At 51.2% G+C, this 140,344-nt stretch overlaps 17 protein-coding genes and 1 pseudogene across 17 annotated transcripts; 8 read left to right on the top strand and 10 right to left on the bottom strand.

Annotated features, from left to right (window-relative positions):
- The first annotated feature begins 25,831 nt into the window (after nucleotides 1-25,831).
- On the top strand, nucleotides 25,832-26,584 carry LOC145737988 (uncharacterized). The gene has a single exon (XM_081992841.1). The coding sequence runs from the start codon at nucleotides 25,832-25,834 to the stop codon at nucleotides 26,582-26,584; it is 753 nt and encodes a 250-aa protein (XP_081848967.1).
- Nucleotides 26,585-27,721: 1,137 nt separating this feature from the next.
- LOC145737986 (uncharacterized) lies at nucleotides 27,722-30,094 on the top strand. The gene is made up of 3 exons (XM_081992840.1): nucleotides 27,722-28,717; nucleotides 28,750-28,974; nucleotides 29,027-30,094. Exons 1-3 carry the CDS (start codon nucleotides 27,722-27,724, stop codon nucleotides 30,092-30,094), a joined length of 2,289 nt encoding a protein of 762 aa, XP_081848966.1.
- A 6,160-nt stretch (nucleotides 30,095-36,254) lies between these two features.
- Nucleotides 36,255-38,978, top strand: LOC145737985 (structural maintenance of chromosomes protein 5-like). Its single transcript, XM_081992839.1, has one exon. It carries the CDS (start codon nucleotides 36,255-36,257, stop codon nucleotides 38,976-38,978), a length of 2,724 nt encoding a protein of 907 aa, XP_081848965.1.
- Nucleotides 38,979-57,838: 18,860 nt separating this feature from the next.
- Nucleotides 57,839-58,750, bottom strand: LOC145737984 (aurora kinase C-like). The gene has a single exon (XM_081992838.1). The coding sequence runs from the start codon at nucleotides 58,748-58,750 to the stop codon at nucleotides 57,839-57,841; it is 912 nt and encodes a 303-aa protein (XP_081848964.1).
- A 174-nt stretch (nucleotides 58,751-58,924) lies between these two features.
- On the bottom strand, nucleotides 58,925-61,032 carry LOC145737983 (uncharacterized). The gene is given in 3 exon segments (XM_081992837.1): nucleotides 58,925-59,280; nucleotides 59,507-60,371; nucleotides 60,373-61,032. Coding segments are annotated over 3 exon segments (1,881 nt in total).
- Nucleotides 61,033-66,231: 5,199 nt separating this feature from the next.
- LOC145737982 (DNA helicase MCM8-like) lies at nucleotides 66,232-67,590 on the top strand. Its single transcript, XM_081992836.1, has one exon. It carries the CDS (start codon nucleotides 66,232-66,234, stop codon nucleotides 67,588-67,590), a length of 1,359 nt encoding a protein of 452 aa, XP_081848962.1.
- Nucleotides 67,591-67,824: 234 nt separating this feature from the next.
- Nucleotides 67,825-68,991, bottom strand: LOC145737981 (uncharacterized). The gene has a single exon (XM_081992835.1). It carries the CDS (start codon nucleotides 68,989-68,991, stop codon nucleotides 67,825-67,827), a length of 1,167 nt encoding a protein of 388 aa, XP_081848961.1.
- A 210-nt stretch (nucleotides 68,992-69,201) lies between these two features.
- LOC145737980 (transcription initiation factor TFIID subunit 11-like) lies at nucleotides 69,202-69,735 on the top strand. The gene has a single exon (XM_081992834.1). The coding sequence runs from the start codon at nucleotides 69,202-69,204 to the stop codon at nucleotides 69,733-69,735; it is 534 nt and encodes a 177-aa protein (XP_081848960.1).
- A 1,237-nt stretch (nucleotides 69,736-70,972) lies between these two features.
- Nucleotides 70,973-71,623, top strand: LOC145737978 (uncharacterized). The gene has a single exon (XM_081992833.1). The coding sequence runs from the start codon at nucleotides 70,973-70,975 to the stop codon at nucleotides 71,621-71,623; it is 651 nt and encodes a 216-aa protein (XP_081848959.1).
- Nucleotides 71,624-78,505: 6,882 nt separating this feature from the next.
- LOC145737977 (uncharacterized) lies at nucleotides 78,506-80,269 on the bottom strand. The gene has a single exon (XM_081992832.1). It carries the CDS (start codon nucleotides 80,267-80,269, stop codon nucleotides 78,506-78,508), a length of 1,764 nt encoding a protein of 587 aa, XP_081848958.1.
- Nucleotides 80,270-84,195: 3,926 nt separating this feature from the next.
- On the bottom strand, nucleotides 84,196-84,666 carry LOC145737976 (uncharacterized). Its single transcript, XM_081992831.1, has one exon. It carries the CDS (start codon nucleotides 84,664-84,666, stop codon nucleotides 84,196-84,198), a length of 471 nt encoding a protein of 156 aa, XP_081848957.1.
- A 1,066-nt stretch (nucleotides 84,667-85,732) lies between these two features.
- On the top strand, nucleotides 85,733-86,896 carry LOC145737975 (signal recognition particle receptor subunit alpha-like). Its single transcript, XM_081992830.1, has one exon. The coding sequence runs from the start codon at nucleotides 85,733-85,735 to the stop codon at nucleotides 86,894-86,896; it is 1,164 nt and encodes a 387-aa protein (XP_081848956.1).
- A 710-nt stretch (nucleotides 86,897-87,606) lies between these two features.
- On the bottom strand, nucleotides 87,607-89,028 carry LOC145737974 (V-type proton ATPase subunit D pseudogene; annotated as a pseudogene).
- Nucleotides 89,029-89,623: 595 nt separating this feature from the next.
- LOC145737973 (uncharacterized) lies at nucleotides 89,624-90,514 on the top strand. Its single transcript, XM_081992829.1, has one exon. The coding sequence runs from the start codon at nucleotides 89,624-89,626 to the stop codon at nucleotides 90,512-90,514; it is 891 nt and encodes a 296-aa protein (XP_081848955.1).
- A 598-nt stretch (nucleotides 90,515-91,112) lies between these two features.
- LOC145737971 (uncharacterized) lies at nucleotides 91,113-92,482 on the bottom strand. The gene is made up of 2 exons (XM_081992828.1): nucleotides 92,319-92,482; nucleotides 91,113-92,241 (listed from the first exon to the last, which is right to left on the bottom strand). The coding sequence occupies exons 1-2, from the start codon at nucleotides 92,480-92,482 to the stop codon at nucleotides 91,113-91,115; spliced, it is 1,293 nt and encodes a 430-aa protein (XP_081848954.1).
- A 14,249-nt stretch (nucleotides 92,483-106,731) lies between these two features.
- LOC145737970 (uncharacterized) lies at nucleotides 106,732-107,271 on the bottom strand. The gene has a single exon (XM_081992827.1). The coding sequence runs from the start codon at nucleotides 107,269-107,271 to the stop codon at nucleotides 106,732-106,734; it is 540 nt and encodes a 179-aa protein (XP_081848953.1).
- A 565-nt stretch (nucleotides 107,272-107,836) lies between these two features.
- On the bottom strand, nucleotides 107,837-108,784 carry LOC145737969 (uncharacterized). Its single transcript, XM_081992826.1, has one exon. The coding sequence runs from the start codon at nucleotides 108,782-108,784 to the stop codon at nucleotides 107,837-107,839; it is 948 nt and encodes a 315-aa protein (XP_081848952.1).
- A 20,266-nt stretch (nucleotides 108,785-129,050) lies between these two features.
- Nucleotides 129,051-130,729, bottom strand: LOC145737932 (uncharacterized). The gene is made up of 2 exons (XM_081992765.1): nucleotides 129,408-130,729; nucleotides 129,051-129,219 (listed from the first exon to the last, which is right to left on the bottom strand). Exons 1-2 carry the CDS (start codon nucleotides 130,727-130,729, stop codon nucleotides 129,051-129,053), a joined length of 1,491 nt encoding a protein of 496 aa, XP_081848891.1.
- Between the last annotated feature and the right edge of the window lie 9,615 nt (nucleotides 130,730-140,344).

Below are 140,344 nucleotides of genomic sequence, written 5' to 3'. Positions count from 1 at the left end.
CGGCGGGCGGTGAGTGAACGGTCGGCGGTAGGGTAAACGTGACGGCTGGCAAGCCTGTCATAGTGACAGGAGGCGTTGTCACCACAGAAGTACCTGTAACAGTCCTAAAATACCTCGTGGTCGTGGACGTTACGGCGGTAGTGGTTGTAGGTGACAGTGGGTGGTTTGGAAACCCTACAACCGGTACTGCAGGAAACGCAAACTGTTGCAAGTGTGGGGACGGTGTTGCCACACCCTCACGCATGTAACGCACCAGTCGTCTACACAACATATCCACGGTCCCAGTCACATCCAGGCAAAACTTACTGAGTTGACCCTGCAACTCTTCCTTTTTCAACCCGTAAATCCAACTCACCCTCACGTCAGTCGGTCCCGGTACTCCCGACAACTCCATGTTGTCGCTGTCTCGACATTCGGTCACTCCACCAGCGGCCCTGTCTCCGCTGTAGCCTTCCTCGTCCATTTCTCTTCAGCTAAAGAAAACCGGCAAAAGAAAACAGACTATAATAAAGGGGAAAAAAAAAAAAAAAACTGTCCCTGCTCGGGCGCCAAATTTGTAGCGCTTTTCTTGCGGATTTCTTCGGTTACGTTGCCTCGGGCGCCACCTTCGTTATTTATAGTGGCTGAAGGTCCACTTTGCGGTACCTGGGTAGCCTTTAGACAGCTGGAGAAAAGTTCCAAAGGGTTCGGGAAGAAAACAAAATTAAAACAACTGTTTCCTCTAAATGCACTGTATTGCGGCTCTCGGTACTTACAGTAAATACTTACGGTAACGAATACCCAATGAAACGGAAGTTACCTTATTCGGTGTGTACTGTAGATTAAGACTGACTGTGACACGGTGAAAGTACGGCGGTACGGTACGGTTAAGTAAAACTGACTACTCGGCGCCGGAATTTGATCCAAAAACCCAATGAGGCCCAATTACGTGACCAGCGGTGTTCCCGTCACTCGACCTAACCTCTAGGTGCCGCCCCGATTCCCCGGGGTTCGACAAATAGAGCCTCCGTTGCACGCTGTTTCCCCAAGCATGCAACAGAGGTTTCAAGTCTCGTGACGTTGCCAGTCACACAGCCGCTAATCCCTCCAGTATCTCCAAACCCGCTTACTAATCCGTTTCCCCGGAGCTAAGCAAACGAGTCACAGGATTCACCGTTCCCTCTTGCTACACCGCTTCCCCGGTGTCCAACAAACAGGAACAGGACCAGAAGGATTACCTAACTGTTTTCACAAAAAAAAGTAACTGAAGCCGGCGCCGTCTTACCAGAAATACCCTCAAACAGAAAACCCCGGAAAGATATAGCAAATGCCCCAAACGAAAATCCCCGGTAAAATATAGTAAATGCCCCAAACGGAAATCCCCGGAAAAATACTGAAAATGCCCCAATTTACAGTCTGTTAAAATAGCTACAGTTAACGGTACGGGTTTAAACAGCAAACAGAACAAATACCGGACGGTCGGCCTATTTTTTACTTACAGATTCGCGGAGATAAGAGATATCGGTCGGCACGAATCGGCTTAGCTGGCTGGTTTCGATCTTTTGATGATCGAAGAATCCCCATTTTCCGGTGCGGGGCCTTCTTTTATACACAAAACCCACGGTGGGGGCTGTTAGTGGCGGTACCCACTCTCAGCGCCCACCGAACCATTTCGAACGGCCCCGATAGAATCGACGCCACGACGGCCGCGGTCTAGCACCCAGCAGTGAAGGTCACGCGTATTTAAATCAAATCATTAGAGACAGCGAAAAATTAGTAACTTCGTTACAATAGCTGGACCGATAAGACCAAGAGGGTCGTATATTTGCGAAATTGCAGATAAAACGGTTCGTTTTGTAACCTTGTTTCGGTTAAATGACACATTTATTTTATACTTAATAGTATCGTAATTAGGATCCCAAATCAGTCCTAAAGGCTTCAATTCCTTTTTATCATCTATAACGAGTTTATCAACATTTTGAAAATTATTTTTTCGAATAATGTTTTGCAAAATTATTTTATTATTTGACGACCATTTCCTAAGGTAAAAATTTGCTTCAGAAAGAACACTTGCAAGTTCGTCATAAACTTGCAAGGCTTCACTTTCCGAATCTACGCTAATCAACAAATCATCCAAATAAAATGAATTTTTAATAATGCTTGAAGCCAAAGAAAATTTTTGTTGATTTAGATTAGAAAGTTCATACAAACACCTAGTCGCTTGATATGGCGCACTGGAAGTGCCGTAAGTGACCGTATTTAAATAGTAAACCTTGATTGGTTCATCTGTATTTTTTCTCCACAATATTTGCTGATAAGGTCTTTCACTCTCATCAATCAATCAATCAAAACCCAACGAAACATCATTTTTATATCTGCGCATAAAACGTATCGTTTGAGCCTCATTCTGAGAAGAATTGAATGCAATTGATCTTGCATTTGAGGTCCTACTAGAATGAGATCATTTAGTGATATACCCGAAGACGATTTGGCGTTCGCGTCAAATTCCACTCGACACTTTGTGGTCTCAGAATCGCGCAAAACAGCGCTATGTGGGAGAAAAAATGATGTTTCTTGAATTGACGTGTCTTCGTCCAAAAGGCATTTAAATCTCATGTGTTCTAATGGTATTCATTCATAAAATCTAAATATTGTTGTTTTAAGTCCGCGTTTTTCACAAAACGACGCTCAAGATGATTCAATCGAATCAATGCATTCTTCTTTGAATCACCTAATTTGAACTTGCAATCTTGTTTAAAAGGATATTTAACAATAAAAGTTAGGTCGCTCGCTTGGTCGCGTTTCGTGGTATTTTTGAAGTAATTTTTACAATATTCCTCTATTTTCGTAAAATATCTTTTATTTTCAAGATCTTCTAATTGCCAAAACTTGTTTAACGAATCGTGTAAGTCTCTGTTTGAAATTTTTGTAAGATAGTTGCATGAAAATCTGTTTAACCCGTAATTTTCTAAATTAAAATTTCCTGCCACTATCCAACCGAAAACTGTCTCAAATAAAATTGGTTTGTTTATCCCTAAAGATATTTTATTTGTGCCTAAAAGATAAGACATAAAATATGCCAGAACCCAAAAGCATATCAATTTCTTTGGGAATATTAAACCTTTCGTCAGTCATGTTTAAATCTGTTGGTATATTTAGTTGTGCAGTATCGAACTCTGATAATGGTAATTTTTCTGTAAGTACTGGTAGCACAAGAAATGTCAACTCCAAAGTAAAATCGTTAAATCGAGATTTTATTCGTGCCTTTGCGAGGTTAGAAATGTTTGTAGCAACTTTGTTTACACCAGTAACCGTATTATTAATTTTTTCTAACTTTAATTTTAATTTATTACATAACGATTGACTTATCAAATTGGAATTACTACCAGAGTCGAGCAAAACACTACATTTACTCCAATTTCCTCCACTGCAACCTTGTTGGCCTTCGAACCTACTCGTGAGGGAAAATACTGCTGCCCCTTAAGCAAAGGTTTAAAACCCTGCGTACACAAGTGAGGAGCCCACGTGGACCCGCCTAACACAATTGACGCCCACTCGGACTCTCCCTGACAAATTGGCGCCGAACTTTGGAGCCATCAAGAAGAGTTTTGCGAAGAAAGAAGAAAGTTTGCCGTTTCAAGTTCTACCTGTGATGTGACGTCCATTTTGTCTCCCGAAGACGCCAGTGCTCGACCACGTGTTACTCAAGTGAGTTGTTCCGGTTCCACCTGCTTCCTACTTTACCGATCAAGCCAGCCGACAACGCCACCTCTCGCCAGTGATAAGTATCACAAAATTGGTCGGTTAAGACACCGAAATTGACTTTTGAGCTTATTTTTGACTTTTGACACACGACGCTCCAAATTGACAAGTTGAATTGTCCAACGTCTTTCATCTGTCATCTGTCATTAATCAATTTGATTTGTTTTTGTTGACATTTGTTTTCTATTAAGGAAAAATTCTCAAAATGAGTGAGAACGGAGAAGAATCTACCCCATTTGTCCAACAAATCGTTATGACACCGGAAATGCTCCAAAACCTACTAGCTGGTATCCGTATGTCTCCGAATGTTGCACCCACTGTAACATCGATACCTCAAGGTAACTTTTCAGCCTGTAAAAGCCGATTCAATGGAAAACCCGATAGTGATGTGAATGTCTTTTTGACGCCATTTGCGTATACAAAGAGTGTCTGAATATTCCTGAAGAACATGCCCTAAAAGGATTATCCATGTTGTTGACGGAAGATGCTGCTACATGGTGGCAAGGTATTAAAGCCTCCACCCTCACATTCAACGATGCCATTTCCTCATTGCGCCATGCTTATGGACAAGCTAAGCCACCATATCAGATTTACTTAGACCTATTTAGCTGCGCTCAAAAAGAAGAAAAGACTGACAGCTTCATTAGTAAGGTTCGTGCCCTTCTATCACAACTCAAAGGTGAGTCAGCCCTTACTGAACATGTTCAGCTTGATATGATTTATGGATTGTTAAATGTCCGAATCCGTGAAAGAGTTCTACGAGACCATATAACCTCTTTTAAAGACCTGATTGAAGCTGCGCGTGTTGCCGAACAATCCTTCAACTCTAGATCTCCTGTTGCCTTTTCTAAAGTGCATGCAGAAAATAAATCACAACTAAAATGTGTTTATTGCAGAAATTTCGGTCACATTAAAGACAACTGTCACAAATTAGCCAGGATGAATGCACATTTAAAACCTAAACCTGAAAACGGAGAAGCTCGACGAAGCCTAAACCCAAGTATTGACCAGCCTGCTCCACAACACAACTCCAAACCTATCAATAATGGACAATTGTCTAGTTCCAACTTGCTGTGCTACGGATGTGGTTTACCCGGGTATGTAAGGAGTAACTGCCCGAAATGCACTTATAAAGCTAGCTCCCATAATACAAACAGTATGTTTGCCTAGGAGACTACCAATAGCCAAACAACAGGAAGTGCAGGAATTAGTGGACAGGATGCTTGACGACGGGGTTATAGAAGAATCCTGCAGCCCTTGGTCATCACCTGTTGTTCTGGTCACTAAGAAAGATGGATCAAGCAGATTTTGTGTAGATTACCGAAAACTGAATGACGTGACCAAAAAGGACAGCTATCCACTTATCGACGACACACTGACGACTTTGGCAGGATCCTGTTGGTTTTCTACTTTAGATTTGAAGAGTGGGTACTGGCAAGTTGGCATTGAGGAGCAAGATAAGGAGAAGACTGCTTTTTCTGCTGGAATGGCAGAATGGCAGAATGGGCTGTACCAATTCAATGTGATGCCCTTCGGACTTTGTAATGCTCCTGCTACGTTTGAAAGACTAATGGAAATTGTGCTTCGTGGCTTTAACTGGAAGACTTGCTTGGTTTATCTGGACTATATCATGGTGATGGGAAAAACTTTTGAAGAACATCTGAACAACTCGCAAGAAGTATTTGCTAGAATAGGTGGTGCCCATCTTCGATTGAACGCCAAAAATTTGTTGGTTCTTCCAAAAGCAAGTCGAATTTCTAGGGCATGTGGTGTCGGTCGACGGAATTCAGACGGACGACAAGAAGATCCAAGCAATCAGAGAATGGCCAGTACCGAAGGATAAACACGAACTGAGAAGCTTTCTAGGACTTGCCACCTACTACAGACGGTTTGTGGAAGGATTTGCCAACATCGCAGCCCCGCTACATCAACTTACTGAGGACAAAACACCCTACTGTTGGAATACCCAATGTGATCAGGCGTTCAGAAGGTTAAAAGCATCACTTTGCTCCAGTCTCATTCTCAGTTATCCACAACCAAAAGGAAAGTTCATTTTAGACACAGATGCCAGTAATTCTGGTATTGGAGCTGTATTGTCTCAAATCCAAAACGGAGAAGAACATGTCATAGAATACTTCAGTAGGAAACTTACCAAAGCAGAATGGAACTACTGTGTAACGAGAAAAGAGCTACTGGCAATAGTAAAATCAGTCGATCACTTTCACAAGTACTTGTACGGACAGGAATTTTTGATAAGGACTGACCCTGCGGCACTCAAGTGGCTCCTCGGAATGAAACAACCGGAAGCGCAAGTAGCAAGATGGCTTGAAAAACTCCAGCAGTATAATTTCAACATCAAGCATCGACCCGGAAAGCTGCATAATAACGCAGATGCTCTATGAAGACATTGCGCCGAAGAATGCAAACATTGCCAGAAAGCGGAACAACGTGAAGGAGTTGTGTCCATCAGAATGGTTCAGCTGAAGACCGATGATAAATGGAGTCCCGATGAGATTAGGAAGAATCAACTAGAAGACAGCGACATAGGCCCATTGTTGTTGAGAAAGGAACAAAGCGAGCTAAGACCAACATGGCAAGAAATCTCTAGCAAAGGCCTGACGTTCAAAGCACTTTGGGCCCAGTGGGACTCGCTTGTGGTTGAAGGCGGCTTGCTAAAAAGAGCTTGGGAGAGTGCTGATGGAAAAGAGCTAAGGAAGCAGCTGGTAGTTCCCAGAGGAAGGGTCGACAACGTACTGGAGGAAATGCACAATGGAAAGACTGGTGCTCATTTGGGAGTAAATAAGACTTTGGACAAAATGCGGCAACGCTTTTACTGGGTGAACTACTGCCAAGATGTAAAATCATGGTGTCGACAATGTTCCATTTGTGCAGCTAGCCACGGACCACAGACAAGATCCCGGGGACCTATGAAGCAGTACAACGAAGAATTGCCGTTCGAACGTTTAGCCATACCCGTTGCTGGGCCTTTTCCTGAGACCAACAGAGGCAACAAGTACATTCTTGTTTCCATGGATTACTTTAGCAAATGGCCTGAGGTGTTTGCGATTCCAAATCAAGAAGCCAGGACAGTCGCTGATATTCTCGTCGAAAATGTCTTCAGTAGATTTGGTGTGCCGTTGGAGTTACACTCTGATCAGGGACGAAACTTTGAGTCAAAGCTCTTTCAGAGGCTCTGTGACCTGCTAGGCATTAGGGAGACCCGAACAACGCCGCTTCATCCTCAGTCGGATGGAATGGTCGAGAGATTTAACAAGACCATAGAGCAACATCTCTCAAAGGTTGTTGATCAGCATCAGAAAGATTGGGACCAGCATATTCCGCTCTTCTTGATGGCTTATAGAGCAGCAGTCCACAACTCAACGGGACAGTCACCATCTAAAGTTCTGTTTGGTCGAGAACTTCGACTTCCATGTGATGTGGTGTTCGGATCTCCAACAGGTCAAAGCACGAACATTGAGAACTACGTTGACGAGTTGCAAGACAGATTACTAAACATCCATGATCTGGTCAGGGAAAGTTTGAATCTAGCTAGCGACAAGATGAAAGCTCGTTATGATCTGAGGGCCAATTCGGGAGGGTTCCAGAAGGATGATAAAGTTTGGTTGTTTAACCCTCAGAGGAAGAAAGGCAAATCACCGAAATTAACACCTGTTTGGGAGGGACCTTACAATGTGGTAAAAAGGTTAAACGACGTCGTGTACAGAGTCCAACGCAGCCCCAAAGGCAAGATGAAAATTGTCCATCTGGACAGACTCAAGAAATACCAGGGATTAGATGAAGCGGATCGGGACGATCAGCTTTAAGAGGGAGGCAGTGTTACGGTTTGGGCCTACTATGCTCGATACTTCTGAACGAGCACTCGATTCGGGATGAAACCGATGCGCCGCAATATCTGGCCGGGCACGTGTTAAAGTAGGCCACAGTTAGGAAGCGCCACACCTGGAAGAATCTTTAATGTTCGACGCAAATCGCGAAGCGTTTTGCGGCCATTCTAGAACGTGGTTTGCGAATATAAAAGAAGCGTTGTCGACTTCGGGAGTAGTGAATTTGGGAACGCGGTAAAGTTTAAATAGTGGAATAATTGTGGAATTGTAGTAGTGTTTTTTAGTAGCTGAATTAGTTATTGTACGGAGTGTTTTGAAGTGTAAATAAATTCATTAATTGATGAGTTAAATTGACTTTGTGTAAACCCACGGGAAAATCGTAACAATATTATAGTTTCTCAAGTAAAAATTGCTATCTTTCTTCAGCCAAGTTTCATTTACTGAAATTATGTCCGGATTTAAATCTTTAACTATATTAATCAGGGTATCTCTATTAGTTATGATACTACGGATATTCCACTGAATGACTTGAATATTTTTATTCACCATAAAATATTATGATAATAAGTCAAAAAAAGAAAAAATCTAATATCTATCCAAAATCTTATGGATACCCAACAGTTACTGTAGATATTTTTTATATTTAAAAAAAAAGATCTAAGTGTAGAAAATATGTATTATTATTGTTTAATGTAATTAATGAGTTTATTTATTTTTAATTTATATAAGATGTAAAATTATTTAAAATATGTTTGATAATGTTGTAAAATTTCAATGTCAAACGATAATTAATTCTTTTATGAACATTTACTTTAGATCTCTACTTCCTGGAGACGATTTCCTGCATGAAATTAGCTATTTCTTTTTCATTTATAGGCCTCCTTGGAGCTTCTTTTTGTGAACCAATAATTTCTTCTACATATGATCTCTGCATATCTAGAGAACTTTGACTGGAATCGTTGGTAGTGTCCATGTTATCTATGTGTTCTTGGGTTAATTGAGTAAGAGGCAATGGTGAGGAAGATTGAGTAAGATTTAAAGGAGTAGTCTTAACTCTAGATGACGAGGGAAATGAAACTGCTTTAATTTTCTCCTGATCTACAACATTGGTTCGAGGACGTTTGGCTGTTTGTTCTGCATAAGAAAATTTCTGTTTTTTCTGATGCTCTCTATTAAAACTCTTTTGAAAGGGCGAGCACGAGTCTAAGGCGTCCGGGAAATCTTGAATGTCCACCTGCTTAGCCTGAGCACCTTCTGTATTTTTCGAAAATATCTTATTTGCTTCAAAAAAATTTATCCTTCTCTCTGCTACAATTTTATTAATTTTTCCTTGCCTTATATACTCCTTTCATTGCTTGCTTGTAGCCTCGTGATCTCCCTCACAATTTGGGCATTTTTTTAACAGCTGAAGCCTCATCACCATGCATACAATCCTCTTTTAAATGAGGACCACCACACATTAATACATTTTGGACTATTGCGACATTGCCCTTTATGATGTCCAAATTTACAGCAATTATGACATATAATAACAGGCCTTAAATATGGCTGTATAGTCCGTATTGAATGAAATATCTTGACTTCCTGAGGCAAAAGTGTGCCTTCAAAAAGAAGCAACATAGTAGATCCAGGGACAATTTCTCACAACCGTCCTCATTGATTTCAATATTAAACCGTGTGGCATCAATAATTCTAATTTTTTTAGCCCCTCGGGTGCCAAACCCATAATTAATAAAATCATCTTCTGTTATTTGGTTTCCCACATTCCTAATAACTCCTCGACAGTACAACATACTTTGTGGAATGAACTTGTTAAAATGTTGGTCCTTTAAGGCCTCTGGCTCAACAAAATTATTAGCGGCATTAGGGTTGTCAAAATTGATCCCTTTTTTATTTCTACCTTTTGACTAAACTTCTTTTATGCCTTCTATATTAGCTAAAAACAGAGTCTTAGCAACGTTCATAGGGTGCAGTGAAGTGTTTTTATATTCATGTTCAATAAGTGTTAAAAAGGGTGGAAACGCATCCATTAGATAACCAGAAATAGGGTTCAATTCCCTTCTGACTCTATGTATAAGTCGAATATTGTCCCTAAACAATGGGTATGTGGATCTTATTAAGTTTAATTCATTTAGCAGCTTAATCAAATCTTATTTTTAGAAACATTATTTTTGTTTAGATATCTTCAAATGCTTTACCAGTTTCTAAAAAATCTTTTTGAAATATCAAATTTAATTTATTCATTTCATACAATATGGGCTTTAAGAAGACCAAATATAGGTAATTTTGAGTATCCTGTAACATGCTATTTAAAGTCTTAGCCGTGTAAGATTTTTCTTTGTCTACAACTAATGCAAAGTAGGCTTTTAACTCTGTATACTGCTCTAAAATGATTCTAATGACATTATATCTGCACAGCCATCTAGTTCTACTTAATTTTAAAAATTTGTGATATACATATAGCTCAACCTTCAAAGTATTTTAACTGAAATTTCTTTGAAAGAAATCGAACAGTTTCTTTCAATTTGCCAGCAATTGTTACTTAACACCAGATGTCATTGATGCTAGTCGAGTATTTAATTACTTAAATGTTTTTATTTGAGAATATTCAAACTAAACTATAATTCCAATATATTAACATTCGCTGAAAAGTGAAAATCATTGCAGTTTACAGTTTTCTTTATGTTTAACACAATATCATCATTAGGTGCTTCAGTAAACTGCATTGCTGAACCTCAAACTAATATGTCATGAGTATCTATATAAAAGCATGTTAAGTAATAATAGGAATATTTTTGAATAAAGTGTAGTTTGTGGTGAGGTTAAATATTAGTTCTAGAAACCACTTATATGAGACATCTACCTATCAAGTACTATGACTGTAAAGAAAACATCTTTGTGCTGCTGCACAGTTTTTTTTTTTTTTTTTAAATAAATCCAATATTTAATGAATATAAATTTTTACATATTTTGTTCCTATAAATACCATCTCAGAAGAATGTAATGTCTCCATTCTGTGAAGATGGACTACTTTAATGAAGAGAGGGAATCAAATAGTAATACCAAACCACGGACAACGCCTATAACTCCTTGGGTATAAAGTGCATATTGTGCACCCGAGCATCCACTGTGACGTCACCCTGCGTATCGCTTTGCGAAAACAAGTTCCGCTGAAGGCCATCTTGGATCTGTTGTGATGTCAAATGCCAACTTGTCACTTTGCTGTTGTTTTGTTTTTGTTTTATTGTGTCAAAAAAATTAACATGCAGCTAAAATAATTGTATTTTTATTACATTATGTTACGATTACTTCTCCGCAGTCAACATTAAAACTCTGCTTTGCTTTTAATACATTTAATAAACATTAAAGGAAAAAATGAAAACTTAACAAAGTACTAAAAATATGGAGACGTTATTGTATTATTACAGTTATTCAATTATTTCTAACCTCACTCTTCTTTTTTACTTTAGTTAAGGAGTTAACCAAATAGGTATTGACCATTTCGAGGTGACGCCACAAACGTCAAACGTAAGTCGGCCATATTGCCGGGGGGGGCACACGAACCCACTAGATGATTTAAACAATAGAAATTTTCGATTGAGTTCAGAAGATTTTTAGAATAATGCCGTTGTTTTGTTCAGTTGTGCGTTGTGGAAATAGAGCAAAAAGAGATAAAGTTCGATTTTTCAAAATCCCGAAAGAGTTGAAGAACCGAGGAGAACGATTAGACGCCTTGTCAAAAGAACGTCGACTTAGATGGATTGCCGCTTTAAAACGTGGCGAGTTAAGTGAAACATTCCTTAATAATGCACGAATTTGTGCAAATCACTTTGTCTCAGGTATACCGGGTGTAACATTTAACTTGAGACATCTCAATATCTCGAAAAATAAGTACTTTTCGAAAAAATGTTTAGTTTCAAAGTTGTATTATTCCGCGGGGAGAATACATTGATGACAAAATTTATATTCCTCTGCCCCTCCATGTGGGGGGGAAGGGGGGTAACTTTGATTTTTTAAATGGCACTCCCAATTTTTTATTGCAGATTCAGATTCTGCGGCTAAAAACACGTGGAATTTGTTTAAAACATTTTTTTGTATTAACGATAGATGGCGCTATAAACGACAAAATTTAATTTAAAAAAAAAAATTAATTTTTTAAATGACAAAATTTAATTAAACTCTTTACAGCGAGTTTCTAAACTAAGTAAGTGCTCAAAATGATGGCCTTCAACCTCAATACACTTATCAATTCGTATTTGGAACGACCGAACACAACTGAGAAGTACGTCTGCTGGAATTTCGGCACAAGCATTTCTGATTCGCACAATCATATCTTCACCTGTCGTTGGTATTTGTTTATAAACTTTGTCTTTAAGATAGCCCCATAGAAAGAAATCTGGCGAAGTGAGATCTGGTGATCCAGCAGGCCAGTTCACTGGACCAGCTCTACCGATCCAACGATCACTAAATTTACGATCAAGCGTTTCTCGTGCTACCAACGAATAATGCATTATCAATACGCCTGCCAGCTTCTCCATAAACAAAAACCATTTCAATTTTCTCTTGTACCGTCATGTACTCCATGCTGATGAAGTATTAATACCAAAATAAAACTAACTGATTAACATTAAGGGTTTCTGCAAGTTATTTCTTTTTTTTAACGTTTGAACCAAAAAAACCCTTTTTTACCCTTTTTTTTTTTTTGTTATTTATTACACCTATGTATCCCTAGCAACGACGGTTTTTTAAGTAGATTTTACCAAACATTCCAGTAAGCCAAGAGCGAAAAAAAAACAAATTTAATTAAAAAATGTAAATTAAATTTTGTCGTTTATAGGGCCATCTATCGTTAATACAAAAAAATGTTTTAAACAAATTCCACGTGTTTTTAGCCGCAGAATCTGAATCTGCAAAAAAAAATTGGGGGTGCCATTTAAAAAATCAAAGTTGCCCCCCTTCCCCCCGACATGGAGGGGCAGAGGAACACAAATTTTGTCATCAATGTATTTCCCCCGCGGAATAATACAACTTTGATACTAAACATTTTTTCGAAAAGTGCTTATTTTTCGAGATATTGAGATGTCTCAAGTTAAATGTTACACCCGGTATATTATTATTATTTATGAGTAATACAGCATATAAGGAAGTTTGGTTAAATAAAATATTGTTTTGATATCGGTGTATGGTGTCAAAGTTTTGTTTTGTCTTTTAGGGGAACCAGCGAAATTGGAAGATAAGGACAATCCCGACTGGGTTCCTTATGTAAATATGGGATATATTACTACCAAAACACAAAATGTAAAGCGGCATGTTCGAGCAGTTAAGCGTCAAACAAAACGCCTCATAATAGTAAGTTTTTGTACAAAAGTTATAATTTATCTGTAAAAATATAGGAGGATGAGCATGAAGGTGAGAGCACATTAGCTGTGAACATGGACACAGAACCTACTGCAGGTCCATCTACAGAAGTATCGGTATCTTACTTGGAACCACTTCAACAAATTGATTGAACTTCACCGAAAAGTGAACAAGATGCTTCTGTTCAAACAGATTTAGATATGAACTGTGACGCTATTTATTCGGGAGTTCGAATTAAAGTGTGTTCTAGAACAAAAGTTAATGAGAATTGCCTCGGGCGCCACCTGGTTTTAAGAAAGTATTTAGAGTTTTCGAAATGTGAACCAGGAAACCCAACTCGTATGCCTTGGTAGCTTTTAAACAGCTGTAGACAAGGTTCCCGTCAATCTGTGGTAACAGTGGTCCAGTTGGTGACAACGCTAATAAAAGCCAAAAGTACCAATCAACTAACGTATATTCTCTTTGCTTAACTTAAAATGCCAGCAAACTTAACTAAACCAAATAATTATGCAAGTAAGCGTATCTTAAATTAGACAACTTAATTAGACAAGTACGAGAGTGGGAGTGTGCAACTTAGTTACGGTACGGGTCGGATGCGATGCAAGACAGGTCAACGGTATAATGCAGAAAGTTAAAAAAAAAGACACGCAATGCAATGAATGTTACAGGTACAAGATGAATTATTACGGGGTTAAGTTATTTAACGGGGACAATGGAGGTCTACGTTTACAACTAAGCAATTAACCGTCCTAGTGCAAATAAAGTTACGGTGTCACGGGTCGGTAAAAGAGTCGGAAGAGGGTATTACTGAACCACCCGGTCTATACGAGCCTTGTAGGTTGAGATGCTTGTTGGCAACAGGATATAGAAACTTGCCTCCTACGCCCGGTCTAGCGAACCATGTAGCGTAGTCAACAAAAGACAGGGCTAGGACGTGCGGCCGGACTACTAAATGACACAAACGCCCGGTCTAGCGAATCATGTAGCGTTTGTGTTGAATGCGGAACTATCGTGTACCGCCCGGTCTAGCGAACCTCGACGGTACAGATTGAACTAGGGCCGGAAATTGGCCTATCGGGGAAAGTATACAAACACCCGGTCTAGCGAACCATGTAGTGTTTGTATAGAAACCTACAATGCCGGATCTATGGCGTAGCACCCGGTCTAGCAAACCACGACGCTACAACAAACGGCGGTACAGGGTTGGAGTAAACAAGGAACGAACACCCGGTCTACCGAGCCTCGGTGTTCAAATAACAGGTACACAGTGCACTAGGAGGGCTAGCCACCAAACAGGTATACTTACTGTGATGCGGCGGTGCTGCTGGGAGGTTGAGATGTTGCTCGGGGAGAGCTAGTGATCTCAACAGACCACGAACTGGCGGCGCACGCCAGTTTTATAGACAGTCGGGGGGTTCCCCACTATCGGGTAGTGGGAAACACGGCCCTACTCGAGTGACGCGTACAGAACCGCAGTATTGCAGGAAAGCGGTACGCTTCGGCCAACCTAACCGGCTACGTCAACTGGTGAATTATAATTACAAGGAAAGCCGTAAACCATTAATTTCCTATTACGCGCTTACATACTGCAGCGTTGTTGTAAACCCTGTAATTCTACCCATGGTTTCCAACAAGAATGGTAAAAATCCGACCGGCCAATCCTGAGAAAATGTAATAACTTAAAAATACGGCTTATCGTATTCTGGCAATGTACTAGCACTGGTTACTTTACTAAACGGCTTCTATTAATAGATCATTTATCTGCAATTCGCCCCAGAACAAACGGCACTAATGGACGGCTTAGAAAACAAAGCAAAAAATATTCGTAACTTCGTTACACACCCCTCTCTCTTCGGTAAAAAAAGAAAACTAGTTTACTAAAGAACATTAGTTTACTTTTTTTCAAATAAATTAAACCCAATGCTCCCTCTCACTTCTCCTAGTCTTACTCAACTACTTAACTTAACAGTTATTAACATAATTTCAACCTAAACATAATTTCAGCCTAATACTACCCAACTAATTGCCACACACTATACGCGAGAAAAATAAACAAACGAAAACGGCATTAACGAAAGCCGCGACAAGACACTGCACGGCTCATTCTCCCACACCTGTCACAATGCCGACCCGACTTTCGCGGTCAGGGAAAGGTCGGGTCGGAGGGAATACTGCATCCCACGAGATACTTAACGCGCGAGCGGTCGCGTACCTCTCGGGGGCTGGTAGCACCTTCTTCCCTTCTTCTGGTAACCACGGCATGCAGGGGCAATTCTTAGTAAGGCGGTCCCGGTGCCCACACCTCGAACAGAAAAGAATCGGCGGACGCGTGCAGTTGTCCCGGTGATGCCCTTCGCTCCCGCACCTCCAACACAACCCCTTTTTAACAGGCAGGAATAGAGGTATCTCCGCCGGAGGTACGTACGGGGCGGAGTCGGACGCGGCGGGGGGATTCAGCTCCTCGATCCATACTGCTGGTACCAGCCGCGGCGCTCGGTCGGCAGAAGTTGACGGGGCGATCTTCCGCACCAGCTGCACTTTTAGTGTAACCGGAGAGGGCGGCGCCCTCACCTCATCGGTCACGTCTTCGTCCATTGCCAACATCAGCTCCAAACAATGATCCTCAGTGGACAATTCCAACACTGGCGAGAGAGACATCCCTAACGGACAAGATTTAAAAAAACTAGTAAATATTCCAAACTGTCTGAAAGGACAACAAAACGGACACAAAAAAAATTATTCCTGCACTAGACCTCAAAAGAAAACGCAAACGGCACGGAAACGTAAATTCTTTGCTTCACTAAGTTCGGACCCGGGGATGAGGGAAAAGAGAGGAACATAAAGCAGCCCAATCCCTGGCGGTAACACCTTTTCTTTCCCGAGCTACGGCACGTTGATGTGTAAGGCCGGTGCTGGTCCGCAGATGTCGCCGAAATCTGCGGGTCCCGGGAACATGTGGCGGGCGCAGCATCCGCAGCTGGGCTACCAACGCTGCCGTCCACATCTCTGGGTTGGGCGTGGCGGCGACTTCATCCGCCACCTTTGTCCAGTCCGCAACCTCCCCAAACTACCGACGGCTCGTCAGCGATTGGAATTACGGAACAAGCGCGTCCCGTGGATGGGACTGCTTTAACTGGGCGGGCCGGTTCGGGAAAGATCTCTTCCGCGTGTTCAACCGCCCACTGCAAACGCCGCAAATTATGTGTATGGAGGGCCGAGACGTTGCCAGAATGTGATCTGAGCTGGAGGGCAATACAGCTTTCCGTAACGGAGCCCGTAGGGCTTGTGTCTCCCGCTTGATTCGAGCCATTCGGGTTTTGGCAGCGGCGGCGGTTAGGAAACGGGTTTGCTTGACGGACGGTACCGCCTCAGGAGGCACACCATGGGGGGGTTCACCCGGCAATCTTTGGCGGGACTTGGGAATTCGGTTGGTTTCTCCGGTCATCTAAAGCAGACAGGGTTCTGTCGGTCAAGGTACCAAAAGCTACTATCATGGTTGAAGGTTTTCGCGGTTACAGTTGACCCGTCTTACTTACGATCGCCCAACCCCTAAATCAGAATCAAGAGAGGCGCCAACATGAGCTATCTTGAGGTCCTTGATGTGAAGCTTTCCCGCTCCCCGAAAGTCGCGAAGGAACTTTCACTACTCCCGTACACACACGATTTTCCGTTAATCCCAAATCAAAGTCCGTTCCAAAAGCCAAAAAGTCCGTTTTAAAAAATACCCAAATCACAATCCAAAAACACGTCCGTACAGTTCGAAAGCTGAAACCGAAGAGCTCCCGACATACCGCGAGGTGACGCCTCCTGACCCTTGTTAGGGCTTAAGCCTGATCCTTTACCCACCATCACACGAAACCACTCTCAAGCGAACCCACCATCCTCCACGTCTCCTAAAATTACCGGGGAAAGCCATGACCTGTGTTGTGTGCTGCCACTTCTGTTTTCTTATTATTTTTCCACTACATGTTTTTTTTTTTTTTTTTTTTGGCACTTCCGGATTTTTATTTTGGCCCTTTTTTTTTTTTTTTTTTTTTTTTTTTATAACAATTTAATTCTACGCACTAGCCTAACCTATGTACATGTCCGCCGGGAGCGACCCTTTTTTTTTTTTTTTTTTTTTTTTTTTTTTCACAATCGTAAGCCTAAAACTAAAATGTATCTAGCCTATATGTACATATTCAATGATCCGCCGTGCCACCTTCACCGGGTTCGTCTACTTCCTCCTCCTCCATTAGGGCCAACTCTCCCCACTCATTCACCCTATTTACATCCTCTCCGTTCGTTTTCCCATTCACTCTAAGTTTTAAATTACCCCAGATTATCCCTCTTTGCCCCATTTGCTCCCTTATTTCCCTTCTACCCCCTGCCTCACACTCCTCTCTTACATGCCGCGAGTCCTCCTCGCCCCTTCCACACTCACACATACCGTCCTGTTTCAAACCCATTCGCTTCAAGTAGGCGGCCAGGTCGCCGTGGCCAGTCAGTAGCTGGGTGCCCCTGAATGACAGCGGCAACCTGTCCAAACCCACTTCCTTACAGAGTTGGTACACCTCCCTCCCTTTGGTGGAGGTGTCCCAACTGCTCTGCCATTCACTCCTTATCCATTCACTCATTTCTCGTTTGATCCCCTTTCGCTCCCACAGCCTAATGCCGCCCCACCTTCTCTGCTCGCCATCCCATTTCGCCCTTCTTGCCAGTCTGTCGGCCTTGGCAATTCCCACATTTTCTCTCCCCTTCCACTCTATCGCCAATCTAAAACCCATACATGCCAGTCCTGCTACCCTGTTCCTAACTCTCTCCACCACCCTATGGAGGCTTGACTTGCCTAGCATTTCAACCGCCGCCAGACAATCCGTATGGATTACGTATTTCCCCCTGCCCATCCTCTCGATAACCCTCACCGCTTCCCCTATTCCCAGCAATTCCGCACTTAGGCTATCCCGGTCTCTATTCTCCCAGAAACTGTAGGCTATACCACACTCACTCCATACTCCCACTCCCGTCCATCCCTCATGCACTCCGGCGTCGACCCAGACGACCTTGACCCCTTCCTTGGCTATCTGCTCCATCCTCGTCCAGATCTCCCATCCAGGGTATGGCCTGTCCTCCTCCGTCGCCCTGTCTCTCACCCTTACTCTCACTGATTCATCCTTAAATTTGGCAGCGGCGGCGGCCGCCAAGTACCACGGTGGCGTGCCATTGACGACCCTGAGGGTTTCCGTAGCCACCGTCCTGTAACATCGGACGGAGGCCAGCAGAAACTTCCTCTCCGCCGCCCCCAAATGCCTCTTCACCCTACTATCATTCGCTCTAACCCCCCAGATCTGACTACCATAAAGCACCGCTGGTGCCGCCACTCGTTCCGCGATTGCCCTCACTTTCTCCTTGTCCATTCTACCCTTGTTTCTGCAGAGCCCCGTCAGCTTGCTGGCGACCTCTGCCATTCTCTCCCTTACATACTTGGCATGCTCAATGAACATGCCTTTCCTGTCAAACCTGATCCCTAGTAGATCAATCCATTCACTACACTCCACTCTCTCGTCTCCCAACCTAACTACCGGAGGTCTTATTCGGCCGTAGTTTTCGATAAACATCGCTCTCGTCTTGCACTCGTTGTATTTCATCCTTCCCTTATTCTCCCACCATCTACACCTCTCCCACACTCTCTCCCACCTCTTCTCTATCTCCTTGACAGACACCCCGGCAACCAGTACCACCTGGTCGTCCGCGAATGCCTGCCCATAGACCGCTCCGCGGTCGTCCTCCGAATCAAACATCTCCAGCCACTCATTCATACAAACCAGCCACAGGGACGGCCCCAGGCTGGATCCCTGCGGGCAGCCCCTGTTTACCCTTTCACTCACGTCCCCACTCTTAACTACCCTTCCATTCAAGAAATGCCAGGCTATCTCCCTAAGGAGCCCCGGCACTCCATCCTCTTTAATCCTCTGGTCGACGTACGGCGGCCACGCCATGTTGAAGGCGTTCTTCAGGTCCAGCGTGACCACCAGTACGTGCCAGTTTGCCTCCTTGTATTCCCTCAGTTTCTCTCTCATGTTCTCTATTGCCATTAAAGTGTCCCTAGACCTCCGGAAACCGAACTGCCTCTCATTGAGACAGCCCACCCTTTCATACCAATTGACTAGTCTGGCGTTGACCAGCCGGTCAAGCAGCTTGCCGAGCGTCGGTAGCAGGCTGATTGGCCTGTGCCCTCCGCTCTTTTTTGGCAGCCACCTGACCCTAGCCTCCTTCCACACCCGCGGAAAAACTCCCCTTGCTAAACACGCCCCATACACTCTCGTCATTCCCTCTCCCCAGACTTCCCAGACATGCTTCACACACTCATTGGGGATCCTGTCGTCCCCACACGCTTTTTTCTTTTTCAGACCGGCAATCACCCCTTCCAGTTCTTCCACCCTGAGGTCAACGTCGAAGTTGACGTTGGCCCTCCCCTTTCTTCTTGTACGTTGGTACATTTCCCATTCGTCCTTCTCATCCACGGTCAGATCCGGGTGGTATTTCTCTATCATCTCCCTATCCCACTCTTCACCTGTCCCTATCTCCCTACCGTCCCTAGTCCTAAGTGCGGATTCCCCCCTGCCTGCATTGGGGGTGATCTCGTCACCTTTGAACTTCTTGCGAAAACCGCTTGTCTGAAAGCGGTCTTCTGTCTCAGTTTTTCCTCCGTTAGTATTGTCTCGTTTGGATCTCTTTTTCTCTTCTCTCCTTCGCTGCTGTCTTCCATTTCTTCTCTTTTTTTTTTTTTTTTAAACTAGTTTAAGTGTATATTTATAAATAATATACTACCCTAACTATAGTCCTAATTCTACACAACTTTTACAACTCCAAAATTTATTTATTTTTTTTTTTTTTTTTTAAATTGTAGCTAAGACCCTAGGCAGTCTATTCACACTCACTGCGCATACGTAACGCCGCCGCGCACACGAGTTTTCACCAAAAAAACCCTTTTGTGCCAACAGGACCTAGTCCGTAGCCCGCTTACCCCAAAATACCGTTTTGCGCAGAAGCACGAACTACTGCGCATATAGAAAAACCCAAAAAACTACTTGAGCATTCAGGACACTAGCCCTGGCCCCCAAGAACGTAAATACACCTACTGCGCATACGTAGCGCCGCCGCGCACACGAGTTTTCACCAAAAAAACCCTTTTGTGCAAACAGGACCTAGTCCGCAGCCCGCTTACCCCAAAATACCGTTTTGCGCAGAAGCACGAACCACTGCGCATATAGAAAAACCCAAAAAACTACTTTAGCATTCAGGACACTAGCCCTGGCCCCCAAGAACGTAAATACACCTACTGCGCAGAGGCAAAACCTACTGCGCATGCAGAAAAAGCCCAAAAACTATCCGCCGTCGCCAATAGGCGCAACCAAACCCGTACAGTAAAATTACACCCACTGCGCAGAGGCGAAAACCACTGCGCATGCGAAAAAAGCCCAAAAACTATCCGCCGTCTCCAATAGGCGTAAAAGCCCCCCCCGAGAAAAAAATACACCCACTGCGCAGAGTCAAAACCTACTGCGCATGGGAAAAAACCACAAAAACTATTTACCCGTCGCAAACGCTGCTGCCCGCACCCCCAATCAAAGTTAACCTCACTGCGCAGAAGTCCAGCCCCCGCGCATGCGTGTTGTGCTCCCGACAGTAGCATGCCGCATTGAGCCCTGTAATTTCAACTATAGTCCTCAGAAAGTTGATCAATCCAGAGCAGAGCTCGCCTCTGTAGCCCGCCATCTTCTCACTTTCAGAACACACAATATCGGCGTTGTTGGGGTCCTCCACGACTCTCAACCATTCTTCGCGCATCTTTTCGCCAGCGTTGCCTGGATCTGGGTAGTCTTCGAGAAACCTGGCCAGCGCCGTCCCCTTCAATCCCTCGCAGCATCTGTCCACCCTGCATTTTCCGGAGGCAGGATCGTAGAATAGGCAGTACAAAGTCGACAGCAGTGTAGCCTCGATGCAGTCGCTGAACGTGTCGGGGGCAAACTTCCCAGTCTTGCGGTTGTAAAAATGCGCCCTGGTGAACGGAAGCGGCGGGCTCAGGGGCGTAAATGGAAGCGTTTTCTGGGGCTCCAGGGCATCCGAATTCATAATCAGCCCGTAAAGCGCCGCCTCTGCCTGCCCGTCTTCGCTCCCCGCCCCCATCTCTTTTGCAAAGCACTGGTTAAGCATTCTAGGGTTGTCCTTTGCAATGTCATAGAACGTCTCAATAAAATCTTCCACATCGCTGGTATTCTGTAAAAAATTGAGCATAAATGCATGCAGCAGTACCTCCTTTGAAAGAGGAAAGGCCTCCCCGGACGGATCGCTGCAGTCGTACTCGACCCCGTCCGCAAAGAACTTGATTATATTGCGCAGCCTGGGCATCCCCAGGGTATTGATTGATATGTTGAGCCTATCTCCGTGCTTTATAGTTAAGATATTGGTGCCCCACTTTTTTTTCCTAGGGCTTGGCACGCCGGCGGTGCTGCCCTCCAGCCTGGCACCCAGCGCCATAGCCAGGAGTGCAGCAAGGACCCGCGGCCCCTTGCCCTTCATCTCGGGATGCGACATCAGCCCCTTGTAGAGCGAATCTCCAACTTCCGTGCTTATGGTCAGCAGCCCGCCTGCAGACGGAAACATGTAGGCCAGCACCTTGTAGCATCGTTCTTTGTACCGCAGCGCATCTCCGGCTATCGCCGGCGGTAGGGCTTTATGTTGCGGATCCACAACCCAGTCCTCATTATAATACCGCTTCCATCTTCTTGGGCCATTAGTGCCTGCATGCATCCTGGACACGGTTTTGATCTCCGGGGCGTAGAACCTTGCTCCGCTTAGAAGCCCCGATGCCGCCGCCACAACTCCCAGCCTGGAATCCAAGGGCCCACTGCGACTAATGACAAGCCCATCCCTGCCCCATCCAAGCGCCTCAACGATCTTCTCCCTAGAAACGATTGCCACCAAGGTGCGAATATGTAATAATGCATAACCGCCGCACAGAATTTTCATGTGGTAAAAAAAAAATTAGTATTTATTAATTTAATATCCCCGCGGTCAACCATTTTATAGGAAGACGCCCTGGCGCAGAAATCGGCATATTGTTGGCCACCACCCCTCTTGGTCTGATGTTTGCCCGTAGGTCGCAAGGACCGGCACGGTGCTTCTGCAGGCACTACAGCTGCATGTTTCAATAATTCATACTACTCTATGGCGAATAGTCTGTCAGCATCTTCAGCACAACATAACTGTCGGCTATAGATAGCGAAATTTGTGTAATGCCTTTCGACAGTCCTGAGTTCCGCAGTAATAGTTGGACCGGGCTAGCCTGGCAGAAAACGCTCGATGCAGTGCCTACTTTATCCTCCTGCACAAAGTCCAGTTTACCACCATGCCGCTCGTTTTAAAATACTTCCAGCCCTCCATTCCTCGCCATCTCAGCATCCAATCAAATGGATCGCTGTTATAGATTCCAGGATCCGGTGGGGCGAGAATTCTCGGCCTTGCGCCGCGCCCCAAGGACGCATCCCGGCCTTGACTGCGACCCCGTAGTGGCGACCGCAGCAATATTGGTTCATACCCCAGCTTCTCATATAGTTTCTCAGCAAATTGGGCCCCTGCCGGCAGCGCGGGTGTACTTCGCTCACCAACCACCAATGTACATTTTTTCAGATCCACGTTCTGCAAGCACCCGGACACTGAAGGCAAGCCTTCGCCATTACCCGCCAAAGGGAAGACGGTGCAGATGAAGCCAAGCAAATGAATAAATTTATTACATCGGTGCGGCTCCTCAGCTCAGCTCAAACGACTGCGCCCTGTTGAAATACACGCGCCCCTCTTGCTCTATTTTTTCAATGAACCGGCAACAGTCCCCGGCACGTTGCCGTCCAGCCGCTGCCACTTCGCGACCCAGGACTTCCCAGGATCGATAAGACCAGATCCCTTGAACGAGGAGGAGGTGGCCAGAAACAAGTTCTTGCCCTTGTTTATTTGGAGGAACGGGCAGTTGGGGCAGCCGTACTGCTTAAAATAGGATCCGGGCTTTACGATAGCACAGTTCAGGCACGCCCGCAGCTTGTTTGCTGAGACTGCAGCCGGGGCTCTTTCTGTATCCATGGGCTGCCCATTCGTGTCAATTTTTGCACTTGGACGAGGAGCAGTTTCTAGGGCCGGAGTTCGTGCACCGCATGTTTGCCTAGTAGCGCGCGCCAGCCTGGACTATGCGCACTTATCGAAGCGGGCGTGGCTCTTCTGATCCCCGGGAAAATATGCACGTGCTATTGGCCAAAGCCCCGGCCGAGCACAAAGAATAGGAGGCCGCCGGCAGGCCTTGCCCCCAGAACGAGGGCTTGGGGCCTCCGCGCGGCTAGACCTGCACTGCACAGAATTAGCGGCTGGTAAGCACCCAATAATCGTGGGCCTGCGGCCAGCAAAATTAAGGCAATTTAATCGAAGATACTATCCGAGCTCCAGCACCACGAAGCTGAAAAGTGATATTATGAGCGCCTTGAGGAGCACTTCGAACTTGTGGCGGACGTACTTATGCATATATAGGGGCTCCGGCGGGAATACATAAATATCTGCCATAAAGGGGATAGGAGTGAAGCTCTGCACCCGCCACATTTACCGGGCAGGGCACCATGTGGGCGTCCTACGCGGGCAGCTTACAGTGCAGGCCTCGCTCTAAATGCCGCAAAATCTCGTGCCTGCCTACCGCCTCGCCGGCACCTAGGGGTCTATAGATTATGCTTGGCTAACGTCTGACCACTTAAAGACGGCGAGGCTGCCAGGGCCCGAGAGCCAAATCCAGCCCGTAGAAGGCGCCCTGCAGTTTACTCGGCCGCTCACGCTGCGGCAGCGAAGCAAGATACCGTCTATATAAACATAAAAGGCATGCCTGAGGCAGGCAGTTGGCTCGCAGCTAATTGGCACCACGGTGGGCAGCCTGAGCAATGCACGCCGCGACTATGAAAAGTGCCCGATGCCGTATCGAAAGCAGCAGCGCGAGCAAGCAACTGTCGCCAGCCAGCCGTGCATTGATCCCTGGGCTGGCTCTCTATCCTGTTGCCGTTTTTGCGCCAGCTGCTAAAATTTTTCTGGCGGGTTTTGTTCAGCAAATAGGCGCCTGCTCCGATGGCCCAGGCCAGCTTAATATAAACTGGCCCACCACGACTAGCAGAGTAGGAAAATATAGAATCCGCCCAATCGGATCGATTATTTATCAAACTCCAGAATTTTCTTTCGTCACTGATTTAATTTCTCAGGCTCTGGTGCTAATGGCAGATGACGCAAGGGCGGCGGATTAAAGACCGGTGGAACATTCTATATTTCCCGGAATGCACAGCTAGCAAAAAGAGTGTTGCTTCTGCCGCAGGGGTTCCCGGAAGCATCTAAAGCTCGCCACGAGGCCAATTTGCGCATTATTTTTTATGTTTCAGACTTCTTGCCTTGCACCGGCCAGGTGCAGTCTGCAAAGGGCCGTAGCCACGGCTGCCCGGTTCGGATCTGGCAGGCTATCCTTTCGGCACGCCGCATAATGCCAGCTCTACTTGTCTCATCCGAAGCGGAGCTGCGCGTCGAGCGCAGGCGGGCCGTGTGCACACCTCGCTCTAGTCCCACGCTGCGTCCCGTTTTATTAAATGAAAATATGCCTGCTGCCAAGGGCGGACGCAGCAGGAGGCCGCAGTCGCGGCCTGCAGCACTCAGGACAGGACACCGGCCAGCCACAAGAGCAGCTGCAAGACCTGCCGGCGCATCGGAGCAGAAATCGCCACGCCGAAAAATTTTGTCGGGCACCAAGAATTTTATCACGACTGGAATTAAATGCGTCTGCTTGCTAATTATTTATTTGTAGAAAATGTAAATGCTGCCCGGCTAGAAAGGGCGGCCCTGGCGGCAGGGCAGGCCTGCGCGCAGCATTGGCGCCGCGGCGCCGCAGTCCAGAAAACGCCACTTCCATTTAATTTAGCGACGCTCAGGCAATATTCCAGGCATATGTTGTTCTAATTTTTATTGCAGCGCAAATTTGGTAGTTGCTATAGTGCCTGTTAAAAACCGCTAAAATTTGCTCCCTATGTTGAGCAAAATTTTACAGCATGTGGCGGAACATGCGAAAAAGTTTAACTATGTGTTCTCCGAGAGCGAGAAGGACGAGCTTGCCACCCTCTACGAGATGAACCACGACACCTACGACGAGGGGTGTCTGTCAGGCCGTGTCCATTGCGCAGTCCCGCATATTTCTGGCCAAGTCTGCGGTGCAGCTGCAGCCCAGCGAGATCCTGATCGTGGTCAAGGATGCGCAGATCCAGCTGGAGGAGGTCGTGGAGGTGCATGTCAGGGACATCATCAGAGGGAGCTTTGTGGCCTGCACCGACCTCGAGTGCGCGGTCGTCAACATGAAAAATATCAAGAAATAACCAGAATATGGGCTGCTGGCCGCTGTTATGCCTTCCCCATGCACTGTTTACCCTCCGATTTGCAAGCCTACATCGATAAATTACTTCTTCTGTGCTCGGTATGTTGGCCGCCGTCTGCCAAATTTTGTTGTCTATTCCGAGCCGCCCCGCAACAGGCCGGTTGCCCAGGGGAGCCTAGAACCGGCCGGTGCTGGGCCACCGATACAGTGGATGCCGCCAGGCATCGGCACGCTGTTCCGGCCGGGTCCGGCCCCCGGGTCCGGCCGGGCATCCGATGGGTGCGAAATGTGTCGATGATGTAAAAATATAATATTAATATTTATCCTTATCTGCGATGACTGCCACGCCACAATTGATGTAATGGCCGGCTTTGAGCGGGCAATTGCAAGCACCAAGGCATACACGTGCCAATATCTGCAGCTGTGTCTGCTCGCTGCCTTCCTTGGGGAGAGAAGACTAAAAATGTACAAAATGGCAATGGACAAGGAGAGGGAGAACGGAAGGCACGCATATACCAATGGTATTGCCCGCGGGGACGAGGTTAGCCATGTGGCTGGATCTCGCGAGAACCCCGTTGCGCGTAATGGCAAGCCTCGCGTCAGGAAGGGCAGCCTGCCTTATCCGCTGTACAGCCTATCCGACGAGACGGTCAAACGGATGACTGAGGGCCTTGATTCTTTTACCACAGAGGTGAGAGCATTCGCTGGCAAGGTCAAGGAGGCACTCAACTGCGAGATTGATGAGCTGGTGAAGTACACAGCAAAGTCGGAGAATATGTGCCTGTTCCTGCTTTCACGCGGCGTAGAGTATGCCACGGCTGTTGAGGCTGGCCTGAAGGTCTCTGAGGTGACGCAGATCAACACGAGGGTGCTCTACAGCTCCGAGCTTATGCACGGCCCTCTCGCATCCATCTATGAGCATGCGCGGGTGATCATGATAGAGCCATCGGATCCGACCGTGCAGATGAAGCTGCGTGGGGCCGTCGACCAGGTATTAACCACCGGGGCAGCACCATTCATAATTTGCACCTCAACCACGAACATCGAGTACTATAAGCAGAAGAATGTATGCTGTGTGATGATGCTCCCCGAGACGCACTACCTGCTCCAGGGCATTATCACAGCTATTTCCTTCCAGCGGTCGTGCCATTTCACCTGTGGAGAAATCGGCAAGTCTTCTGATCTTTTGCCGAACCTGGCCAAAAGCATAACAGTTACTCATTAGTAAATAGCCTTCTTACCAAATATTTATTTGTCCATGGCGCTGGTCTCTTCGAGTGGCAGGGCTCCCAGCGGCACTGCCCCTGTTCATATTCTTACATGGCGCTCCATTTAGGCCGCCATCTGGCAAGCCTTTAGCGATACCCGTCTGCAGCCAGCTTTGCACGCCCTGGGAGTTGCAGTACTGTTCGATTAAAAGCCAGCATGTTTCCCATCCAAATTTGGCTGGGACTTGCATACTTCGGGCGGCAGCTCAATGTTGGTGGCGGCGGCTACGTCAGGGCGCTGGGTTGAGCCGTCGCACCCAAACAGCCAAGCGCCTTGATGCGAGGTGGCTTTTGGGCTCGGTCATGCAAAGCAAGGCTGCACGAGCCGGGAAACCAACTATATCCTGGCACAAAGCCACACAAATAGGCCCAGCTCACAATACCTCTTGCCCATTCATCCAGAGGGAATGCTGAATGCGAAATCCCAATAGCGGCATCTATGCCAAGGCCCAGAGCCATGTTGTACAAAGTGCAGTCTAAATATATCCGTCATAGACCATGGGAGTCCGCTACTGAGCCCCAGCACTGCCCAGGGACCGCCTTGAAGCGGCGCTCATGGCCCGGGCGACCCGGAATATCTTAATGTGGGTCATGCAAAGCAGGCGGTATTTGGAGGACGGGGCAGGCATGCATATTCTTGCCGTGAGATGCGCCTCCGCTAGCATCAGGATGCCTGAAACACAGATGAGCCTCCCAGGCTTCCGCCAGGGGCAAATAAGAGTTTGCCAATGAAAATCCTCAGTCATCCTAGCCGACCAAATACGGGCAAAATGGGCGCTAAAGAGTATCCCATGTCAAGGGTGTACAGCGCCATGCTGGAGAGGATTATACAGGAAACGAAGGGCCTCATAGGCAAGACGCAGACGTACCACGCGCACACCAGGAGGGGGGAGTTCCGCGAGATTAAGTTCACTGTGCAGCGCATCATCGGGCGCGGCTCGTCAAAGCTTCAGCTGCCGTGACAACAAATAGAGTCTGTAACGCCATCGGTAAACAAAGGACGATACTTAAGTCGCGTGCCTAAACATAGCACTGCGATGTGGCCGCCCCTGAAGCTTGCGCCACTCATTAAATTGGCAAAATTTTTAGCCCCCATGAGACAAAACCTGAGCCGTGTCGCACTGCCGAGACACTACGACCTGGAAATAGCTGTGCAGGAGGATGCCTTTACAGGGCACGTGCGGATAACGATACAGCCCACAGAGCCCATTACGAGCTTCAGAATTAACTCCAGGGGCCTGGAGCTGGGGAAGATGACCGTCGGCGGGCAGGAGGTGAAGTATACAGAGCGCACCGAAGACGAAACAGTAATGATTACGTTGCCCGAGAAGATGGACAAGGCCTTTGTTCTCGAGATCGACTACCGTGGCGAGTTCAAGGGCTCGTCGATGGAGGGCTTCTACAAGAGCAGCTACCGCGGAACACCGCTCTACTCTACGCATTTTGAGCCGACAGATGCAAGGCGCGCCTTCCCCTGCTTTGACCAGCCCGACATGAAGGCGACATTTTCGGTGACGCTCAAGGCGCCCGAGGGATTCGTAGCCCTGTCCAACAATGCGCTGGTGTCGGAGAAGAATGGGGTGTTTGTCTTCGAGAAGACGCCGCCTATGTCGACCTACATCGTTGCATTCGTGGTGGGCAAGCTGTCCTACATAGAGACCGTCATGGTTCGGCATCCGAGGAAGCCGAGCGCGGGCGAGCTGGCCGATAAGAAAACGAAGCTTGAGGAGGTGGGGATCCCCATTCGCGTGTATGCCCACGAGGAGGAAAAGGAGTGGGGCCGCTTCTCCCTGGAGGTTGCCACGCGCTGTCTCAAGTTCTTCGAGGAGTACTTCGAGATCGACTATCCTCTGGACAAGCTTGACATGGTTGCGGTGCCGTCCTTTGCGATGGGCGCCATGGAAAACTGGGGCCTTATAACCTACCGCTCGACCTCGCTGCTCTACGATGCCAGCACCACGTCGACGCGCTCGAAGAAGAACATCGCGATTACCGTGTGCCACGAGCTTGCGCACATGTGGTTTGGCAACCTGGTGACCATGGAGTGGTGGTCTGACCTGTGGCTGAATGAGGGCTTTGCCACCTGGGCGGCAAAGCCCTCATTCAGCCCTCATTATCGAAGGGGTCTTCGATAATCAAGATGCTCGAGAACTGGCTGGGGGCCGAGGAGTTCCGGAAGGGCCTTGTGCACTACCTGAATGAGAAGAAATACCAGAACGCGGTCACCGAGGACCTGTGGACCGCGCTTACCAATTCCTACAACAAGGGCAAGGCCAAGGCCAGCATGGTGAACGTCTCTGCGGTCATCGATCCGTGGATCAAGAGGAAAGGCTTCCCGATAATAGATGTGAAGGACGCTGCAGCTGACACAGCGCAGATTTACGGTCGGTTTCGAGGAGGATGCTGAGCCCTGGCCTGTCCCCATAAAAATTATGTGGGACGGCGGAAAGACTTCCGACTTTATCATGGAGGGCAGGAAGTTTACCGTGGAGAAGGCCTCCGACTACTACAAGCTCAACAACGAGGTATCGGGGTTCTACCGCGTCCAGTACGAGGATCTGGACGGGCTGCTGGGCCCGGGCGCACCAGCCCTGAGCACCGCCAACCGGATGAATGTCTACAGCGATGCCTTTGCTATTGCAATGGCCCTGAAGGGCCCTCTGCCGCTGGAATATCTGGGTGCTCTGAAGGATGAGGACAACTACGATATCCTCGGGTCCACCCTCGGCGGCCTGCAGTCTCTCGTGTCGATGTTCTACGATGTCGATGCGAAGCGCGACTTCTTCCGCGGTCTTATTCTCGACATCATTGGAGACAAGGCCGAGAAGATCGAGTTCAACAAGTCCAGCGCCGACATCAACGAGGTGTCGCGCAACACGCTTGTTATCTCCAAGGCGGTGTATAATGGCCACCAGCCCACCATAGACCGGTTCCGGAAGATGAAGCTCGGCGATGACATGATTTCTGAGTATATCCGCCCATTCTACAGCGCCATTGTCGATGAGCGGTTTAATGATATTTTCGAGACCTACAAGGGCACCGCCACCGTCGGGCTTCGGCAGCATGCCCTGATAGCCCTGGGCACCACCGCCGACAAGAAGAACCTCGAGACGCTTTTTAGCAACTTCAAGGACATTGAGCCGCACGACTCGGTGTATCTCTACGCCTCACTCGGCGCGAATCTCAAGTTCAGGAACGAGGTTGCCGACTTCTTCATCGCCAACTATGAGGGCATCAAGGCCCACATCAGCAACTCCGGCCTCCTCAGGCATGCGCTGGAGTTCACGCTCAAGAATGTAGTCGAGACAGGCCCCATGGAAAAGGTGCTCAAGTTTTTGGAGACCATTGACGGAGACAAGGCGATGCGCAGCGCCATCGATAAATGCAGGGACTCTCTCGCCTTGAAGACCAGGTTCAGGGAGCATTACAAGAACATAGTATTTTCCAGCGCCGCACCAGCCGCCTAACGCCGTGAAAGCGACGGCTGTAATGGGGCACAAGACTTAAGAAGGCTCAGAATGGGCACCAGGCCGAGAACGATAAAAGAGCCGGGGCAGTTTATCCTGATTCAAGCCCGGACAACAAGCATAATAAGTAAATCCCTCTTACACCAGCTGTTTGCAGCCGTCTGGATCTTGCGTCCACTGGAGTACGGCATCCTCGGGCTGGGATGCTCCTTTCACGCTATTGCCTCTTATTGTTCAGTGTGTCTGCAGGCTGCCCCACTGGGGCCGGTGGCTTTAACTTAGACCGCGTAGCCTACCACTGCTGCAGCTCTGCTATCGATTGTGGGCCCGCAGATCGGAGAAAGTACACAAAGCGCTGCCAAGTTAAAGTATACATGCCAACTCAGCCAGTTTATTTGTTTCTGTCCTGTATAATAAACGGATTCTCGTTCAACTTGGGAAACACGGCATCAATCTGCTTGGCCGGCGGCTCTTCTTCTCCTATCCCGTTGTCAAACATATTCTTTACCATGCTGAACTGGCTCATCCGTCTGGTCAGCGCATGCGCGCCGGCCCGCGCAGGGCACTCAATTACAATTTCAATGGGACATTGGGTGTCTTGGTGACGCGCCTCCTCCTGGCCAACCCATCCGGCAGTCTCCTCGTCAGAGGGGCACACAAGATCGTCGAAGATTATTTTGTCGCATTTCGGTATCTTGTGGGTTCTATTATTTAGGAGGTTAAACTTGACCTTTTTCACGCGCGGCTCAGCGCCAGTCCGGTCTGACGGGCGGGCCTGCCCACCGCTGTCGTCGTGGGGACCGCGCTCCAGTATATTTAAGCTACAGATACAGCCCACAGAGCCCATTACGAGCTTCAGAATTAGCTCCAGGGGCCTGGAGCTGGGGAAGATGACCGTCGGCGGGCAGGAGGTGAAGTATACAGAGCGCACCGAAGACGCTGTCGTCGTGGGGACCGCGCTCCAGTATATTTAAGCTATTGTAGGCGCCCATGCTGCAGGCGTCCTCCTCCATAGCCCGTCGCCGATTCTTTCTTTTCACTCCTAATGGTCCAATGAGCGGCAAGGCGCTGCCGGCGGAAGGAGAGGCCCAATGGAAAGCCAGGCCTTACAACAGCCCTTATTAAATGAATTTTGTCGCCCAGGCGGGAATGCGCGGCGCGATAGTATTTCATTTCAGGCCTGGCGCCCAATAGCCATCCCAAGCAGCATGCCAATAACCACACCTGCCATCCGTGCAACCCAGCTAGGGCCGACTGTCAAAAGGACTGGCAGCAACATTACATGGAGGGCGGCATGGCTCCCCTATCTAATATTGCCCGCACAATCCAGCCCACGGATGCTTATTTGACAAGGGTAGATGGCACTGTGCGGCGCCATAACACTACAAGGTGAAATTATGAATCATTTATTCAATCTTTATCAGTATCGCTGGACATACTGCTGCTATTGTCGATATTAAAGTCCGAGAGGCTGTCGTCGTAGTTAGCATGCGAGGACTGGTCTAGGTACGCGCCAGCATCGCGTACGAGGAACTGCCTGGTGCGTTTGCTGTTCGGGTCATTCAGTCCTGTTGTCGACATGTAAAGTAAATAACTTAAAAGTTTAATGGGTTTGATAATAACTTACCTGTGTCTGTGCGGCCATCTTATCTTGTCTATAAATAAACGTGCATATCCCTAGCCGAGCACTGAGTCTCTACCGGCGCTCCTTGCGACAGGAATGTGCCTATCGCCAAGCATTCCGCTATGAGGGACATCCGCGCTTTTGGCGGACGACGGCACAGGAAGAATGGTGTCCTGGTCCGCATGGGGGTCATGGTGCGACATGAGGAGAAACGAGCCATTGTGCGGGGACACAGGGATCTCATACAGGCCTTGGTTGGCACCCGGCACGTTGACAAGCAGATTCTTATACCGGGCAGGGTCGTCGGTGCCGGGGTTCCCTGCAGCAAGCTCCTCGGTGATGTCATCGAGACGCGCATGCTTCTGCTGCGCCTGGATCTGCCCGAGCTGGTGCCTCCTCAGGTCCTGTATGTTGGCGAGCAGTATCTTAATATGGTGTGAGAACGGGAAGCCGTCGCGCGGATAAACGACCACCGGCACAGTCTGCTTGGCCACTATGGTTGGCATCTCACTCTTCAGCTTCTCCTCCTGGCTCAGCTTCCGCCTCATAATCTCCTTCTGCATTTCGAGGTTGTGGGCCATCTGCCCGGCAATCTCCTTCTCAAGCCGCACCTCCTCCAGCTTCTTCTTGGCCTCGAGCAGCCATGTCTGCTCTGCCTCGTTCATCTTCTTGTCCAGCGCGGCCTGGAAATCCTCGTCCGAAACCCCGTCGTGCACTATGTCGGAGCTTCTGTCCACAGAGACCATAATCCCGCCAGGCCCGTGGTGGAACGCGTCCGCCGTAAAGACAACGCCGTGCGCCTTCTTATCCGCAGCCTTGGCATGGCTAATGTCGATGTTTGCCTGATCAATCATCCTCGCATCCTCCTCGCAGTCGGGGCACCCCTCGGCATACTCGCGGATGGTGGCTGGCGGTGGCGCAGGCGGCGCCCAGCAGCGCGAGAACGGGCATGCGCATCTGTTGTCGTTAGAAATTGTATTTTATTTTAAGCCCAGTTTCAGCTTAATCACGCAGCACGTCTTGCACACGGGTTACAGCTCCCGAAATCTAATGATTCTGTTTCCTTTGTAAACAAAGACAGCAAATATGGCAACAATTGACATTTATCCGTAACTAAAGATGCGCGGATGCGGAGAACAGCAGACGATTGGCCTCCACTATTCTAAAATCTCTATGGCTGTTTTTGTGGGAGAATAAAATGCATGTTTCATCAGTGCGTCGAATACCTAGGCCGGCCCGCGGCGCACATGCCCCTAACTGCTTTAAAAGGAAGATTTCGTTAATATTTGCCAAACACACGGCCGTCCTTGCACAATACGGCTACCTTCTCTCTTGCAGAGGGGCGCTGCCCTGGGGAGCAGTCTTTTATTAAATCTAATAGCTGGGCATAGTTTACTTGCGGTGGCACATAAGCGGATGGGCCTGAACGATACTGCCACGGATTCAGGGCCTGTAGGCAGTCAATTCGAGCGGCGGCTTCTTGCCCGCACGAGGGGCCTAGGTTTTAGTATTATTAATTATACTGGAAAGGCATCTGCTGCACACAGGCATCATCTTGCGTTTGTGACAGAATCCTCCCGACAATGCCATGCCAGGTAGAAAATGCGGTAGTCGCGCGACTATTTGGTAAATTACCCGTAGCCTAAACTGTAAATTTAATGGCGAAGAGCCGCAAGGTATATTTCCGGAGTGGCCGGAACCCTGATGACCAGCGGGGTGTTGACATTCGTGAGGGACTTGAGCGTATTCTCCTCGTTCTCCGGGTCAAAGCTGTGGCCCAGGATACTCTCCTCGTACTGGTCTATCATGGGATCCCAGTCCGGTCTAATTTGCCCTTTCATCATGCGCAGCTGGATCTCCTTTAGTTTGGAGTTGGACACAAGCATGTTCTTCAGGTGCCTCTCCTGCGCCGCGTCTGCCCCGCCGTCCAGGCACCATATCCCTACTACCAGCCCGAGTAGCCTCCACATTGCCGTCTGAGCTTCAATGCCTAACTAGGTTGTAAACTGAAACGCCTACCGCCCGCACTCCCCTGCTGCGTCTCAAGTGCTGATCGCGGGAGTTTGTTTTCCGTGGTAGCACTGGTGATGTGGATGACATCCGTTGTAGGCGATCATGGTGGGTGCTGGCAGCACGCATATTCGCCGAATAGACGTCCCGGGCTGCTTTTGAGAACGAGGAGATGTGCGGCGGGGCAGACGTGCCTGCAAATAAGCAGGCAGCGCTTTACGGCCGGAGGAGAGAGCAATACCATGTGCAATGACGCGGAACGGGCGGCGTCCACAGAAATTATGCCAAGGGACCATGGACTGGGCCAATATCTGGCATGCATCCGGACACAGGTGCAGAAGACAATGCCTGAAGGCGGCGAGGGGCTGTGAATGATGGAGAGAGCCAGACCTGCACCTCGCATGGAATGGAATGGGAAGAGCCACCAGCCCCTTGAATAAATTCCGCCGGCACATGCCAATAATACAGACAAATTAAAACTCAGCATTGTTTATTATTCATATTCTGCTGCCAAAGTAACCGCCATATCCACCGTACGGTACGCTCGGATATGATAGAGACGGTGCAACGGGGACAGCCGGCTCGGGCGCCACGCTTCTGGGAGCCTGCCCGCTTAGCCGCCCAAACGTATTGGCATAGAGGGACGTGTTGTAAATGTCGCCCGTCACCTTATTCCTTGCGGCCTCCATGTCGAAGTAGTCCTTGATGCCGCTCCCGGTGTTCTTGAGATATTCCCACGGGCGGGAGAAGATGGACCTTGCAAGAGGGAGCAGGAGGATCCTTGCGCAAACTCGAATGATGTACATGTATATTCGACAATCAGAGAATTATATATAAATTAACCTTTATAAAGAACCAATGATCTATCATACTGTGTCACACTTGCAGTGTTTCAGCGCGGCAGGCGAGGCTCCAATCAGATGGTGCCCGTGCGGCTCGGCATCCAGAGTTTTATGCCATGTGCTACAATGGTGCCCCGGCATTTACGAAATGAATGGTGCCCGCCGAAAGGCCACACACGGCGCCATTGAAACTTCCTGGCGGGATGAAACAGCATTATTGCAGCGCAGCCAGCAGCAAATACCATTTGCCTAATAGCGAGGGTAAATGAGTGTGTGGCTGTTAATGTTGCCATTGCTGCTAGTGGCCGCCACACCACAAAATGCTGCACGTGGTGACCCATCTACGGTTAATAAACGGCTGGACGTCCTCGCCTGCAGCAGCCAACATGCATGGCAGCACCCGCCAGCTCTTTAAGATTTCACAAGTTATATAATGGTGCCGCTGTGCGACTCGTAATGAAATTTAATGTCATCCTGCAACGGTATTGAGAGTGTTGGCAACCGGCGCGGCTGCTCCTGCCGCAGCGCCATTTACATACCCGGGATTGTAGTTTATAGCACCGGTGTTAATATAGCCCATGGCGGGGTTTGCCGCTACTGCTCCCACCACTTGGCCAAACTTGTTTGTAGCGGCCTGCCCAAGCTGGTTTGCCCGGGATTGCAGTTCCGTGATTCTGGTTCTTATGGTCTTATTTATTTCCCTGGCCAGCTTATTGAGGGCCATCTTTTCCTCAATCTTCGCAGCTGCGTCTTTTTTCATTTTGCGCGTATTAAACAGACTGCCCAGTCTAAACTTCTTCTTCTGCCCTGAATCGCCATCTACCGCCCAGACAAGGTGGGCCAGTATCGATATAGCAAGGAGCTTTTTGAAATCCATAAGCCCATTTGCCAGCGGTTTTATATAGCCCCGTCGGTTTCAGATCATCATAGCCGAGTAGAGAGTATCACTCTTGCCTCTGCTACAAAGGCGCGCGTGTAAGCCTGCGCCGCAGTCTATGATGCGGACGCACACCAGCTTGGAAGGGTGCATGGATGTGGGACACATAGCAGACAGCATTTGGTTGATGTTGTTTTTCAGCTTGTTTACTAGCGTGGTTTTCCCTGCATTGTCGATGCCCAGAAACAGCACGGATGACGGCTTTTTAAATAACCGGCTGATCAGACGGCCTATGGTGAGATCGAGAGTATAGAGAGTATAGATCGAGATATTTCCGAGAGTTTCTGTCGAATTTGGAAAGAAACAGTCGTGAGAGACTTCATAGCGGGGTTCCCTTTTACAAAAATTTTGTTGTTTCGGAATATTCAGGACATCAACAAAGATTGGAGGGCGTAAAGGCGCGGTCGGCAGGCTACGCTGCCACCGCCGTGGGGATCCGTGCTGGGGCCACCCAGCGGGAGGCCGTCTCGGCAACAAATATGCCTCAGATTGCGCCAGGATATGCTTCGCGCGATGGCCTGCAGCCATGGTGCTCATTCCCGGCGCCTCCACTATTGCGCCTCTCTACGGCGCCGTGCTATTTCCGCGTAGGAATAAAATTTACCCCGATGGACGGTTTTAAAAATGGCAATATCGTCTCTCTCACTCTGAACAACTTCCAAATATTCAAAGACCAAACATTCCACTTCCAGCCCGCCCTGAACCTCATTGCAGCCCCCAACGGCTCAGGCAAGAGCTCCATCGCAAATGCGCTTGCATTTGTCTTCAACGGAGCGCCAAAAACTGTCGGCAAGTCCAAGGAGATGGCTGAATTTATTCGATTTGGAGAGACCGGCGCGCTTGGTCGTTGATGGCAGAATTACGGAGTTGCGCAGGACAATCGGCATGGGCCAGCGGGCGAGCCGCTATGCCGACACGCAGGCGACAGTCTCGCAGTTCTTTATAAACAACTGCCTGACCACCGCGGCGGACTATGCCGCGTTTGTGGCGTCTGCGGGCATAGATGTTAACAATCTCTGCACATTTCTACCGCAGGAGCGCGTTGCAGAGTTCTGCACCATGGACCCAGCGTCTCTGCTCACCGAGACACTCAAGGGCACGGACATCTCGCTCGACGCGTACGATGAGCTCAGGAGGGAGCTGGGCGATCTCGATGCTGCTATTGCTACCGAGTCGAAGACAAAGCAGCTGGTGGAAAGTACAATATCTGGCATGGAGGCCGGCGTTAGGAGGCTCAGAGAGAAGGAGGAGATGGAGAGGCTGTACAGGAAGCTGGAATACAAGAGGCTGCGCGTGCTGCACGACCAGGTTATGGTTGAGTACATGGACGCCAAGCGAGGGATGCGGAGCGGCGAGGCCCAGTCGGCACGTGCGCGCGAGGAGATGGATGCGCACGAGCAAGAGGTCGCCAGGATCGAGGGCGATGAAATATTCACGGAGTACAACCGGTCTGCAGCAAGGTATGCGGAGCAGAATGTGGAGATAAGGAGGATGGTCGATCAGGCGAAGGAGGTGTCCGCCCAGCTGGAGCTAAGACGGGTGGACGGAATGAGCCTGCACAGAAGCAGACAGCAGAAGGCAGAGCAGAGGATGTGTGCTGAGAAGGCCTGTTGTGAGCTGAGGGACGAGATAGAAAAGAAGCGGCAAGGGCATGAAGACCTGCTCAGCGAGTTCAAGGACAGGCTCAGGAGGTATTTTAGGGAGAGGAAGGACCAGGGAAGCGCAGACATGCTGGGCCCGATGCGCAGCAGCAGGGAATTGGAGACAATTATCCCATCGCTGGAGGATCTAGATCTGTCGATGCAGGGCGTGATTGACAGGATAAGGCAGGTGCAGTTCCTTTCGGGACAGACGCAGAAGGAGATGGATGAGCTAGAGCAGCAGAAGCTGAACTATTCCGAGCAGAAGAGCCAGCGCATGGAGCTGCTGAAGAAGTACCACATGGACACGTACAAGGCGGTCTGCTGGCTGCGCGAAAACACACAGAGCGGCACGTTTGAGCACCCCGTGCTTGAGCCAGCATTTCTGCATGTAAATATCCACAAGGACTATCTGCATGAGATCGAGTCGCTGCTCATCTTCCAGTGCCTCTCGTCATTTCTGGTAAGGAGCCAGCATGACTTTGTGGCCCTCTCCTGCATGCTGAAGGACGGCCAGGGGCTGGCCGTGAATATCGCTGAAATTGTCCCGTCCACGGCGAAGATAGACACGATCGATCGATCGGTGCTTGAGCGCTTCAGTGTTGACGGCGTTGCCTCGGACTTCATAGAGGCCGACGAGGAGTACCTGCGTATGCTATGTGCATACTCCCACCTTGGATCTGTGCCTGTCTCCAAGAACCCGATCAACGATGCAGAGCTGTTCGGCAGCCAGCCGAATATAAAGCGCGCTGTTGCTGGCGGGCAGTACATTGAAATTAAAAGATCGCGCTATGGCTCGGAATGGATCGTCACGTCCAGCCGGATTGCGGCGCGCAGCGTGTTCAACTTTCCCAAGATTGATCTGGAGGAGGCAGAGAGAAGGCTGGCTTGCCTTGCAGAGAGGAGGGAGGCTAGCAAAAATGAGATGGCAGGGCTGCTCGCCAGCAAGGAGGGGTACAGGGCGAAGAGGGATGCCCTGAGGAATGAATTTGACCTGGGGCTGCTGCAGAAGGCTGAGTACGCGCAGGAGAGCGTTTCTGCCAGGCTTGTTTCCGCGGAGGCGAGCATCAAAGCGCTTGGTGCGGACATAGAAGGCCTTGCCGACAGAATAGACGGAAACGAGGGCCTGGAGGCCTCCCTTGTGAGGGATATCAAGGATATCGCCAAAGAGCTGCAGTCAGCACTAGATATTGCGCAGATACCGCCATTTGACCTGGAGCTGATCAAGGAGAAGAGGCACGATTTGGAGAATGCCCGGAGGCGGCATGCGGTTGCCAAGAGCAGGGTGGAGGCCGAGGCAAGGGCGGTCGAGTCATTCAGGGCAGCCCTTGCACCGATGAAGGAGAAGATCGGTGCACTGAAGCGGCGTATCAGGGGAGAGTATGGGGCAGAAGCCTACATCCTGGAGGAGCTGGAGGACCTGCCCGACATGGTCGAGGATATTGAGGGCGAAATCCAAATGGTGAGGGCAAGGCTGGAGGCCATAGGCAGCCAGACAGACGCTGCGAGGCTGTACGAAAACAAGGACAGGGAGAGGAAGCGGCTGGGGGACACAATTGATGAGATGAAGGTGCACAGGAGCGGGCTGATAGACAGGCTGGAGAGCGAGAAGAGGAGGCTGATTAAGGCTATCTATGCGTACCTAGCACCGCTGAACGAGTATTTTTCTGGAATGTTTGAGAAGCTGGGATTTATAGGCCGCCTGGAGCTGTCGGCCGAGGACGGCTGGGGCCTGCACATACTGGTGCGCTTCAGGGAGGGCGAGGAGCTGCAGCAGCTGTCGAGCTATCGCCAAAGCGGCGCTGGAGCGCTGTCGCCAAGCGTATATTAAATAGCAAGTGACGCCTGTTTCCATGTGCTGTCATTTTCAACAACGGGCCTTCTATGCCCTGTTCTGTTCTCCAATTAGGCCGTGCCAGTGAGACGCCCGAGCACATGCTGGGCGTGCAGAAATTCAAGGCTCCGACCCCCTTGTCTCCGGACCAAGATCAGAGGCCCCGCGCCGCCGTCCAGCCGCCAAAGGCTATTGGACAGCACGTATTCAACAGGAGTATAAAGGGGCGCGCTTATAAGTGCAAAAGTAGCCCAGCCAAGGCAGCATGATTAATATCCACTACTTGACGGTTCCCAACGAGCTAATTACAGAATACCACAGCGTGTTCCAGGAAAACGACGACAAAAAAAGATTCATCTTCCTGCGGAAGTATCTCAAACACATCGAGTGCGACGACGGCCCGTACAACAGATACTTCACGCTGCGTGATCCGCTCCCCACCAGAGAGGAAAACAAGACGTTCATGCAGGAATTCAATGGCACGATCGGCAGGTACCTCAACCATCTCATGAAACACGGCAACATGACCGGGAAGAGGACCGTGAGGGAGGGCGAGGTTGCCTGCTACCTCGGCGTGGGCCACGAGTACGGGCTCTTCGGCATGCCGCTGAATCTGAACGCGGCCTTCTACTTCTACACGATATCCGCCCAGCTGAACTGCGACCTGGGCACGTTCCGGCTCGCCCAGTGCTACGAGCGCGGCCTCGGCACGCCCAGTAACGTGGCCAAGGCCGTGTACTTCTTCAGATGCGCGGCGAAGCTCGGGCTTACGGACGGCATGCACGTGTACGGCACAATACTCGCGAATGGATACCTGGGCAGCGCGCGCGACATGGAGCTCGGCCTCCACTTCCTGTCGCTGGCATCGCTGAAGGCCTCGAGGATCTACCCGTACTCCCTGTTCGACATAGGCAGGTGGTACAAAAACAACACGAACGACGCCAACATTATCTCAGACGACGACTACTCTTTCGAAATCTACTTCAAGGGGACGCAGCTCAAAGAGTGCCGAGCACGGGGCGCTATTTCACTGCGGCACCGGTGCAGCGACTACAGTCCCCAATTTCGTTTTTGCAAAGAAACGCCAAATTTTCACATGGGAGACATCGACGCAAGGCCTACGCTGAATCTCATTGAGCTGTGCGAGGAAAACCCCGAGCTGGCGAACGCTATAATATCCGGAAGCCACACGCAGCTCTTCAAGAGCCGCATTGTGGGCGTTCCCTGGATCACCCACACCAGCCAGCCGATCAGCGCGAGGCAGATCAACAGGGTGGTCTCAGTGCGCGGCAGCGTGATACGCACATACGAGGTCCTGTTTAAGAATGTTACGAGCGAGCAGGTCTGCCTGCTCTGCAATGCATCGAGCTTTATCTGCGAGCAGGACACGAGGCGCCGCGGCCCGCCGGTATGCGGCGCATGCGGCAGCATGAGCCTGCGGCTCAACAGAGACTTCCAGGGCGCGGTCTCCAGCCAGAGCATCAGGATCCAGGACATCGGCAGCAGCCGCTCGATGTCGGAAACGCTGGAGGTGCTCCTCGAAGGCTCGGCGGCCGGAAGGTTCGTGCCGGGAGACAAGGTGTTCGTGACCGGCGTGGTTGCCCGGCGCTGGAAGCAGCTGCGGCCGAACGAGCCGATGCTTTCGTCGCCGCAGACATGGCCAAGACCGAGTGTGTGCTGGCCCGAGACGCCATTGCCAAGGAGCAGGAGCCCGCGTGCTGGCCCCTTTCGGCCCTGCGCGCATTTATCATCCAGTGCCGCAGGAAGAGCAACAAGCTGCCGGATGCGCTGTCGAAGACCATACTTAAGTACTACATGAGGAAGCGAAACGTGGATGGCCACAGCGAGTTTAACACAATCAGGATGCTCGAGGGGCTGGTGAGGCTCAGCGAGGCGCATTCTAAGCTCATGAACCGCGACTCCGTGGAGGAAGAGGACGTGTACGTGTCGCTCATCCTCATGGAGCTGACCATCAGCACATCGAGCACAGTGAACATTGATGCCGATCGTGTGTTTACTGATGGCGAGTACTTCGAGGATGTCAGGGGCCAGCTCGACAAATCAGATTGTGATCAGAGGGCGCAGAGAAGCGCATGGCCCCAAAACTGAAGTACTGTCTGTAGAATGAGATGGCATCGTCTATGGTCCAGAAGTGGATGAAGACCGAAGACTCGTTGAGGTCGAATGAGCGCACGCGGATATCGTTCCTCAGGCTGATGATGAGAAAGTCTATCCTGGGCGCTGCTGCGCCGGGGGTATACGGGGATAGCACAGCCCCTTCACCGCGCTCTATGCCCTCTCCAGGGACCTCAGCTGCAGCCTCCTCGTCGGCCGAGAATAGCCTATAAAAGTCTATGGCACTGCTTTTGCTCATGTCTGGCGACCTCCCAGCCAGCATGTAACATAGTTAGTTGAAGTTGTAACAGTTCATTGACATGCATAGCTAAGTATTATTATTAACCGTATTGCATCAATCGGTTCGCTATTATAAGTATTTTATGTATACACAGCAACCTATATTATATTGTATGAGTAGGCATAATAGAGTACGATAAATATAAGCGATTTATTCATTAAAGATATATTGAATACAGGTAACTTGCCGGAGTATCATTTACTACCTTTACATGGCGATCCTGCTAATTTTTCGTGGACTTCTGATTAAATAGTAAAAAGTAAAAGTTAAAAGAAAAGTGTAGTGCCATTGGTTGTGTTTCGTAATGTATCCGATGCCGACAAATCTGCTTAGGAGCTGAGCGTGGTATAAATGTGAGCTAAGATGGGGCAAACCAAGTCAAAAGATACCAAGCAAGAAGTAACGGAAAATGGCGTAGTTAACTCCAATTTTATAGTACAAGAAGCTGAGTACAACATCACTAAAGACGTCAAAGTGATTCTGTATCTTATTTTCGCTATGTTGGCAATGCTCTTATTGTGGAGAATTATTCGGGCTGTCAAGAAAAATATGAAGAAGCAGATCCGCCGCGACATGGCAGCAGTCTCTTTAGCATCTATAAGAGAAACGTAATGTTGAGTAAGTAAACGGAAGAGCTGTTCCGGTAAGCGTGTGCGCGTATGTACAGTGATAGTGATGTACTGTTTATTGTGCACAAACTCAAGTGTCTTCAGTGTTAAGTTCTTGTGTGTAACTGTGCAAAAGAAAAGTAAGCAATAATTAGTCGTAGTAAATAGTTTATTAAACTGGGTTTTATAATGAAACTTTTAAGTTGATTTCAATTCAGGCGTTTAAAAATTTTATTATAGGTATTATTGTCTATATGACTATTCTGTAGTTACTATCTTTAAACTGCAGTATTTGGATCAATTTGATTATTTTTGATAAATGACTAGTAAAGGATTAACAGAAGTTAAGAAAATTTACGAAGCTGCAAAAAGCTTTTCAAGTAATATCAATAAAGAATCTACCGAGAGACGCGGAAATTTAGACAGAGTAAATAAATTACTTGTACAGATTGGTTTAATCGAAAAAGAGTTAAGCAACTTTAAAACTCAAGTTTTAAAAGAGAGTCAGAGCCCAGAGGAATTATTGGCAGCAGCAGCGCCCTATATAAAAGAAACTGAAAAACTAAATTTTAATTCCAGACAAACACTGCTAGAACGTTTAAAAAGTATCGTTGAAATATCAAAAATGTCGACAAACACCGTAGAATTTTTTAGTTTGGCTAGTAAATTAGTTCCAAGTCAATTTGATGGTAACTCCGAAAATTTACAGTCATTTTTAGATGCATTAACTTTACTTAAAAACAATTGCGAAAATCAACTTGCTAACGCTGTAGCTTTCGTGAAAACTCGTTTGACCGGAAAAGCGCGAAGTCTTATTACGAATGAAAATACAATTGACGACATAATTTTTAAACTTCAAAATTCGATTAAAGGCGAAACTTCACAATTATTGACTGCAAAAATTTTACATCTGAAACAAAACGATAAAGAAGCCGCAAAATATGCTTCTGAAGTGGACGCATTAGCGCAAAAATTACAAACAGCCTATATTACAGAGGGCGTACCAGCGGAAGTTGCCCAACGGTACACGGTTGAAAATACTGTGCGAGCATTTAGCCAAAATGTCAGTAGTGAAAGAGTTCGATTAATAATGGAGGCTGGCACGTTTTCTTCGGTACAGGAAACTATTACTAAGTTTGTGAATGTTAGTTCGTTGGCACCGTCTTCGGCAAACATTTTTCAGTTTAGGCAAAACAATTTTCATAATGCGCGACGTCACTTTAGGGGCACAGGTCTACGTAATAATAGTTATAACCAGCATTTCGATAGGAGTTTCAATAGATATTCTAACAGTTACAATAGAAATTCTAATAATTTTGGAAACAATAGAGAACAATTTAGAGGCAGTAATAGAAGCAGAGGCACATTTAATAGAGGTTTTAATCGTGGTAACACATCTGCTAGGTACTATAGAGGCTCTAGTCCTAATTTTGTTGGCTTTTCGGAGTCGGGAAACGGATTGGAGCACCAATCGAGCCAAGAAGCGACTCGGTTGGGCGATATGTAACCATATATAGTTTTACTCTGACATTTTCAAATTTTGTGAAAGTTGAGTTAGAAATGACTGGTTCAGTTAGTACGCTACTAGTAGACACCGGAGCTGACATATCAATTTTTAAACGTTTATCAGTAAATCCTGATCAAATAGTTGATTTTTCTCGAGCCACTAGCATCAAAGGTATCACAGAAGACCTAACTAATTCATTAGGTGTTGCAAACACAAATATTTTTATCCAAGGGTGTACGTTACCTCACAAATTTCATATAGTTGATTCTAATGTTCCAATACCATGTGACGGAATATTGGGTAGAGATTTTTTAGTTGCTTACCAATCAATAATAGATTATTCTAAGTGGAATATGACGGTACACTTAAAACACAAAAAGTTAACAATTCCAATTTTAAGCAGTCCTGAAAAGAATGTGTGCCATATTCCTTCTAGATGTGAAGTTATTAGAGAGATCGACGTTTTGAAACATTTGACACACGACGTTGTGGTGTTAAATAAAGAATTAAAGCCTGGTATATACTTAGCTCGTAGTATAGTATCTCAAAAACATCCGCTTGTAAAAATCTTAAACACAACATTTGAAAATGTAACTGTAGACATATCTAATCTTGAAACTATCAGTCTCGATAAATTTAACATTTACAACATAGAAACAGAAAATCAAGATAGACATGTTCAACTCTTAAAAGAACTTAATCAAGATGTCCCAGACTTTGTTAAAAAAGATCTGCTACAACTTTGCGAAGATTATTCAGACGTTTTTGGATTAGAAACAGATAAATTAACATTTAACAACTTTTACACACAAAAATTAAAAGTTATTGACAAAAAACCAATTTATATTAAAAATTATAGAGCTCCCAGAGCACTTAAAGATGAAACAAATCGACAAGTTGAAAAATTGTTACATAATAATATAATCGAACCATCTTGCTCAGCATACAATAGTCCGGTTCTATTGGTTCCTAAAAAATCGCAAACTGATCAGAAAGCGTGGAGATTATGTATTGACTTTAGAGCTGTAAATAAGGTACTTATAGGAGACAAGTTTCCGATTAATCGCATAGACGATATTTTAGATCAACTTGGTAGAGCAAAGTGGTTCTCAGTAGTCGATTTGTTATCAGGATTCCATCAGATAAGGCAGCAGCAGCGATAAGGGTTCATATCGATTTACCAGATTGCCTTTTGGACTTTCAGTCAGTCCCAACAGTTTTCAAAGAATGATTGTTATTGCTTTTGCCGGAATAACTCCAGAAAAAGCTTTTTTATATATGGACGATTTAATAGTAATAGGCTGTTCAGAAAAACATCACTTGAATAATTTAAAAAGCGTTTTTGAAACTTGCAGAAAGTACAATTTGAAATTAAATCCCAAGAAATGCAATTTTTTTAGAAAAGAGGTCACTTTTCTAGGTCATAAAATAACAGACAAAGGTATTTTGCCCGATGAAACTAAGTACGATATTATAAACAAATATCCGACGCCGCGAGCTGCTGATGAGGTAAAAAGGTTCGTTGCCTTTTGCAACTATTATCGAAGGTTTATACCAAATTTTGCAACTATCACATTACCTTTAAATTCGCTAACTAAGAAAAATGCTGAGTTCGTATGGTCAAGCGAATGCGAAAGTTCATTTAACCGTTTAAAGCAAGCACTAATTAGTCCTCGCATTTTGCAATATCCGGATTTCTCAAAACAGTTTATTTTAGTTACTGACGCATCCCAACTTGCTTGTGGTGCAGTTCTTTCACAAAATTTTAATGGTCAGGAACTACCTATAGCTTATGCATCTCGTATGTTTACAAAAGGCGAGTCTCACAAACCAACTATTCTTAAAGAACTCACAGCTATTCACTGGGCAATAAAGTACTTTCGTTGTTATTTATATGGACAAAAATTTTTAGTAAAAACAGACCATAGACCTCTTGTTTACTTATTCTCTATGAAAGACCCGTCGTCCAAATTAACCAGAATACGATTGGATTTAGAAGACTTTGACTTTGATATAGAATATATAAAAGGAACAGATAATGTAGGCGCAGACGCCTTATCTCGAATAAATATTTCGGATTTGCAGGAAATCAGAAACACGGCTCAAATATTAGCAATTACCAGATCAATGACTAAGACAAACCAAAATTTTAATAAACACACTACTACTGGGGATAAACAATTATCACGTACTGAAGAACCTCAGATTTATGAAGCCCTTAATAATTATAATGTATTGAAATTTCCTTCCTTAAGATTTGAAATTGATAAAGAATGCATTCACATTATTATTAATTATCGCAAAAAGAGCGCTCGTTGTGGGCTTTCAATTACTAATGGCAATTTTTCATTACCGAAACTATTGTCTAAGCTGAATAACATGGCTGGTGATAGTAAGTTTACACATTTGCGATTGAATTTAAATGACAAGATTTTCACACGGTGCACCGTAAATGAATTAAAGGAAGTAGGGCATAAAATACTTTCAAAAGTTAAAATTGTTTTATGTAAAGAAAGAAAATTAATCAAAGACAATGACGAGAAACTTAACTTAATCAAACAATTTCATGATGATCCTATGTTAGGTGGACATTGTGGCCAGAAAAGATTATTGAAAAAATTAAGGTCATTTTATCTCTGGAAAAATATGTCACGTGACATCGCTAAATATGTTAGGCAGTGTCATAAGTGTCAGGTAAATAAAGCCGCCGTTAAACACATAGAACCTTTAATTTTAACTCCAACTCCTCAAAAAGCTTTTGACATTGTCTGTATAGATACAATAGGACCACTTCAAAAATCAAATCACAATAACTGTTATGCAGTGACGCTTCAATGTGAACTAACTAAATACATCGTAATACTTCCAATACCCAATAAAGAAGCTTCCACAGTAGCACGAGCTATATTTGAAAAATTTATCTTAGTATATGGACCTATAAAAGAAGTAAGAACTGATTTAGGAACAGAATACAAGAATAAAATTTTTGAAAGTTTAGCAAAAATGTTAAATACGCCGCATAAAACTAGCACTGCGTATCACAGTCAGTCCATAGGTGGATGCGAGAGAAACCATAGAGTTCTTAATGAATTTATGCGAATGTACATTGATCAAGCTCATACAGATTGGGATATATGGACAAATTATTACACTTTTTGTTATAATACGACTCCTAGTACTTATCATAACTACACACCTTTCGAGCTAGTATTTGGTAAAAGAGCAGACCTACCTGAAATATTCAATGGTTCTCGTGTAGATCCTTTATACAATTTAGAATCGTATGATCAAGAATTTCGGTTTCGGTTGCAGTTAGCGCAAAATAAAGCTCGAGACTTTCTTGAAAAAACCAAACAAAAGCGTAAGTTGCATTATGATCAGCAAACTAGTCGACTACAAATAAGTCCGGGAGATTTTGTGCTTATAACCAACGAAGATCGTCAAAAACTAGATTCTTGGTTTGATGGTCCGTTTGAAGTCATATTAATTGAAGGTCCAAATTGCATTGTTAAAGACAATAACAACAAGCAGATTAAGGTTCATAAAAATAGAATTAAGAAATATAATGTCTCTTGATAATTAAGTTTAGTTCTAAGTTAGATAAACAGGCCTGTCTGTAAATATTGTAACTATTATAAATATCGAAAGTACACAGTGTAAATACCCTAAATACTGTACGTACATTTAATTTATAGGTATATTATACTATTCTTAGCATTCATCGTGCCGGTAGTGTTCAACGTGCGAAGTGTTCAGTCATTAGTATTCCTACTGTTTTTTATGGTGGGCAGAATCTTAATGGGTGGTTGGTATTATTATTGTTGGTTTTTACTGTTTAAAACACATGAATTATACGCAAATTGGGATAGAAATATATTTAGGTTAGGTTAAGTTAAAGTACCACTGACTATACTTTATGTTATTGCTATAGTCGGAAAAGTAGTAGGTACAGAGAAAATTTTATCGTAAAAGTAACTATATTTTGAGAGTGTATAGCTTTAAGTACTAAAGATTGCAAATTTGTAATTAAATTAACTTTAAACAGTTTTAATTAACTTGGCATCAGTAACCTTTTTTTTAGTAAAGTGCCCTTTGCAAGTGGCCATAGCAAAGGTCATTCTCTAGGAAAAGGAGGTGTAACATAGTTAGTTGAAGTTGTAACAGTTCATTGACATGCATAGCTAAGTATTATTATTAACCGTATTGCATCAATCGGTTCGCTATTATAAGTATTTTATGTATACACAGCAACCTATATTATATTGTATGAGTAGGCATAATAGAGTACGATAAATATAAGCGATTTATTCATTAAAGATATATTGAATACAGGTAACTTGCCGGAGTATCATTTACTACCTTTACAAGCATAGCAGCTTCGGCCCACCTGCCCTCGAACGCGTTGGGTGCAGGCTCGCCCCCAGGTATATTCAGCCCTTCTGGCGCTGCAGCGCCGCTCGGCGCATTGCCCCTCTTCCGCTGCGTCCTGTCAGTCGACAGGTCGAGTCTTATCATTTTGGTCGGTTGATCAACTTCCAGGTTCATACTCCTGTGTGCCCGAACCCTTTTATCCCTTTTCGGGCAATCAATAATTGCCTGGCATCAACGGTAAAAAGGGATGCAACCAATGAGCACCCGCCCAATCGTCGCGCCCCGTCTTAACTAATCAAATTTTAAACTTGATTCGCCTATCAGCGCTCGGAGGCGAATAATTTTATTGGTTTGCAGAAATATTAGTTATCTGCAGTTGTTTATTGTTGGCGCAGGCCCCTTTTAAGGCGCCCACGGAGCGGCGACGTCCCCGGGAATATATGCTCGCCTATAAACAGTTGACTTTGAATAAACCGGATATTGCACCGTGCATGGCGTGTTTTGGTGCGCTTGCAGTCGCATGGTCTGCCGTTGTCTGTGGGCATGTCCGCATATCTGCAGGGCATACTCTAGGAGCCATATTTGCAGGCAAACCCGCCGCAGCCTGTGCGTCTTTCCCGCGATACCCGATGGATGGGCGTAGGACACGCCCGAATGCAACAAAAGCACCTACTCGACCCCCAATGAACACCTACAGAGCACAGCACGAAAAATTTATTAAACTCATTGCAGGCACGACGGCGGAAAAGCTCGTCGAGACCCTCTCAGGACTGGAGCACAGCCTGCCGCCGGGGATCGAGGAGGAAGGCGCGGTGCTGGTGCCTCTCGAGGCCAACTTCCAGCTGCCGAACGTGTTTCTCAACACGCGACGCATCAACAGAGTGGAGAAGCTATTTGCGGGGCACGGCCGCAGCGTCGGGCAAAGCCGGGCCGCAGAGCAGGTGGTCGCCTGGCTCGATGAGATCCAATTTGAGTGCAAGGAAGCGCACGGGGCAGACCACGAAGAGCAGGCGCAGGCGCTAAATGCCATCCTCGAGGACCGGATGGGCCGCTAGCCATTGCGCGCAGACCAGTGGACACCGTCCATAAACAGCATCCCGCGGCATGGGAGATCCTTGCAGTGGAGCCAGGCCGCATCTGGAGCCTGTCGACCGGCTGCTTTTGCTTGCAGGGAATCCTCGTATAGCCTGGCTGTTGCCGCGTCTACTCGGCTAGCCACTCGCCCAGAGCACTACGCATGTTTATGCCCTCATGAATGGCTGATAAATACGGAGCCCCGCCTGCAACACTGATATCCCGTACCAATAAAATTCAGTAATCCCTTTCACTGAAGACCGCTGTCGGGGACATATTTATTGGCAGGGAGGCCCCATTAGGCGGGGCAGAACACGGAAGTTCTTATAATGGCGGAGGTTAGTTACAGCACGGCTGCATTTTTGCTGCGCTGCTCGCCGTAGTGGCAGCAGACACGCAGCCGTACGCGATCGTTGAGTTGCTGCCGATAGTGTGCGAGCAGAAGGGCGTGGAGGTGGTCTATGTGTCCTCCAAGGCCGCAGGCTGCAGGTGGATGTCATCGCATGCACGATCTGTGTCGACCGCAATGAGGACTCCTCCCGCGCGCAGAGCCAGATCAACAGCGTGCTGAAGTAGGTGGCGGACCAATAAATTAACGGGAGTTAAATTTTTGCCGCATCTAGGCCTATAATTTACCGGACTCTCGAAGGCCTGTTATTCATGTTTTGGGGCCCCCCGCCCTTGCCTTGCATACATGCGCGGCGAGCATCGAAGCGTCCATCTGCCGTAAGCTGGCCGGAGTGCTTCGCGCTGTAGCTGTGTAGGCCGCCCATAACCCGTAGGCGAGGCGTGCTGGCGCAAGCATCCCATACATGTGCGCTTTTTGTTTAAACATGCTTGTGCCTCCTAGGAAGTATCCGCAGCATAGGCGCCTCGCGGGCCTGCTTGCTTCACATTTCCAGCCGCTGCCGCCAGCGGGGCTCTGCCTCTCAAAGGTATTAGCTGGCAATCGCGCAGAGACAAACATCAATCATATTTGCGCAGTGATGAAACGTGGAATACGGGATCCTCCAATGTGATGCAAGCGCCAGCCGCACATAACCATAGGCGGCACCAGCCCAGGCAGGAGCCTGGATTGCCAGCAGCCAAAAATATGTGGGCTCTATCGACCGGGATTTTAATTATTAAATATGCTCTGCTACAATCAGAATTTCTGGGACAATTCCGATACATCAAAGGTCCTGATGGCGCCAATCAGAGGGCTGTGCCGGCAGTCGCCCAATCATCGCGGCATGCGCGACATGAAACACGCTTTGATGAGAGCGCCGCCGCTCAATGGAAGGCAGAGCGCTCTTCCGATGCGAATGCAATAAGCTGGCCGACGACCAATAAAAATTTGCCCGAGCGCCCGGCTCGCTTAAAAAAGACGCCCTCTACTCGGCCATGGGCAGCGAGAAGAAGGGCGAAGAGGGAATCATGAAAAAGCTCTTCCCGGAGCAGTCATTCATGACTGCAGACGCCGAGATAATGTCGAACGGCGTCGTGCAGATATCCGTGGCGCTTGTCATGGTTTTGGCGTATACTTCTCGAACGTGCGCAACACCCCGAACCACCCGGCCTTCAGTGTCGGCGACGGCTACTTCTCGTGGATCGCGCCGGTGTTCAGCGTCGAGGACACCAAGCTGGTCAGCCTGATAGGGCTCGACGGCTTTATGTTCCTGCAGACGATCAAGCTGCGATCAGCGCCTCTACGCGCTGCGCGACACGGCTGTGCAGAACATCGAGAAGGAGGTCGACAGTATTTTTAGGCGAATGGAGCAGTACTACCGGCGCGAGGCCGCCCTTGTGCGGTGCTCGTTCGGCAGCGACGAGCGGTCCCTCACGAAGGCGGCCACCCCGGACGGAGGCAGGAAGTTCGGCGTCGAGGAGAAGGTCATGCTGGCCAACCAGTTTTTCGAAAAGTCGGACGGATTCACGAAGGTGGAGCACAGGAAGTCGTCGCTGAAGTTCCACCTGACGTCCCTGAAGGAGCTCTCCGAGAAAATAGAGCAGGAGATGGCCCGGCTGCAGAGCGAGTACGAGGGCCCGGACGGCGGAGGCGGCGGGGAGGACGGGCCCAGGAGCCTGCGGAACCCCGAGGTGCTCGCCAACTCCAAGAAGGACACGGTCGTTTCGCTGGACCAGTCGCTTTTTCTGAGGGCGGACCTCTCCAAGGACGTGTCTTTCTTCTCGCTCAAGCAGCTCTTTGCCTTCAGGAAGAACAAGAAGCTCTTCACGCTGGATCTGCCGGTGGGCAAGAAGAAGGCGTTTGTCACATTCAAGGACGCCAAGACCACCGGCATTGTCATGCAGAGCCGGATCGGGTCCAGGGTCTTTGCATGCAATGCGGAGTCTGCGCCGGCGCCCAACGATGTAATATGGCGCAACGTCACGAAGAACGAGGCATTCTGCTACATGGCAAAGGTGGTCTCCTCGGTGTTCTTCGTAATGATGTACATCCTCTTCTACTACCTGGTCTTCACGATCACCACGATTTTCAGCGCAGAGACCAACCCGGAGAACTGGTTCATAAAGCTCATCGAGAAGTAGCCGTTTGTCTTCTCGGTCTACAACGGCGTGCTGATCCCGCTCGTGTACAACACGATTCTCTTCTTTGTGCCGATAATCATCTCGTTCCTCCTCAACATGCAGGGCATAACGGCGTACTCTACGTTCCAGGTTGAGCTCATGAACACCTTCTCGCTCTTCCTGTTCTTCAACGGCTTCTTCTCTGCCTTCTGCGGGAAGGTCCTCATGGTCGCCATTCCGAAGATTTACAACCAGCAGCAGACTGTGAAGGAGGCCATCTCGAAGCTGGGCCTCTCGATCATCCGGTCCTCCATCTTCTTCTTCAACACCATCCTGCAGCGGCTCTGCATCGGCACGGCGATGGTCCTCCTCAAGCCGGCCCCGTTCATTTTCAACTTCCTCATCACGCCCTTTGTAAAGAAGAACAGGAGACAGCTGAAGGAGCTGGAGTTCGCCCCGCCCATCGACCTGGGAAATGCCATACCGAACATCCTGCTCATCTTTCCGATGGTGGTCGTGCATCAGCCCCATTATCATCGTCCTCGGCTGGCTCTTCTACTCCGCCAACTACTTTGCCTACAAGACCGAGCTTCTCTATGCATCGCGCAACGAGTTAGAGTCGGGCGGCATTTTCTGGAAGTACTCTGCCAAGTTCATTATCTACTCCGTCAGCATACTGCACTTTGCGACTGCAGCAAAGATATACGTCGCGGGCTACGGCGGCATCGCGATCGGCCTGCTTCCCCTCGTGCTCTTCACCTATTTGTACTTCCATGGGCTGAAGCAGATGTTCGAGCGGAGCTGCGAGTACACGCCCATCAGCACTGTGGAGGAGGACTACCTGGACGAGTTCGGGACGCGGGCGGTCGAGGACCGCCTTGCGCTCCTGGAGAGCTGGACCGAGAAGGCTGAGGAGGCGGACGACGATGTTCTTCCGATCACCGAGCTCCACAAGGAGTCGCCCGCCCAGTCGAGCCCCTCGCTGTACCGCGACCCGGCCATGGCCACGAGTATTTCCACCCTAATTTTCCCAAAAAACTTTTACAATGTGCTGAGCTACATCAATGACTGCGACAAGGACAACCTGTTCAGGCTCAAGTAGGCATTCATGCGGAGGTCCTCCCTCACTCGCCGCGCGGCACCATAGTCAGGGTGTGGATACTTCAGAATTTCTGCAGCTGAGGACGTAGTATGATTTATAGTAACCGGGCTGCATCCCAGGATTCAGCCTCAAACGACAGCAATTAAATATTTTTACATAGCTTTAGGATATCTGCCTCGGGCTGTGCTGGGCGCTGCATCCCAATGGGCGGGAATTATTGATGGCCCCGCGCCTTAGCCATCCTCTCCGAGCTGGTATTGCAGATTATTTAAGAATTGTCATGTGTGTCTTTGGCTATTGCCACAAAGCATCTGCTGTATACGGCTCCGCCAACAGCATCATTTCAAAATAGCCCCAAGGGATATTTATTTGCGAGATAGCATTGCCATGTCTTCCATGTATGCGTGTATCGATGCCCATGCACCATTGCTGCGTTGTAGCATAAATTGATCGCTGCATTGAGATCCATTCATATTAAATAGATCCTGCCGTCGCGGCTGGTCTACCATTCACTGCAGGCCCTTTCTACGACACAGCAACAGCAGGCACATGGAATGCCCATGCCGCGACACGGCCAGACCGTCTATTATGCATGGCCCATATCTGCGGCAGCCTTATCCCTGCTCCTTTGGCGGCGCACAAAATTTTAGTCCATGGTCCACGGCAGCGCAGACCCAGGCAGGCCCTGTCCTGCCCCTCACGGCGTATCGCCATCGCCGGACAGCCAGGACCTGTCCCTCTGTGCCGCAATTCTGCGGCCGACGGAGCATCCTCTGATATGGAGACTGTGATGGCGGATGCATTTAGGGGAGTTTCTGCCTACTTTAAGGGACAAGAAGGTGGGTGGGTTTTCTCGCAATTCAGATGGGCCTGGCTCCATCTGTACCTGAATCCGCTGCAGGCCGGAAGCTCGCTGCCAATAAACTGTATTGAATGGCAAGGTTCTCTAGTTTTGGCTTTTGGGCGGGCGGCGGCAGTCCGGGAAAACCCACGGGCAAATGTGCCGCATTGAGGTGGCGGTCTGGGGCAGTCTGCAGGGCCATGCGGAGGAGGGCGTGGCTCGGACACCCCGCAGGCTATTTCGGCGGTAGCCATGCGGCGATGTCCAGCGCCGCCGTAGTCTCCTGGGCCCGAGGTGCGCACCGCTGCCTGCCATGGGCCGGCTCAGCTTCATCGCGGCACATTTGCCCGTGCAAAGTGGATAGCGGGCCCGCTAAATATGGCTCGATTAATTCCTCCGGTGGCCATTATCGCACGCGCCTCCTAGCATTGTCTGCCGCCGGAATAGCCTGCGATCGTCGCAAGGGTATTTATTTGATAGGGACACATTTATGGTGCCAGCATTTAACGTTTCTGAAACCACACACGCTGGCATCCCAGCACTGCCGCGCCTTCCAAATAGCAAATTGGTTCCTGGCGGACCAGCCATGCTGCATCGGCCCGTGGGCTATAAGCCGCCATCACCTCTGCCTTGATTGGACGGAAAGGCAGCGCCTCCATTGGTCTGCGGCCGTTTTAAATACCATGCCGCCGGGGGAGACATGGCAGGCAGTTATGTAGGGTCGCTGTTCAGCCGCATGTTTTCCTGCTCCGGCGGCGAGCAGGATGGCCGCCCCATCGACAGCTCTGCTGGGCGCTATGGGCCGCCCACCGTGCGCTCCGCGAGATTGTGGACGGGCGGCCTTCTTATCCATGCCCGCAGATGGGCGTATTCGTGGGCGGCGGGCCGCTAAATGCGTCCGCAGATACCCTGCCAAAGCCGCCCGAGCAAATAGATGGCGACGGGCCGTCGGCGGCAAATATGCCCCTGCACCAAAACACGCCCAGCTTCAATGCGCAGCCCGGAACCACCCACGGCGCATGTTTCAGGAGACATCAAAACAGCTGCTCCAAATTCCACTAAGTAAATCACCCCCTGCGTTTCATTCTAACACACGTTTAACATATGAAACTCTGTTTTGAAAAGAATATATATAATCCAAAAGTCCTCTCCTCTAAGATTGTCTTTATCCTATTGCTGGCTGGACACCCGGCGCCAATAGCTGGACTTTTACTGACGGACGTAAACTCGGGGGATGACCGTGTGAGGGTCACACAGAAGTCCAGGATCATCTATGAGCTGCCGCCAACAAAGAACCCGGCACTGCTAGACATCCATAAATACGGGCTGGTCCCGACTGATGTGCTGACGATCTACAAGAATCCAGATATCTCACAAATAATCACACCGCCTGGCGTAAACAGCCTGCTGATGAAGGAAGTTATCAACAGAGGCATAGTGAACGGCACGAGGTACCCCATTGTGAGCAAGTACCTGATCACCGAATATGATAATACGAATAAGCCGAAGGAGTGCAAGGATCAGAGCGGAGACAAGTGCGGGGACGGCTATGCCCAGGTGACCGCTGTCGAGGTGCCGCAAAGCTCTGGCAATCAGAAGGACCAGGGCAGCAGCTCCAATCAGGACTCCTCCAGCAACAACCGTAAGCGGAGGCACTCCAGCGACAGCACCGACAGAGTTGGTTTGAGTTGGAATCTGAGAATAGCAAAAACAAGGCGACAGGCAAGGACCCAGACACATTGGGCGGCAAGCCTGTGCTGAGCAGCAATTCCCTAGTGGGCGATGCGAGCGACTGGTGCCCAGCCTCCGTCAGAACTGGCCTGGGCTGCGGTCCGCAGGGCTCTGCGCCAGGCTGCGACGGCTCCGAGGAGGGCGAGCAGAGCATGGATCTCTCCGGCACACACCGCGGCTACGGAGCCCTTCTGCCAGGGAATGTCAGGAGGCATCTTGCTGGCCGGCGCACTGCTGCCGACGTGGCGAGGGAGAAGAGAGCCATCCGGGACTGCATCCGGCAGGCCCGGAGGCTGCGGTCCGAGGAGGACATAAGGAGGGAGATAGCGGTGCTGGTGCGTGAGAGGAACATGCATCAGAGGATTCGCGCGAGGTTCGAGCGGATGACTGGGGAGACGATTGCAGCCTGCGAGAAGCGCCTTGCGAAGCGGGACGAGATAAAAAATAAGAAGACCGTGGAGGGAGTATACATCGAGGGGCGGCTACGAGGGGCAGCTGCTTTTTGACCATGACAACAGGAAGCTTGATCTGGTGATGAAGGTGCACCGGTCGGCGATAGCGGGCTCCAAAGCCACGCTAAGTGGCGGCGAGCGTTCCTTTGCAGGCGTGTGTTTTCTGCTCAGCCTCTGGAGGTCCTTCCGCTGTCCTGTCAAAGTACTCGACAAGTTTGATGTCTTTATGGATGTCATAAACAGGCGGGTGGCCATTCGCACGCTGTTTGAGTTTTTCAAGGAAAATGAGATGCAGGTTGTTTTGATCACGCCGCTGTCCACGGATGAGCTGGTGGACGATGAGTGCGAGATAAGGGTGCTATCCAAGGAGCAGGGATAGCGCGGGCCATCCGTGCATGGACGGAGCCTGGTGTCTTATTGGGCTATGCATGTGCTTGGTAAATAAACTTGTCGCCACAGCTCTAGTAGGTTGCCTCTTATGCTGGCGCAAATTGGCTGCGGGACGGCTTTGAGTCTACGCCTTTGGCGGCCTGTGGAGTGGCGGTGCCTGTCTATGCGCCATCCCGCAGGCCTGCAAATTCAATTCCGGGCATGGTGCCATACCCTGGCAGCCATGCACCGGCCATCCTGACCGGATCCCCAGCATGCACCATCCATTGGGCCCATGTGCTACACCACATACCTGGCGCAGGCGTCCATTGGTCCGTTACAGTACATTAGGAAGACGCGCCGCAGGAGCATGCCGGATGTTGCTGCGATAATAGAGCATTTCAATCTCAAGGTTGCTGCGAAGGACCTGCTGGCATATGTGGAGGCGCACAAGGAAGCGCAGGCCGGTGTGCAAAGCGAATCACAGCCGAGTGAAGCAGCGCCAGCACCGGGAGACGAGGCCACCGTGCCGATAAAGGATCCGCTGGAGGCCCCGCCCGAGGAGCATCCGTTGGAGAATGCATGGCCTGGCGAGGCACTGCCATCCACTAGATATACGGAGACGAACGACCTGCGGAGCCTGTCAAAAAGGGAGTCAATATCGCAGATGGGCCTTAAAGATGTAAGGCCTGGCAAGCTGGCAATGCTGCTCCACTGCATTGACTTGCTCCTCATTAGAAGCGTATCGGCCGCGGACCTGGTGGTCTACGACGGCACAGCTGCTCCCCAGCTGATAGCCCACATGCAAAACAAGAACACCGGCGTGCTCAACTGGCTCGGCGCGTCTGCAGATCTTAAATATCTGTTCAGGATGATGGCGCACGCAGTCGTTCTGAAGAACTACAACCTGCTCAACATGCTCATTGAGTGTGCACAGCGCTCCAAGCTGGACAGGCACCACATGAAGAGGCTATTGATGTACAGGCGCATGTGTGACAGGATAGACGGGGGCGTGTTTCCCTTTGAGTGGCTGCTCAAGGTCTGTGCGGACAGCAATGTCAATGTTGCCAGCAAGATAGCTTCCATGCGCTTGCGGGGCTTGCTCCTAGGATTGGCTGGAGCGCGGACTTGCGTCTCCTTGGGTCTTGGCATGTTTGCTGGCCAATCACAGAAATTTTTACACGGCCTGATAAAGTGGATCTATCAGATGGTAATACTTCAGCTGCAATGATGAAAACAGCCTGCAGCACGGGGATGCTCCTGGCGGGCGCCATTTTATATGTGCTGGCTGATGCGCCATGCAGGGCACTCAACCGGCCAATGGCACTCGCCTGGCCGGCCGCCTGCCTCAACGTCATTCAATATCTTCCTCAGGATGATTAATAAATGTCGTAAAAAATTTGTAATTCAATCAGCAAACTATTGTGTCATAAGTAATGGCTAATGCAAGAGAGCTATTTGTGCAATAAGGCAGGGATTGATTGTGTGGAGTCCTTGAGGAGGCAGCACTGAAGCGTCCATCTGATATCCCACCTCCGGCTGGCCGTCTGCGCTTGCCGATTATATCTTCCCCGCCTAACAGTAGTTAACTCGCATCCCAGCATCGCTGTTTCACTTCTTCCTTGGCCTCCGCCAATGGGATGCCGCCCCACCGGTGTGCGCCGCATCCGACTCTGCAGGGCCTCGGCTGGAACACCATCTCACACCGCAATGGCCAGTGCATGAGATTGTATAAAAAACATATAATTAGCCGTGCTTATTAGTCATCAAGATAATTTTATTAGCCCCTTCATAGGCCGCGCTAACAGCGGGAGCCAGGCTCCACTCTTCAACACCTCTCGCAGGGGCTGGCTGCCGGGACGCAGGCCTGCCACAAATTTACCGCACCGTCTCCTCCCCCTCCCCGAACTCCGTCCTTTCATACTCCCTCAGCCTGCTTTCGAGCACCTCTATTCTGCTCTCCCTGTATTTCAGCTCGAGCATCGTGAGAAGCAGACGCACCCGCTCGTCCCTGGCCACCTCCCTGGCGGTCGGCCGTCCCTCCTTGGCCAGGCACCTGCCCACCAGGGCCGACAGATGCCTGTCCGCGCACAGGCCCTCGGCGCAAATCTCCTTCCCCACTATCTCCCCATACAGCGCGGCCCTACTATCCCCGGTGAACGGCTTGGTCTGCATTAGCATCTCGTACAGCACCACCCCCATCCCCCACACATCGACCGTGGCCCCGTACGGCAGCTTCTTCACCATCTCCGGCGCCATGTAGAACGGCGTGCCGACCGTCGCACCGTCGCTGACCTGTCCGCTATGCTGCTCCAGGCCCGTGGCCAGGCCGAAGTCGCAGAGCTTGAACTCCAGATGCTCCGCGTCCCGCACCCAGAACTTATTTACCAGTATGTTCGCCGGCTTTACATCCCGGTGGATGATCCTCCTCGAATGTATATAGTAGAGCGCGTCAGACACCTGGCTGAGTACCGACCACCCGAGCCCGGGCCCGGGCACGGGCGCGGTCTTCCCGCGGCCGAAATACTGGATCATCTTCTCGAGAGTGCCGTAGTTGGCATACTCCAGAATAATAAATACCGACCCATTCAGCTGGATGCTGTCCAGCTTCTTGATCACTCTCCGGTGGCTGAGCTGGCCCAGTATGGATATCTCCCTGTGCGCATGCGCGAGATACTTGTCTATAACCGACTTGCACACCACATACCTGTTGCCATCCTGGGACCTAAGCAGATATGCCGTGCCGTGCGCTCCCCTGCCTATCTTCTCGATGAACCTGTAATTCTCCATTTGCATAAAGCTCGCCGCGCTTTTATGCCGCTTGCATGAATGCCGCAGCAGGTGCCATAGCAGCGCCAAATATATGGGCTCAAAATGTGCGCATTCGGGTGCATCCATCCACCTGAGCGTGCAGCGCGCCAGTGCATATGCCCATACAGACCAACGCATATTAAAGCACTTTATTTATTCCTCCGCCTCGTCTACCTTGTTGATATACTCAAGGTTGAAGCCGTCGGCATTGTCGCCAGACACCTTGATGAACTCCTTCAGCGCCTTAGAGCGCAGGAACCTCTTGATGTAGAGCTTCATGTTCTTCTTAACGACATTCCCATGCTTGGATATGATATCTACCGAGGACGAGTTGTTCACAAACTCGATCTCGCGGCTTGCGACAATCTTGCTGTTGCGCACCTTCATAATGCTGCGGAAGTAGTCCACCATGTCCTCTGCGGTAATCAGCCCGTCGTTCACCTGGTCCTTGATGTCTATGGTGTACTTTCTAAGTGGTGTTTCATCCGAATCAGCCATGGATGGGTCGCCTGGTCGCAAAAATTTTTATTCCAAAAAATTTTGCAGAGGCCGGAGCTCCTGCCGTGGCGCCGCAGGTAAGATGCTGCGCTGCTCTAGTGCTGCCCAGGAGACGCCGTCGATAATGGTGCCGGCGTCGTCTCTTATTTGGTAAATACACGGCTGGCTGGCCCCTTTCTGGCCGCCGTCTTCCCAGCGCTACCATTGTCGGGCAAATGGACACGAGCCATTGCATGCCCTCCCAGTCCTGGCTGCAGGGCATTCTCGCGCAGCCGCTGGCAGATGGCGTGGCCGTTGCCCGGCTCCTGCGCACTCGGCGGGCCCGGACTGCGCTGCCATGCGGGCCCCATGCCTGCGCCGTTGTAGACACCCCCGCTACCTGGGCCGTCCCCGCCTGAATCAGAAGCAGGTTCACATCGCTGGCGCTGCCGGACTCAGGCTTGCAGGCGTTCGCATAGTAGCCCGCGCCGTAGGCAATAGCCTCGTCAGGGTTCAGCGGCGAAACAACCTTCTTCTCCGCGGCAGGGGTCGCCGCATTCTCGCCGAAGAACTCCTCAAGAATCGCCTTCACCTTCGGGATCCTCGAGGATCCACCGACCATCACCACCCTGTTGATCGTGTTCTTTCCTCTGTATATCACAGAGTCGATGTCCTTCGCACCGGAGTTGCTCCTGAGAATCTCAGCAACATCCAGCTTCCCGTCCGCAGTGTAGATCGGGATGATGCCCTCGCAGGAGAGCAGCACGCCCTTCACCCTCTCCAGCAGCTTGTTGAATATCTCGCGGGAGGCCCTCTCGAACTGGGTCCTGGAGATCTCGAACACAAGATCCTGCGAGCCTCTGTAGCACGAAAGATTGAAGACCACCTTCAGATTCGTAGACAGCGACGCCTTCACCTTTATGGCCTCCTGCCGGAGCCTCAGCGATCACATCTCAATGATCACATTGTCGTAGTCCGCGCCGCCCAGGAAATTGTTCCCGGCGGTCGCCTTGACAATCCCGACCGGACTCTCGCTGTCGTACGAGAAGTCAAGCACCGACACATCGTAGGTGCCGCCTCCCAGATCAAACACCAGGATCCTCTCCTCCTGGCCGTCCTTGTTCTTGCTTGTTCTTGATCATGATCGAGCCATATGCCATCGCCGCCGCCGTCGGCTCCGCAAGCAGAGTCGTCTCCACGGACAGGTCGTTGTTGTTCTCGTCCTTCTTCCCCGCAAACGCAATCCTCGCCGCATCCAGCGTCCGCTGCTTCGCGCCATCGTGGAAGTACGCCGGCACCGTGATCACCGCATATGTCGGGTACAGCCCGAGCCTCTGCTTCGCAGACTCGAGCAGGTAGCTGAGCACGCACGCCGAGACCTGGATGGGCTCGTAGACCTTCTCCGTCCCGTTCTCGCACACAACAATCCCAATGTTGTCCGTCGCGGTCTCCGCGCTCTTGCCGCCGCTCCTCTTGATCTCCCTGATCTGGAATGGCCAGAACGGCATCGCCTTCTTGATGTCCGCATCGTAGATGCCCTTGCCGAACATGCGCTTCGCCTCGTACACGAAGTTCGTCGGCGCAGAGGCCGCCGCCAGGATTGCATTCGAGCCGACCACCGGCACGCCGCCGTCCTTGTCGAAGCACACAATCGAGGGCGTGATGCGCTCGCCGTCCCTGTTGTCAATGATAGACAGCTCGCCGTTAACTATACCGGCCATGCAGGACATTGTCGTTCCAAGATCTATTCCAATCACCTTGTGCGTTGGGGAACCACCAGCCATGGGGAGAGCAAAAATTGCCAATTTATATTTGAAACATTCTAGAAATTTTTTTCCGCATGGACAAATTTTCTAGAAAAATTTTCAGTCGTGTGCAGAGAGAACACAGGCGGTTGGCATACCAGCTGCAATGCGCGGCGGGCCGTCGTGCAGAGCGCACCTGGCTCGGCACCAACGCGGCAATGCTGCACATGACGGTAGGCCCCGCACAAGCTCGGCCGATAGCACATGCAGGGTATGTTCCTCGACCGCACCCGCTTGGCCGGAGCACCACAAAATATACGCAGCAAAAATGCCTGCAGCCCCGGCCGCCATGCGGGGTGCACAGTACCAGGCTGCGTGCCTGGGACTCCCATAATTGCCGCTGCAGTAATATAATGCATTGCTCGCACCCAGAGCAGGCGCCCGGTGAAGCCGTCCGGCGGGAGCCATCGACCATTCTGCCGGCATGCCTTCAAAGCGGCACAGACAGCATTGGCACCATCCAGTTATTAAATTCTGCTAGCCAGTGGGTGTTGGGAAGTAGCAGGCTCATTCTGCATGCCCACTCTAGAAGTACAGGCCCCGACCCGCGTGTGCTGCAGGCTTCTGGGTATGATCTACCATAAAGGCGGCCCGGCCTATTTTACCAGGAAGAGGGCACCGTCGAGGAGCCGGCTATGCACGTTGTGCCTTTATGGATTTTCTGGGCCTCCCATTTTCGCGCAGTCCTTGCGGCCCAGGAACTTGAGGGGCCGCAGCATTTTAGACGCATGCGCTCCAGGCGGGTATTCGAGGAAGGGAGGGCTCTCACGGCATGTAGCCGGCCCGCTGCCAACAAAGAGTGTGCGCTGCAGTGCATGGCCGGGCATCAGCCCATCTCCCCACCTGCCCGCCCCTTCTCGATGCACTGCGAATACAATTTCTCCCCACATCAATCGCACATTTTTGAAGGCCACAATGCCCGCATACGCCATCATAAAGCTAGACACAATGGACTCCAGAATCACAAAGTAAAAGTACAATCTGGAGAACTTCAGCATATTCTCGCGCGGCACCATAAAGAACGTCATCCGGGTGATGGTGCGCGAGGTTGCAGAGCGGACAAACCGCGACACCAAAATCATGGAGATACGCGAGAAGCTCAACGAGAAGGACGAGATCAAGGTCGTGACGCAGCGCCGTGCGCAGACGCGCGTGGTCGTGATCGTGGATGGAAAATACAACTCGGCGATTGCCCAGCAGCTGCTGCAGGTGGTCTTCGAGAACGACGACTACGAGCGGCTCATCAAGGACTACAAGAACAGGAGGACTTTAAGACTGTCAAGAAGAAAAACTCGTGCTGCTGAGATGCGTGGTGGCTGGAATCGCGCCGCCCGCGGGCGTGCCCATGAATGGCCGTCCAACGTCTCAGAATGCTGCGGCAGCCCGTCTCCGAGCAGCCTGCTTTATAATAAATTTATTGCCAGTCTCTCTCCATGAGCCATCGGAGCGCATATCATCGCGCAAATGCAGGCCAAAACGCCCGGGACGGCAGGCACCTGCACACGCGAGGATGGCTCGCACGCTAGTTCTTATGCGCAGGTCATTAGTATGCGACCGCCAAGCATCTGCCCGTGCCTTAACGCCAGACACAGAGGCCCATCTCCGCGCGACACACCATAGTCCAATGGCGCGGTGGATGTACACTGGGTAAAGATACCAAGCCCTAGATTGTCCCCAGGCCACAGACCATTCGACGAAAATAACATTTCCCCAACACTGGCACAATACTTCACTCATGCCGAGGCACAGCCAATAAGTAGCCCATGCGACACGTTAATTTATTATTCGGCTCGGCATATTTTGGCTGCCGGAGGATGTCCCCTCAGCCATGGAGCTGCAGAGCCGCATCCTCGCTCTCGTAGTCGCTCAGAATGTCCAGCGCAGAAACCGAATCGTAGACACAGGAGAGCTGGTCGAGCAAGAGGCTGCCCTCCTCGGCAGAACTCTCCTCCGCCTTCGTCCTCTCGGAGTCCAGAAATGAAAACCACCCGGCCAGGCTCTCCTCCCTTCGCCCGGCGCGCCTGTTCTTGATCCCCTCAAGCCCCCTCGGATTCCCAAACCCTTCAAGCTTCACCTCGCTATTTATGTTCACCTTGCACCGCAGCTCGCCGCCCCCCGCAGCGGTATTTTGTGCAACGCTATGCTGTTCTTGTACCTTGCCTTCCTCTGGTATCCCATAGGCTCCCGGTCGTGCATCAGCGGCTCCGTTGTGTTGTCGACAAACCGCAGATTGGGACAGCCCTTGTAGTAGGTTATCTTCCCCGTCTCCAGGGAGAAGGCCGACATGTGCGTGCCGCTCAGGACTTTTATGCTGCCCAGGTAGATGCGGAACGAATGGGCCTGGCACTCCCAGTTGAACGTTATGTGCGAGTACTTGTAGCAGCCGATGGGGTCAACGTAGAAGCCGATGCGGTCGAAACAGAGCAGGTAGGTCGAGTCCTCTATCCGGAATATTTCCTTGGCGATGGACCCCTTTATGAGCCCGGCAAGCGTGGACGTGAGCGGATCGCTGTACTCGAGCAGGTTCTGCGTCCGCAGGGTGTTGACCTCCACTATCTCGAAGTCCTTGCATCCGATGACGATGCGGTTTCTCATGTAGGACACGCACGACACGTAGAAGCCAACGTACAGCTTCCTCGAGAGCGTGATCGTGTAGCTGTCGTCGTCGTCCAGCACGTTCAGTATGTAGACCACGGAAAAGCCGAAGTCCCTGTTGCTGATGAGCGTCAGGTAGATCTGGCTGCCGAAGGACCCATAGAGGAAGTCGCTGGCCGATATCTCGATCTGCCTGTCCTCGAGCGTCATGCTCCGCGAGTTAAACCTGGAGACATAGATGTTTGAGCCCGAGAGGTAGAAAAGAAGCTCCGCGGCCCTGTCGTATGTGATCTTTGTGGCGTAGCGCGTAGACACCAGGACCACTGCGCTCCCTATCCGCCGAAATATGCCTCTGGGCGTGGAGTATATCAGCATGGCCCGCTGGTCCCGCACATACCCCTCGTCGGTGATCACCGGAGGCTTCTCGAAGATGACCTTGGAAAAGTAGAAGCTCGTGCGCTTGAAGCAATTACTCCAGCACCAGCTGCTGCCCCCGCTGAATATTCTATCCTCGTCGCCCATGCCAGAGTCATTCTGGCTGCTCTCGCCGAGGCTGCAGCCGGCCTCGGCGCCCACATGCCCGTGGGTCCTCGCAGTCTTCTTCTCTGCCTCCACCATTTGATCGTAGTCATCCCAGCTCACAGAGACTGTGTCGATCTGATCGCCGTCATCGCCGCTGTAGGCGTTCAGATATGTCTCGATCTGATTGGTATACCGCTGATTGTCTGGGATCTCGGCCTCGGACATCCCAGACGACGGCTCCGCGCTGGCCTGTTCGCTGCTTTTAGGCGCTGCCGTGCGCGACTCGCTGCTGCTGCGCTCCGGCCCCGCTCCGCCCCCGCCCTCATCCTGGCCCCTGTGGCCCGGGGGCACCAGGCTCAGCTGGGTCGGTATTTTGCAGAGGGACATTTTTATCACAGTATCCTGTCGTCGGCGAGCCTCGTCTTCAGCTGCAGCGACGGCTCGGTGCGCAGCTTCTTGCTTATCCGGTCGATGGCCCTGCGTATCATCGCGTAGTAGAGGTCCCGCGTGCTTTCGTCCTCAAAATAGAGGATCTTCTCTATCCCCAGGCCCCGCTGCATCAGGTATATCGGATAGAGCGCATCGAGCTTCTCATCCTTCCCGAACCTGCCGGTCGGCCTCCTTATGACGGTGAGCCCGTTCAGGAATATCGGAGGCTCCTTGATATCAATCTCATCGAATAGGTTCTCCACGGTGCTGCAGAAGAAGTGCTTGGTCCCGATGTGCTCCACCCCGTATTTGCGCAGGAAGGATCCCACGACCGTGCTGAAGTCCCTGTTTCTGGAGTTCGAGCGGTCGAACTCGTACTCGGACTTGGGGAGCCTCGCGACATACTCCTCGTACTTCCCGAAGCCTTCGAACAGATCCAGAAACAGGGTGGCGTACTCCAGGCTGTCGGTGTTCATTGTGCCGTCCTTCTGCAGCTCGAACTCCCAATCATCTATTTCGGAGGAGGCCATTGATATGTCCTCGGCAGTGCTGGGATACTGCGGCTGCGTGATGTTCCCTGCCTGGTTGCGCAGGATCTCCGCCAGGTCGGTGTCCGGCCCGCTGCTGCTCGACTCTGCTGGCCTGTGCGGCGACCTGTGGGAGTGCTTCTCCTTCCTCTCCTCCCCCAGCTTCTCCATCTTTCTGAGGTAGCGCTGGTATGCCTCCGGATACTTCTTGAGGACCGCCACGTTGCGGAGGTGCATCTCCCTGTATATCCGCTTGTGGAAGCGGTAGATGACATTCATGTTAATAAAAAAATCGAGTCGCATATATTGAACTTGGTCTGCGGGGATATCTGTGACAGCCCCAGGATTTTCTTCCGCAGCCCTATCTGCCACAACTTCAGATCCCGGATGTACGATTTCTCGCTGTAGAAAAGCTCCGCTATTGCCTCTATCCGCTTCTTCTTGCTGGGCATAGGCTGGGGGAGACAGGTGCTTTTAAATGGCCGTCCTTCGTTCCGGGAGCGAATAGGATTCTGTGTTTGGGCTGCAAGCCGATTTGCTGCCTGCGGCCAACCGTCGAATTGGCATCTCTGCGCCTCTTGATGCGGCATCGCCCTGGATGCGTCTCCAGGCGCTGCGGGCAAAAGGAGCAATAACCCGACTGCGCCATGGCTTCAAAACCACCCGCGCCGCTTTATCCGGCAGAATACCACCCCGACAGATAAAAGACTGGCTAGGCCAACCTTGGCCCCATCTATTTTCGTCATAGGCGCCAATCGTCAGCTGAGATGCATAAGCTTGCGGAGGCGGACGATCCTCCAATGGGAGGGCATTTAAATTGGCCAGATCCCGGCGCACGGCCAAGACACAAACACGCCAGACTACAGCACAAAACCTCCGCTTTATTTACCGCAGCAGATAGCCCGCTATTCCTTCTTGGATTTATCCTCCACCCATGCCTCGGTGTCGAGGGGGCACACGTTCCGCATGCTGCGCCACCGGTCGATGCAGTGCGAGTGGAAGGCATGCCCGCACTTGCCCCAGCTCACGGAGCACTCCCCGCACGTATCCAGCCCATTCTGGCACTCGACGCACGTGTCCATGATGTGGTTCCTGCAGATGGCGCATGTCTCGATCTGTGGCGCCCGGGGACCTGGTGGAGGTCGCGGGGATCATCGCGTCTGAGCAGGTGGAGGATGCCTACCGGCTCAAGATCGAGTGCAATAACATCCAGGTCATTAAAAACAGGGAGGTGCTGGGCCGCTATGTGGAGGGGACTCTCGGCAGCAGGACCGGCCACGACGGCGAGGGTGCGGCCCGCTCCGACGAGGCAGCCCCGTACTCCTACGACAATTTTCAGATGTTCAGGACGATTTCCGAGGACCCTGGACTGGTCGACATATTTATCGACGCATTTTACTCGTCGATCATCGGACACGAGCACATCAAGAAGGGGCTGGTCCTCGCCCTGTTTGGCGGCACGCGAAAGTACACGGGCGTGAAGACTACGCGCTCCGAGATACACATCCTTATCGTGGGCGATCCCGGGCTCGGGAAGTCCAGGATGCTGCTTGCGTCTGCAGGAATACTGCCCAAGTCCACGCTGGTCAGCGGCAACTTCTGCACAACAGCCGGCCTGACCGTCTCCATAACGCACGATCCGTGCTCCGGCGAGTACATGGCAGATGCTGGCGCTCTCGTCGTCTCGGACGGTGGCATCTGCTGCATCGACGAGTTTGACAAGCTGGACGACTACTTTGCCCTGTTTGAGGTGATGGAGAACCAGGTTGTCACGGTTGCCAAGGGAGGCGTCGTCTGCTCCGTGCCTGCGAGGCCCACAATCCTGGCAACTGCGAATCCCAAGCACGGCCATTTTGACAGCAGCAAGTCCGTGAGGGAGAATATTCGCTTCGACAGTGCCCTCCTATCGCGCTTCGATCTCATCTACGTCATGCTCGACAACCTCGGTGAAAGAGAGGACTATGGGGTGTGCAACCAGATACTCAAGTCGCGCACCGTGTGTGCAGAGAGCGCCGATGGGGGCAATCCAAGGGCTGGTGGGTATTCCAGGGAGGCACTTAGGGCATATATCGAGTATGCCAGAAACACGGTCAGCCCTGTGCTGAGCCAGGCTGCCAGAGCGACGATCGCGGAGTACTACCTCTCCATCCGGGCCAACAGGGGCGTGAGCATCAGGAATCTTGAGTCCCTCATAAGGCTTACGGAGAGCTGTGCAAAGATGCAGCTCAAGTCGATAGCCTCTGTTGGCCATGCGCGCTATGCCATCAAGCTGTACAGGAGTATCCTGATCAAAGACGAGGCGCCGTCCAAAAAGAAGGCGACGCTCAACGAGCTGCTCCGCGAGTACGCTGCCTGCCGCGGCCCGTTCATCGCGAGGGAAGAGCTCGTTGCCCTGGTCGAGGGTACTACGAACTACGAAGTACAAGATCCTGCTGAAATAGCCGGATATGCGGCGTGTGCATAATTGTCATCCCCTGGTGAACATAGGCTGTGTGCAGCGAGAGTCTATTATTTATTGATGGCCGCCCCTCGATAGGCCTCTGCTGCCACCGGCAGAGCGGACAGCACAGACAAAGGCCTGGCGCCAGCAGCCCATGCAAAATGTGCAGCCCGATTTAAATTATATAAATTCTAAAATGGTTAGCGTGATGTGCTCTGCCAGGCTCTCGCCTATTTTAATATCGTGGCAGAGCCAGCCCTATGCAAAGACCCCGCGGAGCCTGTCATATATGTCGACGCTCGCAGTAGCCCCCGATACTAGCAGGGCCGCCAGCGGCACTAGAATGTTGAGCGAATCCTCGGCTCTGCGCCTCAGTCTAAGCAGGGCCACGAATGTCAGGCAGTAGAAAAGAGACATGAGAATGGATGTGGCGTTCATAATGGAGTAGGCCGTCTCAAAGTGGATAATAAGGTAGACGGCAAGTCCGTACAGCATGTAGACGATGTGGCTGAAGGTGCGGTGCTTAGAGAAGTGTCCTGTGAAGATGCCGTCAAATACGGCGTGGCAGCTAAGAACCGGCCCGAGGTACATCACGCACTCCACGGATATCTTGATGCATCTGGCGACAGTCCCCAGCATGGGAGGGGAGAGCAGGCCGGCCAGCGGGGCCTCTACAAGCAGAAGGGGCGTGTCGCAGTGTGCCAGCTGGTGCCAGCTAAAAATTGCGCACTGGCCGAGTGCAAAGAGGAAATAGACGGCGGTGACAATGGCTACCGATATTGCGTACGGCACGGCAAAGGGCGCCGAGGACTGCATGTAGTTGCATGTGTTGTATCCTGAGAAGAAGAAAGTGCAGTTGACGAACGCCTTGACTATCTGGCTCCAGTCGCTGCGGTGAGCTGCCGGCGGGCTCCTTAGGCAGCCGCCGTCTGCGAACCACCACGAATATCCGATGAGGATGGCGAGCATGGCGGTGACGGCAATTTTAAGGTAGAAGAACACCCGGAAGAGATGGTCTTTACAACGGGCCGGGATGAAAAGGATGGTGAGCGTGGCCAGCACAAGCAGGTATCTTCCCAGCGGCACGGCTATGCGTAGGGCGGAGGCTGTCTGTGCCAGGCCGAAGGCACAGGAGGCAGGGATGACCGCACAGCACGAGAAGAAGTTGTAGGCCGTCGCCAGGGCCGGGCTGAAGGCCGTTTTCATGTACGTGGCGTCGCCGCCGCCGCCAGGGACGATCCTAGCCAGCTCTGCGTAGCACAGCGCCTGCACGAGGGCCAGCGCCCCGGCCGCAAGGATGATGCAGAGGGCGGCGTATGGTGCAATGCGGGCCTCAGCTAGGATGTTTGGCGCAAAGATAATAGCGGCCCCTATCGTAGAAATTAACGTAATTCGCACGATATCGTAAGATGAGAATTCGGCCATATAAAGGAGCTGCAAAATTTTTATTTTTTACTCGGTGCGCTAGCACTCCTGTGTATTTCATTGCCCTAAGCAGGGTGTCCACTAACGCCAGCAGCTGCCTGCTTCTGTTCGTCTTAATTCGCTTGCATCCGCCCTACCGGAGGTGGGTCTGCCAGAGATGCCTGCTTATGTGGCTGGAGTGTTTGCCTCGGCACACGCAGGCCGCATAGTATGTGGCGGCAGGGGCGCGCTCTGTCCCACTGTGCCTGCGTATCTGCTGCCCAGGCCACTGGCAGGCCTTCTTCTCCTTTCTACTATTTCCGCCCCACTATGAACGAATCGGAATCAAGGAAGAAGGACAAGGCAGCCGAGTCTGAATCGACTGGAGAGAACGACAGCCTGTACACGCAGGAGTCGGCATACAAGCAAAAGGACGACACGACTCTGCACTACCAAATATCGCAAATGAGTGCCGAGGATCTGCAGCGCTACGAGTCCTTCCGGCGCAGCAATCTGCCAAAGACGACCATGAAAAAATTCATCAGCAGCGTCATCGGACAGGCGGTGAATCCAAACATAATCATAGGCGTGTGTGGGCTGAGCAAGGTGTTTATGGGGGAGATGGTGAGGGAGGCGAAGAAGGCGCAGGCAGCAGCCGGGCAGGACGGCCCGCTGCTGCCTGTCCACATACACGAGGCGTACAGGCAGCTGTATAAGAGGCTACCTAACATGAAGGTCTATAAAAGGGAGCCCTGGAACAACTGAGGAGTGGGGCCCTGCTGCGGGGACGGGAGTAAATTTATTCGGAGCCAAGCTTGCTGTTCATTGTTGTGCGCAAACCTGCCTGCCGGGGACCCGCTTCCGAGGCTGCTGCCCGGCGCGGCGCCCAGCCCTGGTGGTGCTCGAAGGGCACACCCACAGGTAAGCCTACTACATATTGCGGAAATATACAGCCGTAGATGAGCATATTTACTTTAAGTCTAATAATTCGTGGCGAGGAGGCCATCAAACACATCCCCAGTGACCGGTATTCGCCATATGGGCATTCGTCCTAAAATATGACCATCAGCATGAATGCCACATAAACCAGGAATATTGCATAGCCGACCACCACAAGCCTGTTCTGCAGCGCCAGGTACTCACAAAATACGGTGGCTGCCGTGTAGGATCCCCAGAGGGCCGCGGCCGACCCGAGGCACAGCTGTGCACACACGCCCGCCCACTTCAGAGCTATGCTGAGCAGAGAGAACAGCAGTATCGGCCCCATGGAGTAGCCCAGAACGCTGCAGCACAAAAGCGCGCTGATCTCCTTGGTGCTGAGCAGGGAGAGAAGCGTGTAGATCGAGGCGCAGGAGCACAGGCTTCATCATCATCATCATCATCAAACAGCCTGTCTCGTCCACTGCTGAACATAGGCCTCCGTTAACGATCTCCATCTATTTCGATCCTGGGCATCCTGGATCCAATTTGGTGCTACTCTTCTTATGTCATCCGTCCACCGGGTCGGCGGACGACCTCTGTTCCTGAACGCATCCTGCCTAGGTCTCCACTCTATGATCTTTTTGGTCCATCTTTCGTTGGTCATTCTTGCGACATGTCCAGCCCAGTTCCACTTTAGATATTTCAGGGCGGGCTGGAAGTGGAATGTTTGGTCTTTGAATATTTGGAAGTTGTTCAGAGTGAGAGAGACGATATTGCCATTTTTAAAGCCGTCCATCGGGGTAAATTTTATTCCTACGCGGAAATAGCACGGCGCCGTAGAGAGGCGCAATAGTGGAGGCGCCGGGAATGAGCACCATGGCTGCAGGCCATCGCGCGAAGCATATCCTGGCGCAATCTGAGGCATATTTGTTGCCGAGACGGCCTCCCGCTGGGTGGCCCCAGCACGGATCCCCACGGCGGTGGCAGCGTAGCCTGCCGACCGCGCCTTTACGCCCTCCAATCTTTGTTGATGTCCTGAATATTCTGAAACAACAAAATTTTTGTAAAAGGGAACCCCGCTATGAAGTCTCTCACGACTGTTTCTTTCCAAATTCGACAGAAACTCTCGGAAATATACGATCTCACCATAGGCCGTCTGATCAGCCGGTTATTTAAAAAGCCGTCATCCGTGCTGTTTCTGGGCATCGACAATGCAGGGAAAACCACGCTAGTAAACAAGCTGAAAAACAACACCAACCACGTCTTCCTGCCCAACAAGCATGCCACGGAGGATGTAATCGAGATCGGCAACCTCAAGGCCACGGTGGTCGATATCGGCGGGCACAAGGCCGTTCGCATGGCCTGGAAGGACTACTTCTACAACGTGGACGGCGTCGTGTTTATTGTGGACACAGCCGATGAGCTGCGCTTCGACGAGGTGCGCGACTCGTGGGCGGCCGTGCGCGGCATGGAGAGGGAGGCGCCGATCCTGGTGCTGATGAACAAGATAGATCTTCTTGGCGAGACGAGCAGCTCCATAGCGAACAACCTGCAGCTGATGGACGAGCTGGAGGCTACGCTGGGGATATCCAGGAGCACCGAAGGCCAGAACATAGATGTAGCCTATGTGAGTATTGTGGGTGAAAGTACATACAACAGGGATTCGAAGCTTTACAAGGCGTTTGAATGGCTTAGCGACAAGATTAATGACAAAAGCAAGCAAAAGAAATAAAGAGATACTCCGTGCAGCGTTCTCCTGTTGTCTTCGGTGTTGGCATGCAGCCCGCGGCAGGTCCTGCGTCTCCATTTGATGGCGGGCGTCTCAGCTTGTTGTGATGGGGCGATCCATCTGCCGCTGTACAGCCACTGTAGCCCATCTATGGCGGGCTGTTTATTCATCTAAAACTGTGTTTTATCCCGCAGAGCTAAATACGCCAAAACGAGCAGACAGTATGATAATGTTATTTTACGCAGCGTTAGCGAGTGCCCTGGGCCTGCCGGGTGCTGCCTTCGGTGAGCCCACGGCTATGGATAGAAGGCTCCACATGGCATCTGCTCTCAAGCGGGAGGACCAGGAGATGGCTGCACATCTGCGGCAAGAAGGATTTACCGTTCTGGACCCAAAGTAAATTGGGTTGCTTAGAGGCTGTAGTTGTTATGTGGCGGACTGGCAGTCTGCTGTGTTGGAGCCCCGATCGCCGCAGGAGTGCATTTAAGAATTTCGCTATCCGCAGCCGGCGGCTGTATGGGTGCCCTGGCCCGCAGGGTTGCGACTGCTAGGTGGGTAGGAATTTCCTGCAGGCCGCCCTGCCACAAGTGGCAGTCTGTTGCTCCCACGGCGCAGGATTAGGGCCTCGCATGCGATGGTCAAAAGTAGAGGCATGCAATTGTCCTGCGGGCCCGTGCAGCAATTTTGATTTACTGTCTTGGAATATGCACGCCGCGCGAACTATTGTCCGGCCGGCAAAACTTAGATTGGCGATGCAGAATATGAGTTTATTCTAACAATCCATTTTTTTGAACTCCTTGATCAAGTTTAGCGCCTTGATCGCTGCCTGGGCTGATCGGGCCAGGGCGTATCCGGTGGAGACTGATCGTACAGCAAACGTGCTCTGCACAAGAGCATTCGGCTTGAGACACATTCCGCGGACATCCCTAACCAGCGCCTCCAGCACTGCTATAAACTCGTCCACGGTAATCCCCTCCAGCTTTTTCTCGCTAAAATACCTGTTATACAAAGTCTTGCCACCCCGTTCAGAATACTGCCTGAAGCTGTCCAGAGCAACATCCTTAATCCAGTCCATGACATCCCTCGTACAGCCGCTTCGGAGCTTCGTGTTATCGTGTCCACCGCCACTTTCCTTTACATGGACGTATTCGTCGTATAGACCCATGTTATCCTTTTGACACAACTTTGTGAGATTCTCGCCAATTGTGCCGGCACGGGCATATGCCTTATCGATTGGGACAGTCAGGTAAACGCTCGCCAGGTACCAGAACTCGTCGCTGGCCATGCTGCTCTGAAGCTTGTCCGTTGCGTACAGATGCGCAAGCTGCCTCATCCTTCCGATCAGTATCGAGGCGCAGAGCGCAGCATGCGGCGTTACCACCATTTTGAGCTTCAAGGCCCGGGATTTATTAAAATCCCTCCCCTCCTTTCTAGCCAGTTCCAACAGGGCAGAAAGCGCCATGGGCAGAGCCGCCTCAAGCACCTTATACTCCTCCTCGCTCCTTTCTGCTACTAACAGCAGTATGTGGGCTCCGTGCATAAACGGGAGGTACTCTTTTAAGGCAGCCAGGCTGTCCTCCCCATACTGCTTAATTTCCATGGCCAGATTCTTGGACTCGCCGACGGAGCCCTCCCCCTGGTCTGGCAACTTTTCCCTCTTCTGCGCAAGGCTCTCAAGAGCTCGCACGTACTCCTCGAGAGCATGCACATAGGAGCGCTTGCCATCTCTGAGGACCGCCTGTGCGTCCATATCGGAAGAAGCCCTGCAGAAGTCTCTGTATATCCGGCCCACAATGGTGCACAGCTCCTTGGGACTCCAGGCTTCATCCCACTCGATGGTGAAGTACTTCTCGTGAGGATCGACGCCTACTAAAGACCAGGGATCGCCGCATAGGGTGAGCACTTCGCTGTATATCTCATGCTTGATTGTCCTAATCCGGTGCCTCAGAGAATTCCTTACACCCTCCAACATTTTATCCCCGCTCCCAAAGCGGTAATAGGTCTCGGGGGCCGTGTGAAGCTTCTTCATCCCCTTCAAGGCTTCGCCCACATCTGTATCGTCCACATTGGTGCTGCTGCCAGGCGCCTGCTGTATCCGTGGACTGCGCTCAGCGCAGTTGACCGCCTGGACCGCGCAGGCTATAGTCGTAGCGTGTGCTAGCACAGCCAGTGCCTTCAGGCCTCGGATTGGCAGCTGCATGGAGGGGTAGCTGCAAACATATTAAATAAACTAATTAGCAAATTTTGCACTTAAAATCGCAAATTAATGAATATTAGTTAATATAATTCCTTGAAATGCGGTAACAAAACACTAGAATTACAAAAATGTAGCGCAGAGCTCTATGTAAGGCTAAGGGCAGCCAATGTTATGCGGGCCTCCCGGTAGGAAAGCGGTTCCGAGCGAGGGTACCAGACTTTGGTGCCATGTGCGGGACCCGATCAATGGAGGCCATGCGCCATGCATTCTGGTCCGCGATAATAACAAGCGTTGCAGCCTCATCGCTCACTGCCGTATACTGTGCTCGCACCGGGTCCTTGCGCCCAGTCCTGATAATAGATTGGCCAAAAGCAGCAAACTGCGGCCGACTGGGGCTCCGAAGCCGGGAAGCATGATGGCATAATACAGACGCGCGAATTATCATACGCGCTGCTCAGGGACAACGGCCTGGCTAGCCGCCGAGACGTCCATCCAGACGATAGCACCCAAGAAGGCGCCGGAAGGTGTTACTCTTAAGCAGCGATGCGAGTCCTCCAGGATGCTCGGATAACAGATCCGCGGGCTGGGCACAATGCAGTGACTGGCCCTTGGCCAAGTATCTTCCATCATAGCTAATTTTCAGCTGTGATGCGAGTGCCCCGCGACAAGGGATCGTGGCACATGAAATAAGCCAGCTGCGGGGCGAACTTAAGTTGTTTGCCGGCCAGTACATATGGTCGCAACGGCGGAAAACCCTTACGCGCCCGGAAGAACGGTTACTAAGTACGTCCCCAGCGGTGGCCTTTAAAGCATAAGGGCCAAACATTTTAATTGCTAGGAAGACGCAGCTTGCTGATCTCAGAAGCCTGCGCCTCTTTCAGGCCAGAGCCGAACAGTCTAAAATCGATGTAGGAAAGGATAAGCATGGTGAGCAGCTGTACAGCAATGTCGATGAGGTTCTGGTAATAAATACTAAATTAACAATTTACACTTACTAGTTATGGAGGGACATGATTTCAAACTCGTCGAACGATATCATTGCGTAGATACCCAAGTACTAGTGGAGGCTTATGCCGACGGGGTTTGTGTGGAAGGAGTAGGAGTAGAAGAAGAAAAAGGACACGAATGTGTTCACGTAGCCCAGCACCTCGAGCATTTTACGCACGGCAAACGCATCTAAATTAGCGGATTTTCACTTACTGTTTACGGACGGGTCGACCCCGGTGAGCTTGAAGAGGTAGAGGTTGATCTCCCGTCTTCGCGTGAAGAGATTGGCGACCAGATATGCAAATTCTACGTAGTTCAAAACGCAGAGGATTATGATGACTTCGAACTGCGGCATTTTGTAGCCCAGGATTGGGTTCCTGAATGCTATGGCGGTTATCACGATGAGTTTCTGGAAGAGGATAAATAGGGCCACGTAGTATTCATACACGCTATATGTGACTGCAGCCTTCAAAACCAAAGTGAATGTAAACGCGCTGTATGAGAAGAGGTAGACCAGCGCCTCGTAGTTGACATTGTAGGTATCGCGGCATCTGCACGAACTCACCACTGTGTGCTGCAGAACGGCGTAGCAAATGATGTATACCGCGAACAGTATATAATACACCTCTATGATCCCAAGCAGCTTGACCGGCACATATCTCTTTCTATATGGAATCTGAGGCGCTGCCCTGTCGCTCATCTATGGTCACCAAGCAGCCTGTGTTTATGGCAGACTATTTTTCGACATCTCTGCCCAGGAGCGGGCAGGAGGCGTGCGGGCGCCGATATGTGCACAGGCAAGCCCGCCTGCCTGTCTTATCTGAGACCGGTGTTAGAGTGCCCGTCTGCTTCAGAAATTATGATACAACACATCACGAATTATATTATGTTTGCCAAAACTAAAAAAATTAAAAAATATTAATCGGCCTATAGGAGGTGGTCAGGACTGGTGGCTAGAAGCTAGTATAATAAGTGATTAAAGAGTAAGGAGCTAGTATAATGTATGATTGAATAATAGAGAGCTAGTGTAATGGGCGATCGTGTGTAGCAGTATGATAAATGCCCTGGGCAATAATGGTGCTGCAAATATATCCAGGGATGCCGTTCCCCGGGAGTTTACAGACGACGAGTATCGCCTGCTGCGCTGCGTCCATCTGAACAGGGCCATAGTTGGCGAGCCGGTGGACCCTGCGAACGTCGTCGAAATGTATGCCGCGTCTGCATCTAGGATCGGCATGACGAAGATTCTGGCCCTCCATGCTAATGCTACGGTGCTGCTGGGGCACATGGATGATGAGGACAAGGCCTATTTTGTAAATAACAGCGATTCTCTGCACACGGAGATTCTTACGGACAGGAATCACGGCCTTCTGGTCAGAAATATGAAGAGTTCTGTATTTAGGCCCAACTACAGGGAAATCCTCACTGTCTGCCTGGAGTTTGTATCCTTTGACGCCTCTTTATTTGACACCTTCATAATGGTGCATGCGGCCTCGGAAACGGGCAAGCGCAATATCATTAGACTTGCGGCGCACCACAACCGCTGCCTGGTCGAGGAGCTGCTGCCCCACTCCGTGGACAGTGTCTTTTTAAGCTACCTGCTGAGGGCCCAGCACGGCTACGGCGTGTCCACGATTATGCAGCTTGTGGAGAACTCCAAGTCTCTGCGGCAGCCCGGCCTAATTTCAGATGCATGCGTGCTGCTGAGCAACTGTACGTCTGCGGAGCTGGTCTGCGACTTTTGTGCATGGGTGATAGCAAACGGTTACAGCGGGGCGGCGGCGCATTTCATTGAGCGCAATGCGGATCTGCTCAGCTCGGCCCTGCTAACCACTTTTGTGCAGAAAGTACTGTCAGGCCATGTGGTACAAATATTGCTGGCGAGGCAGGCCGGGCTTGTGGAGATGGCATACAATGATGGGCGGCACGACATTCTCCTGCAGATCGTGAAGGCCTCCTCTGTTGCGGCCATCCTCATAGCACATCCTCGGGTCTTCGATTTTCTGGCGGCTAACTATGAGTTTTTGCCCGACCAGCAGGCGATCGCAGCATTTGCCATCGAGAATATTCTGCTGGAGGGTGCGCTCCAAATCGCGCTTCGCGGGTATTCTCACCTGATTGTCCTGCGCACACACCGCCTGTGGCCTGCCATCAAGGCGATCATAATGGGGAAGACGCCGAGCCGCGATGAGGTGGAGCAGCATTTTGAAGAATATCGCCCAGTTCGAGAACGACGCCGACCTTTTTGCTTGCCAGTTTTCCAACGGAATGCGCATGAGCGCCGAGCAGCTCGAGGGGGCTGCTGGTGAGCAGAGCGCCCAGGCCGCAGACCTGATTAACGAGGCCGTGAAGGCCCGTGCAGCGGAGGTGCTCCCCGTAATACCGATGGTCGCCCCAATCCTAATCAAGCACAGGAAGGAATCCATCCGCCTGCTATTCGAGGAGTTCGGCGATCTTCTATATGCATACGCAGGCAGCATACTGGCGCACTATCCGGAACAGCTTGCTGTCCTTGTCCATTTGGACCCCCGGTTTTCTCTGGGAGAAATTATATCCTACCTCGAGAGAAGCATGCCATCTGTCTCAGACGGAAGGCGCGAAGGTCTGATCTGCGTCACGAGGGATATACTTTCCAAGGGCAAATGCAAGAGCAGCGCAGTTCTCAGGAGGGCGGCCCTATTTTTGCAGTTGGAAGCTGCATTGGAGAACATCCCGGAGGATATCTACAAATCCTTTGTCCTGTTCTACATTAGGTCCTGCGGAAAGCTCAGCGATGCGGCCGTGGAGGAGTTGCTACTGGAGCTGTCCATTAAGCAGCCCACCCTGTTCCTGGCACTGGCTGCGGAGCATATGGGGAGCAGCAGTGATATTTTCCAGGCCGCGTACATGTATGCGGCGGAGAGCATTCTGTCTGGGGATGGCCTGCTTATGGGGTTCGCCGCAGATTTCATTAACCACTGCCCTGGACGGGCAGCGTGCGGTAGCCTTCCGCTCTGCAAGAAGGTCTTCGAGCTTGCGGACGGCAACTCGGCGGCTTTGCTGGCCGCACTATGCCGCGCAGACAGCTCGCTCGTATCCGAGGTCAACAGCCACATCGGGTCAGCCATTGCTGGGGGGCGCAGTGTTGCACACGGTCTCGCGACCCTGGCATTTTTATTCAAGCGCGTGCCCGCCTTCAAAGCCCACAGAGCAAGCGTGCTGCCGCTGTCGGCCATACTTTCAGAAAACACGGACGAGAGTATTGCTGAGAGTGCAAGGATCCTCCATGAGAGTTTGCAATTTCTACACTGACCGCAAATAAACTTCGCTGGACGCTGCTCAACTGCCGTTCTATTCTTCGATGCTCGGCGCTTCCCTGAGCAGTCTGCGTACTTTTCTGCGCAGACTGCCCTGGACAGTGAACATCCGACGGTCTACATCATCCAAGCAAGCTCACTGCGACTGAGTACCCAAGGCCAGGCTGCGAGGGCCGGCGTATCTTGCCGCTCGCAGGGCCCATCCCGCCTGTGGTGCACATGGGCTGCTCCACACTACTGGACCCTTAGCCATTTAATGGCGGCCCTAGAGAATCCATGCTTTGGCAGGATGCCCAGCTAGATTTACCAGTCTCGGCACAGGGGATCTGCAGCGCTTGTGCGTATTAATCTGCAATAGATGGCAACCCACGTTGCTTTCCAGGCCGTCTGTTCGGACAAGTTTATTTAACTTAAGTATGGAAGCCAGGTGAACTTGAAAAACACGATAATTATCATCGCAATGATGTACATGATTATCAGCACTGTCGGGCCGTACCTGTCGTCGTATGGATTTGCATCGTATGTGTTGATCCTCTGGCTCCTCCAGTACCACAGATTCAGGGCATACAGGCTGAATACCACGGCCACGAGGGCCAGTATGGAACCGCACAGCAATGCATCGCCGTCCCCAATGCTTATCATAGTCGTACCGACTCCGCCGAGGAATATGGCGAACTTGATCCACTTGAGAAACGTCCTTTCGTTGGCAAGATGGATTTTCGGCTCCACCCGGCCGGGCATTGCAATTTTCTTGCCGTGGTCGTACACGGGGCTCTGGTTTTCCCTGGTCGCGGCATCGCTCTCTCCGGGCACATAGACGAGGTTCCTCCCAACCAGCGCGCGCACAGGCTTGCGGCCGTGGAACGGGTCCTTCCGGATATCGGTCTTCAGCTGCGGGAGCCAGTAGGGGATCGTCGATATGTTGGGGAAGAGCAGCGCGCAGCCGTGCATGTATTTCGAAAACTTGTGCACATGCTCAGCATAGCTGCTCGCAAGCAGGCTCTCGATCCACTCCGGCTTAGTTTCGTCGACGCCCTGGGTTTTTATTTCCAGAATAGCGTGGGGAAAGAAGACAGTCTCACTCGGGCCGAGCCTCGTAAACGGCCACTCGCAGGCGGCATCGGGCCTGCGCCACTGCGTCAGGGGAAACTCATCAAGCCCGTACGCATCGTCGCTGCACTCTTTTATCATGGTTAGGTTCGTATCGAGGCTTATTCTGACGCTCGCGTTGTTTGGGAGCTGGAAGGCGTTCCGCCTGTAGAACGTCCGGACCATCGGCCGCAGCCCCTTGTTCAGGATTGCCGCCTGGATCTCCCGGTACAGCTGTGCCACCTCCTCGCCGTTCAGCGCCTTCACACCGGGCCACACGTCGCCCCCGTTGATGTAGTCCACCACGTCCTTCTCGTGCATTCTAAACCTCAGCTTCTTGGACCGCTCGCCCGTCCACGACTCCTCGTGCCTCTTTCTCTCCACGAAAACGACGTCTGGCACATGCGCGCCGTACCACCGTATCCTTATCGCCTCGGCCCCTTGTAGCTTTCTCAGGCGGCCGTTATAGAGCTCAAATTTGGTGTTGTCGAAGTAGACACTCGATACGCAGGTGTCGTGTGTCTTGCAGTCCCACCCGCTGTACGGCGTCCCGTCTTCTGGGTTGTTGAAAACATAGACTGGGAGGTGCTCGACGATCCGCGCCTTAAGGGCGGTCAGGTTCTCGCTGTGCACCCAGTACTTGTTTGTCTTCCTCACAAAGCTTGTCTTGCTTTCCGTCTTTCCCTCCAGCCTGGTCGTCTTGAGCTTCAGCCTGCTCGCTCCGTATATGAGCTTGTTCAGCCCGTCAACCTTCCGGAGCTCGTTGCGCAGATTGTCCTTGTACTCCCGAGGGACGGAAACCCCCGTCCGTCTGGTGAACTTCCTCAGAATGCGCTTGAAGCCCTCGGTGTTCACGCGGATAAACTCTGCAAACAGGGCCATTTCGTGGAGCAGCTCGTCGAGGCTGGGCCTAGCGCCCCTGCTGCCGGTGATTATCCGCGCTTCAATCTGCCCGAGTGCCGCGTCCATTTCCTCGTATTTGTACTGCACGAACTCGAACACGTTTAGGAAGTTGGCATCGTAATTTTCGAAAAAGGCGATCCCGACGGAAAGACTGCTGTCCGCACCGGCGCCGGTCATTGCACGGATGTCCTGTGAGAGGTCGGTGTAGCAGATATAATAATATAAAATTTTTATACCCGCTCGGAGGCGAATCGTCGCGAGGGACGCATGGGTCGGGTAGCGCATATTTGTGTGAATAAACTGGCAAGCTCTGTAAGCAGAAGTCGCGCGCTTGTAACGGGCGTATCCCGCCCGCAGATTGGGGTGCTTGATAATAGCGCAGGCTTTGCCGTTGTAGCTGGGCTGCCAGCATCAGTCTCTGGTCCGCATTTGTGCAGGTGTCTCTTTTGGCCAATCGCAGACCGCTGGCTGCTGCGGACCTATTTTCCTTTAATGGTTCAGCATCGGTTCGTGCTTGTTGCGGTGGGAGAAGGGCGCTTGCTGCGCAGGTCTGTGCTGCACTTTGTGACCTGTCTTCTGCAATTTAAAAGAGAGAATCACTCCGTGCCTGGCGAGTCTGCTAACCACAGAGGAGACCCGACTTTAATAGTAGACGAATATCTCCACTTTATGTGATCGGCTGTTCTCATTGGAGACTCCCTGATTCATTCGTCGTTGCCAAAACAATTGGCTATTCCTGCGGTGCAGCAAAATAAGGGCAGTAGTTTATTGGATGGTGTTTATGGGCCGCGCCAGCAGTCATTTCACTTGATCCACACTGCACACCGTGCTCCTCGTTGTGAACCTCTATTCTGAATGTCAAGACCCCAAGGCTCTTTTCCTTTATGCTAAAGCCGGGAAAGCTCCTGTAGATTTTGACGGCGTTCTCCAGGCTGGTCTCTCCTGGCAGGCAGTTGGATATCCCCTCTGCTACCAGCATCTCCTCGAACGTCTTGTAGGCATGCACGCTCTTTACCACACATACCACATCATCCCTCGCGTTGCTTCTGTAGAAGAGCCGCATCAAGCTTCCCGCCTCTATAGTCCTGTATTTCGGATCGTTAATCCTCCCCTCGACCCTCTTTTGACCGTCGCGTATCAAGTGGACATACTTTTTTGTGCACGATACTCCCCTGGCCTTCGGCTTTGCAGACCCCTGCCCTGCCTCTGCCTTCTCAGATACTGCTCGCATGCCATCCACGCTATTAAAAATTTTTAACACCTGCGGCCAGTGAATTCCTGCAGCACGCGCCATCAAAATTTATATGAAAACGCCGAATGAATATTTAATTACATTTATTTCACGTTGCATTAGCATGGGCTGTCGCCAGGGGTATTGTTAAGGCCGCTCGGCAAACAGGCACACGCGGCGCCCGTCAGCCGCTGAATTCGAAGGAGTCCGAGTGCTCGATCCCCGCCGAGCCCATGGCCTTCTTGAATATCCTGATCACTTTGTTGCGCTTGCTCTTCATCTGCTTTGAATTCTGGAAATTGCTCCTGTGCAGTATCTCGTACTCCAGCTTGCCCTTCGTGATCTTCCTGAAGAAGCAGTCCACGAACGAGGACTTGGCCTTCTTGATCTGGTCGCTCGCCTTCTTCTGCAGATCCATCGCCTGCTCGTACGTCGTCGACTCGCCGACCTCCAGCGTCAGCGTCTCCGTCTGCGACGGGCTCCTCGCGATGTTGTAGATGTTTGTTGCTATGAGCACAGTGTTGGACATGTAGACGAGCTTCTTATACGTCGTCAGGAACGTCGTGGTGAGGAGGTCGATCTTGTAGACGAGCAGAATTTCGCTGTTCACCACGACCTTGTCGCCTATGTTGAACGGGCGGATTATCAGGAGGAAAATAAAGCAGTTGTAGATGTTCTTGATAGAGTCGGCGAAAATCCAGCTGAAGGTGAGCAGGCTCGTTCCGAAGCTGGCCATATATATGCCGAGCCAGAGCACAGCGCCTTCACCACCTGGCTCCGCGGCGTCGACAGGGAGAGCTCCGGGAGCTTAAAGGCCCCATACATGTGGTTCGCCAGGTAGAAGCCGAACAGGAGGGTGAGGCACATCCGGGCATAGTAGCGCTTGTAGTACACGCTCTGGATGAACGCCCAGCAGATGGCCGACTGATAGAGCTTAAATAGAATCAGGACGGCGGCGCCGGCGGACAGGAACGATTCTGTCAGTATGAAAAAGCACACGTCCGCGATGTACCAAAGTGCAATGAAGAGGTTGCGGCGCATTATGCCCTCCCACGGGTCGCTGTCGTCGGCAGACGGGCTGAGATACTTGCCGGGCGCAATCGCCTTTCCCATTATCAGGAAGCAGAGCACCGGCGAGCCCAGTATTATTACCAGGACCGCCAGGATCTCCAGGAAATACCGCACAATTATGTTGATGTCCTGGTACCTGTTGTGCAGATAAATGTTGTTCAAACGTGTTTGAAAAGCATCAATATTTTGCATGTTTCAGCGATCAACATATGCGCGCACGCACCGAAGCCTATTTGGTATTTCGGCGGAAATGGGCAGGGCTTGCTGCCTGTGCAGCGCACTGGCATTCCGCGCCTACGCTGTGTGCTCCCGCCGCTCGCTGAGCACCTAAGTGGGGACAGCTGCGATCCGCGCATCTGTAAAAGACGTTTCACCTCCATCATCTCTGTTTCTCGCGGATGCTACGAGCTAGGATCTCCGGATACATACTGTGGCCATCGCGAGTCCCTGCCTCGTCGGATGATAAACAATGTGGATGTTGCAGCCCCCCCTGCAGACAGGTGATTCCAGGGCCATTTGTCGCAATGCTGATGGCAGTGGCGGCCAGCAATCTATGAATAGTAGAGTGGCCCGAAGAGTGTGTCTGGCACTGAGCCCCAAGATAATAAATTAGTCGACTACATTGGTGTCCGGCACTATTCTTATCCCCGGACTCCCTGTCCGTTCTATACATGTGGGTGATCGGGCCCCGTGCTTTGCCGGGGCGCCGGCCCGGACTCCACCGCCAAAAATATATCTCAAAGCAGAGAAAAGAGCAATTGCACGGGGAGCAGGGCGAGAACCGTGGATGGCGCATCGGGCACCCATTGCCCGAAGCACCCGTGCCAGGCCTCTGCAAAGGCGGCTGCATAAACAAGTCAACCGAGAACGGTAACCAAATGCACTTTAATGTTTAGCGCCTCTTGACTAATCTATTGGACTCCGACAGGTCTGCGCACACCTGATCATAGAGCTCCGTAAAATGTGCGGTGCCGCCGTACAGGGCCAGCTCCATCTGAGGCAGCTTCCTCTTCAGCACATATTCTAGCCTTTGCAGATTATATACGTCGTACTGCGTGACGGGAGGGACCCCGGCCCCGGGGACACAGCCCGGCCATCCTTGCCGGCCCTCGCGGTCCGGCCGACCCTATGCATGTAATCCTTGGCTGTGTTGGGGAGATCGTAGTTGACGACCAGCCCCACGTCCGGAATATCGATGCCCCGGCTCGCGACGTCGGTGGTGCCCAAAACCGAAAACTGGGCCCTCTTGAATGCCCTGACGACCTTTTCGCGCTCGGGCATAGTTGCACAGGACTGCGAGCTTGTACTTCTCGGGGACAAGAGCAAAGAAGTCCCGCAGGGTCTCGACGCACTCGTACCTGGCTGCGGTGCCGATGACCCTTGGGCTCCTCATGAAAATGCTGCTCAGCTTATGAGCACACTGCTGCTAAAATTTGCTGGAGCATTCCGGCGCGGCCCGCGCAGCCGCTCTCGGGCCGGGGGAGCTCAGCAAGCACCCTTTCGAGCGAAGGCTGGCCTGAACACCGCCCTTTTAGTCGGCTTAGCATTCCTGGGGCGCATCCTTCTCCAAGTTGCCAGACGCTTGGGCATCGTCCACATTATATCAACTATGCTCGGCATGCATGCAGAGTGGGATAGTTCAGCATCACACTGGGCTCGTCTTATTGTGCCCGGTGCCAGGCTGACAAATATCAAGGATTAGCCCCTCATTGCAAAGGCGCAGTAAACATGGCGTGACGGCCGACGATGCCAGTGGGACGCGCTCGAAGCCCATCTGACCACAGCGAAGTTTATTTACGTGCTAATTAATGTGGAGATAGTCCCCCGACCCGCTCTTCACAATTATACTGCCGTCCTTGTGCCGTATCTCCTTCAGGCCTGTCTCAAATGTGCGCTCGATCTGTCCATTTGCGAACTCGTATGTCACAACCTTGGACTGTGCATCATAGAGGTATCGATATTCACGGTCCTTTACGACATAGACACTGCCATCCTTCAGATAGTACCGCTTCCTGCCCAGCTTCTCCTCCATCCGCACGACCTTTTTTGAGTCCTTTGCAGCCTGGCACTGGGCGCTGGAGGCGCGCAGCTGCTCGATCTCGTCGCGGAGTATCGCAAGCAGCGACGGGGCCTGCTTGTTCTCGTTTGTAGTCGAGGATGGGGAGGTGGTGCCGATATATACGCTCGGTGCAGCCACTAAAGAAGACCTGGAAAAGGCCCTGGCAGATGCCGAGTATGTCCGGGAGAGCATCAGGTATGGCATCCGGGACATGTTCGTGTTCAAATAAAAATAGCGGTTAAAATTTTCGGGTTATTGGGATGCTATCTTTATGGAAATCGCTGCTTGCGCTATTCAGCTCGGACTGCAGAACGGCGGACGATGTGTGGGGGCCTAAGCTTGGAACAAGGACGCGAGACTCGCTCATCCACGTAAGCTTCACAGTACCTCTCGAGGTATATAAGTGTCGTACCCTCGTGGATACGAGACCCGGGTGGCTGCAGACAATTGGTGTACAGGGATTTATTTACGGATGGTGCCGTTCTGGCTTCAACCAGTTTCGCATTCGAATAAACTATCTTCTTGATTCCTGTATCGCTGCTTGGCTTGGTGTACATTTTATAAAACCGTGTGGGTTTTATCCGCTGGCTATTTAAGCCTTTTTGGCGGGTAAGGTCTTTTCCTTGAATGACCTTCTCCTTAAAGTTTGAATCCCTATTTTGACTGTTACATTCACGACACTAGGCAGAGAGTGCGACAACTGCCAGTGCATCACCAGCGTACTGCTGCAGGCGAAAACGTCCAGCATGTTGGCCATCGGACCAGGGTAAGCAGTGTAGGGTTTTATATGCATGGCTAACTATTAACAGCAGCACGTACTGCTGCTTTGTGCTTTTGTAGGCCCGGGCCACGCAAAAGGTGTGAATCTGCAACTTGGCTGGGAGTCGCATTTGGATTGTGGCTGTGGCTGTGGCTGTGGCTGTCGACAGTGTACGGCGAGAAGCGCCAGGAAATTGCTTGCTATTAGGTAATTGTGGGAGACCGATAGGCCGATCTAAGCATGCACACCAGCCAGGCTGCTTAAAGGAGCCTGGCCAAGCTGAATGCCCCATGCCATGAGTCCTGCAAGCCGCTACGCTTCCGGCGCGAAGCCTGGCGGTTTCAATGTGGAAAATTTTTGCTGCTGCGCCACCCATGCAGTATTTTATTATCTTCAATAAGAAGGGAATCGTGTACTACGAAGAAGGCGCTGCCCCCTCCTACATCAACCACATAATCCGCTCAATCAACCCAAGGGTTCTCTCTGCGACGAAGAGCATCCGTGACGACATTATGGAGTATGAGATTGACGATCAGGTTGTGTATTTATCAATCGGCCGGACCCCTGTGCTACAGTCGCTGTTGCCGAGGTTTAAGAAGGCCGTGGCTAACTCAGTGGGCCACGCAGTCATCGACAAGGCCAGCGCAGATATGCATGGGTCTGAAGAGACCGAGAAGCATGTCCCGCCCTGTGCAGAGCAAGAAGGGGACAGACACGGCGGAGGAGCTCGACTTCAGCGACGGGGCTTTCGCGGGGCCGCGCATTATAGATAGTATTAAGAGTATCGATGTCAAGCGCGCGTTTCGTCTGTTCTCAAAGAGGATTGATCTCAAGGACCTCGGGCGCGCAACCACCGAGCAGCTGGTCAGGAAGAATGTAGACCCGGGATTCAGCAAGCTGATCACCGACGATATCGTAGCCGAGTTTCGGAATGCTGATGCGACGACGGTCACGGAGGCGGAATTCAAGGGAAGAATGAATGAGACACTCCGCAAGATCATACCCACAGTTGACCACGAGGCCTTTATTGCGGGCGTAAAAAGCCACAGGGGCGTGTATTCGATATGCTTTGTCGGGGTGAACGGGGTCGGGAAAAGCACCTCCCTCGCCAAGATCGCATGCTGGCTGCTCCAGCACGGCCTGAAAGTCTATATCGCGGCATGCGACACATTCAGGGCGGGGGCCGTCGAGCAGCTGAAGGTGCATGTCGAGAGATTCAAGCTGAGCGGACACGGCGTGGGATTCTACGAGAGTGGGTACTCCAACGACGATGCCTCTGTGGCCAAGTCCGCCATTATGCGGGCCGAAAAGGAGGGATACGATGTGGTGCTAATAGACACGGCAGGACGCATGCACAACAAGGAGCACCTGATGCAGATCCTGAGCAGGCTTGTAAAGCTGAATAACCCGAGCCACATACTTTTTGTTGGCGAGGCCCTGGTCGGCGGCGACTCGCTGTCCCACATCAGAGAGTTCAACAGGTGGATCGGGGAGGGAGTCTCCGGCCGCAAGATCGACAGCATTTTGCTAACAAAGGTCGATACCGTGGACGATAAAATAGGCCAGGTGCTCAACCTCTCATTCAGTGCCTTTGCGCCGATTCTGTTTCTGGGCACCGGCCAGGGGAACAGCGATTTGACGCCGATGAATTCAGAATTAATCTGCGAGCTTCTGACATCCTAGCACCTGCGCTCTTTGGGCCTGTATTTGCAGTAAGCTCTGTGCCATGGGATTGGGCCCATGCTTTTAGTTCAACGACGGGTCCTTTATGTGTGCCCAAATTGGACGTCTTGCGCCGTTGTAGACGCCACTATCTGGGCAAGCAATTAATTGTGCCGCGGGAGCAGCAGTCTTTTTCGTTAAGGATCCTTCCAATAAATAAATACCCGAGTTAATTGGATCGCATGCACGTCGGGTAGGATTTACCACGACTCATTTTTGTGTTTAGCCCCAATAGGCGCGGATGTTCTGGGCAGCAGTCCATCGCGCCGTGCCGCTTTCCAAAATGGCATAAATAGAGTCCAGCATTGAGGGGAGAACAAATAGGCAAGCGCGTAGGTCTCGAAAAGGGGAGGGTGATAATTTAGCGAAGTTTGCTTCATAGGCTGCGCCTACAGCATGCACTCCTGTCAAACATTTGGCCTGCGGCGGAGCAGCCCTCGGGCAGGAACATGGCGCGCCGCATAATGCTTTATGAGCTAAACACGGCTGCTTTGGTAAGCAGGCCACTCCATTGCAGCATGGCGAAGGCACCAAGGGACGCATGGTGACGGGCAAAGCGGCATAGCATTTAGAAACACGCGGTGAAGCACCCGACTGAAACACGGCCGGGAAAATGGGGGCTTCCCATCCCAAACAACAACGGCTGACCTCCAGAGTGTGAACCAACTACTTTATAGAACTCCGGCGCGTGAGGCAACATCAACGGCGGCACCCTCGTCCTTGAATCGGACAAATGCCTTTTTAGCGTAGTGCTTGAAGGTGATGAGCGTGTTCACCTTCTGCACAGGAAATCCATACAGCTTGACGACTGCCTCCTTGATCTGGGGCTTCGTAGCCTTGACGTCTACAATGAACGTCAGTGTGTTGTTGCTCTCCATGATACGCGCGGCCCTCTCGTTCTTGATCGCATACTTTATGATTGTTGCGGGCGAAACCTCCGCCTCCGCCTTGTCGAAGATCCTGCGTGGATACTGCTCATGCTTCCCCTTCAGCTCAAAAGCGGCAGGCTCCGGCTTCTTAATGAGATGGTATCGCTGCTTGATAGTTCAATTCTTGGCAATCATCTGGGGTCCAAAATTTTTGCAAATTTTTTACCGGAGGCTGCAGGTGGCTGTGCCAAGACACCACTGAATGTCTGGGCCTAGGCCGCGGCTACATCGGCGAGCAATTACTATCCCGTGGCCCACTGCTGAACACAAGGATCAAAGAGAGCAGAAATATAGCTGGTTGAAGCGTCTAGGTTGCGCCAACAGCTGCATTCGCAGCATGGGAGTATATTGGGATACTAGCTGTATCGCAAGGCTGTCTCAAGCCTAAAGTGTAAATCTGGCGCTCCCCGTTTCCTTGCGCATCAGTGGGCATTGCAGATAGGACATGAGGTAAACTGGACACAGAGGGCACTGGCCAGGCGCAAGTTTCATTTAATACTGCAAAGCATACTCAAATGCACCCGATGGGATGGCGTGCAAGTGCTACTTGTTCAAGCTCTGAATCTTTTTCAGGCGGTAGAAGTTCTCCCTCTCCTGCTCATCTAGCTCACTGCTTATAAACTTTAACGTCTCCTCCAACTTGGGGATCAGCATGTGCTCTAGTGCATTCACCCGTCGGTTTGTGTAGTCCAGGGTGTGTTTCAGCGCAAAGTACGAGTTTTTGATGGACGATATCTCAACCAGGAGGGAAAGCAGGCCGTCGAATGCCAGCTTGCATTCTGCGAGCTTGGCGCCGCCGCTTGAAAGCATGTCCCATTCCTCGGCCGGCTTTCGCAGCACCTTAAACGAAGGCAGTACTACGCCGCAGACCTGCTCGAGCGTGGTCTCCAGGTGGACAGCCGACCGGGCGCAGCGCCCGCGGAAAACGTCGACATTGGCCCCGTAGAACTCAGCACGGCTCAGGAGAAGGAAGGCCTGCTGGAAGCGGTTGCTGACATCCTGCATTGTCTTCGTATAGCGCTCTTCCAGCTTTCTATACTGTGCCTGCAGGGCATCGCTCTTGGCCTTGAGCAAGTTGTGCCCGTGCTGCGCGTTCCGCAGCCTCGTCTCTACTATCTTATAGTTTGCGCGTGTAGCAAATACGGGAAGCCTGTCGACACTCATCTTTTGTTGACTCTGCGTCGCAAAGCAAACCCGCCGTGGTGTTTCATGCGGCGGCAGCGGGCCGCGAGTATTACAGACAAATTAACCACGGTTTGAAACTACCACAACAAGTATTATTCCCGACAAGCATTAGTGAAGCCACTAGTTGTTGACGTGAAGTTATTTAATCTATTGTTTCTCGCTATCTCCTATATTCTATGTGAGTATAAATGGCTCATGCGTAACAGCATCGCTGCCTAAAATGGCAAACAATCGAAGCATATCGGCCGCGATCTTCGGCCGGCATGTGCTGGAAGCAGCGGAAATAGCCTGCCGGCATGCCAATGCCCGGTCAGCGACCACCGGACGGCTTGGCATGTTCAGCGGGCTTGCAGCGAGGCGTGCCACTGGTCTCTCCGAGCGGCAGGAGAGGCGGATGATCCGCAGAAATGCTCACGCCGCGAAGATGCCACGCAGCAGCACACGCGGAAAAACGGAACCATCGCGGGGTGTCTCATGCCCATCAGGAGCACGGCAGGGCATGTTTCGGTAGCGCAAATCTTTCAAGAAAAATCTGAGGCATTCTAAATTCAGCGCTGTAAAATTTTGGGCCCGCATGGCTACAAGCTCGTTCCAGAAGCTGGAGAAGATAGGGGAGGGCACATACGGGAGAGTCTACAAGGCCAAGGACAAAGCTACTGGCAAGCTTGTGGCCCTCAAAAAGATAAGACCTAAAAGCGAGAACGAGGGGATACCTGCCACGACCATCAGGGAGATCTTCCTGCTCAAGAATCTGCGCCACTCGACCATAATTAACTTGATGGAGGTCATCCACAACGACGATCGGATGTACCTCGTCTTTGAATATGTGGAGACCGATCTCAAGAGGCTCATCGACCAGTCCAACGCAAGAAAGATGAGGTTCGACTGGGAGGTCGTGCGCAGAATGGCGCACCAGCTGTGCACAGCCGTGGCTTTCTGCCACCCGCGCAATATTTTCCACCGCGATCTCAAGCCCCAAAATATCCTGGTCGACAGCAGCTTTAATATTAAGCTTGCGGATTTCGGCCTGGGAAGGGCTGCCAGCGTCCCGCTGCGGAGCTACACCCAAGAGATAATCACCCTCTGGTACCGCCCGCCCGAGCTTCTTCTGGGCTGCAAGTACTACGATGCCTCAGTGGATGTCTGGTCCCTGGCATGTATTATTGCCGAGCTCCGCACGCAGATTCCGCTGTTCATAGGGGATTCGGAGATTGACCAGCTGCATAAAATATATGCTATCCTGGGGACGCCAACCCCCGACCACTGGAGGGGCGTGGACACGCTGCCCCACTACAAGGATGTGGTGCCGCACTACAGGCGGAAAGGATACAGGTCCATGATCAACGAGCCGACCCTGGAGCGTCTGCTGGACTGCATGCTGGTCTACGACCCGCTGGCCCGTATATCGGCGGAAGAAGCACTTGCACACGACTTTTTTGAGGGCCAGGACCCCATTTATGAGTAAACTGTTTAATTCAATGGTACTGTGCATTTGGCGCCGCATATTAGTACTGCGTTAGTACTTAAAGGCTGCCCCAGCATAGCATATGGAGGTGTCAGGGCCTGCTGGTGCCCCAGTTTTGGTACGCAATTACAGTATTCTTTGCTTTGCCTGAGTCAGCAAGTGTCCTAAGAATGCTCCGCTGCACATTGTCCTAGCATCCTGTGCCATAGCTCGCAAGAGCTTGACGCTGCGAGCATTTGCACCAAGGCAGGCACAGCCAGCCTATTGCATATCTATTAGTTCTTGACTGTGCCGTGCCATTACCTAGTTGAGTCTAAACCGCAATTCTATCTGTAGGTGGGTTCACAAAGCGAAGTCGCCGAGGAAGGCATACTAGTCACCGGGTGCTGTCTATGCATAAGGAAAGCGACCATGGAGTATGGACTTAACTAGCTAGCAGGGAAAATCAGGACTATTAGGCTTCTGGAAACAATATAGCCCGTGAAATTCTACTGCAACGCACTGTTTGTGGAGCCATAAGGCAAACTGCAGGACGGCGCAGCGCAGAAAAACAGGCCACCGGGATATCATAGATAGGTGGGGGCGGAAGTAAAACTATTTAATTATATATCATCGGCTTCTCATCCTTTCTTCCGATGACCTTGGAGTATGCCTCGTCAAGGTCCTTTTGCACTATGATGTACCTGCTCGCCCGAACCGCGAGCATTCCGGCCTCCTGGCAGACTGAGTTGATATCTGCACAGCTCAGGCGATCTGAGCGCGCAACCAGTGACTCCAGGTCCACCTCAGGATCCAGGTTCAACTTCGCCGTAATGGCTGCGTACACAAGCCGCTTCTGGCGGCGGTCGGGGAGCGGGAACTCTATTTTCCGGTCGAGTCTGCCCGGCCTAAGGAGCGCAGGGTCGATCGTGTCCGCCCGGTTGGTCGCCATGATCACCTTCACGTTCGAATTTTGGTCAAACCCGTGCATCTGGTTCAGCAGCTCAATGAGCACCCTCTGTACCTCTCTGTCCACCGAGGTCGAGGCGTCGAACCGCTTGGTGGCAATGGAGTCAACCTCGTCTATGAAAACAATGGAGGGCGCCTTCTCGCGCGCCAGCCTGAATACATCCCTGACCATGCGCGGCCCCTCGCCCAGGTACTTCTGGATAAACTCGGACCCGTTGATCTTTATAAAGGTGGAGTTGGTGGCGTTTGCCACCGCCTTCACAAGCATCGTCTTGCCCGTCCCCGGCGGGCCATACAGAAGCACGCCGCGGGGCGGGTCTATCCCGATCGCCCTGTACAGCTCAAACTGCAGAATGGGGAGCTCGACCGTCTCCTTGATCTCCTGCTTCTGGACGTCGAGGCCGCCGATGTCTGCATATGTGACCGTGGGCTTGTCCTCCTCCCCAAGGACTGGAATCGTCGAGTCGGCCTCAGGGGGAAGCACGTCCACAATGGCGGACGAGTGGCGGTGCAGCGCGACGCTCGTGTTGGGAACGAGCAGCTCACGGTCCACGGTGCTGAGCACCTTCACCACGGTGTTGGAGCCCGCGGTGCTGGAGACAATGGCTGTGTTGTGGTCCACGGCCTCGAGGAACTGCCCCATGATGAGCGGGACCGAGCGCATCCTGTTGATCTCCTCCTTTGCGCGCGCCAGCTCCCTTTTGAGCACTGTTATCTCTTCCTGCACATACTCTGCCCGGATCCTGAGCAGCTCGAGCACCTTCTCTGGTCTCCATATCCTGCTTGCACGCAATGTATCCGTCAGGCGTCTCCATGGGTGCAATTTTTGGCAAGCGCCTTACAGTGAGAAACAAACGCCGCTGGGCTGTGCCGAGCAGGCCCAGGTCGCCGCAGTAGCGCGTAATAGCGAGCCAAAGACGTGTAGGCTGTCTGTAGTATCCTGCCGAGAGGCGCAGTGATCTGCCCCGCAATAGCCTGTGAGATCGAAGACACACAGATGACAGCACGAATTAGAAACATCGTCGCGGGATATAGGAAGCCAGTTTATTTCATTTTCGTCAGTTTCGTCAGCGGGGACAGCGTTGCCACTGTGGTGGTGCAGGGGCCTGCAGATGCTCCTGTAAAAGCAGAAAATTACAGCGAGCTGACAGTTGAGGTCAAGTTCAAGTGCACAGCAAATCCCAGGGCTGCCGACAGCTTTATCTCGTGGCTCATTTCCAAGCTGCTTTATCGCTATGTGATGACCGAGCTCGACAAGGGGCGGACACTGACTGTGCATGTCTGCGCTAACACGGCGGATCTGCCCCTTGTCTGCAACGCAGTGCTGGAAAAGGCCCTGGCAGATGCCGAGTATGTCCGGGAGAGCATCAGGTATGGCATCCGGGACATGTTCGTGTTCAAATAAAAATAGCGGTTAAAATTTTCGGGTTATTGGGATGCTATCTTTATGGAAATCGCTGCTTGCGCTATTCAGCTCGGACTGCAGAACGGCGGACGATGTGTGGGGGCCTAAGCTTGGAACAAGGACGCGAGACTCGCTCATCCACGTAAGCTTCACAGTACCTCTCGAGGTATATAAGTGTCGTACCCTCGTGGACACAGACGGTGAGTATCTGATATGCGGGTCTGCGGGCGGCCATGTATTTGTTCTCGATGTATGCTTCAGCATTGTGCAGTCATTCTATTTATTTCCCGAGATAAGCGTCCTGCTGGCCTACCAGGGCAGGCTAGTGGTAGGCTCGTGGGGCGGGCAGCTTGCTGCATGCACGAAAAATGAGGACGTCTGCGCAAGTAGTGACCATAGCGCCACGGCAGGGCAATATGAAAACAAGGCTAATAGCGATCTGAAGCAGGAGACACCTGAGATGCCGGAGTACAGGCAGCCAGTTTTATCTAGCGAGGTCTACTCCCTGGACTTCGTTAAGCTATCCAAGCTTAAGATTCTCGCAGCCGCCTGTGGACACGACTGTATCGCTGTTGCTCTGGAGAACGTTGTCGAAGTCTACGACCTGCACTTTACCAGGCTTTACAGCAGGTCTGTTCAGGGGCCCATCAACAGCTTGGCAGTGAGGGATGGAGGTATGTATATCGGCCTGCTAAACGGGAAGATCTACTCGGAGGATTTTATGGATGCTGACAAGTCTTACATCTTTTATGCGCACACGGAGAACAAGCCGGATGCACGGGTCTACCATTCGATAAACCAGCTGCACCTGGATACCCATCTCTACTCGGCCGGAAGCGATGGGCGAGTGTGCCGGTGGGATCCCGAGGGAAGGAGGCTTCTCAATGCCGTGGCCAGCTGCAGCTGCAATGTCAAGAAATTTGTACTGGGCAGGCACTACATCTATGCTATTTTGGAGGACGTTGTGGATTGCCAGAGCGTAAGCAAGGTCGTCTTCGCAAAGTTGACCGGCTAGCTGGCCGAGTTTCAGCCCATTTGCACTGGCTGTTGTCAGCAGACAGGCAAGTGCAGCCTTCTGCGGGCGCGGGTCTGTATATTTCTGCATGAGTGGAGACCACGAGACAGCTGGCTTTACAGCTTGCCCTCTGCCGTGCTAGTTTCCCAAGCTCGGTGGCTGGAAATTCCTAGCAGGGGCGTGGCGCACATCTGAGCACTACTGTGGGCTTCTGTCTACTCAACAAGCGACCCCCAGTAGATGCAATCTACCTTAATAGGCCTTGGCTCTAAATTTACTAAATAAATTGCCCTTTATGGCTAATGAGCCCCTTTGTATTTAACCCTAATAGCCGTAACATAGCCTGGCGCGCCAATCCTTGCAACGAATTGAGCAAGGGCTTAATTGGCGCCATTTAAATTTGCTGGATGTCGCATGGAATTAGCTCCCGCCCCTCTATTTGGGCGGAATGTTTGCATGCCATTTACTCCTCCTGGCCCGAGTGGATATTTAAAATATTCTAAAATAGATTAATTTATTGTCTGCATGCGGGAGCAGAAGCTGGAGTGCACCCAGATAGGGCCTGGGCCGCCTCAGAGAAGATTCTTGATAATCTCTGCGAGTGCATCGACAAAGACACGCTCAAGATCCTCGACATTCTCCAAAATACAGTACTTCAGGGCAAACGTGTCTAGATACTTCTCCACAAAGACCTGGCCGTCTATGACGGACACCTTCGACATCTTGCGCACCCCGCCCTTGTCGATCATTATAAATAACAAGAAAGTTGTTCTTGAATGCACCGGCCTTCTGGAAAATACCGTCCGTCAAAATAATGTTGATCCCGTCGTTGTAGTCGTCGATCCACTCAATCGAGGTGCACTCCTCGCTGAACGTAAGCATGTCAATCGTGCACTCCTGGAGCGCCTGGCCAAACTTAAACAGCAGAACGGGGATGTTCAGGACTGAGAAGGCGTGCGACAGCTTGGAATACACTGCACCAAGCACGTCGACCATCCTCTGGTCGTACATACTCTTGCTGTTGTCAATAAATAGCCTGATCACATACTCCTTCTTGTCGCTCCTCCGCCTCTTCATCCATATCCTGTCCTTCTGATAGTCGCTTGCGATATACGGGATGATCTTCTTCAGATTCAGCTTCTTCCCCGACTTATAGTCGCCCTTGTACTTGCTGTTCCGGTTGGAGGCGAGAATAACGCGCAAAAGCTCCACCAATTCCGAGCACTCTGTAGCGCCGGACGCGAACGATATTTTCTTCTGAATAGCAACACCCTTTCCAGCCTCGCCTTCGCCCTCGATCACCTCCTCGCCCTCGCCCTCGGCCAGCGCGTCCTTTTCCTCCAGATTCCCGCCCTCCACCTTTCTGCTGTAGCCGTCCGCATTTTCGCAGGTCTGTTCCCTGTTGAGCGCGGCCTCCGTCCATTCATAATGTGCAAGAGTGTCCTGCTCGCTGTCCGGCCGCGCCTCTTCAGGCTCCTCGCGGCTGGGCCCCGGCGCAGCACCACAGCTTGTGCTCTCGTCATCTCCGGAGCTATCATTGCAGGCGCTGTCTCCGCAGCCGTCGCTACTCAGACTGCCACCTTCCTCCGTCTCTTCTCTGGAATCCAGCTCGGGAGCCTCTTCTGGCTCAATATTGGCCTCGTTGGCTGCGTCTGGCTGGTCCAGCGCGCCCCTCTCTTCAAAGTCCTCTGCCTCCTTCTCGCCCGAGTTACTCTGGTCGTCCACCCCGCTGACCCCCTCGCTCTCATCGCTGGCGCTGTGCAGCTCGCCGTCATTATCCATATCGACACCCCCGCTCTCTGCATCCTTTGCCTGGTTGTTGTCGACGTCGTCGCACACGTCCTCCTCGCGGATCTTGTCCTCCATCTGCTTTGCGCCCTGTCCGCTCTTGAGCGCCACGCCATCCTCAACATCAATCTTCGAGGTATCGGCATACTTGTATACAAAATACAGAAACGGTGCAAACACGTAGCCCATGGCACTGTCGAGGAGGATGCGGAGCGCGTGCAGATCCTGCTCGCCGAAGTAGTTCTTGTTCATGCCCTCCATAACAGCGTTGAATGTCTTGGCAAGGCACAGCTCTGCATAGCTAAACTGCTTGGAGGGCGATCTGGCATAAAACCGTCGGACAATATCCTCCCTAGTGGGGACGGCGATGCCCTGCAGATCAGCATTGATCTCACCGCGGTTGAACTCCTTGGCTAGCGACAGTCAGGCTGTGCACTCACAGTCCGATGTTTGTCCGCCCTCGCGGCTGAACCTCTTGAGCAGCACCGACGGCCCCATCCACTCATGTGTCCCCTGACAAGATGGCTGTTCAAAGCGTATTTGGAGCAGGGACGTGACCGGGATGTGCATGAACCGATCTACATATGTCCGGATTGTGCTCTCGTAGAGGCGTGGCTCCTTAAAGAGCTTCTGCCTGCACTCCCTTGTCTTCCTGGAGTGCATCTCTTCGAGCTCAAAGGCCCTGTACTGCAGAATTATGTTGTAGAGCAGGTCCGAGTAAGAGTACTCCAAATACCTGGTAGCAAAGTACATCCGGTCGACAAACTCGTACACCGTGCAGCCCAGGAAGAAAGACTCCATTGTCGCGGCAGTAACCGGGTTAAACAGAAAATACATGAAATATCGGTAGTTCCTATCAAGAGAGAGGCTCGACTCGTGCCTATAGCAGCTCTTCAAGGACTCCAGGACCTTGTCGGAGGCCTCTTCCGCACTGCCCTCCGCGGGCGCGCCATCGACCGGCTGCATATCAAAACACAGCTTGGAGTCGCACTCGATCTGCAGCCCGTGCAGCTTTTCTATAAGCACCTCGGGCGTGCTGAAAATGCTGAGGCCCTCGAGCGAAGCGCAGGGCACAAATCCGCGGCTTGCCGCGCACCTCAGCGCCTTGCGGGCCGAAATGTGCCTCAGTGCGTCCTCCACGGGGCCGCGCATCCTGCCAAAGCTCTCAATTACGCTGTCATAGCTAAATCGAATCGGGCCGATGAACGACACGTTTCGCAGTGGGAAGACCTGCGCGGAGTTGAAGAATAGTCTAAAATGCGGGTGCGCGACAACCAGCGCGCCGCTCGTGGCGACCAGCCTGCGCCCGCTTATCACTGGCCGGAGGTACTGCAGAAGCGCAGTATTGCGATCGATCCGCCCAAAGCAGAGGGCCGTGCCGGCGTGCATGGCCTCAACGAAGATGCCGTCAACGTAGCGCAGATCGCCGTCTTTCAGGACGTACAGTCCGCCCAAATTTCTCGGTTCAAGAATCTCGCGTGAGTCGTACAGCACAACGTCTGGATACACCGTACGGATGAATTCCGTTTTGCCAGTGGCTCCGTGCACTACACACACGCCGCCGACGTCCACCGCCTCGCGCAGCTGGACCAGGTGCTCATGTTGATATGCGAGTCTATGCTTTCTCTCCATTATCCCATATTATCTGCCAAAATTATTTATGAAAATTTTGCAACTGAAAAATTTAACCGTGCGCCAGCTACACAAGCATCGTCCTGGGCCCACAGCACCTGGCAGCCGCGACAGTGATGCGTCTGTTATTCTGCAACGGAGCCTGGGTAAAAGCCTGCCGGCGGCGGCCAATAGCGTGCGGCAAGACAGGTAAAAATCTGCCCACTTAGACTATGGCGGCAGCAAGTTACAGGGCTTTCCGACAGTGCTTATGCGAATGCTGTCTCTGACGCAGCCCACACAGTGACTTACTATCGCTGTATTTAATTCCAGCCTGGCGGCATGGAGCCGATCTCAGCCCGCCTATTGTGCAGTGCGCACCACAGTGCTGGCAACTGCTCTGCCAACTGCGGCCCGCGCGCGCTGGTAAAATATGACCATAGCACCTGCAGGATGCCTGCTCGGCCAAGATGCTTTGTATCTCGAAGCAGAGGCTACAAATTTTATGGCAAAAAATTCCCTCAATGGCCGACTCCGCCCAGCTGAGGTCGAAGCTGTTTTCCTTCGGCCTGTACGGGAGGCCCACCACCGCGCTGGACAGTGTGGAGCTCGCCGCGGCCCTGCACGCACCATATGCCGAGATCGTACCAGAGTCGGTTGCGGATAGCCTCCGGACAGCATTCACCCTAGGGCCGCTCGGCTGCGGCGCCGCCCAGGATGCTGCTGCGCCCGGCCACGTTGTGCGGATGTGCACAATGGCATGGCGCGAGTATATTTTCGGGCCGGGCGTCAACATCGTCAGCAAGGAGTACTTCTATCTCATTGACTTCCTCCTGGAGAAGCAGGCCTATATGAGCGCCGCTGAGATTAGGAGCGCCCTGGGAATCGAGCCCAAGACCTACCACTACATTTGCAAAAAGCTGAAGGAGCTCGGAGTCATATGCGAAAGGAGAGAGGGGAGCCTGGCGTGCATAAGGCTCTGTGAGATCGCAGACAAGGCCCTTGACGCGAAGGCCACGAGCTTCGAGGAAGAGCTATTCCGCCATTCTGGCGACCTAGACCTGCGGAGGCTGACGCTCTTTGCCAATCTTCCCTTCCACGATCAGATCCAGCTGGCGATCAGGAATTCGGCGGCCGGGATGGATGCCAAGTCCCTCTCTCAGAGCACTGGGCTGCGCCCTAAAACGGGACTGAAAATGATGCAGCGCCTCGCAGCGCAGCGGAGTTCGGATTTTTGCATGGTGACCGAGCTGTGCTACAAGTCGTCCACCTGCAAGATATATTCGCGGTCAGCCTACGAGCAGGTGACCAGGGCCCGGATGGCCCGAATCCATATCAGCCACCACATTTGCGCTGTCCTGGCCTGTCTCGCCGTGCCAGCTCCGCCACAAACGTCTGGGCGTTTGTCTTCCTTGCGCACTGCACGGCGGCATCGACAAGGAGATCATCGTAAACAAGGGGAATGCAGGATGCAAACGCCAGAAACTCCATCCGCAGAAGCACGTCCCGGTCGAATATAAGCTTCCCCCGCAGCGGCCCCGCAGCGTGGGGAGGTATCCGTTGTCCGAGGCCGCAAAGGCATGGTTCTTGAAGAAAGTGCCCCATATCTTCGCGCGAAACTGCTTCGAGACGCTTGCCTTGGCATTCCGCAGCGTTGACTGGAACTCCTCGTCGGTGTTGGACATGCACGGGTGCATTATAACGAACTCCGTGGGGAGGTACTTCGACCGGACCTCCACAATGTTGAAGCCGTTGGACTCAAAAAGCTCGACGACCGCGCAGTCTCCGTTGTCAAACGCCGTAGGAAGTATCTCCGTGATTGCTGGACGGACATCGCTCAGACACATTATCCTCCTAGCATCACCGAGATCGATGAGCCTTTTCGCTACATCCTCGTCCGTAAGCGACAGAGGAACAACCGACTGGCCTCCGTCGGCATTATCCACAAGCCGCACAAAGCGCATCTTCTTCAGCCCTTCAGCAATCTTGGCAGCCTCTGCCGTGCTGACCTTTAGATGGCCCTGCAAGTCAGCAACGGGAATCCCATCGAGCTTGTTATCCTTTATTATTCTAAATAGCCTTCTCGCGACATCCGCGATGTCGCGCCCGGAAAGGCTGGGCGTCTCTTCTCCAGCCGTGTCCTGGGTGCCCGAGGCAGCCTTCCTTGCAGCCTTCTTTCGCCCCCCAGATGTACTACTCGGGGGTAGATCGTCAGGATCAGCAGGCGACCCGCCCCCTCGGGGCTTTCTCTTTCTGGGCGGCGTCTGCGCGTGCCCAGCCCTCCCGAGCATGTCAAAGTTGTAGGTGTATAGCTTCTTGTCTCCCACGGTCCTGGTCAGGACTAAATCCTCGTCCCTGAGTATCCTGAGCCAGCTGTAGGACTGCTTCATGTTCCTTTCATGAGTCCAGGTAAGCTCGATACTGGAAATACTATATCCAGTGAAGGGAGAGTCCCCTCCCCGGATGCGTGCACTATGGAACGATAGCCCGGAGCCAGTATGAAGATAACCCCTCAAACGGGGCAGTCCGAACTTGTCACTACCGGAGCCGGGCTGCAACGGAATAGGAGCCATTTCTCGCTTTCCCACTGAGCCTTGCTCGCTGCTGCTGATATGGAATTTTTGCCAAACCTGCCCAGTAAGAGGCGTGGGGATATTTTGGCTACAGAATACTGCAACTCCTGCAGCCACGGGCATGGCTTCGAGCACAGGGTATGTCTGGAGTAGATATTAAAACGGCTAAACCTTGCCACAATTCAGAGTTTATTTTAAAAAGAATATATAACTGGAGAAGGATGTGGCGAGCCTCTAAATTTAATATTAGCCACCGCTACATCGTACTACCGGACTAATTTCCCGGGCCGGCCTTGAGTGGACTGCTCTCTGATATTTGGGCCCTTTGGCGTTGGCCAGGGATGGTTATGGTGAAGCACAACGCTTGCTTCTGCAATGCTCTTATATTGTTGTCCGTTTTAGAGATTTCTAGCAGCCCGGAAAATTATCCTTTGAAATGCACAGCCGATTTAGCCAGTAGCAAGCGCTACTAGGCGCAAATGACCAAGAACGGCAGCCCTATCCTGCGTATCCCAACCATGGAGACAAACTCCACTTATGGCAAGGGCCGGTCAACAGATAAGCACACCGGCCTCGAATGCGTGGTTGAGTAAATGAGTGAAAATTTTAATTGCGACTATGGACGTCGCAGGACTCCAACAACCGACGCTTAAACATATGTTATTTATTTAAAGTAGGGGCGGCATGGAGACGGGGAAAGCTATAAAGCCCGATCCTTGATGCTGCTGTCCTCAGCCGACTCGCTGGGAGACTGGAAATCGGAGCCGGAGACCGCGGACGCCTCCGAAGCAGCCTCTCCTGTATATGTGGGCATTTACTCGAGTGGCTGCATGCGTGCCCATTTCTGGCCAAGTCTACGAGCAGGTCGGCGATATTGAGGCTAAATTCCAGAGCGAGATGGACGAACTTGCGAAATGTATATGCCAGATTGAGTGCCCGGGCGAACTTGCGAAATGTATATGCCAGATTGAGTGCCCGGGCGCTGACAACACAAAGCTGCGGGCTGTGAATGACACAGAATGGGACGAGCTGGCTGCGGACGCCATTCCTGCCGACTCGAATGAGTCCGACAACGGCAATCATGCCGTATTTTTTATAAGCAGTTCAGAGGACGGCGAGTCTGATTCAGGCATCTACGACTGTCCGAAGATTGTGCCATATGATGGTCCCGAGACACGCATGCAGCCAAAGCTGTCTGCGTTGCCTATTATCCTGAAATCTTACAGATGCGAGCTTGATACGATTTTTATGCGGTTTGGAACATGCAGTTTCTCCCCGAAGAGGCTTATCAATAGACTAAGAACTGATGCTCGGGCCATCAGGAGGCAGTTTACGGCATCCGCTATGGGCGGTCTCTTGAATGAGATCAGTATGTCCTACGAGGTGCTGTGCTATGCCAGTACCGTGTGCACCGTCTTGAGCCGCTTCATAGACAGGTACAAATTCATTGTTGGGCAAGGCGACTATCAAAGTATCGCCCCTGCTGTAATCAACATCTACGACTTGAGAAATGTTGTGCACGAATTTAAAGACACACTACAGTCGGCGGTGCGTAAAAAGGAAGCCGAGATATCCTATCTGAGGTATCTGCGGGAAGTTCGTGAATAAACTGGCTTTGAGCATGCCATTTAATTATTGGTAAAGCAGGCCACCGACAGGCACGGCCTGTAGCGCCCCGCCCGTCTGAAGTTGCTGCTCACCATCTGGCACAAAAATTTATATTCGGCGTGCCGTTATTTCTTTAATGGTGCTGAACGAGAGACGCACGCGCCATCTGAGCGCATGCGCAGATAACCCGGACTCGGGAGCGGAGCAGCCACCCGCCCACTGGGGCGACTTTGCGAAGCCGAGAAAGCGCGCCTTTGTCAGGAAGACGGTGCATCCCCGCACCAGAGGGCCCATGCGGCTTCTGGGAAACGTCGACACGCTCAAAAGCGAGGCGACGAACATTGAGTTCATCAACCTCAACAAGCAGGTGCTGAAGGACATAACGGCCATATTGGAGAGCGACCAGTGCGCAGATCTTGGCGATATTATTTTTCAGTACGAAAGCTTCATCGAGGAAATTGCCGAGCTCGCCTCCAGTATGCAGCAGCCCCTCCCAAGCACGAGGAGCTCTTGGGCGGGCCGGGTAAATATGATGAGGGATGTGTGGGCCGACGCGGGGCTGTGCAAGAGCTACCGCGATTTTGTTTTCGGCGCCGAATCCAAGGCCGGCACATTCGGATACGAGCATTCCGCAGTCTCATCCGAGCCCCGGCGCTTGAACGCCACACACGAGGCTCTGCATGCGATGTTTGACCGCACGATCGAGGGCAAGAGGAACAAAGACAGTCTCTCGCAGCTGCTGGACGCCAATTTCCAACAGGAGGCGCAGAGTGAGCCAGTATTCCCCTACGTCCGAATTGAGGATATCATCAAATCAAAAGGCAATTCCATAAAGGGGCCCAAGAGGGAGGACGTTGGCAGATACAATCGGAAGCTGTTCGACATGCAGTTCAACAGCCAGCAGGCGCCCCCTCCGGTAAAGGTCTCGTTGAATCCCAGGTTCTTCCGCGAGCTGTCTGATATTGCCCAAGCTTCGGAGATCGTGAAGTGCGAGATGTGTGTCGCCAGCTACTTTCACTGCGGCGAGTCCTATGAAGTTGGCGAGTTTTTCCTGGTTGTCCACACGCAGGGCCAGACCACGCTGTGCACCGTCAAAAGCGAAGCGGGCCTGCTGTTCGACGGCATGGAGAAGGATAGCGTCCATGCCATATATTTTGCAGGCTGTGCGAACATTTTATTTCTCTACTACGACACATTTATTTTATATAATCTGGCATTTACATCTGTCGAGGCTGCTTCATCCGTCTACGAGGCGTTTTTTTGTAAAATAAACTGTTCGTTACCACTTTAACTGCTGTGGGGGCGTGCCTCTTATTTATCCGTGCAGCACTTAGATCTGCTAGTGTATCTACGCCGGTTAGACAGTGGGCAACGTGCGTGCACGCTGAGGTTTTGAATCCACAAAATGGCTTGCTCCAATCGAAGCCTACGAATATTGCATGCACAACCTGCTGCACGGAGGTGCCTGACCGCATACTGGCATTGGAAAAGCCGCCCGGCCGCTGCAGGAATCTCTGACCCAGTGGCACGGCGCGGCCCTGCCGTATTTCTACGGATAGGCCGCATTCCTATTGGCCATATAACGCGGGCTACTAACAATGGCAGCTCGGTATATAGATGCATCCAATTGGACACTGTAAAGGGGAACCTGCCAAATAAAAGCTCCGACAATGCGCGCTGCATGGATGGGGACGAAAGCACGGAGGAAGCCTGCTGCAAGGGCAAGCGGGCGTCTTCTAGCGATTACGATGAGTGCGATATAATTCGGGAATACAGCCAGCTGATCGCGGCGGTAGCAGAAAACTCGCGGAGGACTGGCGACCCAGAGATTCTTATTCTTAGTAATAAGAACGCACAGGAGGACTACTTATCAACGGATGGGAATGAGCTCGAGGACAGCCCTGCCGACCACCCGGCCATCTGCGAGGGGGCTGCAGAGGGAGTCCGTATCTCCACTCAGCTACAGCGCAGTGGTGGCAGCAGCGGCGAAGAGGCCAGCTCAGAGGCGAGCCCGGCCATGCAGGAGCAGGCTGCAGCAGGGGGCCCGCAGCCTGCACCGCTCGTCAATGTAAAATATCACACAGTGAACGAATCAGCGTTGGACCAGATAGAAGCGCCTGTTGGCCAGTCAGCCGTCGATAGAAAGGCACTCCTCAAATCTGGGATGGGCGAAAATAGAATAGCATCAGTAGAAAATGAAGCAACTGGCTCGGGGCCTGAAGATCCCCAGGTATCCACCCGGGCCGGGGGGTCGCACGAGGGGAGCCCCACTACTGAAAGCACCGAGCGTGATCCTATTTTAGACGCCGGGGCCTTGGAACCTGCGAATGCATCCAGCGAAGTAGTAGAGTCCTGCGGCTCAGCAATGCAGGCGGCCAGTGGCTCAGGGCAAGATGCTGGCAGGGCGCAGTATTGCTCTGCAGAGAGAAGTGCTGTCTGACGTGGATGATGTGTCAACCGACAGCGAGTTTATAAAGGTGAATGTAATAGATGCAAGGGACGTGGCTTACCGAGTCCCTGGCGGGAAGGGCGCGAAGCCGGAGCCACAGCGCGGCAAGCTTAGGCCTGTAGGCATCAAAATAAAGGTGAATAGACACGTAATCGAAAGCTCACGAAGCCCAACATCGGCCAGCTCATTTAGTAGCGCCATAATGCAAGCGGGCCAAGCTCCCTGCCAGGAGGGGACGGACGAACCATGTGTGCCGATTCTGGATGCAGCAGCACAGCCACCGAAGCAGTTGGTGCAGACGTCTGCAGGGGATGCACCAGCCCCCGGCGGGGGCGAGGTCATCGAGCCGAGCGGAGACGCACTGGAGATAATGTACAACGAGCAGTTCACGAGCATGGATGCCATGGACCTGCTGACTGAGATGAAAAGGCACATTTCCATGGAGAGCCCGAACAGATTCGTGATCGGACACAAGCAGTCGATGATCAATATCAACGATATTATTGAAATAGACGATTTCCGGCGGCGCGACCTCTACGACAAGGTGCAGCGCCGCACCACGAGGGGATGCTTCAACCACTGCTGGGTGCACGTCACGAATGGCATGCTAATCTGCTACAGGAGTAAGGCCGCGAAAGACTCGTTCCCGCAGGACCACACCAGTGATCTCTTCCAGGACTCTGTAGAGGGCAGCTGCTTCTACGAGCGGAAATTTACGATCGACCTGTCCATATCCAAACTATATCTGGGGCACGAAAAGCCCTCCTGGTGCAACTGCGGGATTTGCTGCAGGAGCATACCGCTCGTTGTTGGGCAGCTGACGGACATTACGAATGTCAAAATCCGCCGCATCAGGCTGCAGGGCAAAAGCTACGTCATAGAGATGAGCCACAGCGAGGGCACCTCCACCGTGACGCTGTCGAATTTGGACTTTGTATTCGAGCATTGCAATGAGTTTTACTACTTCAGACTTTCAAGACATCAATAGACACCTTCCTCAAGTGGGTGCTCACGTACCACCTCAGGCGCGAGCGCGGCATCCGCCGCATCGAGAAGCTGGTTGACTAATTTGATGCCTGGGCGCTTGCGGCCGGATGGGCACTGGTGCTCATCCGGCAGTGCAGGAGCCTATAATTTAGAACACGCAAGGCTGTGCCGTCGGTAAATAAACCTTTACTTTACTACCAATGTTCCTGCACCAGAGCCAACGTCTCCCGCGCACCGATCGCGGCGGCTGCTCCTGATGCCATGCAGCCCTGGCTGGACGCGGTGGCAATGTCCTGTCAAAATTTGCAGCCCATAAATGGACTATCTGTACGGCGAAGCCACCGTGTCCTCGCCCGTGAGCGGCGTTGTGCTGAGTGACCAGTACGTGGCCACATGCCACCATGCGACTCTTCGCATATTCGACCACCGCTTTAACCTGATAACTGAGAAATACCTGTACGAGAAGATCCTTGCCATTAAGAAGCTGGGCAAAGAGCACCTGATCGTCCTTTTCAGGGGGAACCGGGCCGCCCAGATGACATATGAGCTCGAGACCACTGTGCTGCGCACTGTCGAAGGCATCTCGATGGATGTGCACGCGATCCTGAGGACTCGGTGAGGTGCGCATCGATACGCTTTGGCGACAAGGTACCCTGCGAGGCGCCCGCCGGCCTGCACAGCTATGTGCGCCGCAAGATCGGGGATGCGGGCTTCGCGGTGCAGGACCGTTTTCTGTGCGGGTTCTTCGCAGAAAATAAAATTACCAAATTCAAGCAGGTTCAGGAGTCCTTTTCTGGGGTGCCCAATCTGGAGGGGCAAGAGTTGCTGAAGCAGACGTATCTTAAGAAGTGTGTAGCCCTCCATGCATTCTACTACAGTGCGGGCCCCTGGCGCCACTGCTGGGTGGCATTCGGATATGATCCTTCGACCGACCGTGCCAACTATCGGCACCAGTCAGTCGCCCTTGAAGGGATGGCCTCGCCGTTCCAGCTGGTCGAGTACCCTGCAATTATCGAGGAGGTTGAACGCAATATGGACTGGTATGTGCTAAAGGAATGCGATCCCACCGCGGGGTTCATCTCAAAGGCGCTGCGCAGCCTCCTTAGCTACAGGGTCGGAAGCAGAGACGAGTCCAGGAGCGGTGAGACGGGGGACAGGTCTAGCAGCAGTGAGTGTCGCAGCTCCGCTGGTACATTTTAGCGCCCGCTCTAAATTAAGGGGCGATTAGCTGCAAGGCTGGGCTGCGAAATGACACAGTAATTAGTCTCCTGCGAGCGGTGTTTCAGACAGCGGATGGTTCGCGCATAAATGTGCTCAAAGAAACACCATTGTCCTCGGCGCAGACTTTTGCTCGTTGTGGGCCTTCTTATGCTCGAGGAGAGCTGGTTTACTGCAGTAAAGACGGGACTTGCAGTATACATTTCATGCGGCCTGTGGGGGCGCAGCAGATATTGCTGTCCGTTTTGCGATACATGGCGGAGCATACGGAGAAGAATGGATGAGCCTCATAGCCAGATTTACCAAGGCGGTATAGCGGCAGAAGTTATACACAAGGGAGCATCCCGGCTATGGAGGTGAAGCGGTACTAGCCTAGGTGTGAAAAAAACAGACGGCACGGCGAAAAATGAAAATCTCTATAATATCTAGAGTCCGGGCTGGTGCGGGCACTTCATACTGATAACCGCGGACATCTCGCACACCGGCTGTAGCCCCTTGGAAATATTAAACCGCCATAATAGCATTGGGTCTAGAAGTAAAGGCAGGGATTTCTCGGGTCAGGAAAAGGTGGTGCTGTTCGAACAACAATAAACAAGACTCAGCTAATTTAAACGTTTAATATTCCTGCGAATATAACTCCACACTGTGGTCAGCTTTGAAATCCCCTGAGAGGTACGAGCGCATAAACTTGACCTTCGAGATTGCATCAAGAATTGCGCTCGATGCTCCAGCCTCGGCGTCCGCTGCCTCAACATCCAGCTTCTCGGGCTCCCCCAAGACGGACTCGTGCAGGCTATCGGCATCTAGGTTCAAATTACGAGGCAGCTCAATGCTCGTGCCGAGCTTGAAGAGATACCGCTCATCTATTTTAAAAAATGCAGATGCACCGCCGGACGTGATGCAGAAGAGGACTGCAGTGTGGCCGGCAAACCGCTCGATATACACGGCCCTCCGGCCCATGTATGCGCCCTCCAGAACCACGACAACGTTGCCAGCCTTGAGATCAGCTCTCGCCACACGCGGCTTCGGAGTGTGCTTGAGTATGTAGGCTTTCTCGAGGGGGGAAATATCCTCGGTGTTATACCGCCCCTCTCTAACTGGGTTGCTGACAAGCGCGGCACTTACTGCGAGATTGTTAATCTTGAGATTGGCCATAGGGGGCAAAATTTGCACAAATTTTTGCAGGCGAATTTGGGAAAGCGGGCTCGGCGAAGGCCAGGTAGGCCCTTGTAGCACCTACGGGGCCTGGGAAACACGACTGCACAGCTGGTGGAAGCATTTTTCCCGATATCGGGCTCTTTCCGTGCTATCACAAAAACACTGCGCTGTGTGCGGCGGCTGGATACTCGCATATCATACGACGCGGTATTTCTGTGATGGTGTGGCGGCATTAACGCCCAGTATAAGCGTGCATACACCCGAAGGCTATGCGGCAGCCTTTAAGGGCTGTTAGCAGGTCGAGTAATGTGCAGGTAGTCCCTGCTTCAGAGAAGGCGGGCTGCGAATAGATGCAATTCTACGGCGGATGTTGCAGCTCTGAACAGGAAAATAGCTATCTTTGTCATGCTGCAGGCAAGCCAACAACAATGTGCCCAGTATTTAATAAGCAGGTAGATGGCACACAAGGCTGAGAGGGCAGCATTATTTGAGCATGCGCGTAAAACTGTTCATGGGGTCAGAAATAGCTTCGCTCGTGGGGATGCGGATATATACCTGCGTACTACTCACGGGTCGGTTTGGAGGAGTTTGTACGGGTCTTTTCTGCGCATCCTTTGTGAGCTTCCATTAGTTTAACCGGCACATAGAGGCCCGCCCCCTTCTCAATGGCAGGAATCCGGAGTGCATTCTTGGCCGAAATTCTTGCATCCTTGTCGAGCCTCAACAGCTCGCCGATGAGCGCCGTCAAGTCACTGCCAAAAATGGGCGAAAACTGGTCTGCCACGATACAGTCCCAGGGCTGGCTCTTTTTATACTGTGCTACTGTAAAAAGGGCGTCCCACGGGTATGGCACCTGTGGACAGCCCAGCCTGCTCAGAATCTCGGTCGTCTGGGAGATCTCATCGCTCCCCTGAAAGAACGGTTTTCCTCTTTTCAATTCGAGGATGATGCAGCCGATGGACCAGGAGTCCACCTTGCAGGAATAGGCTGTATCACCCAGCAGCAGCTCTGGAGCGCGGTACCAGAGCGTGCAGACCCGGTTCGTCATGCAGGCGGAGCGCCTTTTGGCGAGGCCAAAATCCGCGATTTTAAGATGGCCCGCAGCATCGAGCTGCAGGTTGCTTGGCTTTAGGTCCCGGTGAATAAGACCCATTTCGTGCATATGGCTCGCGGCTGCAACCATCTGGTATGCGAGAGACGTTATGTGCTCGTCTGTGAAGTCGTACCTCTGCGCCAGTAGCCCTGTGAGGTCGTAGGGTACATAGTCGAGCACCATTGAGATGCTGCCGCCGGCGATGCATACATCCAGCAGGCTCAGAATGCAGGGGTGCTTGAGCCTCTGCAAGGCCCTTATTTCGCGGATCACTGTGAAGGGCAGGCGCAGGCCCGCGTCGGGGTCGAGCGGCACGATTTTAATCGCCACGGTCTTACCGGTCTCCCACACTGTTGATCTATAGACCTTGCCAAACGTGCCCTCGCCGATGTGCTCGAGCGTCCCATAGCGATCCATGAGGGGCGATATACACCGTGTGCCGAACTATATCAAAATTTTGCAATTTGGCTGGTAATTCATCATGCTCCGAGGAAGGAGGCAACACAATGAATGTTGTTGGTGGCCCAGTGCAAGCGCATTTGTACTGGAGACCGCTTTTGTACTGGAGACCGGCCTGTAGGACCTGGCGACTGAGATCCTAGCCAGGACAGAAGGAAGATGGAGCCAAGTTAAATAGGCTTGACTGGTCTGCGCCTGTGCACGTGCACGCACTCTGCTAGATATCCAGCAAAATAAGACCCATGAAGCAGATGGCGGCAGGCTGGACGCAATATTAGCAGAATAGCGTCTGAGGAGGCGATTACCTACTTGCTCCACCGCTTAGGCTTAAATAAATGCTTCAGGTGATGCAGCTGTCTATGGGTGTCGCTTTGTCAGGCATATTGTGCGAAGGCGGTGGTGCTCAATCAAGTGGCTTATAGACAGGCCAAAACCTGGGCCCGTCCCACCGACAGGGGGTTACCAATCCAGCCCCTTGGAGACTGGGCACACTGGTAGGAACGCAGCTGCTGCACAAATAGCCTGCCTGAGGATGGCATGCGCAGCATAGTATTGCACGGCACTAGGTTCGAACACCGGCAGCCCTTGCAGGATATTGCTGATCCATCACCGTTTCAAGTCACACTTACCGGATATGCGGTTCGTGAGTGCCTTGTGCACCTTGAGAAATATATGTAGCTAGAAGTTTAAGGAAGTGGTAGGAGTAGTTTGAGATGGCCACAGATTGCCAGGCCTGGCTCCCAGAGGAGTGGCCAGGAGTGTCGTCAGAAAGCCGCAAAAGCCAGGGATCTCTCAACACCACAAGCTATTGTGCCTGGCATGCTATACAAAGCGTGTTCTGCCAAATGAAAAGTGTCGTAAAATTAAATGGCCTAATTTATTTTAGGATTAATGGAGTCTGCCTCCAGCGTTCCAAACTCGCTGCCATGGTCGCCCGAAGCAACCAACGCGGAGAACAGCTTATTATCCACACTGCGCTGGAATAGCTTGGAGTCCTTTTCTTTCGCGTCCTCCTTACCATCCTTGTCTTCCTTCTTTGAGCTGCCTGACAGCTTGGAGTCCTTCTTCTTCTTTTCGTCCTTGGAGTCTTCCGCCAGCTTTTCTTTCTTACCCTCGTCCTTCTTCTTCTTTTCGTCCTTGGAGCCTTCCGCTAGCTTTTCCTTTTTATTCTCGTCCTTCTTCTTCTTTTCGTCCTTGGAGCCTTCCGCTACCTTTTCCTTTTTATTCTCGTCCTTCTTCTTCTTTTCGTCCTTGGAGCCTTCCGCTAGGTTTTCCTTTTTATTCTCGTCCTTCTTCTTCTTGTCGCCATCGTCTTTACCAGAGAGCCTTTGCTTGTTCGACTTACCGCCGTCCTTTTTATCGTCGTCCTTGTCGCTCAGCCCAGACTTCTTGCTGCCCTTGCTCTTTTTGCTGCTTTTCTTCTTCTTATTAGCCCCTTCATCGCCGTTAGATGTATCGCTATCGCCATTATCCGTCTTATTCCCTTTCTTGGACAGGTAGGAGTAGTCAGGAGTGCCAAACAGGCCGCTCATGAGCTTGCTGGACTTCTTCTCCTTCCCCTCGTCCTTTTTGCTCAATCCAGAAGACTTGCCGCCCTTCTCCTCGGCCTTGCCTGACTCCTCCTTCTTGTCGTTCTTATTGCCTTCAGCAGTGAGCGCCTTGGACGATGTCGCCTTGCTGCTCTTTGAGCTCTCCTTCTTTGTGACCAAGAAAGAGTAAGGGCTGCTCTCATCAGCATTTATGAACTCCTTGCTGCCCTCAAGCCCATCGATAAGGGGAGATATCTGGTGGTGCGCTACCTCAATCTTGCGAGCAGCTATTCTTTCGAGTAAGGCAACAGCTACTGTGCTGTAGAAAACTATTCTGGCCATGAAACATACAGGCGTCTCCAATTTATATGCCTGCTGAGACACCGTGTTTTATTCCTGATACTCCGCGAAACCTCCTGTTTCGCCTGGCACCCTGAGGCAGCGCTGATACGGTCAGTAGCAGCATGTTTAGCGGTAAAACAGAACATTTCTTGTTCAGGATCCGCCCGGTGCTGCCAATCAGTGATTGGGGCGATGCCCTCCATCCTGCCGCGGATTAAAGTAGCGCAACGCCATCTTGAGCTCATATGATTCAAACCGGAGAAATACGATCAACTGTACGGGCTCAGGCCATTCCAAAGTCGGGTCGAATTATCAAACAGCACTATTTGTTTATTAAAAGTTGGAACCGTTTAAGCTATTAGCACAACAGCGAGCCATTTCTGGCGGCCAAGCCTGGCCACCACATCTGCCAGTTTGGTCCTGGCCTTGCAAGCCCACACAACAGGCTTTCCCATCATAGGCGCGGGCAATTTGGAAGAATCTCAGTCTATAATGCTTTCGCCTATTGCTTCTGCTGAGCCTGGGCCATGCCTGCTTGCTCCTCCTCGGCGCATAGCCCGGGGCTATCTCCATCTAGGCAGGAGCCATCGCCAGATTCAAGTGGATGATCCTGCTATCCCCTAAAGCGCTGGATGTGCGGGCTATACGAGCGCCATCCTATGCTCGTGCAAGGCCTTATTCTCAATAAATACATACCGGCGGGACTTTTTCCTGCACCATATCTGGGATGTCATTGAGATCAGCAGTTAGTTGGGTCTGAGGCCTTTCTATTTTCTCATCCTGCAAGAATGAGGTGTAAAAAATTTACCTCGAATGGCAGACGACAGCTGCGAGCACGGCGCCGCCGTGGGTGGCGTGTGCACCGGTTGTGGGCTGTCAAAAAAGAGTCAATTTTAAATATGCAGTGAAAAGCCAGCATCTCCGCCTCTCCTGCACTGCCCAGGGCATCCTGGCGGCTTTCAATCTAGAGTGCTACGCCTCGCAGATCACGGCACTTCTGGGCACGGTCAGGTTTACGGTGCGGCTGAGCGGGGAGGACAAGGTGGCAGTCCTCCTCTACCACCTCTGTATCAGAGACGGCTTTCCCATAACGCTCACGGACATCCTCCGCTACACAAAGACGAACAAGTTTCGCTTTCTCAAGGCCCATAGAGATGCATTCAGCTACTGCAGGCCGTCGGAGGCCTATCTCAGAGCGATATTCGACAGGGAAATGCACGCGGCTGAGGCCTGTGGAATCGCAACCAGTGTAACGTTCGAGAGGTTCGCAGAACTTGCAGGCGTGTTTGTAGCGGCCAACGCGTCCGACCTGTGCCTCGCAGCCATACTGCGCTTTGCCACATGCCGAGGGAGATTCATGAAATTGGACAGTGTAGAGAGTGAAAAGAAGGCACGCATAATGAGGCTATTCAGGAGGCTGGCATACTGATCGGCAGATGCAACTGGCCGATTGATACGTGCCATGTGATATTAAATACATGTTTGTAAGGTTTCGGTAGAATCTGCGTGGGATGCAGCGAGCTATCTCTTTCCTTTGTTTATTGGCGTACCTTTTGCTCAGACGGAACATCTGTATGATTCACGACACCAATGCCACACATCATTTTTAATATCAGCAATATCTGGGTGAAAATTTTGTTTCACCTGGCACAGGCAGACATGAAATATAAACTGCCATATATAATGGGGCGCACGGAGCACCTTTTGCACAGCGGGAGCTCCTGTAAACTGCCAGCTAAGACAACAAGGGGACGGTGTCTCCTATTGATGGCCTGCCCTAGTGGGCATTCCCCTTTATCCCCTCCTTTGATGCATGCAACGGCACACATTAAAAGCCCAGGAAGGCGACATGCATGTGCTACTGCTAACTGTGTGTGCAGGACTTGGGCTGGCCATCCTGTCGGACGCCGAGATAGAGGGCGGAATTGGATGGGAGAGAGACGGATTGGTCATCCGGCGGGGCGGCCCTCTGGATGTGCGCCACGGCATGCTGCTGATTAAATCGGGCTTTCTGGAGAAAAAGCGGTGGCTCTCGCCAGAAATTAAAACTGCGAGTCTGCCCACTAGCGTCAGTGGTAAGGGCCTGTGGAGGCGGATATATAGGGACGATTGGACGGGAGAGTGCAAAGGTTCAATAGACAAGGATGCACAGGGGTATAAAAATAGATTTCATCAGGCATTAATAGATATATTTCCGTCAGCGGGTGGAGTACTATCGATGGGGTCCGAGGCGCAGGATTCATTTTACCAGAGCCTGATGCGCAGAGGCAGGTCCTGGGAAAGGAGAGCGGAGTTTATGGGGGTTCTCATGGTCACGGCCCAGAGCGGTGGCGTGGTGTGCCGGGCCAGCGGCAGGAAGAGACAGACTCTGAAGATGGTCCGAGGGGACAAGGTGTGTGCGAGCATCACCAGGAACAGGCTGTCGAAGCTGCACAGAGTGGTGCGCTTTCTGGCAGGCAGGGATAGATTTAATCACCTAGACCCGAACAGTGGTGTGTTTCTTCTTTCCAGGGAAGCGCTGCTTCAGGCGATTATTTACCTCATGTTTGACAGATCCAGAGAATTGGAGGTATTTTACGACACATTCTACAGCTTGGCAAAGGACGATCCCTCCACATGCAGAAGATGCTTTGCAGAGGCCGGCCGGAATGGCAGCAGCGATGCCCCCGAGGTGGCAGAGCTGCATGCGTGGCTTGGAAACGCCAATCTTTTCCCGTTCACATCGCTGAGCCCACCGCCGTCGAATGCATCGGTGCGTGGATACAAGCGGAGCAACAGGACATTCACTGGAGAGACATTCAGCGACTGTGTCGAGTCGACCCTGCTGGCCTTTGTGTGCTGCATATTCTTCGACCCCAGAAGCGGCCAGTATAACCTACGGAGCTGCGCAAACGGGCCGGAAAGCAGACCGCTGGTTGAGTTCTTCGCCAAGTACTGGAGGCCGTTCGCAGTTACCCATCAGGTCCGGGAAGACTGGGCCGGGGTTGTGGAAGACCTGCCTGATCCTGACGCTGTGTACTGTAAGAACCGCCCCGGCTGCAAAAATGAAATAGACACGGGACTGATCAACTTTCTGAGGATATTGGTGCGCGTGGCCGGTCTGGATCCGGGCGACTACCTGTCGGGGTTTGGAGATCTGGAGGCTATACCGGCTGGACCTAGGAAGGCACTTGTGCTGGCAAGGTTCACGGCGGTGTTTGAAACGGTTGTTCAACGGCTCGGCGGGGCAAAAGTCATCTGCATCCCGGATGTGAAAAGGTTCAGTATACTAAGAATGGAGCACAGCACCAAGTGGGATGTATTTGGCTCAGTGGGAAAGGAAATAGTTGTGGCGGATGGGAGTGCTGTTGCCATTGAGCTGGAGCACGGGCCGATGCACAGCACACTGAGAATAACTAGATGCCCATTGCTGGTCCAGAGGCATGTGCAAGGCAAGCTGTTGCGGTGCGCGAATAAAATTCTCACCGCCTTTAGCACGGAACAAGATTATCTCTTGGCTGCCAGCGTGCGAATGCTCCTGGCCCACAGTGCTGTGCTGAAGAGGCACCCAGGCCAAGTTGAGAGGATGGTCGATAACGGCAGCTACGAGTTACTCTTTGCCACGACGCTGCTGCAAAGCGATGAGCAGAAGTATGCCATACTCAATCTGCTGCGGCCCTGTATTATGGTAGCAGAGAGCACATCCAATATGCTCCAGTTTGCCAGGAACACCCTGAATAGCCTTACTTTGCTGGACAAGACCGTTTTTTCAGAGGTGCATACGATAGTGGCGTTCAACGCAGAGCTAAGGAAGGAATATGCCGGCTACCTCCAGCTCTATCCTGTGAGGCGAAGGGAGCTGTCGAAAGCCCGCCTGGAGTGGACATATGACGTAGAGATGGCCATGCGATGTATTGCCCGTTTTAGCGGTGCTGAAGAGATATGCACATACTTTGTGCCGGAGCAGATAGCACATGCTTTGGCGCTATGCGGAGATGCGGATCTGCTGGACAGGATGGAGCTGGCCATGGATCCTGACAACCTACAGGATGTCTGTGTGCATGGGTTTATAATAGCCTCTGGGAAAGACCTATCTTGGTGCATCATGGATTGCTGCTTTCGAAGGCTGGACATCGACGATGCATCGCGCCGGATGTTCAATAGAAACGTCTTCCAGGCGGACAGCGAGGCCGTGCCCCACCACATTGACTACTTTAGACAGCTGGAGAAAGACTCCGGGACGCCGTTGAGGGTGGTCAGGACGATATTTTACTGGTGCTTTTCCCCCCAGTGGGTGGACCTTTATCTAGACCACTGTGCGGAGCTCATCTTCAACACTCACGAGGTTGTCGGCATCCCGTTTATATGCGACTGCATAGTTGCCAGCCGCAAGGACAAGCTGGTGTGGTGTCTCAGCAGCACCGTGCCCTTCTTCCACAGCCTCCTGGTCTGGGCATGCAGGAATGAGCTACAGCTCGGAAGCGCCTTGCTGAAATTAATAAGGGAAATTGTCAACATAGCTTGGGAGAAGGTCCGATGCGATGATACGAGGTTGTTTGAGGATAAGTTAAGGCACAGTGAACGAGAGTACGTATGCATGCTAGAGCAGATAGGCGCCTTGACAATTGGGGCTGGATGACGAAGCACTGGGCAGCACGGTTGTGGGAAGATATCAAAACAGAGATAATTCGCACATTGGTGAAGCGCCTTTAATAAAGTGAATACATTGTGGAGTGGGTAGTGCTTTAAAGTTTGATTCCGGTGGCTTGGTGTTTGTCAGAGAGACAGCCCTGGCCAAGAGCCGAAACCTACAACTCATACCTGCCGCACCTTAGCATCGGATGTGGATTGAATTGAAGTCCCACGCTAGCTGTAGAAATAAAACCACGAAGGCAGATGCTCATTAAGGCACGGGAGAGAGCTGCCTGCTGATTAATAAATCGACATGTCGGAGCTGCACGTTGCCAGTATTGCCCTAGCCGGGGTCCAGACATTTACGTTTCTTCAATTATTTTCGCAAATAAACAAGTGCATATTGGCGGATTAATTTTTTCTGTGTAAGAGATGCGAGCCGACGTTTGTCAGCGGATGTTGATTCATAGCAAACTCCTTGCTTCTGTACTGTTGCTTATTGAAGATATTCCGCCTCGAAGCACTGTGTAATCTAAATTTAACAAAACCGTAATTAATGCCGAAATTAAAACATTTGGTTGATCAGCACAGCTTCCAGCAGCTCCACGAGCAAAAAGGCTAAAGATAGCAGTAGTCAGCTAGCTTTGCAGGCAAGAACTAAGGCAATCAAGTAGCAGATATTTTCTTTAATTACGCTTGGCCACAGTGTCCATTTAGTAATTAAGGAGTACGGCTATTTAAGCAAAATTTTACTGTCATCCCATGCACCTAACAGCATTCGTGCAGTTCTGCTGCGTGCTCGCAGCACCTGAGGAGAATGAGAAGATTACTTTGAAATTCCGCGATGACGTCGAGAAGGAATACAATACGGCAAGCCATATATTTACGGTAAGCATACCACTGCAAAGCTGCATAAAGTACCGGAGCATAATGATAGAGGATCCCGATGCCCAGGACAAATTGGGAAAAAAGGAATCGCGTAAATCATTTCCATTTACCCAGGCCACATTTGATACGCTTGAGTGGATGATGGAGGAAGACGTTAAAGACGTACCAGACATGGAGTCATGTCCGTTATACGCGCTGATCCGTGCAGGGGACTTCCTGGGGTTGTCTTATGATGAGCTGATTCAAATATGTGAACGCCTCGCGGAAAAGGGCCTTCGGGGCAAGCACCTGGAAAAAATATTGCAGACAGAAATGGAGGAAGAGGAGGACCTAGAGCTTCCCTTTGAGCCCCTCCTTCTTCTCCTCAAGGGATATACCAGGATGTACAACACGTGCGTGTGTGTGCAGGATGACACTGCCACGGTGTGCCCCAAGGAGGATTGCAGGTGTGGAAGTGATAAATGGATATCCGAGGTCAAGAATGTGCGGATATTGCCGCTGGCATTTGATAGGCTAATAGGGGGGCAGAAAAACAAGACGCGTGCCACTGGCCGCGGCAGGAAGAAAAGAGCAAGTGGATGGGACGTCTTTGTCTGGATCGTTATGCACATGGAGATAGACAGGCTGGATCTTAGCGAATGCAAGATAGCCAATGAACACGTGGCCGCCATTACCAGGCTAGATGGGCTTAGAATACTGTCCCTGAAGCGCTGCAGCCTGGGTCAAGTAGACCTTAGGCCCCTCAGTGCTCTTATGGACATGGAGGAGCTGGATGTCAGCGACAGTAGGCTGGGCAAGGATGCTATAAACGCGATATCAACACTTGTGGACCTCACAAAGCTAAACATGCATAACTGCAGCCCTACCCACCCTAATCTTAGGTCCTTCAGTGCCCTGACAAACCTGGAGGAGCTGGATGTCGGCTTCAGTAAGTTGGAAGATGATGATATTCTGGCGATATCAAGCCTTGTGGGTCTCACAAAGTTGAGTATGTGCTGGTGCGGCCTGGGCCAGGTGAATCTTAGACCCCTGAGTTCTCTGAAGTGCCTAAAGGAGCTGGACGTCAGTGGAAATAAGCTGGGTACTGGTGGTGTTGAGGTTATATCAGGACTTGTGAGGCTCGTAAAGCTAGATATACGCGATTGCAACCTGGATCAAGTATGTCTTACGGTTCTGGGCGCTCTGAGACGCCTGAAGGAGCTGAATATCAGTTACAATAAATTGAACTATGCTTCTGTTAAGACTATATCAGGACTTGTGAAGCTCATAAAACTGGAAATAGGTGCTTGCAGCCTGGATCAGGTCGATCTCGCGGCCTTGAGTGCTCTGAAGCATCTGAAAGAGCTGGATGTCCATGGCAATAGGCTGGGTGCTGGCGGCATTGAGGTGATATCCGGACTTGTGAGGCTTGTAAAACTAAACTCGTACGGCTGCAGCCTGGACCAGGTCGATATTGGGCCCCTCAGTGCTCTGGGACGCCTGGAAGAGCTGAATATCAGCAGAAATGCATTGAACAATGCTGCTATTGAGGTGATATCAGGACTTGTGATGCTCATAAAGCTGGAAATTGGCGCTTGCAACCTGGGCCAGGTCAATATTTGGCCCCTCAATGCGCTGGAGCGCCTGGAGGAGCTGAATATCAGTAAGAATGCGCTGAATGAAAGCAGTGTTCCAAAAATAGCATCTCTCAGTGTAATCTGGGTCTAGTTCTGGCACCGAGAATAATAAATTATTCTTTACCCTTCGAGCTTATACACTAGCGCCTGGACCGGTGCACCAGATGCTGCTATCTCGCTGGAATTGATAGACGTCTGCCCGATGTTTTCTGGCGCGGCCTCCAGTAATGACTTATCAGGAGACGGGCCTCCTGCGCCTGCGGGAACTGTCCTCCCATCATCAGCTTCATGGAGATCGGCCAAGGCACTGACAGCACACCAAACATTACCACATCTGGGCATCTGCACCACCGTGCCCAAGCAGAGCACTAAAGCCACACTGGACTTCGAGGATAATAATATGCTGGGCATATTGTCAAGACATATATTAAAAATTATAAATAAAATCTACTCATGGCAAGTTCCTCCAGGTTAATCGGATTTATTAATCTGCAACCCTGTGACACATCCCCAGCTGAAGATCGTGAAGATACCACATAACACTGGTACTATCAATTCCCGTCGAAGGCAGGCCGCAATTTTTTATTAGCTTGCTATAAATTCTTGCAGCCAACTTATGGAGCTTCTCCCTTTCCTTCACATTCGGCTTTCGTTTTATCGCCCTTTCCAGGAGATCGCTTAAATATGCATCAGCATTCTGCATCTCAGAAATAATTCGAATACCCACCAACCACTCCCCGGTCCTATAATACTTGTTTAGCGTCCACCAATATTTCTCGAGCGCTGCATCCACCGCCTTTACCGCCCCATCCTCGGGCTTATCCCTAGAAATTTTTAATACTCTCATGTAGAACCTCAACGCAGACACTCCGAACTCCGGATAAGGGATGCCTATGTCCACACCCGTGAATATCACCGGCGTGTTAACAGCCAGATTAACCGTACCCCGCACACTTCCGACTCACAGCGAAAGCGGCAGCCCCCAAAGCACCTCCAGTCCAAAGCGTACCATGCCCCGCGTCTCCTGAATTTTTTTATATCCAAGCCCAAATTGCAACCCCAACAGAATCCCTATGCTCCATAAACGGCACACCGGGGCTCTATCATTATGTCATTATAGTGGTATTTAACATTGTCTAATGTTTGTGTAGTGTTATTTAATGCAATTACACTGTAATTGCAATTGTTGCTGCTGTCAAGCAAAACATGTCGGCTAGGACTCGCAACTGATATGCTCCAGTCGCGGGTCGTTTGGGGCCGCGACATTGCTGCACAGAAGCTATCTATACTCACTTAGGCATAAGGAATGGCGGGGAACAATAAATTAAATAACACCACATCAAGACTCAGTATGAGGATAATCTGCTCCGTCCTGGGATGATACGACAGCGGGGTACGGGTAATGCAGTCCCCAGGACTGTTTGAGGATTCAGCGGGGAGTCTTTGTGGGCGGTTCTGCCGCAGCACCTTTTCAACTCTGCTCAGCAATTTGAATAAATAAATTTTACCTTACTTTGCCCAAATACGAGATGGCACTTGTATACGACAGGCCGGTTGGGCGCCACACGCCATACTTGGGAGTAGCTGAGTATCTGCACTAGCGAGGAGATAAAATCGGAAACATTTGACGACCTGGTGAAAGCAGTTTACAGCCGAATGAAATAAAGAAGTAATTCCGAGGTAATGAGTCACGATGTTGATAACAGTGATGGCCAGGCCCCAGATGTTACTCCAGTCTACAGCAACCAGAAGGAGATGCCTGCGTACGTGGCCCAAGATAATAAATTAGCCGACAAGAATGGTGATCTCAGTATGCGGGTAAGAGTGATGCAGCAACATGTATAGCAATATCGCCCCTTTGCAACGATCATGGCGTGGCAGAAGGGACCAACCTAAAGCAAGAGGAAGCCGAATTCCAGGGGACTCTCATCTACGAGGAAGATCTATTTGGCGAATAGAACGTCCGTTGACAAATAGATGAATAATAAAGGGGATAGGGGAAGGTAGATTTAAAGAAAGAGTTGACAGGACGCCATGAAATTGATGATGCTGGTACTGGGGTTTGGGGCGCTTGAGACATGTGAGGCGCATTCATTGTTATTCAAAGGGAGCGAGAAGGCGGAAAAGTACGATGACACGCAGTGCCGCATATTTGCGGAATCTAAGCTCTTTGAAGGGTTAAAAAAACTGAATGACGAGGGCGAGGAGGCCATAAAATTTGGACTGCAAAGCCGTGTCTTTGAGGCAATTGTGAAACTGTTCGAGGGTGATATTGACGGTATGCACGACATTGAGTGCAAGTTCCTGCATGAGCTGATGGCGGGGATCGAGTATCTGGATCTAACAGACGCGGGAATATCTGGAGTGTACCGGAATCTTGCGAGGAAGAGCCTGGGCGGCAGATATGCACATTTGATAGTTGGAAGAAATATAGACAAACATAAGTTGCCAACGCTTCTGCCCACGTCGTATCTGTCTCTCCTCCGGGAGTATCTTAGTATGCATGGCCTATGCGTGTGTGTCGGAAAAGACGCTGCCACAATATACCCATCATCTGATAAACACTATAAGCGCCGGAACACGGAGTTATTTTCGTATAATATACGGATATTACCGTCAGCCTTGGAGAAGTTAATAGATAGGCAGCAGGTCCACGGCTGCCTATCTGCTGCCTAGCTGGTCACGGGCTCCATGGGTTCTTCAGTTGAGGTAACGAAAGGCCAGAAGGATAAGAATGAAGTAAGCAGGTGGAAAGTGGTGATATGGATACTGAGAGAGATGGGGATATACGGGCTGGATATAGGAGGATGCAGGATAGTCAAGGATTACGTGGTTTCTCTTGCTAGACTGAGTGCACTCAGAGTACTGTCCCTAAGTGGATGCGGCCTGGAGTCAGTGGATCTTAGGCCCCTCAGGGTCCTGCAGCTCCTTGAGGAGCTGGACGTTAGTGGTAATAGGTTGGGCGCAGGGGGGGATTGAAACGATATCGACATTTATGCGCCTCAAGAAGCTGGATATGTGCGTGTATGACCTGGAGTCAGTGGATCTTGGCCCCTTAGTGCCCTGCAGCGCTTTGAAGAGCTGAATATCAGTAATAATAAGTTGGATGTTGGTGGAATTGGGACGATATCAAGATTTGTGCGCCTCAAGAAGCTGAATATCCACAGTTGTAACCTGGACTCAGTGGATCTTATCTCCTTAGTGCCCTGAAGCTCCTTGAAGAGCTAGATGTCAATAATAATAAGTTGGGCGCTGGTGAGATTAAGACGATATCAGCATTTATGCGCCTCAAGAGGCTGAATATGCGCATGTGCGACCTGGGGTTAGTGGATCTCAGGCCCCTCAAAGCCCTGCAAGAGATTGAGGAGCTGAATATCAGTAATAATAAGTTGGATGCTGGTGGGATTGAAACGATATCGACATTTAAGCGCATCAAGAAGCTGAATATGGGCTGGTGTGGCCTGAAGTTAGTGGATCTTAGGCCCCTCCAATCCCTAGAACTCCTTGAGGATCTGTATATTGGTGGTAATAGGTTGGGCACTGATGCTCTTCCTAAAATGGCATCATTTACTGTCATCCGAAACTAACACTGGCACTGGGGATAGTCATTCCGTGTCTGCCGCTTTTAGCCAGGTTTATCTGCGCAAAATAAAATGGAGTTAACGTAGCTGTTGTGTCCTCGTGAGTACGAGACCCGGGCGGTTGTAAACAGTTGATGTAACAGGGATTTATTTACGGAGGCTGTCGTCCTGGTTCATGTTGGCTATCCTCTTGGTTTCTATATCGTTGCTGGACTTGATATACATTTTGAATAAACCGTGTGGGTTTCATCCGCTGGCTATTTAAGCCTTTTGGCGGGTAAGAATTAATCCTTGAACGACCTTCTTTTTAAAACTTGAACCACTATTTTGACTGTCGTATTCACGACGCTGGGCAGGGGCGCGACAGTTAGCACCTGTGATTTGAGCGATGACGACGATGTCCGTGTAATTGAATCGCTTAGCAGGCTCCAGGTACTGTATATGCATGGCTGCAAGTTGCAGGCAGGGGCCCTCAAACTGATTGGAAATCTGCAGCTCCTCGAGCTATTGAGTATTCCGGATAATAATCTAAATGATGCCGATGTTTCTGTAATCGCGTCTTTCGGGGCTCTCAGAGATCTAAATGCCTCCTTTTGCGGGCTGAGCGATGAGAATAGAGGGCGTCTTGGGGGCTTGACATATCTGGAAAGACTAGACTGCCGGGGCTAGCTGACAACATGGGCAATTCCTAGACGGTTATTCTCGGACACTTCATGTGGAGGTCCCATAGCAACCGGCATCTTTATCGAATTTGTACAGCAGCGTACTATAAAGGTCGGGGCTGGTGCCTAAAGCGCCGTCAAGCATGCAGTGGAAGTTGCCCTTTTAGGGACTGAGTGCTCGTGCTGTCGGACTTTATCTATCCCCATTAGAACGACTAGCAGATTTTACGCGAGTGCTGCCGTGCAGTCCATGGCGGTAGATATGCCCGATCGCTGCTGGAGAGTGCCCATCCAGGCTTGGGAAGTCTCGCGTCGCGGTTCGTGTTCTTCGATGTGGTCTCCGTGCGAGAGGTGAGTAAGGCGGCAGCTGAGCTGATGCATGGGTGGATGCTGCTGCTCCGCGCCGCCCTGGCCCCATGCCGCCGGCACATAGAAACTGTTTGATTGCATCGCGAGCCATTCTAGAGCAAAATAAGGAGCGTCGCTTTTCTTCCCGCTTCGGGTTGCAGTTTTCGACTCCGGTGCATTCTTGCAGGACATGGCGTGGTGGGAATCCCCGTTTATGGAGGGCGGAGCTCTTGGGAGCGCTGCTCACTGTCCTGCCGGGCTGCTTTGGATGGCAAACATGGGTAGGATATAAGCTTCTGCAGACGAATCTCCTCGAGTACCAGATGATTGTTTCTCATCCGGATTCGGACCGGTGGTGTCGGGGATTCCCTGGCAGCCCGCCACGAACACTGTACAGGAGAAACTAGAAAAAACTGCGATTAGTGCAGTGGATAGAGTGATTGGTTGCCCAGCTCAATTGCCGGAAATTCTGCCAGTGAAATTTCGGCTTACGTGCAAAAAGGATATAAAGGAATTTAAATGATAAAAGCACCAATCGAAGCAGCTGCTTGACTCGGCCGGAGGGGCCAAGACCAATGAAATAACAAAATTTTGCTGTGCCTTCATTCTGGCAAGAATAACTATTTGGGAATAAAGGGGCACGGCTATTTAAGAAAAACATTTGGGGCGCCCCATGCATCTGGCCATATGACAGTCACTATTTTTTACACTCGCGACATGCGCGACATTCTCCGCTGATGAGAGGAAACCGAGCAAAGACAACGGTGGCAATGTGCGAGAAAGTGCAAAGGAGTTTCTTAACAATAATGAAAAGAAACCCTGGCACTTAGACCCCAGCGGAATAAAAACAATTTCGCAACTTAACGCATTGAATAAGCTAGATAAACCCAACCAGAATGACCAACCTTATTCCAAAGAACAAATGGAGGAAATTGCCAAGGGACTAGCAGATAGCTCGCCAGCATCTGCTCCCGAGGATTCTGAAAACCAGGAGCGAAGATAATAAACACCTCTAAACAGCCAGCATTATTTTAGTGGCTGTGTTGCATCTGCGCCAGCCCGGCCTCTGTCTCCGGTCTCAGCACGAGGCCTATCTTCCTAACCAGGCCCTGGAGCTCTTTCTCTCTCCAGGCAGCTCTGGCCCCTCCTGGGAGCATGCCGCGCCAGGATGAGTGCCAGTTCATCGCCGTTTCACATGGAGCGGCCCCGTTTAGCTCGCAATTATATTTGCAACTAGCCCTCACCGTCGGCGGCAGGGCCGCCAGTGCAGGTCATGTGCATGAGCCACTTGGCCTGCGAACTCTTATGGAGCCCAGGGATTTGACGGCGCTGTAGTTCCCGGGGCAGCTTGATCAAGTCTAGGTTCGAGACAGAGAAAGCTAGGAAGCCAATGCTCGATTCCGAAGCACAGCAACTGTGCTGGAGATGCTCCTACTGCGCATGGTCCATTCAGCCAAAAATACTAGACCGTGCAATGTACTTGCACGAATTATGCATATTTCCTATAAAGAAACACTTAGAGGCAGGCGGCAAAATTTTGAAAATTGGAAGCGAGCCAGTGAGGAATAGAGAGGGATTAAAACACTTAAATAATAGAAGCACCAGTAGAGATAGCTCGGTTGGCAGGGTCCAATGAAATGCGAAGCCCGGTCGCAACACTAGTTGAATGGAAGCGTGGTGCAGCATCCCTCAGCTTAAAATGGAATTGCCGAGATAGCCAGGTGCCGGCGTTGCAAACTGAGTTGAAGCAAATCGGCGGCCATTGCCACTGCGAAATGGCAGCCGAGATCGAGCAGTATAAGTACTGAGCAGCAATCTTGTGGCGGAGAATGCAGGGGTCAAGAGGCCCAGCCATTGCCGTCGATCTAAAATTTACAGCTGCGGCCCATTACTCGGAGGCTGGGCGGCAAAATAGAGGACTGGAGATTATTGCAAAACTGGCATCACAGCGGTAAACTGCACTCGGTGCTGGGGATAAGTGAGCACCAGATCAAGCTGTTTCCTGCCAGACTGGTTAGATATAATTATGCCGTTGACGCCCAGGATCGCCAAGATGTTTGTTTGAAAATTTTTCATTTCTAGCGAACAGTTATGCTACGTTGGGTGGGCAGTCCACCATCGAATGGTAGGTGTTGCCAAAACATATGTGCAGGCCTGCAGAAGCACTGCGCTGGCTCCTGCGCCCTATAGGTAAACATCAAGTCAAGGAGGCGCACCGACCAGTATTACACCGATCTGCATGCAAGGGTGTTTCCTTGTAAAATGATTGGCTGCTTGGATATTAGATTAATAAACATTACAAATTTTGCAACCGCATGAAAATTCTGTGCAACGGTAATGTATTATTATATGCTCGTATCCTGGTGGCAATCGTTTCCAGGGAGAATCGCTGAGGCGCTCAGGTGGGGCCGAGACGGGCTTGTTATCCGACGCGGCGGGCCTATGGACGTGAGGCTAGGGGTCGTGCTGGGGGCATCCGGGATTCTGACCGGAGCAAGGTTCTATGTCCCGGATGTCAAGACCGTAGCTGGGACGCATACAGGCTCGGACGATATAATAAGATGGAAGCGTGATTATAGCAAGGACTGGACCGTCGACTCGCAGCATGGGGCCCTGCCACCTGCGATAGTTGGAGATGCGGCGCGGTACAAGGAGCGATACTACCAGGTGGTAGTTTACATGTTTCCGTCCGCAGGAGGACTGTTGACCATAAGCACGGAGGCTAAAGACTCGCTCTACAAAATGTTGATGCACCGTTCCGAGACAGAGGGCAAGGGGCCACGGGTCCTTGCTGCGCTCTTGGCCATGGCGCAGGGCGTCGGATTGGAGTGCAGCACCGCTGGTGCACCAAACCCCAAGCAAGACACCAATATCTTGACTATAAAGCACGGAGAGAAGATCAGCATCACTGTCGATGCCCGGGAGAAGCCCAAGCTGCACAATATAATCAACTTCTTTGCAGATGGGGTCGAGTACGACTGCAGCGACCCGTCAGAGGAGGCCTTTCCCCTTTCTAAGGAGGCGCTGGTGCACGCATCTATGCTGGATTCCTTGGAAGAAGCCAGCGAGGTGGAAGATTTTATTGACACGTTCTATGATATCGCAAAGAGCGACGCTGAAGTGCTCAATCGGTGCTTTGCAAAGGTAAGTGGGCCCGGGAGCGAGGACGGACAGGCGGAGTCGGTGCTCTACAGGATGATTATGAATTCAGACGCCCTGGAGCTCCAGAAGACGCTCCCGTTTACATTCTCGAGCCCACCGCTCCCTTTCGCCACGGCGCATTTTTACAATCGCAAGTTAGACAAGTTTGCCCCCGACACCTTCAGCGACTGCGTCGAGGTTACGCTATTGTCGGTCATGTACTGCCTGTTTTACGACCTCCCTTCTGGGAAATGCAAGCTCGATGGATGCTGCGAGGAGCTGAGGGGGACGGAGCTGGCCAGGTTCCTCGAAGCCTACCCCGAGCCAGACAAGGCTGGTGCAAAAATGCGCAAGAAATGGCTGCGAATTGTGGGCGACCTGGACGATGCCGACATTGTGTGCTCTGAAAGCAAGAAAATGAAGGGCCAAGGCTACAAGGGGGACCTTTGCACCGGATTGATCAATTTCCTGCGGGTTGTAGTCAAAATTACAGGACTCGATGCAGCTGAATATCTATCCGGATTCTCCAGGCATAAGAAGCTGCCGAGCGGTCCGGAGCAGGAGGAGATAATAAAGACGTTCAAGGACAGATTCAGTAGGGCAATTAGCACGCTATGCAGTAGAAAGGTCAGCGTGGCCTACCCGCATGAGCTGCGAATGGAGAAGGTAGGGGACGGCATGGCGTGGGATATAGTGGGGCATGTGGAATTCAGCATGGAGCCAGACACGGAGAATGCCGGTGTTTTTGTGATGGAGCAATCCGCTCCGCACGCATGTGTAAAGATAGGCAGATGCTATGCAGATATTACAGATGAGAAAAGGAATGAGCTGCAGAGGTGCATCGATGCGGTGCCAATGCAGCCGGCAAGCCGGCAGGCATATCTAGCCGTATGCGCTATAATATGTTTTATCCATAGTGCCACATCGGATAGCACCGAGCTCAAGAAGACTGTCAGGGATTTGGCCGCTGCGGGCAACTATCCGAAACTCCTTGCTGTAGTGCCACTGCAAAGCGATGAGCAGAAGCTCAGGATGCTGAAGAGTATATTTAGCAACATCGTGCTTGATAGTGATAGGCGGATGCTGCAGCTGGCCGAGAATCTTCTGAATAGCCTCATGCTTGGCAACAGAAGCGTTCTGCGCAGCATACACCCAGTGCTAGCATTCAATCACCACTTCAGGAATAAGTATGCCGAACTCCTTGAGTGGTATGAGGAAAATAAGAATGTGCTGCCGGAGCAGCGTGCCTGGCTGGACAGTGATGAAGTTAAGAAGCGCTGTGTCGAGTCATTTTATGATACGGCAGAGTTTTTGGAGTATTTCAGCGAGGCTGATATTATCTCACTTCTTACGAAACGCGATGTTGAGGACGAGGTGTATCAGGCTGTTGAGAAAATCCCCAATGCTGCAGTGAAATGCAAAATATACACGGTCGGGTATATACTGGCGAGTGCGTTGAAGAACAGGTACTCTGCGTGGTACTTTTTCGACGGGCTGAGGATTATCAGTCGTGCTGCTTTCGGCGATATTGCCTTAGAGGCACGGAATCTGTGTGCAAAAGAACTGGGCAGGTATGAGGACCTCGAATTCTCTACTGAATTTTTCTTGGACCTAATACCTGGCGCATCAATGGTGACTATTGGGAAGATATACAACTGGTGCTTCTTCTCAGGCGCACTGGATGACTACATACCATATGTCCCTGCGCTCTTCCCAAAGACTCGGACTTATGCGGGAATAGACACCGTATTTAAGTATGTGATGATGATCGGAGACAATAAGTGGCCATATTCCCGCGTTCCTATATCTAGCCTTTATTTTTACATCCAGCTGCTAGGCTGGATAAATATGGAGAACGTGCGGATGCACCCTGACGTTGCTGATGTCAAGGACTACATAGAAACGATGGAGCACGAGAGCCAGATCGTGGACAGCCAATATCTCAAGAGCCTGTCTGCCGGTGAAATGAGGAATTTCAATAATGGGCTAAGCGGTCTGAAGAACATGCTGGAGGGCATATCACCGATCGATGACTCGTCGTCTAGTGAAACAAGGTTTAGGGCCAAGCGGCGTGGCGTCTACGTCCATTGAAGCGGCACCGGGCTATGAATAAACACAGTTTACTCGGTCTGCGTTTTCCGCAGTGTGCTACGCAATTTTACCAGCTGTCCGTGCAGTCGCTGCTTCTATTCTATTCTATCCGCGCGCATGCATCCGGCGAGAATGCCAGCCTGGCACCTACAGCACCGAGACCGTTTTTACTTTCTTTATTTGCTCAGGAGGGTTTGGCGCAAATCCGCGAGTAAAATTTTTACTTACATTCAAAGCATGGAAAGTGGCCCGGCAATGGCTGGCCCGCTCGACCGGCGACAATTGATGTCGGTGAATACCAGGGCTCTGCTGAGCGTGTACTCAGTAAATAGCGTTCACTTGACAAATAAGGGGGCACGGCAATTTAGGCAAGATTTTTTGGATTCCCATGAATCTGACAATCCTCCTATGCGCCTCCGGCCTCCGGAGCATTTGCCGCGTGTGCGACGTATTTGTTGCTATTTGACGACAGCAAGGAGATAGAGAGGCACAACGCGAAACACCGCATATTTGCGGAGTCTGGGCCTCTTGGGCAAAAAATAAAAATATGCTGCGGAGGAGAAGGGGTCATTCCCGTTGGGCTCAAAGGAGATGTTTTCAAGGCCATCGCCAAACTGCTCGAGGAAGATGCACACAGTACGCCCGACATTGAGCTCGAATTTATGTGCCAACTCATGCCGGGAGTTGGGTATCTGGAGTTGTCAGAAGCTGGGATGTCGACAGTGTGCCTGAATCTTGTAATAGCAGGTCTGGGCGGTATGCACCAGGAAAACATACCCAATGCAAATATGGATAGGTGCGGGAGACCGTCTATCTCAGCAGGGACATATCTCGGCCTGCCGAGGGCGTATGCTGGGATGTGCAACACGAGTGTGTACGTAGAGGGGGGCGCTGCCACCTTACGCCCCAAGGAATATTGCAAGTATAGAAACGATAAAAGGGTCTCTGTAGTCAGGAGCATGCGGATACTGCCGCCTGCATTTGATAGACTACTGGAGAGGGAGGAGGGCAGAATGCGTCCCGCAAGCCCAGGAGCGACTGCGGGGCCCAGCGATGGGAGGAAAGTCAACGGATGGGATGCCCTCGCCTGGCTCCTTGCGCACATGGCGATAGACAGGCTGGATCTGGAGGGATGCAAGATAGCCACGGACCACATAGCCCCGATCTCCAGGCTAAATGGGCCTAGAGTACTGTCCCTGCGGCGATGCGGGATGAATCAGGTGGACCTTGCACCTCTCGGCGCTCTGGAACACCTGGAAGAGCTGGACGCCAGCGATAATGCATTAAACGGTGGTGGTATTCCAAAACAGCATCGCTCACTGTCATCCGGACCTAGCTCTAGCACTGAGAATAATAAACTATGTGGCGGTCTAAACCCATGGGTATTTAGTTAGTAAAAATGCACAACAGACTATTTATTCGCGTGGTTTATGCATTAAGCATGTTACACAAGTGATTCCGAGCCCATCAATCGGAATGCTGATGGCCAGGCTCTGTGCCAGCGGATAGTATTCGCGCAGGACTGGTGACATAGGCCTAGTCTCCAGAATCTCGTTGTGCGGCGGCTCCACCGTAGCATCCCTCCTACTCCACTCGGTAAGTAGAATAAGTCATTTTTATTTATACCTCGAATCTGAATTTAAGACGCTTAAGCGCCAAAACTCGCAGACGGTTATCAACAAGTGTATTTGTAAAATGTTTATTTGTTTCCGCGCACAGCCATCTTGTCCATCCATCCATCGCAAATGTTATCGAGGTTGTCCTCCACTCACTTCGTAGACGTGAATATGTCGACGTTCCTCCGATTTCTGGCGTGGCGCTCGCTTCTCTCCTGCTTGGACATGTTGAGGGCCACCTCAAGGGCCTCGGCAATCTCCTCGGTATTGTTGGGGTTGTGCGAGACCGATCCCTGGAGCGTGGCCTCCGCGCCCGCAAACTTGCTGATAACGACCACACCCTCGTTCTCGTCCTGCACTGCGGTATATTCGAGGCCCACCAGGTTCATCCCGTCCACGATCGATGTAATCAGCATCACATCGCTGATTGCATACATCGCCACGAGCTCGTTGCGGCTCACACTCTTGAGAAGCAGGTGGATGGGCGTGTTGGTGATATTCCCGACTGTCCCGTTGACCTGCGCGACGAGCTCGCAGGTTTTGGCTACATACGAGGCGTACTCCTGCACGTCTGGCCTGCAGGGGATGCCGATCTGGAGCAGCACCACCCCTTCCTTCTCGATGCCTGGGTTGCGCTCGAGGAGGCGCTTGAAGCCTTTGATCTTGTGGGGGAGCCCCTTGATGTAGTCGGTTCGCTCAACGCCGAGGATTATCCTCTTGCCCTTGAATCTGTCCCTCAGCTCGGCCATTTTGGCGATCGTCTCCGGCTCCCGCAGTGTCCTCCTGAACATCTCGGGGTCGGTCCCGATCGACAGCGCCTTCAGCTTGGGAGTGCCGCCCAAGTCCTCCACCGCCTTTTTGAAGTTAAGAACATACTCGGGCAGGTGGAACGCCACCATGTCGCACTGGCAGACGCTTTTCAGAATGTGGTCCCTGTAAAGTATCCGCTCTATGTTCGAGGGATCGGGGAAGGTCGTGTGGAAGAAGAACATAATTTTCACGTTCTTCATCCTGCTTCTGATAATCCCGGGGACCAGCATGATCTGGTAGTCGTGTATCCAGACAATGTCGCCCTCCTCGCACTTCTCGAGGATCTTGTCGGCAAAGCGCATGTTCGTCTCCTTGTAGGCCTCGTAGTCGTCGAAGGTGAAGCAAACGTCGTCAGGAAAGGAATGCCATGCCGGCCAGAGGATCGCGTCGCAGAAGCCGTTGTAGTGCCGATCGTTGATGTCCTTCGGGAGGAATACGGGAACGCACTTGAACTTCTCCCAACACGCCCTGGTCGCTGTTTCCTCCTCCGCGCTGCTCAGGTCTGTTCTGCCGATGCCTCCGACCCAGACGAACTCCATGTGCTTTGAGAGGCTTTCGATCCCCAGAACCAGCCCGCCAGCGGTGATCTTATTGTATGTTAATTGGCCGTCGTTCTTATTCTTGGATACGGTGAGCGGCATCTGCAGGAAGCTGACGATAAGCTTCATGCGGCTGCCGGGCCGCGGTCCTTAACAAGGCCTGGGTACCAATGGCATTGCTGGCAATGTGCCGCATGGGTCAATGGTACTGCCAACGCAGATGGGCGTGCACCAATGAGGAATGGTGCAGCCATGCACTTGCGGCGGACAGAGCCGCTCCCGTGCGCCGATAGAGATCTACGTAGCGAGAGATGTCCATTCTTCGGAGATGCAGTTATTCGGGCTGCTTGCACCGGCGACTGCAGTTCCCATCTCAGGAGGCGGCAGATCCGGTGAGGCGCGGAACACTTGTGGCCTCTGACGCTAGGCAGTGCGTAGATACAGCTGGCATTCTTATTGGTGTTTCGGTGGGCGTGGCTAGTACAAGGGCGGTGCATCAAGCCCAGGTGCCTCACCGCGAGGTGGAGACGCATGATGGAATGCTGAAGGCCAGGTAGGGCGGCTCCAAGAAGTTTTGTGTTTGGAGGCGATAATAAAGAAATGCAGCGGATATAGGGCGGATAAATGAAGGAAAAACTGGGCTATGGGGGGCGTCTACGGTATATCAAAGGCTTGCAAGAAAGAGCCTGAGTGGTGTGCATCTGGAAGGCATACTCGAGGCAAATATGAACAAGTGCCAGGTACCGATAATTCAGCCCACGTCGTATCTCTCGCTCCTCAGAGGGTATGCCACGATGCATGGCGTGTGCGTCTCTGTGAAGGGCAAGACGGCAACTGTGTGTTCTGAGGAAGAGTACGGATGCGGCGATCGGGATAAGGCATTGTCTGTTGCAAGGGTGCGCATCACGCCATCTGGGCTTGATCTATTGTTGCATGGGCTGGAAAACAAGGCGGATTCTATCAGCATGAGCACAGAGACATCGAAGGACATAGACACCACGAACCTAATGGAGGAGGCCGAAGTCTGTACTCTTTGCGATAGTTTAGAACTAATTATGGAGTATAAGGGTAGGAGGAGTGTGAGAAGGATGGATGTGGTTGTGTGGATACTCCGGCAGATGGCGATATCGGAGCTGGATTTGAGCGGGTGCAGGCTATCCAAAGGTGACATCGTTTTAGTTTGCAAGCCGCCGGAGCTCAAGATGCTTTCACTAAATAACTGCTGCTTGCAGCCGAACACCCTTCCGCCAGTCCAGGCCCTGGAACGCCTGGAGGAGCTATATGTTGAGCACAACACGCTCAGCAGTAAAGATTTTGGGGCAATACTGTCATGCACAAAGCTCAAGAAGCTGAATGTGCACAAATAGCATCGCTCAAGGTTCTTAAAAAGCTGTGCATGTACAGCTGCCAAGCGAAGCCAAGTCTAAAGCCTATAAACCTGCTGGAACATTTGGAGGAGTTAGATGTTGGGCGAATGAATTTGGGAGACGAGGATGTTGAAGCAATAGGGTCGCTCCCAGAGCTTGAGAGGCTACACATGTACTGCCTTGAATTGTCCAAAGTTAAACTTGGGCCTCTCGGTACCTTAACACGTCTGACCGAGCTCGAGGCCGGATGGAGCAATCTGAGCGATGGCGCTGCGACAGTACTTTTGCTCACTAAGCTCCAGAAGCTGAAGATGCACTGTCTAAGCTCCCAGGCCGACGATCTCCTGGGGATCGGTGGGTTGAAAGACCTGGTGGAGCTTGATGTCGAGGGCTGCGAGCTGAGCCCTGGTGTTGTACGGGAAATATTAGCACTCGGAAAGCTCAGAAGGCTAAATATGGCCCTGTGTAGGCTGGATCCTGCCGGCCTCCTCGGAATATATAAACTGAAATTTTTAGAGGAGTTGAACATCGCAGGTAGCAAATTGAGTGGGGAAAATATTACAGCAATGCTGTTGCTTAAAAATCTCAAAAAGCTTAATATAGCCAGCTGTGAGCTGGATGCAACAAACAACCCCATAAACAGGAGGGACATCGCCGCAATATCATCTCTCCCGAGTCTTAAGGGTCTCTATCTCTCTGGCACCTATTTAGAGCCGAACGATTTTCAGCCCATCAAGAAGTTGAAGTATTTGGAGGTGCTTGATATTAGCACCTGAGATTTGAGCGATGACGACGATGTTCGAATGGTGGCGTCGTTCAGTAATTTGAAGAATCTCCGCATGGATGATTGCAAATTAAAGTCGGGGGCTCTCAGACTGATTGGAAATCTGCGGTCCCTGGAGAAGCTGAGTATTTGTAGAAATTGCCTGAACGATGATGACATTTCATCAGTAATCTGGGTCTAGTTCTGGCACCGAGAATAATAAATTATTCTTTACCCTTCGAGCTTATACACTAGCGCCTGGACCGGTGCACCAGATGCTGCTATCTCGCTGGAATTGATAGACGTCTGCCCGATGTTTTCTGGCGCGGCCTCCAGTAATGACTTATCAGGAGACGGGCCTCCTGCGCCTGCGGGAACTGTCCTCCCATCATCAGCTTCATGGAGATCGGCCAAGGCACTGACAGCACACCAAACATTACCACATCTGGGCATCTGCACCACCGTGCCCAAGCAGAGCACTAAAGCCACACTGGACTTCGAGGATAATAATATGCTGGGCATATTGTCAAGACATATATTAAAAATTATAAATAAAATCTACTCATGGCAAGTTCCTCCAGGTTAATCGGATTTATTAATCTGCAACCCTGTGACACATCCCCAGCTGAAGATCGTGAAGATACCACATAACACTGGTACTATCAATTCCCGTCGAAGGCAGGCCGCAATTTTTTATTAGCTTGCTATAAATTCTTGCAGCCAACTTATGGAGCTTCTCCCTTTCCTTCACATTCGGCTTTCGTTTTATCGCCCTTTCCAGGAGATCGCTTAAATATGCATCAGCATTCTGCATCTCAGAAATAATTCGAATACCCACCAACCACTCCCCGGTCCTATAATACTTGTTTAGCGTCCACCAATATTTCTCGAGCGCTGCATCCACCGCCTTTACCGCCCCATCCTCGGGCTTATCCCTAGAAATTTTTAATACTCTCATGTAGAACCTCAACGCAGACACTCCGAACTCCGGATAAGGGATGCCTATGTCCACACCCGTGAATATCACCGGCGTGTTAACAGCCAGATTAACCGTACCCCGCACACTTCCGACCCACAGCGAAAGCGGCAGCCCCCAAAGCACCTCCAGTCCAAAGCGTACCATGCCCCGCGTCTCCTGAATTTTTTTATATCCAAGCCCAAATTGCAACCCCAACAGAATCCCTATGCTCCATAAACGGCACACCGGGGCTCTATCATTATGTCATTATAGTGGTATTTAACATTGTCTAATGTTTGTGTAGTGTTATTTAATGCAATTACACTGTAATTGCAATTGTTGCTGCTGTCAAGCAAAACATGTCGGCTAGGACTCGCAACTGATATGCTCCAGTCGCGGGTCGTTTGGGGCCGCGACATTGCTGCACAGAAGCTATCTATACTCACTTAGGCATAAGGAATGGCGGGGAACAATAAATTAAATAACACCACATCAAGACTCAGTATGAGGATAATCTGCTCCGTCCTGGGATGATACGACAGCGGGGTACGGGTAATGCAGTCCCCAGGACTGTTTGAGGATTCAGCGGGGAGTCTTTGTGGGCGGTTCTGCCGCAGCACCTTTTCAACTCTGCTCAGCAATTTGAATAAATAAATTTTACCTTACTTTGCCCAAATACGAGATGGCACTTGTATACGACAGGCCGGTTGGGCGCCACACGCCATACTTGGGAGTAGCTGAGTATCTGCACTAGCGAGGAGATAAAATCGGAAACATTTGACGACCTGGTGAAAGCAGTTTACAGCCGAATGAAATAAAGAAGTAATTCCGAGGTAATGAGTCACGATGTTGATAACAGTGATGGCCAGGCCCCAGATGTTACTCCAGTCTACAGCAACCAGAAGGAGATGCCTGCGTACGTGGCCCAAGATAATAAATTAGCCGACAAGAATGGTGATCTCAGTATGCGGGTAAGAGTGATGCAGCAACATGTATAGCAATATCGCCCCTTTGCAACGATCATGGCGTGGCAGAAGGGACCAACCTAAAGCAAGAGGAAGCCGAATTCCAGGGGACTCTCATCTACGAGGAAGATCTATTTGGCGAATAGAACGTCCGTTGACAAATAGATGAATAATAAAGGGGATAGGGGAAGGTAGATTTAAAGAAAGAGTTGACAGGACGCCATGAAATTGATGATGCTGGTACTGGGGTTTGGGGCGCTTGAGACATGTGAGGCGCATTCATTGTTATTCAAAGGGAGCGAGAAGGCGGAAAAGTACGATGACACGCAGTGCCGCATATTTGCGGAATCTAAGCTCTTTGAAGGGTTAAAAAAACTGAATGACGAGGGCGAGGAGGCCATAAAATTTGGACTGCAAAGCCGTGTCTTTGAGGCAATTGTGAAACTGTTCGAGGGTGATATTGACGGTATGCACGACATTGAGTGCAAGTTCCTGCATGAGCTGATGGCGGGGATCGAGTATCTGGATCTAACAGACGCGGGAATATCTGGAGTGTACCGGAATCTTGCGAGGAAGAGCCTGGGCGGCAGATATGCACATTTGATAGTTGGAAGAAATATAGACAAACATAAGTTGCCAACGCTTCTGCCCACGTCGTATCTGTCTCTCCTCCGGGAGTATCTTAGTATGCATGGCCTATGCGTGTGTGTCGGAAAAGACGCTGCCACAATATACCCATCATCTGATAAACACTATAAGCGCCGGAACACGGAGTTATTTTCGTATAATATACGGATATTACCGTCAGCCTTGGAGAAGTTAATAGATAGGCAGCAGGTCCACGGCTGCCTATCTGCTGCCTAGCTGGTCACGGGCTCCATGGGTTCTTCAGTTGAGGTAACGAAAGGCCAGAAGGATAAGAATGAAGTAAGCAGGTGGAAAGTGGTGATATGGATACTGAGAGAGATGGGGATATACGGGCTGGATATAGGAGGATGCAGGATAGTCAAGGATTACGTGGTTTCTCTTGCTAGACTGAGTGCACTCAGAGTACTGTCCCTAAGTGGATGCGGCCTGGAGTCAGTGGATCTTAGGCCCCTCAGGGTCCTGCAGCTCCTTGAGGAGCTGGACGTTAGTGGTAATAGGTTGGGCGCAGGGGGGGATTGAAACGATATCGACATTTATGCGCCTCAAGAAGCTGGATATGTGCGTGTATGACCTGGAGTCAGTGGATCTTGGCCCCTTAGTGCCCTGCAGCGCTTTGAAGAGCTGAATATCAGTAATAATAAGTTGGATGTTGGTGGAATTGGGACGATATCAAGATTTGTGCGCCTCAAGAAGCTGAATATCCACAGTTGTAACCTGGACTCAGTGGATCTTATCTCCTTAGTGCCCTGAAGCTCCTTGAAGAGCTAGATGTCAATAATAATAAGTTGGGCGCTGGTGAGATTAAGACGATATCAGCATTTATGCGCCTCAAGAGGCTGAATATGCGCATGTGCGACCTGGGGTTAGTGGATCTCAGGCCCCTCAAAGCCCTGCAAGAGATTGAGGAGCTGAATATCAGTAATAATAAGTTGGATGCTGGTGGGATTGAAACGATATCGACATTTAAGCGCATCAAGAAGCTGAATATGGGCTGGTGTGGCCTGAAGTTAGTGGATCTTAGGCCCCTCCAATCCCTAGAACTCCTTGAGGATCTGTATATTGGTGGTAATAGGTTGGGCACTGATGCTCTTCCTAAAATGGCATCATTTACTGTCATCCGAAACTAACACTGGCACTGGGGATAGTCATTCCGTGTCTGCCGCTTTTAGCCAGGTTTATCTGCGCAAAATAAAATGGAGTTAACGTAGCTGTTGTGTCCTCGTGAGTACGAGACCCGGGCGGTTGTAAACAGTTGATGTAACAGGGATTTATTTACGGAGGCTGTCGTCCTGGTTCATGTTGGCTATCCTCTTGGTTTCTATATCGTTGCTGGACTTGATATACATTTTGAATAAACCGTGTGGGTTTCATCCGCTGGCTATTTAAGCCTTTTGGCGGGTAAGAATTAATCCTTGAACGACCTTCTTTTTAAAACTTGAACCACTATTTTGACTGTCGTATTCACGACGCTGGGCAGGGGCGCGACAGTTAGCACCTGTGATTTGAGCGATGACGACGATGTCCGTGTAATTGAATCGCTTAGCAGGCTCCAGGTACTGTATATGCATGGCTGCAAGTTGCAGGCAGGGGCCCTCAAACTGATTGGAAATCTGCAGCTCCTCGAGCTATTGAGTATTCCGGATAATAATCTAAATGATGCCGATGTTTCTGTAATCGCGTCTTTCGGGGCTCTCAGAGATCTAAATGCCTCCTTTTGCGGGCTGAGCGATGAGAATAGAGGGCGTCTTGGGGGCTTGACATATCTGGAAAGACTAGACTGCCGGGGCTAGCTGACAACATGGGCAATTCCTAGACGGTTATTCTCGGACACTTCATGTGGAGGTCCCATAGCAACCGGCATCTTTATCGAATTTGTACAGCAGCGTACTATAAAGGTCGGGGCTGGTGCCTAAAGCGCCGTCAAGCATGCAGTGGAAGTTGCCCTTTTAGGGACTGAGTGCTCGTGCTGTCGGACTTTATCTATCCCCATTAGAACGACTAGCAGATTTTACGCGAGTGCTGCCGTGCAGTCCATGGCGGTAGATATGCCCGATCGCTGCTGGAGAGTGCCCATCCAGGCTTGGGAAGTCTCGCGTCGCGGTTCGTGTTCTTCGATGTGGTCTCCGTGCGAGAGGTGAGTAAGGCGGCAGCTGAGCTGATGCATGGGTGGATGCTGCTGCTCCGCGCCGCCCTGGCCCCATGCCGCCGGCACATAGAAACTGTTTGATTGCATCGCGAGCCATTCTAGAGCAAAATAAGGAGCGTCGCTTTTCTTCCCGCTTCGGGTTGCAGTTTTCGACTCCGGTGCATTCTTGCAGGACATGGCGTGGTGGGAATCCCCGTTTATGGAGGGCGGAGCTCTTGGGAGCGCTGCTCACTGTCCTGCCGGGCTGCTTTGGATGGCAAACATGGGTAGGATATAAGCTTCTGCAGACGAATCTCCTCGAGTACCAGATGATTGTTTCTCATCCGGATTCGGACCGGTGGTGTCGGGGATTCCCTGGCAGCCCGCCACGAACACTGTACAGGAGAAACTAGAAAAAACTGCGATTAGTGCAGTGGATAGAGTGATTGGTTGCCCAGCTCAATTGCCGGAAATTCTGCCAGTGAAATTTCGGCTTACGTGCAAAAAGGATATAAAGGAATTTAAATGATAAAAGCACCAATCGAAGCAGCTGCTTGACTCGGCCGGAGGGGCCAAGACCAATGAAATAACAAAATTTTGCTGTGCCTTCATTCTGGCAAGAATAACTATTTGGGAATAAAGGGGCACGGCTATTTAAGAAAAACATTTGGGGCGCCCCATGCATCTGGCCATATGACAGTCACTATTTTTTACACTCGCGACATGCGCGACATTCTCCGCTGATGAGAGGAAACCGAGCAAAGACAACGGTGGCAATGTGCGAGAAAGTGCAAAGGAGTTTCTTAACAATAATGAAAAGAAACCCTGGCACTTAGACCCCAGCGGAATAAAAACAATTTCGCAACTTAACGCATTGAATAAGCTAGATAAACCCAACCAGAATGACCAACCTTATTCCAAAGAACAAATGGAGGAAATTGCCAAGGGACTAGCAGATAGCTCGCCAGCATCTGCTCCCGAGGATTCTGAAAACCAGGAGCGAAGATAATAAACACCTCTAAACAGCCAGCATTATTTTAGTGGCTGTGTTGCATCTGCGCCAGCCCGGCCTCTGTCTCCGGTCTCAGCACGAGGCCTATCTTCCTAACCAGGCCCTGGAGCTCTTTCTCTCTCCAGGCAGCTCTGGCCCCTCCTGGGAGCATGCCGCGCCAGGATGAGTGCCAGTTCATCGCCGTTTCACATGGAGCGGCCCCGTTTAGCTCGCAATTATATTTGCAACTAGCCCTCACCGTCGGCGGCAGGGCCGCCAGTGCAGGTCATGTGCATGAGCCACTTGGCCTGCGAACTCTTATGGAGCCCAGGGATTTGACGGCGCTGTAGTTCCCGGGGCAGCTTGATCAAGTCTAGGTTCGAGACAGAGAAAGCTAGGAAGCCAATGCTCGATTCCGAAGCACAGCAACTGTGCTGGAGATGCTCCTACTGCGCATGGTCCATTCAGCCAAAAATACTAGACCGTGCAATGTACTTGCACGAATTATGCATATTTCCTATAAAGAAACACTTAGAGGCAGGCGGCAAAATTTTGAAAATTGGAAGCGAGCCAGTGAGGAATAGAGAGGGATTAAAACACTTAAATAATAGAAGCACCAGTAGAGATAGCTCGGTTGGCAGGGTCCAATGAAATGCGAAGCCCGGTCGCAACACTAGTTGAATGGAAGCGTGGTGCAGCATCCCTCAGCTTAAAATGGAATTGCCGAGATAGCCAGGTGCCGGCGTTGCAAACTGAGTTGAAGCAAATCGGCGGCCATTGCCACTGCGAAATGGCAGCCGAGATCGAGCAGTATAAGTACTGAGCAGCAATCTTGTGGCGGAGAATGCAGGGGTCAAGAGGCCCAGCCATTGCCGTCGACCTAAAATTTACAGCTGCGGCCCATTACTCGGAGGCTGGGCGGCAAAATAGAGGACTGGAGATTATTGCAAAACTGGCATCACAGCGGTAAACTGCACTCGGTGCTGGGGATAAGTGAGCACCAGATCAAGCTGTTTCCTGCCAGACTGGTTAGATATAATTATGCCGTTGACGCCCAGGATCGCCAAGATGTTTGTTTGAAAATTTTTCATTTCTAGCGAACAGTTATGCTACGTTGGGTGGGCAGTCCACCATCGAATGGTAGGTGTTGCCAAAACATATGTGCAGGCCTGCAGAAGCACTGCGCTGGCTCCTGCGCCCTATAGGTAAACATCAAGTCAAGGAGGCGCACCGACCAGTATTACACCGATCTGCATGCAAGGGTGTTTCCTTGTAAAATGATTGGCTGCTTGGATATTAGATTAATAAACATTACAAATTTTGCAACCGCATGAAAATTCTGTGCAACGGTAATGTATTATTATATGCTCGTATCCTGGTGGCAATCGTTTCCAGGGAGAATCGCTGAGGCGCTCAGGTGGGGCCGAGACGGGCTTGTTATCCGACGCGGCGGGCCTATGGACGTGAGGCTAGGGGTCGTGCTGGGGGCATCCGGGATTCTGACCGGAGCAAGGTTCTATGTCCCGGATGTCAAGACCGTAGCTGGGACGCATACAGGCTCGGACGATATAATAAGATGGAAGCGTGATTATAGCAAGGACTGGACCGTCGACTCGCAGCATGGGGCCCTGCCACCTGCGATAGTTGGAGATGCGGCGCGGTACAAGGAGCGATACTACCAGGTGGTAGTTTACATGTTTCCGTCCGCAGGAGGACTGTTGACCATAAGCACGGAGGCTAAAGACTCGCTCTACAAAATGTTGATGCACCGTTCCGAGACAGAGGGCAAGGGGCCACGGGTCCTTGCTGCGCTCTTGGCCATGGCGCAGGGCGTCGGATTGGAGTGCAGCACCGCTGGTGCACCAAACCCCAAGCAAGACACCAATATCTTGACTATAAAGCACGGAGAGAAGATCAGCATCACTGT

Source organism: Ips typographus, linkage group LG14 (assembly GCF_016097725.1).
Source record: "Ips typographus isolate SLU linkage group LG14, UJ_Ityp_2.0, whole genome shotgun sequence".
In the NCBI taxonomy this organism is placed as follows: domain Eukaryota; kingdom Metazoa; phylum Arthropoda; class Insecta; order Coleoptera; family Curculionidae; genus Ips; species Ips typographus.
This window is presented reverse-complemented; position numbering and strand designations above follow the sequence as displayed.

Bases quoted from the DNA above. Each gene is read 5' to 3' on its own strand.
- LOC145737988 (XM_081992841.1), top strand. From the start codon at position 25,832: ATGGCAATGGACAAGGAGAGGGAGAACGGAAGGCACGCATATACCAAT.
- LOC145737970 (XM_081992827.1), bottom strand. From the start codon at position 107,271: ATGGCCAATCTCAAGATTAACAATCTCGCAGTAAGTGCCGCGCTTGTC.
- LOC145737980 (XM_081992834.1), top strand. From the start codon at position 69,202: ATGTGGCGGCAGGGGCGCGCTCTGTCCCACTGTGCCTGCGTATCTGCT.
- LOC145737985 (XM_081992839.1), top strand. From the start codon at position 36,255: ATGCGCTTGCATTTGTCTTCAACGGAGCGCCAAAAACTGTCGGCAAGT.
- LOC145737978 (XM_081992833.1), top strand. From the start codon at position 70,973: ATGAAGTCTCTCACGACTGTTTCTTTCCAAATTCGACAGAAACTCTCG.
- LOC145737981 (XM_081992835.1), bottom strand. From the start codon at position 68,991: ATGGCCGAATTCTCATCTTACGATATCGTGCGAATTACGTTAATTTCT.
- LOC145737975 (XM_081992830.1), top strand. From the start codon at position 85,733: ATGAGATTGACGATCAGGTTGTGTATTTATCAATCGGCCGGACCCCTG.
- LOC145737984 (XM_081992838.1), bottom strand. From the start codon at position 58,750: ATGGAGAATTACAGGTTCATCGAGAAGATAGGCAGGGGAGCGCACGGC.
- LOC145737982 (XM_081992836.1), top strand. From the start codon at position 66,232: ATGTCTCGATCTGTGGCGCCCGGGGACCTGGTGGAGGTCGCGGGGATC.
- LOC145737977 (XM_081992832.1), bottom strand. From the start codon at position 80,269: ATGACCGGCGCCGGTGCGGACAGCAGTCTTTCCGTCGGGATCGCCTTT.
- LOC145737932 (XM_081992765.1), bottom strand. From the start codon at position 130,729: ATGAAGCTTATCGTCAGCTTCCTGCAGATGCCGCTCACCGTATCCAAG. The intron at 129,220-129,407 runs GTGAGTGGAGGA...CGAGTGGAGTAG, and splicing joins GACATATTCACGTCTACGAA to GAGGGATGCTACGGTGGAGC.
- LOC145737976 (XM_081992831.1), bottom strand. From the start codon at position 84,666: ATGTCCCGGATGCCATACCTGATGCTCTCCCGGACATACTCGGCATCT.
- LOC145737986 (XM_081992840.1), top strand. From the start codon at position 27,722: ATGAGACAAAACCTGAGCCGTGTCGCACTGCCGAGACACTACGACCTG. The intron at 28,718-28,749 runs GCAAAGCCCTCA...TCATTATCGAAG, and splicing joins AGGGCTTTGCCACCTGGGCG to GGGTCTTCGATAATCAAGAT. The intron at 28,975-29,026 runs GTGAAGGACGCT...GGTTTCGAGGAG, and splicing joins AAGGCTTCCCGATAATAGAT to GATGCTGAGCCCTGGCCTGT.
- LOC145737971 (XM_081992828.1), bottom strand. From the start codon at position 92,482: ATGTTTCTAATTCGTGCTGTCATCTGTGTGTCTTCGATCTCACAGGCT. The intron at 92,242-92,318 runs GTTTGTTTCTCA...GCGTGCAAGCAG, and splicing joins GCTCGGCACAGCCCAGCGGC to GATATGGAGACCAGAGAAGG.
- LOC145737973 (XM_081992829.1), top strand. From the start codon at position 89,624: ATGGCTACAAGCTCGTTCCAGAAGCTGGAGAAGATAGGGGAGGGCACA.
- LOC145737969 (XM_081992826.1), bottom strand. From the start codon at position 108,784: ATGGATCGCTATGGGACGCTCGAGCACATCGGCGAGGGCACGTTTGGC.